General features: G+C 30.4%; 8 protein-coding genes and 1 long non-coding RNA gene across 17 annotated transcripts; 4 read left to right on the top strand and 5 right to left on the bottom strand.

Moving 5' to 3' along the window:
- Window positions 1–9: 9 nt before the first annotated feature.
- On the bottom strand, window positions 10–1,433 carry LOC111039585. Its single transcript, XM_022323161.1, has 4 exons — window positions 1,310–1,433; window positions 611–766; window positions 444–536; window positions 10–350 (listed from the first exon to the last, which is right to left on the bottom strand). The coding sequence occupies exons 1-4, from the start codon at window positions 1,360–1,362 to the stop codon at window positions 284–286; spliced, it is 369 nt and encodes a 122-aa protein (XP_022178853.1). The 5' UTR covers window positions 1,363–1,433; the 3' UTR covers window positions 10–283.
- Window positions 1,434–1,779: 346 nt separating this feature from the next.
- Window positions 1,780–8,082, top strand: LOC111039580 (palmitoyltransferase ZDHHC15-like). 3 transcript variants are annotated; one of them, XM_022323154.1, is made up of 9 exons: window positions 1,780–2,374; window positions 2,479–2,600; window positions 2,688–2,811; window positions 2,888–3,141; window positions 4,758–4,887; window positions 5,548–5,674; window positions 7,626–7,720; window positions 7,806–7,851; window positions 7,917–8,082. In XM_022323154.1, the coding sequence occupies exons 1-9, from the start codon at window positions 2,245–2,247 to the stop codon at window positions 7,978–7,980; spliced, it is 1,092 nt and encodes a 363-aa protein (XP_022178846.1). In that variant the 5' UTR covers window positions 1,780–2,244; the 3' UTR covers window positions 7,981–8,082. The 3 variants fall into 3 exon arrangements, with proteins under 3 accessions (XP_022178846.1, XP_022178847.1, XP_022178848.1); XM_022323155.1 differs by having other exon boundaries at window positions 1,782–2,374; window positions 2,903–3,141; XM_022323156.1 differs by lacking the exons at window positions 7,626–7,720; window positions 7,806–7,851; window positions 7,917–8,082 and adding an exon at window positions 6,985–7,164 and having other exon boundaries at window positions 1,786–2,374.
- A 1,267-nt stretch (window positions 8,083–9,349) lies between these two features.
- Window positions 9,350–14,581, bottom strand: LOC111039581 (retinol dehydrogenase 12-like). Of its 2 annotated transcripts, none has more exons than XM_022323157.1 (6): window positions 14,291–14,581; window positions 10,931–11,131; window positions 10,363–10,521; window positions 10,179–10,298; window positions 9,639–9,846; window positions 9,350–9,577 (listed from the first exon to the last, which is right to left on the bottom strand). In XM_022323157.1, exons 1-6 carry the CDS (start codon window positions 14,400–14,402, stop codon window positions 9,424–9,426), a joined length of 954 nt encoding a protein of 317 aa, XP_022178849.1. In that variant the 5' UTR covers window positions 14,403–14,581; the 3' UTR covers window positions 9,350–9,423. The 2 variants fall into 2 exon arrangements, with proteins under 2 accessions (XP_022178849.1, XP_022178850.1); XM_022323158.1 differs by lacking the exon at window positions 14,291–14,581 and adding an exon at window positions 14,003–14,167.
- Window positions 14,582–15,884: 1,303 nt separating this feature from the next.
- Window positions 15,885–17,744, top strand: LOC111039579. 2 transcript variants are annotated; one of them, XM_022323153.1, is made up of 4 exons: window positions 15,885–16,079; window positions 16,164–16,320; window positions 16,618–16,752; window positions 17,432–17,642. In XM_022323153.1, the coding sequence occupies exons 1-4, from the start codon at window positions 15,936–15,938 to the stop codon at window positions 17,533–17,535; spliced, it is 540 nt and encodes a 179-aa protein (XP_022178845.1). In that variant the 5' UTR covers window positions 15,885–15,935; the 3' UTR covers window positions 17,536–17,642. The 2 variants fall into 2 exon arrangements, with proteins under 2 accessions (XP_022178845.1, XP_022178844.1); XM_022323152.1 differs by having other exon boundaries at window positions 16,618–17,744.
- Window positions 17,745–18,388: 644 nt separating this feature from the next.
- Window positions 18,389–22,500, bottom strand: LOC111039582 (retinol dehydrogenase 11-like). The gene is made up of 7 exons (XM_022323159.1): window positions 22,113–22,500; window positions 21,660–21,792; window positions 19,960–20,160; window positions 19,710–19,868; window positions 19,108–19,227; window positions 18,770–18,977; window positions 18,389–18,666 (listed from the first exon to the last, which is right to left on the bottom strand). The coding sequence occupies exons 2-7, from the start codon at window positions 21,769–21,771 to the stop codon at window positions 18,513–18,515; spliced, it is 954 nt and encodes a 317-aa protein (XP_022178851.1). The 5' UTR covers window positions 21,772–21,792; window positions 22,113–22,500; the 3' UTR covers window positions 18,389–18,512.
- Window positions 22,501–25,210: 2,710 nt separating this feature from the next.
- Window positions 25,211–32,058, bottom strand: LOC111039584 (retinol dehydrogenase 12-like). Its single transcript, XM_022323160.1, has 6 exons — window positions 31,709–32,058; window positions 27,373–27,573; window positions 27,156–27,314; window positions 26,731–26,850; window positions 26,439–26,646; window positions 25,211–26,355 (listed from the first exon to the last, which is right to left on the bottom strand). Exons 1-6 carry the CDS (start codon window positions 31,818–31,820, stop codon window positions 26,205–26,207), a joined length of 951 nt encoding a protein of 316 aa, XP_022178852.1. The 5' UTR covers window positions 31,821–32,058; the 3' UTR covers window positions 25,211–26,204.
- A 3,036-nt stretch (window positions 32,059–35,094) lies between these two features.
- LOC111039586 lies at window positions 35,095–37,864 on the top strand. Its single transcript, XR_002605110.1, has 3 exons — window positions 35,095–35,396; window positions 35,471–35,622; window positions 37,263–37,864. It is a non-coding gene; the product is annotated as an uncharacterized LOC111039586 (long non-coding RNA).
- A 32,329-nt stretch (window positions 37,865–70,193) lies between these two features.
- LOC111039578 (dual specificity protein phosphatase 10-like) lies at window positions 70,194–108,010 on the bottom strand. 4 transcript variants are annotated; one of them, XM_022323148.1, is made up of 6 exons: window positions 107,640–108,010; window positions 100,194–100,289; window positions 92,658–92,860; window positions 91,749–92,103; window positions 73,415–73,765; window positions 70,194–71,330 (listed from the first exon to the last, which is right to left on the bottom strand). In XM_022323148.1, exons 1-6 carry the CDS (start codon window positions 107,764–107,766, stop codon window positions 70,990–70,992), a joined length of 1,473 nt encoding a protein of 490 aa, XP_022178840.1. In that variant the 5' UTR covers window positions 107,767–108,010; the 3' UTR covers window positions 70,194–70,989. The 4 variants fall into 4 exon arrangements, with proteins under 4 accessions (XP_022178840.1, XP_022178839.1, XP_022178841.1 ...); XM_022323147.1 differs by having other exon boundaries at window positions 92,592–92,860; window positions 107,640–107,766; XM_022323149.1 differs by lacking the exon at window positions 107,640–108,010 and adding an exon at window positions 102,889–103,010 and having other exon boundaries at window positions 92,592–92,860.
- Window positions 108,011–120,650: 12,640 nt separating this feature from the next.
- LOC111039587 (4-coumarate--CoA ligase-like 7) lies at window positions 120,651–124,185 on the top strand. 2 transcript variants are annotated; one of them, XM_022323164.1, is made up of 8 exons: window positions 120,651–120,795; window positions 120,918–121,125; window positions 121,210–121,528; window positions 121,640–121,808; window positions 122,613–122,849; window positions 122,973–123,200; window positions 123,301–123,463; window positions 123,561–124,185. In XM_022323164.1, exons 1-8 carry the CDS (start codon window positions 120,691–120,693, stop codon window positions 123,671–123,673), a joined length of 1,542 nt encoding a protein of 513 aa, XP_022178856.1. In that variant the 5' UTR covers window positions 120,651–120,690; the 3' UTR covers window positions 123,674–124,185. The 2 variants fall into 2 exon arrangements, with proteins under 2 accessions (XP_022178856.1, XP_022178855.1); XM_022323163.1 differs by having other exon boundaries at window positions 120,691–120,795; window positions 122,613–122,906.
- The last annotated feature ends 84 nt before the right edge of the window (window positions 124,186–124,269 follow it).

The raw sequence follows: 124,269 nt of genomic DNA, 5'->3' as shown, positions 1-124,269 counted from the left end.
TAAAGAAGTACTAGTAGATATTTTTGGACTGTTAAAAATAATATAATAATAAATAATAACATTATATAGGTACTACACTTTTTGAAAATTTATAAATATTCTATCAAGGTCCAAATAATACCTATTTTCAACATATTGTGGTGTACTTGATTCTGAACAACTTATTGTTTCGTTTTTGCTATATGAGGTAACATATTGTATTTTAATTTGGTCTCTACATTCCCAAAAGGTATAATAATCATATTACATTTACGTAAAATACATTAAACACATTTTTTTAAACTTACTTTTCACCGTGGTCATTCACACTGGATAAAGAACTTAAAGAAGTACTAGTAGATATTTTTGGACTGTTAAAAATAATATAATAATAAATAATAACATTATATAGGTACTACACTTTTTGAAAATTTATAAATATTCTATCAAGGTCCAAATAATACCTATTTTCAACATATTGTGGTGTACTTGATTCTGAACAACTTAATATTTTATTTTTGCTATGTGAGGGAACATATTGTATTTCAATTTGGTCTCTAAATTTCAAAAATGTTTAACAATTATATTTATATTACATTGACATAAAATATACACATTTTCTTAAACTTACTCGACAAGTTTTGGGAGTGCATCCTTCTTAAGTCTAGTACTAACATAATCCTCTTTTTTAAAATGTGATGAACATATGTATGAATAATTAGGTAGTGTTCCTTTAATGTTGCATTGATTTAACCATTTTTGCCTCATATATGGATTACTAGGGAATCTAATTTAATAAAATGCACAAAGAACAATTAATAATAACTGCCACCCAACAACTACCAAGTTATTGACAGACTTGGGTAAAATACTTTTTAAAAGTATTTCAAATAAATATTCTGAATACTTAAAAAAAAGTATTCAGAATAGGTATGTATTCGAATACTTTATAATAATATTCCTAACCCTAAGTATCTAGAATATTTCACATAAAGTATTTCAAATATTTTTTGAATACTTTTTTTCAGTAGATTTAGATTTCAATACCAAAAATATTATTTTTTCAATTCTGTGTTTATAAAAGAAGATTACTATAATCACAATAGTACCTACACACCTATATGGCAATCTTGAATCTATTAGTCATAAATTATATTCAAATTAATAAAATTAGTACCTAATGCATAAGAGTATACCTATATAAGAAAAAAAGTATTCCGAATACTGTACTTAGAATACTTGTAAAAAATACCGTATTGAATACTTTCAAAAAAGGTAGCCAAGTCTGGACTTATTAGTTATTGATATATAATTCATCAAATAAATATACTTATGAAATGTTGCCTTTTGATCATTACATTCGCACACAATGCATGTCTTCATAACTGAACTTATTATTCAAATTTATAAATAATATTTATAATAAATGAAAAAACATAAGTTTAAACAATTAATAAATATTTATAAATTTAAATAATGTATTATAATAGGACAATAAATAGTTTAATAAAAATAATCTTTTATTTTCGATCTATTAGATAATAGATAATATTAGCCATTAGGTAATAACATAACCTACTTCAATGAATAATATTATTACAATTGTTCATAGTTTCTATAAGTAATAGATATTATAGATTATTTTTATTATAGATATATTTAAATATTGAAAATTATTCCCGCGGTTTTTCAACGCCCGATCCTCGGAACAAGCTCCACCCACTTGCACGCGTTATCATACCTAATGTTCCGTCTATTTCTTTAAGTCTATGCGTACATCGCCTGCCTGCCTTCCCACGACTTCCCAAACTACCTCACTCATTCATGAAGAAGATAATAAACACTCTAAACAGTCAAAACTTGCTGCCCTACTCCCTAGTCCTAGTGCCCTCACTCGGCTCACTCACTCTTGTGAGTATTGGGAGCTCAATTGTCTATTCTCTCTTTTAGTTATTTGAAATTTTCATTTTATAGTAATTTTTGTACAAATATAGTCAGTGTCACATTACTCACACTCACATTCCTTACACCGTACATTACTTAGGACTAAAGTGTATGCTTTGTACCACTAGACTAATTGTTATTGCGGTGAATAAAGGCAATGTGATTGCCTTAGTGGAATGATATAATAACAATTTGTGGTTACATACCATTGTCGTCCAATATTACTGGTCAATAGATGGTATTGTATAGGATAACGGTCGCCCCGTGTTCGAACCGTGAAAATCGAGAATAAATGGTGCTTACGGCCAACCGAAATCAACAATGGAAGCACAGTCATCGAAAAAATTATGCTGCAAGGTTTGCGTTCACACGGTCAAGAGCATCCCGGTGATATTCATTTTGTGCATACTCGCGTGGTCGTATTATGCATACGTCTATCACCTGTGCCTCAGTAAGTTATTGTCCAGACAGGAATTGTATTAATAATAATATTGTCTACATGCCACATAGACCTACAAATATTCGATCATAATGCCTATTCTCTCTTGTTCATAGGTCGAGTCACGTCCGTCGAACTGGCGGTGCCGTATCTGCTAGTGTACCACATCATACTAGTGTTGTTCCTATGGTCTTACTTCAAAACGATTTTCACAGAGCCAAGCGGCGCTCCACCAAATGTATTGACAGTTGATTCATTGTTACTATTAGTGACATGTGTTATCGTTTCATCGGTTTATTAACACTCGGTATTTATTTTATTACAGTTCAGATTACCAGAAGAAGTATTTGAAGAGTTTAATAGAAATCCTATAGACTTGAGCAGGCAAAGCGCCATTTTACGTGATTTTGCTGAGAATTTACCTATTATGACTTTCACAAATACCAATGGTAATACAATTGATTTTTATCTTGAAAATGTACCTGTTCAGTGTAATGTAGACTATGTGTAACATAAGGATTGCAGAACATTTTTTTTCAGATATTCGGTTCTGTGATAAATGTAAAATAGTCAAGCCAGACAGATCACACCATTGCAGTGTGTGTCGTAAATGTGTATTAAAAATGGATCACCATTGTCCATGGGTGAACAATTGTGTCTCATATTCCAACTACAAATATTTTATATTATTTTTGGCATATGGTCTTCTAATGTGCATTTATGTCGCTGCTACAACAGTTGAATACGTTATCAAGTTCTGGGATATTACTACAGATATGGTAATATTTTAATATTGTACTATTAAGGTATATTTAAATTTTTGATTTTTAGAAAATAAATAGCTAAAATTATGGTTTGAATAAATAATGGTAATATTGACATTTATGAGTTACAAGGGAATAATACATTTTAATTATCTAACAGTAATAAATAATATGTTCAGTAAAATTTTATCAATCATAAAATAAATATTGAATTTTTTAATTTTATCTATCAAGATACCTATTTCAATATGTTGAAAACTACTAACAATTACATATATAATACCTATTGTTCAATATTTAATTTTAATTTTTGACACCTGAAATATTCAAAACTAAAATAATAAATATCAATGATTTGATGTATAAATTTAAAAATGTTAGTGCGTTTATACTACATAATATTAATAAAGGTACATGGTAACAGGGATTAACCAAGTATGCTCATCTTCATTTCTTTTTTTTACTTTGAAGGACTTCATAACCTTAACGTTTTTTTGTTTAATGTTTTGTTATTGTAGTCTAAAAAATGAAAAACATATAAGAAAAAATCCAAAGTTAAAAAATAAATATTCCATAAGATAGTGAGAGTTCACAAATAGTTGCATGACATCATACAGTCGATGATTGTACAGCCTATATTATACATGAAAAAATTGTTCGATTTATACAATGTTTTCAATATCTTACCATAGTATTTAAAAATTGTTTTTTAAAATATTTTGTTTATTTATCTATTAAATACAAAAATGTAATTTTAAATTTTATATTCAACCTTGTTATTGTATACCTAATATACATTTATTTAATTAAAACTATTACATACTAGTGAAAAAACTAGAAAGTAAGGCAAAATTATAATCGCGCCAGTATTTTTAATATTTAAAATACACTTCAGGTTAGATAAAACATATATGAAAAATATTATCTGGGATGATTGAAATTTTTGTATTAATCTAGAACCTTTTACAATTAGTTCACTGTTCAGTCTGCTCTAGACATTTCACTCGTATTTATAAACGCTTGTATCTTATTGAATATTTAGAGTTAAAGTGTTAAAGACCCACACCATATTAATTCGATTATAATATGCTTAATATATCGTTTTTAGTGTTGTGATGTCCTTTAATCACGCATTTATTTAAATTCTGATATTTGAGATTTTTATGTATAGGTATTAAAAGTAAAAATACCATATGTTTAGAATTTAAGAATTGTTTATGCCATTAAGCGTATTTTGGTGGTACAAACTGAGTTTGTAAAATATATGGACTAAGAACATTAGAAATTGTTTTAAATAACATTAAAAATAAATGTTACATGGAGTTAAGACATTAATCAATAAAAATATTTGGTTTTTATATAATATATCATATCAACATTAAGCAAACAATTTACAGTAAAAAGAATAGTTTTTATATAAAGAAAGAAAAAAATTTGTATCTCGTTACAGTAATCCATGAGTGAAAATATGATTTTATTTGTACTTAAAATTACTAAATATATAATTAAGTGATAAAAGTTAGGTAACCGTGCACCTCTTATAATATGAAGTATGAAATAACCAATTTTGAATATTAATTAATTGGTCAACAAAAATTGTTAATAATTAATATTATTATCTTTACTTTCAGCGAATTCAAGATGGATCATATAAAATACATATAATATTCTTATTTTTTATTGCTTCAATGTTTTCATTAAGCTTATTCTCACTGCTTGCATATCATATCTACCTGGTTTCAAAAAACCGAACAACATTAGGTAATTAAAATAATATTACAATCTTATAATACATATTATTAATCATTTATGAATATAGTGTTTATTATTATGATCAATTTGGTCATTGTTTTTTCAGTGATGTTTCATAGTGATTTTTAACTATTTCATTAAATAAATCATGTAAACTGTATTAAGTACTCTTAAAGTGAAGTCACATTGAAATTGTATCAATTTAATGTTTTGTAAAAATTTAATGAAAATTATCCTCACTATTGGTTCATTAAATGTTGTTTTGTCTAGAATTTTATTGTGTATAGTATAGATTAATATTATAAACTTTTAGAGAACAAAATAGCTATGTGTAAGTGCATGGTTGAATTTTTTAAATATAGCGTTGCCTACTTAAGTTTCGTGTTTTTTAGAAGGATCTGCATTTTTTTTAGTTTGTATACACTAAATTTCATTAACTGTTAACATAATAAATATTTGGTCATTTTATACTTACAAATTTGTTACAATGTTTGAATAGTTTACTTAATTCATATATTAACTTACACTATTTCACACTGTTCATAGTTTCGGCTTATTCTACTTAAAATTAAACATAAAATAATATCATATCTAATTAATTATTATTTATTTTATTATATGTGTTGGATATATATGTTCATTATTCAATTTTTTTCTTTATTTTTTTAGAGTCTTTCCGTCCTCCTAAATTTTTGGATGGTAGTGATAAAAATGGATTCAACTTGGGATGCTGCAGAAATATACGAGAAGTGTTTGGTAAAGAAGTTCTTCTGTGGCCTTTTCCAATAGACACACGGTAAGTAAAAAATGGGTACTCAAAATTTAAATGCACTTACCAATTATGGAAACGTGTTAGTTATTGATAAGACAGATTAATATGATTCTCATTTATTACATATAAAACATTCATCAGTCATCACATTCACACAAATTGTCACTAATCATACAAATTTAATCATAACTATAGTATATTTAAATTATCAAAGTTGGGCTAACAAACATTATACTATCATTTTTTGGTATTTATTATTTATCATGATTTTAGAGCCTTAGCGGTAATTATTTAGTGATTCCAAGCTGAAATTATTGTTAATAATTTAATTTAGTTTGGTAGAATTATTCAAAGTTTAAGAAAATAATTTGTGGTTATTAAGTTTGTTTAATATAGTATGGGGATCATTGAAATGCATAATAAAATGCATAAAAATAAAAAATAAACTTGGAACATTTATTTTGCAAGAAATTTGGAGGTTTTGGAAGTATATATTATTATGTGCAAAAGCCAGGAAGTTACATAATATTGTTAAATTATTTTAGACTTAATTCGTTTTTGGGGTATCAATTAAAACTTAATATTGTTTTCACATTAATAATTTGCCATGGAACCACAGTAGAAATTAAAATACCATAAAAGCTTATCTGGGTCCCTAGATAATATTCTAATCTTTAGATTTATTAAAAAAACAAATTTCAAAATTTGAATTGTTTGTTAGAGTGAAAAATATAACTTTTTTTAAGGTCATAGAATCGTTAATAATATGTGTATCCGAGTATGTTAAATAGTTCTGGTGCATTTATTATATTGAATATAATACGTTTATTGTAAGTTTTATACTTAAAACTTATAGTTGTTATAAATATTTGGCCAATAGCCGAATGCATAAGAAGCTGTCTATAAAATATTCCTAAGAATCTAGTAGCCAGTAGACCCCTTAAATGTCAAATTTCTCAATATTCCATTTTGATCTTTATGTTAGTCTCTAATGTTAAGAAATGTTTTAATTTTGTAATTACAATTTATTTAATTTTTAAAGTATTAAACTATGTTTTTATGAGTTGGTAAAGTGCATTTAATTATGATGAAATGGTTTTGAAACGTATAGAAAGGCTATATTTTAAACAGTCTTATTTTTAATTTTTTTAAATATATAGTTTGAATTATTTGCTATGGTATAAATCAATCATTTTGGTTGTTGTAAAAATATATTTTAACAGCCATTCTTAGCGTTATCTTACCAATTTCCCATGTGAGTAGTGTAAATATATTCCCGGGAATACATCTTGATATTCGTAATACGTTTCTTGATTTTAATTTTTCTGTTTTAGTTTGGGGGATGGTGTAATTTATCCATTGGCGAGCGACCTGAAGTCTAATGATAGTGTTAGGCAATCATCAAACAAATCCAGGACACCATTTACCGTTTAGACAATTTTTATACACCAAGACACGATTAGTACTTATTCTATGCACAATATAAAAATAAACAAGTATACATAAGGCTCAAATCAGTATTGTGTTGTGTTCTCTCTTATTGTTTATTTTAATCTTATTACTTAAAAAATGCAATATTTATATTGATATATTATTAATTTTAATTTTATTAATGTTATTAATCTATTAAGGTACATTATATTTTAATTTGTTTAATAAGGTGAGCAATTTTATATTTTTGACATTTTGTATATTTTTGGTAATGTTTGTTTACTCTACATGTTTTTAACCTGTACAAATAACACAGTATAAAATAATATCATGAGTTTTTTTTTATCTAACAAAATATACTAAAAAAAGTGTTGTTTTACTTTATTATAACTATTAGGTAAAATCTTTTGTTTGAACCATAAATATTGGTATTATATTTAATATTTGAGATAGTATTAAAATTGTTTACAGCTTATTAACATTGGTAATTTAATTTTAGTATTTCATCTAACTGCATGTATTAATACTAATGATTCTCCCACAGCCTTGGTGAAGGTGTATCATTTCCAATCAATAAAACTGTACCTGAAGCTCAAAGTCTATTATTCTCCGATATGAACGACCAGAAAACATCAATTGGTATATTAATATATTAAATTTAAATCTAATTTTACAAGATTGATAAGTCACTCTGACGATGAAACATAATGTTTTTATTTTTTAGATTTCGAACATTATGACACGTCGTTGTTTACATCAATCTTAATAAGGTGAATTAGATTCAAAATTAATTTAAAGTATTATATTTTTACTTGAAATTTTATCAATGTTTCAGTGATGATAACATGAGCTTGACCGATACAAACGCCCCTAAATATCAAGATCTTATTCAAATTTAGTATTAAATACTTAATATTATTTAAAACTTTATTCCTGTGATGTCATATTATCCTACTTTTACTCGTAAATATTGAATAATATAATAAGTTCTTGTCTTGTAATTGTGTATCTCTTAGCCCTTAGGTAAGTTCTATAGTGGGATTTGGTTCAAACAGTCCAGTGTATATCATTAGTACAGTTTGTTGGGTGAGATAGAGCAATCACACTACCAGTGTATTTTCAACAATGAAAATGATACATTTGTCCGTGATCCCGTCTCCTATTTTCTGAGTCTGTAACTTAATTTTTTTTATCAATGTTTATTGTGACATTTATTCCCGTATTGGTTAAGTAGATTTGTCTCATTTCAGGGATCATCAAGGTCACATATTTCACAACGTCTGATGTTAGTATTAAGTTTACTTTTTCTTCTATAACCTTGAAAAAAACTAAAATTAAAGTGTTCATTTGCTGTTCAAAAGTCTACCATCACAAAAATACTACTTGATACATTGCCTGTAGTATTACATTTTTAAAAAAATGTCTCAATAATAACATAATTTATAATTACATATTTTTAACAATTCTTTGTTAACATTGGTCAACACAGTTATGTATTTGTCTCTGGTACTAAATATTTCAAACCTGGCCCTGGTCATTCACGTGGTTATCATTCTATGGCCCAGACCAAAAAGACACTTTCTAATACTCATGCCGCATTGTCCTTTTTATAAGATTTGCCTTTTTGTCGTACAACTGATTAATTTTCATTTTTCATTTGAGTATTCATTATTTTGTATAAGATATTCATTTTCTGATTAAGCATCAATATTTTGTTCAATTTCATCTGTTTCGAACTCCATGAACGGTGTAAATCCTATTCAACTAAAATGATATAAAATAATTTATGCAGTATGCACTTGGCCTACAATCCTGGTAGAAAACATATCTACAAATTTCAGTTAAGGAAATTGTTATGCCTCTTGAGTTAAATCAAAACGTATTATAATAGTGGGTACTGGGTGTACATTAGTGTATTATTTTATTTACCACAAATATATTTAATATATTTACGAGTAAAAAATAAATAACATCATTAAACAATAAAATTATTTTTCTAAAACAATAATGCTGCATGAACACAGTAAATGTCACCAGATCTTAGAAAAATATTGTGAAAACATTGGAAGTGGAGCTCACTTGTTGGATTTTCTGTGATACATTCATGTTGTAATTTTTATAGGTGATAATAATATTTGATAAAAATTAATTTTCTTGATATGTATTAATATTAAAGTGTCTCCAACTAAAAAAACCGCGATAAATACTTTTGTTTGTCAGCACTATGTTGCTATAAACAACAACTGCGCTAATGTAAAACAACGGCAATTGGTATGAAAATAGCTTATTATTATTTATATTGGTAGAATACATTTTTTTTTAAATACACTAGCTTTCAAGATTCAGGCGTCTTTCAGAAGTTCGAGGAGCGTGTCTTCTCTGCAGTTGAACATGTCGTAGTCCTTTAAGCCAACCATTTCCACGCTTTTTTCCCAAAGTTTTTTCGCCAATTCCGTGTCTTTGGCCAACGCCGATGGTTCTATCGCCTTGCAATCACTAAAATGCGCATTTTATAAACATTTGTTAAATAAAACACATATCTCCGAAAACAACATGCCTGTAATAGAGTCCGGTTTCCTCCCCAGCCTTTTCGTCTATCGAACAGTGCAAAGTTGTCTGAGCTCCTTGTTCCGGCGTCTTTACCCACGGAAAGAGAATAATGCGGCCCAACAGCCATATGCCCGGAAAGTACACTTGGTCTACCGTTCTGGTCAATTCGGTGCTCACGATTCCCGGATGTAGGCTGTACACGTGAACTTCAGTACCTTGATTACATAATACAAGATGATTATTCCGTACACATAATTTTGTTATACAGCCATTGTCTTGGTAAATGTATGTGTTTTAAAGAATTAATTTCTTTTTTACATAATTTGAAGCATAAAAACACGTTTGAAAAACAATTTGTTATAAGTACATTAGTAAAGACTTCTTGTATGTAAAAAAAATATTTTTATGAACACATGGGTACATTTACCGATAATATAACTAAAAGAATCGCCTTTTACACGTATATTTGGTAATTTTAATTAATGTTGTCAGTTATCTGTGTTCGTTGGTGACAAACCTGCCTGAATCCGCTAGTCTATGTACGTACCTTCGAGTCTTCGCGCCAGTTCTCTCGAGAACAGCACATTAGCCAGTTTACTTTGGCTGTAGGCTGCCATAGCCGAATAATTTCTGTCATAGTTGATGTCTTCAAAATTGATCGAGCCTCCTTAATAAAAATATTAATTTTTTAATTAGTGGACAAAATTGTTGACGTGTTTTTTTGAACTGACTCGTATGCGCCCTTGACGACACGTTAACGATGCGAGCGGGGGTGGAGTTTCTGATTCTTGGCAATAGGAGCGACGTAAACAGAAAGTGTCCCAAGTGATTGACGCCAAATTGAGTTTCGAAACCGTCCTGGGTTTTTCCTTTGGGACAAGCCATTACGCCTGCAATAAATGATACCCGTGTAACTAAGTAGGTACCTATTAGAGGTACTCTTCGAGTAGATTAACATTTACATAACACGACTTGCACAATTGGCCCAGTAGGTACAGCAATAATCAATACCCTACTCCTTCATAAAAAAAAATTAGCAGAAAAAAGTAATTTGTGCATTTATTTTACAAAAAGCTCAAATTTATCAGTGTGAAAATAATTTTAAATATAAATTACAAATCACCACATTTAGTTTAATTTAGATTTATCTAGGCGTGCAAATAAAAAATGAATAAAAATAACTGACAGAACGTGCCTCCCTCAGTCCCTCCCCACGGCTAAACCCTTAATCCAAGCTTGCTCTCAGGCTCTGTAATTGTACAAGCCCACTTGTGGGATAGGCCCGCGTGTACCACTAACCGGCATTGTTCACCAACAGGTGAATTTGTTTTTCCTTTTGTAAAATATTTTTCGCGCAACGCTTGACCGATGCGAAAGATGCTAAATCCAATTCCTCCACGACCAGCTGTCCGAGGCCATCACCTTTTACTTCAGCCAAGATATCCGATACGGCCTGTTCCGCTTTTCCGACGTCCCTGCACGCCAGTATGACTTTTGCTCCTGAAATTGTTTATACTGCGGATTAAATGATTTGTTTCTTCATGTCTAATTATTGTTAATTGCGTGCAATTATAATTCAAATTTCGATATGAAAAGAAATGTATAGTCGAACATAAATAATAAATACCTAAACTTAAATGATTATCACCTACATCTAATTGTATTGTATTAGACTAGATATTCAGATTTGTTGGTCATACAGTGCAGCAGGTACCTAAGTATTTATAATATAGGTAGGTACTTGTACTTGTTAAACAATATTATATATTTGAATAATTTATTATATTATTATGTGTATTATGGCTGTTATTATTACTATACCTATTATTGACTATTGTTTAGTACGGCACTACGACGTAGTGGTAGTTCCAATTCGGTTCCGGATTGTTTCGCAGGGTATATCCGCTACAATTTATAATTACTTAAATATTTTGTAGCTTATTAAAAATAATTGCTAAGAACTTACAATTTGAAATTATTGTAATCAAAACATTAAAAAAATAAAAATGTTTAGGTACCCTATACCTATTCAAACGTGTTATATATATTACTTATATTTGTAATTTGTCTACTTAAAACTAATATCAATGTAAATATTGTTAATTATTTATTATATTATGTCACATTTATCTCGGATTTATTTGTTTTTTTGCACATGTAATTTTAAATTCACAAGTTGTATTAGTGTGTTTAATATGAATAAAAATAATCCCCAAAAAACAATACTATACAAAAATCACAGTAAAACCCAATGTTGCCGTATAGTATCGTACCTACCTCACTGGTAGGTAACCATTAAAGTATAACCTTTTTCTAACATTTTGGAATCATAGACCATAGTGATTGGAAAATAAGCTTGAATCATATAATGAAGTTAAAAAAACAAAGTTGTAAACGCTAGATCGCAATATTTTATCTATGTAAAGTCAGCTTATATTTATAAATATACATAAACTTATATTGCTAATGCCTAATTGTTATTGACGCACTAGTTGTGCGTAATATTTCCAGTTTTCCTCATTTTTTTGATTAGTGCTGAAATTTTTTTTTCCTATGCGCTCAAAATTCTTACAATAGATTTAATTTTCCTTCAAAAATCACCCAAAATATTATGTTGCGTACATTCAAATTAAGGGCTAGGAGTAATTTTTTATTTATCATCTCTATGGATCCATCTTTGTGCGGCGGATATTTTTACTGAATTCTGTCAAGTTATGGTGATGGAGTTGGTATAGTTGGTTGGCTACGAACCGGTTTGTCAGCTGATGTAAATATAGTTTTCTATTTTTTTTTTTATAAGTTTTATTTTACAGATCCGATCCTAGAAATGTATGATGTGTGTGATGTTTTGAATCAAAACTAACACGATATAGTGTACACACCATAGGCGTGCGCACGGGTGTTGCAGGGTATGCTATAGCAACACCTGCGGGCTGCAAACACTCACAATTTTTATTACACTGCCTGAATTTAGTCTTAGTAGACTCAATCGGAAGAAAAAATGTAGTATTATTTGATTTTTTTGGTACAGTACAACTAATTTATTCTTTCTTAGAAGGGTCTTGTACAAGGCATGCTGTATTAGAAAAATTTGCAACCAAAATTAATATAAAACTATGCTCACTTAAATCCTTGTCGACAACTAGATGGGCATGCAGACATGAAGCTGTATCAGCTGTCAAGTCCAATTATTCTGCTTTAATACTTGCTCTCGAAGAAATATATAAAGAGACAACTGTATCAGAAGCTAGAGCTAAAGCTCGTGGTATTTTAATGCAAATGAAATCATTTGATTTTATTTTTTCATTAAATATGATGCACTCAATTCTTATGATAATTGTTAAAGTAAGTAGTAGCCTACAGTCAAAAAGTATTAACCTTTTAACAGCGGTATCTTTAGTAACATTATTAAAAGCAAACATTCAAAAGTTCAGATCTGAAGATGAATTATTTAATAATATATATCAAGATACAGTTCAACTTTGCTCACAAAATAATATAATAATTCCTGAAGTGAGAAAACGTAAAATATCTTGTTTTTTGGATGATAATAAAACTCAAACATTTCATCAGACAAAAGAACATGAAATTAAGATAAATTGTTATTATGTAGCATTAGATGACATGATAAATGGATTAAATACTCGATTTTCTCAGGAAACATTAGGTATTATTTCAGCAGTAGGTAATACTCTTCAACTGATTCCTACAGAGAATGATATACAATTACTTCAAGAAAAACTTAAAGTAAATTCTGATTGTTTTAAAACAGAAATCAAATTACTTAAAGAACTTCCAGATACTCCTGAAAAGACTTCTTCTGAATCTATAGAAAATTGGATAGAATGGTTACTTAAGTTAGATAGACTAAATATATTTACTAATTTTTTTGATATTTTAAAAACATTTTTAGTTATTCCAGTCACTAGCTGTTCTAGTGAGAGATCATTCTCAAAACTTGCGTTAGTGAAGTCAAAGTTGCGGAATACAATGAAACAGGATAGACTTGATTCTTTACTGTTATTATTTGTAGAACAAGACCTATTGACTAAAATTGACTACAATGATGTCATTGAAGAGTTTAAAATATTAGTTCCCGGGGAAAGACGTCTACCATTATAATAAATAATATGTATTAAATAAATGACATTTTTGTATTAATCAAATAAATAATGTGTATTGACTTATTAAATACCTATAATTTTTAGCAACACCTACCACTAAGTCCTGCGCACGCCTATGGTACACACATATTTTGCCAGTGATAGTATCAGCATTGAATCAATGGTAATAGGTGCAGTGAGTACCTAGGTACTATATTATGATTTTGATTAAAGAAGTCAGGACAATAAGATTTTAAATTGTATTTACTTCGCAGATGAAACATAAACGACCAGTTAGTTACTTAGCCAACTGGTAAATCGTTGCATTGGTATTTTTGCAAGCATAGATGGCCATATCGATGGTCGTCCCGCTACAATTTACGGCGTTCTAGAAGAATTTCCGCCAGGAAGCTCACCCAGAAGCTCAAGTCCAGAACCCACTCATCCACGACATGTGTACGCCGGGCTACATTTAGTCATTATAATATTAGAAACGCCCGCATAATATTGTTACCTTATAAGTTATAGGTAATAAGTAATAATAATCATGAATCACCTAGCGCGTAAAATTGTTTGGCCGTGACTTTGCCGATGCCCGTGTTCGCACCTGTCACGATGCTGATCTTGCCGTCCAGTCTGGCCGAGCTCATGCACTTTCCGCTAAACATTTTTACGTTGGGAGCGAGATCGATGGTAAACTTGCATGAATCAATTGGATTTCAATAATACGTATTATGGAATATGGATTGTTAATGATACAAATATCATACATTCATATTACACGCACGTGTAGGTGCTCGAACAGTCGTACGACAAATGTGTGTAAAATAAGCAGGCACTGCAGTACTGCACTGAAACTGTTATCTAAAACTATAAACTTCATTTGCCCTTCGTCGGAATAGTCAACACTCTACAGCTGACAATACTGATAATACCGACGGCTATTGCGCATTCACGCCAGTTATCTCTTATATTTTAGATACGATACCTAATGGTCCCAATCAAATATATTATCTCGTAACAATTAACATACTCGTGAGTCATGTCCACAACAATTAACGGTGTTCGGAAAAAAAAGCCCCGTACGAACTGTGCACATAACACTATTTTACCATTGGGTACATTTTATAATTTTAAATTTTTAAACAATACATCTACATTTTATTATAATTATATGTAAAACATTTTTTGACATAGGTTACAACCATAGATATACATAATATTCGTTTAATAATTTGTATGCACTTTTATATCATAACAATATTTAATAAAATAATACTCCAAATTTTTGTTTTGTTTAGAAATTATCGCAATTAATTATTAATATATTAAAAGTCATTACTTACCTATAATATGAGATATTTCACATCTGCCTCCTCCCCAGCCCCACGGTGGATCTGACAACTGAGCCAATAAACATTAGGAGTTATTTAAGTATTTTCACGATGATTAGTTATTAGTTAATTATTAATTTAAGTATAGGTACCCACCAATCTACCATTGTTTTGTAAGAAATGTCTATATGTGGTTAAATAATATCACTTGGCCGATCCGCGTAATGTATTTACTTTCAAAATATGTTCAATGTTCATACAAACACCAATACCCAGATAATTATTTTGTTTACTGAAAGAATGTACGGATAACACTAAATCACTAATCGTTTATTTATTGTAAAATAATTGTTGTCTGCGTGCCGAAGGCCAGATATATACCTCGCTGCGTATATTATATTAGAAACTTTATTGTTGTTTTGTTTTCAGAATAAGCTATGGTGGCGGCAGGGGAATGAGTACGAAAGTAGTCCCCTCTGGCCTCTGCCTTTCTCGATATAAAAGGGGAAATAAAAAGATAAATATATAGGTAAAATCATAGACCTATTAACTAGGGTAAACGGACACTTTGTACTATCTATTGTTTGAGTTGCATACCGCGGACACTTTGTACGGTAAAAATAAATTGATAAAAATCGATCGCGGACACTTTGTACGGTGAAAATAAATTGATGAAAATCGATCGCGGACACTTTGTACGATATAAATAAACCGGGAAATATACTTTATAAGATAAGATAAAATATTTTAGATAACTTAAGCTCAAAACTTTTATCGTATCTACGATCAGTATGAGACATGAGTTTAGTCTTTAGTGACACAGTACACTTCATACGCAACCCATACTATTAACATTATATTAACAGTATGAACCAAACCACTAAACTTAATCCAAAAATTTTTAAATATGGATATGAGTATACCATTTTAAGAATAAATATAACAAATATTCGTTGGAAGTGTTCAAAAGTGACTTGTACGGGTAAAGTTACTACAAACCTTCATGAACCGGTGAGTTATAAGTTATAAATCATATTATTTTCATTATATAACATTAGAATATTTTTTATATACTTTTATATGTTTATGTCATAGTTTATATTATTTACAAAATTTACTGATCATAACCACGATCCGAGTGATTCAATATTGAAGCTGAAAAACCTTGCACTAACTCAAATGAAAAGCCGAGCTATTAATAGTAGAGAATCGACAAATCAAATTCTTCTGTCTGTAACTCATGAAAATAATGGTTAGTAAAATCAATTATATATTAAATATTTTATTACATTTATACAAAATAATACTTATTCTTATATAAAAATTATTAGATAAATACTTTTTATATAATATACTATATATATTACTATATATACTATATATTGTCATACGTATATACTTTTTGAGTATTTTTTACTTAAACATTTTAGATGAGGCGGCGCCTCACTTGCCTCACCCCCAAAACCGCCACTGATAATGATAATGATAACCAATGATAATTTAATATACTATTATATGATTTATAAAATTATTTTTGTTTGTATTACAGAAGACGTACGTAATAAAATAGGAAATATGGATTCTATACGTAGAACTATCCGTCGAGCACGTCGTAAAAATGTTCCTGAAGAACCGAGAAGCATGCAATTTGTATTGCCTGAAAAATGGAAAACAACTATGGGTGGTGAGTCAAACCCATTTTTAATTTACGACAACGTAAGTGAAAATAGAATGTTGATATTTGCAACTTCTCGAGCCTTAACTATATTATCATCAGCCTCACTATGGTTTATGGATGGAACTTTTAAATGTTCGAGTGTTTTTGCTCAGTTATACGTTATTCGAGCTGAACTTGAAGATAACGTATTTACATGTGTTTATGCTTTCCTCCCAAATAAATTACAAACAACGTACGAAGAAATGCTTACAAATGTTATTTTAGCATCTATTCGGAACAGGTCTCCGGTTAAACCTGAAACAATTATTATTGATTTTGAAATAGGAGTTATAAATGCCATTAACCTAGCTTTTAATCAAGTGAAAATTCAGGGCTGCTTTTTCCATCTCTGTCAGAGTGTATGGCGACAAATACAACATTTAGGATTATCTAAAATGTATAGGGATAACAAAGAAATTGCAAAACAATGTAAAATGGTAACATCTTTAGCGTTTTTGCCAGTCGAAGAAATACCTAATGAAATAGTCAATATGTATTTAACTTTTACTCAAGAACTATTTCCATTAATATCTTATTTTGATTCAACGTATATTAGCGGTAAGAATGGTACACCTAGATTCCCTCTTCAAATTTGGAATGTCAGACATCAAACGATTAATAATTCACATAGGACAAATAATTTTAGCGAAGGTTGGAACAGTTCATTCAATAAATTGGTTGGATCGGCTAATCCAAGTTTCTGGAGTGTTTTGCGATCTTTGCAATTGGACGAATGTGCTAGTCATTTAAACAAAAATATAAGAAAAAAAAATCGAAATACACAAAAAAAGTTTCACGAAGCCTGTAAACAGCACGAAAATAAAATAATTACTAACACACAGTTACTAGAAATAATTTGCCATACTTTTAATTTTTAAATTTATATACGAGTATTATGACTAATATTTGACGGTGGACTTTTTTTAAATTCACGAAGCCTGTATATAGCACGAATTATTATTATCCTATACCTATTATTATAACTATTATTATTATTTTATATTTACTATCATCATTATTGTTATTATTTTTAAATTTCAAATTAATATTTATGAATTTCTATATTATTTTATACTATTTATTGATATTTATGTACAACTCAATATAACTTTGGTCTGTGAACAGATAACATTTAAAAACATTTTATACTAACATTTTTTTATTTTTTTACAGAAATTATAATTTTGATTACAAATTTAAATACCTATTTAGAATAATTAATTTTAATTTTTAACTTTTAAGTGCATTTCTATATTGCGTGTTTAATCAAAAACAATATAGAAAAATAACATTTTTTTATTGTTTCTCTATTATAATTAATAATTATTGTGTGTTGTGCATATATTAAGAATTCACGAAGCGAGTGTGGGTACACAGCAAACTGTCCGCCTTATTGACTGTTGTTACTACCTGAAATAGTACAAACTGTCCGCCTTATTGACTGTTGTTACTACCTGAAATAGTACAAACTGTCCGCCTTATTGACTGTTGTTACTACCTAAAATAGTACAAACTGTCCGCGGTTTTAGTTTTTTCCAGGTGACCGTACAAAGTGTCCTACAACCATTAACTAGTTAATAGGTCTAAGGGTAAAATGTTCGATAAAAACAGTTTCTTTATTATAAAAATATAAATGGGTTAAAAATTATGTTTAAGAAACCAATAAAAAAAAAACAAAACGAAACTATTTATATTATTAATGATAAAAAATGACGAGACACTTTCGTTCAGACGTCTTTTAAAGGTTCGGGAAGCGCGTCTCCGCTACAGTTAAACATGTCGTAATCCTTTAAGCCGACCATTTCTATGCTTGTTTCCCAAAGTTTTTTCGCCAACTCTGGGTCTCTGGCTGCCGCTGACGGTTGTTTCACCTTACATTCGCTAAAAAAAAAATACAAAATTGTATATATTTATAAATGTACAAATTATATAAGTACAGAGATTTAAATGCCGCTAAAATCTTTCGATAAACTAAATTAAATACCTGTAATAAAGTCCGGTTTCTGCTCCGGATTTCTCGTCTATCGAACAGTACAAAGTGGTCTGAGCTCCTTGCTTCGGATTCTTGACCCACGGATAGAGGAAGATACGACCCAAGAACCACATACCCGGAAAGTATACCTTGTCGAGTGTTCTGGTCAACTCGGTGCGTACGATACCGGGATGTAAGCTGTACACGTGAACTCCGGTCCCTAAATTAATGAATTGATTATACATGACGTACATTACCTGAACACTGTTTTCATTAATTATGACTTGTAATAATATATTGCATGTTGTATAATGCATTAGAATAGTAAGAGATTTCGCAAGTTTCATTACCTTCGAGTTTTCGAGCCAGTTCTTTTGAAAACAACACGTTAGCCAGCTTACTTTGACTGTAAGCTGTGGAGGGTGAATAATTTGCGTCGTGATTGATGTCTTTGAAATTGATTGAGCCGACTAAAATAAAACAAATTACTTTAGTGGTTCGTTCACGCGAGTGTTTAGCAATTTAAAAAAAATCTCATTTTTGAAGAATAAGTTTTATCCCTGTCCCGACCCGTCTCATCTGGGAAATGTAATTATTTTATTTTTTAAATAATATAATATATACATATATGTTAAACTCAATTTTGATTTTTGCTGAAATATTATGTTTGATCATTAGTTTTTCCCGTCGTTTACATGTTTTACTTTAACAAATAGGTATACCTATTATTTTTCATTGCACAATAGGCAATATTATGTTAAATGGATAAAAATAATTAAAAATATTGATAGGGGGCGTGATGGTTATATAAATTTTTTTTGACTTTTAAAATGTAAGTACCCATAGCTTGATTAAAAAATATAAGTCACCCCTACCCCTAAAATCTTATCCCATAGATCTGTTAAAGTAGTTATACTGTATTGTATTGAGATTCGAGCGTCGTGTAACTTACATACATGTGCCAGAGACGCCACGTTTACGATGCGAGCTGGGGTTGAACTTTTGATTCTTGGCAACAGAAGCATGGTGAACAGAAAGTGTCCCAAGTGATTGACTCCAAACTGGATTTCAAAACCGTCTTCGGTCTTACCCTTAGGGCACGTCATGACGCCTACAATATTCATTCAAGTTACAATTCGTAAGTCATACAATTTTGCAAAAAAATATATATCACTGCAAAAAGCATCGTGCATTGAACTGACCGGCATTGTTCACCAGCAGGTGAATATGTTTTTCTTTTTGTAAAATACTTTTCGCACAACGTTTAATAGAAGCGAAAGATGCCAAATCTAATTCTTCTATGACCAGTTGCCCGATACCATCACCCTGTACTTCAGCCACGATTTCCACAACGGCTTGTTCCGCTTTTTTAACGTCCCTGCACGCCAATATGACCTTTGCACCTAAAATCATCGTGTTAAAGATAAATTTAAATGAAACTTTAACACTATTATAATAAACTATAATTTTACTTTATTTCAATCGGACTTGTTTATTATGTTCATGAATAATGTAAGGTTTAATAGACCGTTTTTATATTATTTTATATTGTTATATATATACATACAATAAACAACTTTTAACTTGTATACTGGCAGTGGTAAGTAGTACACTTTTACCTTATTAGTTGATCTCTAACTCTGGAATAGTATACTATGTACAATACATACAGTAATTCAGGTTTACTAAATTATATGATTTTTCGGTTAACATTATAAAATAGGGAAAAAACTTGACGCATTTAATACAAAGCACCTTGCTAGGTTGTAACTTATGAGTTGTATTTTAAAGTGTAAATTTTCGGTAGTTTAAGTTTTTAAGTTGGTACATCCTGCTGCACAGTAATATGTGTCGAGTAAGTCACTGTAATTTTTATGCTAAATAAGATTAACATGAACAAGGTTTATAACCCTGACCATCTAACAGAGACATTTTTTTTTGCGATTTATTGAAGTTAACACCAACAAATGAACCAATGGGGAGCCATTTAATAAAAATCATACCACGGTCATCCAGTATTAACGGGCTATTTTTTTTGTAAATAAGGAACAACTTCGAGAACAAGAAAACAACCAACATATATTATTAGGTATTTATTAATAGTTGTCGTCATCAAACCAGGAAAATAAGATTTCGTCAGTCAATTAAATAAGTAATTTGATTTTTCTATTGTTAATCAAAACAACATCGATTTTCTATTAAAAATTAAAACTTTTAACTTTCAACTTTAGAGCTAATTTATTTATTACCAAATTTAGAAGTAAGGATATTATCTAGTAAATGAAGTAGGATTTGTTTTACATTTTAATTTTAATGCGAGTTCTGATCTTTTAAAAGTGTACAAACAATTTTAAATGCTCATAACTCGATTGAAAATTAATATATTAAAAAAAAACCTATTTCAATGACTAGATAATATTCTTACTTCTAAATTTGGCAATAGGTTAATTCGCTCTAAAATTAAACATAATAGAGTTCGGTAAATCATTCAGAACGTATACAATATGCCATGTTATGCTTTTGGAAGACGAAGACAACGCATGACAAATGCCTGGCATCCTCTTAACATATTAAATTATTTAAGTTTGATTCTGGGACAATTAGCAGTCCTGATACTCTTTATCGGGAAAACGGGACGCGATAGTCAAAGCCGGTATAGTCCCGGGCAAACCGGAACGTATGGCAACCAACGGCGTACGTAGAAATATAAGCCTAGGAGGGGCATAGTCAAAAATCTCTTATAATACAGCACATTAGGAACATTTTTTTGCAAGTGATAAAACAATTAGTATCAAATAAAGTAGGGGCGAATTGCCCCCCAACACCCTTTTAACCCCTAAATTTATGGGTGCCAGCCACCTGCATCTAGTTTGTACCTATTATTATAGTTAGGAGTGCTCACCTAGTCTATAGAATTCTTTTGCAGTGACTTTTCCGATACCAGTGTTCGAACCGGTGATGATGGCAGTTTTTCCATCCAGCCTTGCCGTACTCGTGCACTTACTGCTGAACATTATTTCCACTTCGCGGTTTACCTACATATATTATAAATATATATATATTATATATACATCAAAAAATATTCTCACACATACGTAAGTATATTATCATTAGTTATTGTACAATAAATATGTATATTTGTACACGGTTTCTGGGTGTATTAATAACAAAAATCGTGTAAAATCATCATAATATTATCTCTCCGATACACTCGGTACATGTAATAAATGTTTAATACACGTCATGTAATACTATGTACGCTTTATTAGAGTGCGGTTTCCTGCGCAATCATTTTAATATTCCACGATTTAATTATATGTATATAAAATATAAATTATATTATGGGTATACCTACCTATAATGAGTGTAATAATGCTGTGTGTGTGTTGTGTAGGTATTTGACGTGTGCGCGCACGACTTGACGATGGCCGTCGATGCGGGACGCAACTGGTGGTTAAAGGTAATCCGTACGACGGTCGACCCGTGTGTAGCCGTCTACTTTAGATAGTCTGGTCAGTAGCCGTATAACCACCTACGACATTACTGCGATGCAGAAAGCAGGTATACTGAGGTACCGACAACTTGTCCGGTCGCCGAGCGGCTGATATTCGTCGGTTATCGTTCCGAATCGTCATTGACATAGAATATAAAAGTAATAATAAAAATATTAAACCAATGATGAATGATAATTTTTTATTCCTAGTTCCTACAGATCGACGTGGTCGTGCGTCGCGTGCGTGCGCGCCGCTCGGACAGAGCTGCAGCCGTGCGCCGACCGCCAAGCGCATAGTTTGTGTTTGTTCTCGGTTCGGTCTTCGCGCGGACCGGTATTTTATTTTTATGAATTCGTTCACATACCTCGTTCCGGATTTTCATTACAGTGTTGTATTATAACAGTTGTATTATTGCCAGAATATTTTTTATTAATATTTCGTCACACGTGTACATTATTTATTATAAAAGAGGTGGTCTACAACGGTCTACAGTTCTACGCTAACACTGCGAGTTAGTTGTCTGCAATCGCTGTAGCGTTTCCGCGTTGATCGGATTCCTACGTGAATGCACACAATATCATATTATCATATTTATCTGTAGTTTGCACAGTTCTGTTTTTTTAACTCAAGTACCACAGAAGGCTGAAAAGATTAACGCAATTAGAATATAATGCCAATGACAATGCCTATTAATTAACTAATTACGTACTAACTAGTGATATAACAATTAACAATGGTTTTCATCCGAATAATGTATAATAATGAAGGTTTTTAGTGTTAACTAAATGGGGTTTAGTCTCTGGCAAAAGGAAGGACCAATTAAAAAAATGTGTACCTATGTATAATGTATATCTATTTATAGATTTTAGCTGTAATAAGGTATTACTTGTTTGTAATTGATAATTACAGATAAATCAGTGCATTCATTTTTTTGTTTTTGGTTATTATTGTTATGTTTAAAAACAAGTCAACAAATAAGATTATACATTAAGTATACATACATTATTATACTTTATACATTATAGATGTCAGATGATATACCTTTTCGTTGTATAAGTTCATTGTTTATAATTAGTCATTATATTTTGTTTATCTATATTTCATAAAAGACATCGAAGCTCGTGTGAGATAATTATTGCTCTTTGGATAATATACGTATTATAATATCATCTTTGATAAAATATAAAATATATACGGATCGTACTCTGAGATCGGAATTCAATGTTCTACAAAGCTTGTGTGTCGTCCATTTTGGAGACAGTAGTCACCATTGATAATGAAAATCTATTGTCTGCGATAGTCACGTACTCAAGTCATACATTTTTTAATACAACGTTTAAGTGTTGCATACCAAATAAAGTGACCATTCACTTAGATTTATCAAATTATGTGACATGAGCGTTTATTATTCAAATATAATTTTGTACCTAAAGCATTTAATTGTTGGTACTTAAACGTATATACGTAAATATTTTGATAAAACGTTTCTAAATATAACTCAAAGAAGATGGATACGTATGTACCTATCTGCTATAAACTGTAATGTATGTGTTACATTTGAATTCAATGATAAATTATTGGTTACGAAAAATAATTCTGAGCGAAGACAGCCTGTCAGCCTTGTACTACGACACTAAGTACATTTTATGATATTAATGATATTATTACTATCAATGTGGTTTAATTTACCATTGGTAATATAATAGGTTGAAATAATTGTTGACGAAAGCATTACATTTGAACATGTTATTGTGTATTTGTGTGTATGAAATTTAATTATATAGATATTTTAAAAGTTTCAAGTAGGTACTCATGAATAATATTATTATTCAACAAAATAAATAAAATGGTTATTCTTCGTTTAAATATATAATTTCGTCAAAATATGAACTAAAAATATCTATAAAAAAATTATAATTATATATTTTTTAAATTTTTTGGTTCCAATACGAATTACTTAAAAGTAAGTAACCTTATATTCTATTTTCGAGCCATAGCTGTAAAAATTGAACATTTTTAACTAAGAAATTATTTTGAAATATTGTTAGTAACATTAGTCTTCAAATTCTTATAAAAAAATCGTGCCCTTTAAAATTTCTATAATAACCACTTATGACGAACTTAGTATTCAATTTTAAAGCATTTTTACTCGACAAAAAATTATTTATTGACGATTTTACTCGTAAATAAAAAAAAATCTTTAAATCTTTAATCTAAATAGCTCAAAAAAATCAAATATTTTGAAAATGATGTTGAGTATAAAAAATAATACGATAAATATTTGGTAAAAACATTGAAGGAACTACGATTTTTTGTTTTTGAATCACAATTAAGTACCTATCAAATATTGTTTGAAGAGAAATAGTTAATTTACGAGTACAGAAGAAGATTCAATGTGTAAAAAATACAAATGCTCATAAAATATTAACGTCTCCAGAATTTTTTTTATTTAATTAGAGATCTGCTGTTACATTTTGAAATCCTACATAAAAAATGATAATGTTTTTTATTTCTAACTACATAATATATTCAAATGTTCACAATTTTGATGAATATCGTCAAATTTCTAACGCTTATAAAAATTATTTTGATTATGTAATTTAGATATTTATTTCATTGTATCTTAATGACTTATGAGGGACCTTGTTGACCGAGCAAAAATGTTGCTATCGACATTTAAACTAAAAAATTAAACAATCATCAATTATCTATAAACGATATATTTTTATTGATCAAAAAAATGATGTCAGGTAAAAAATAAATTTAAAAAAAACACATAATTGAAAAACGAATGCGTTCATTGCACTTCTCAGAATCTAACAATATGTTTATTGATAACTTATCAATGATAAGTTTCATTTGTAACTTATTGTACATTTGTGCATAGTATGTATTTTCTAGATCAGGAATGTTTCTAATAACACATTGCTCTAAAAATAAATAGGTATATAAAATCATGTTGTATAAATAAATATATTTCGGTTAAAAACATAATATCCGATCTAACATAAGGGTTAGTTAATAAAAGTATGTTCCGAGGCTCCATTTTAATGTATGACTGCATGAGCTTACAGACTTCTTAGTTTTATGTAAATTTAAAAGGGGTTAAGTATAGGCAATATGTTATACTTAGGACAAATTAAATTCACAAAAAATGTCATGATGTTCCAATAAATAATTTTGAAGTACTTATAAGAATTAGATACCCAAGTAAATAAATTTCATAAATCATAATCATGGTTTTGAGGTAGAATTTCCATTATAGTATTATTTTATTATGCTGTTGAAACAAATTTAATTCAGTATTACGAAATATGAATAGTATTATTTGGTGAAATAAATAGCTTAAAATTAATATGAATATTTTGAAAATATTAATGTACATAGTAAATGCATAATGTATTCATGTCTGGGAATTCCTAATACAAATATTTAGTGAAACTTCTATATTCGAGTCTTTAGTTACCTATTTTTGAATTTGAACAAAAAAAAAACAAAATCGATTTTGACATAACCCATAGTTTTGTGTATAAATTCATGTTTTAACCTATTTTTCATTTTTTTTGAAAATTACTGGGAATTTTTTATTTCTTACCCACCAACAAGATATAATTTTCTACCAGGACCTAAGTTCTCTAAGCTAAAGATTGAAAGCATTATTATTTATTAATGTTCCCATAGATAATAACGGACAGAATAAAATAAAAATAAACATATAGGTACATGTCATCGTAAAATCTATAAGTATAAAAATTAAGGTGTTCGACAAAAACTGATTAAATAGTCAAAACGTTGGAGTTGAAAAATTAATTTATTAGGTATATAAATGCAAAATTCATTCCCATAATATAATATCATGTAAAAACGTATAAGTATATATAAAATAAAAATGATATAAAATTAAATATAATATAGATATTATATGTAGATTAATACAAATTATACATATTGGTTCAGACGTCTTTTAGGGGTTCAGGCAGCGTGTCTTCACAGTTAAACATGTCGTAATCCTTCAAACCTACCATCTCTATACTTTTTTCCCAAAGTTTTTTGGCCAATTCGGGGTCTTTGGCTAACGTTGACGGTTCTTTTACCTTACAATCGCTAAAAAAAAACAGCATATATTATATATTTTTAAAATGTATTGAGAATAGTATAAAAATCTGAATATCACACAAATATCGAACCTGTAATAGAGCCCGTTTTCTTCTCCAGCTTTTTCGTCTATCGAACAATGTATCGTAGTCTGAGCTCCTTGTTCCGGAGTCTTCATCCACGGATAGAGAAAGAAACGAGCCAGGAATCGCATTCCTGGAAAGTACACTTGGTCGATCGTTCTGCCTAATTCAGTAAGTACAAGGCCAGGATGTAGACTGTACACGTGTACTCCAGTACCTATGTGTATCCGTATTATTATTATTTTTATCAATTATTATGATTCTATTGTTTGGATGAATCTAATAATTGTATGCATTTTACCTTCAAGCCTTTGTGACAGTTCCTTAGAAAACAGTACATTGGCTAGTTTACTTTGACTGTAAGCTACCATGGCCGAGTAATTTGTATCGGAGTTTATGTCATCGAAATTGATCACACCTCCTACATAAAGAAGAAAATAATAATAATTTAGATAATGTATGTACGGAATTACTTATCTATTGTTATACGCTATATTATTATGTATATTATATATTATATACAGAGTAATTAATTTAACACCGAATACCTACTCATCATCTCAAAAAGTATTAATATTTTCAAAAATGTTGTTTTATAATGACTTTAAATTACCTATGTGAAATTTTTTTTCAAAATCATTAATACTTTTTGACATAATGTACGTTTAATACTAAAAGAATCATCCAGTATCTATGTCAATATTTTTATTATTCGTAGAAACTAACTTGTATGAGCCATCGATGAAACGTTAACGATGCGAGCCGGAGTTGAATTTCGGATTCTTGGCAATAGTAGCGATGTGAATAGAAAATGTCCCAAGTGATTCACGCCAAATTGGGTTTCAAAACCATCTTGGGTTTTCCCCTTAGGGCACGCCATTACCCCTACAATATCGTACGTTACAATGGGCCCTTATAAAGCTTTTCTCACACACACACTGACCGGCATTGTTTACTAAGAGGTGAATATGTTTTTCTTTTTGCAAAATGCTTTTTGCACAGCGTTTGATCGAAGCGAAAGATGCCAAATCCAATTCCTCTACGACTAGTTGTCCTAGATTATCGCCTTTTACGTCCGCCACTATTTCTGTCACAGCTTGTTCCGCTTTTTTAACATCCCTGCACGCCACGATAACTTTAGCACCTGCAATTTTGGTTTAAATTAATCAATTTGATAATTTATACAAAAAAGGTTTTATTGAAGTGTAGTAAATTTTTGTTTTGATAAACTTCAATTCGTTGATGTATATTTGTATTGTAATATATATTGTAATGTTTGTTTATTTGTATAGCTGAATATGTTTAATATTATTAATTATTTATAATTATTTATTTATTTAAACTTGAAATAACATGTAATATGTTGACACATTTAAAAAATATAATAAATGAAAAAAATAAAATAGAATAAAATAATTTTACTATTAAGTATAAAATATGTTATAATTTATAAATCATAAACTCTACCGAAATAAATAATTTTATTAATTTTGATTGGGCAAAACTCCCATACGAAATTTTGCAAGAATACAGGTATATATTTAATGTATCAAGTAAAATCTATAGTTTATTTATGAATATTAAAAATAAACGATTATTACTTATTACTTACATACAGTTGAATGCAAGTAAAATAGCATTTTGATTCGTAGTGAATTATAATTTATATTACAATAGTACATTTTAATCAACGAGTCGTTATCAAATAATTATTTAATATTATTATATAAATTATGAACATACATAATATATGAGTATTTATATATTTAACAGATAAATGTATTTAAATAATTGTAAATAATATACGACTGGTCTTTGCCAGATGCAACTTCTCTTGTCGCTTATTTTAATGCGATGAACTATTGAGTCTGAACTGCACACTACGTAGTACGTACACAGCGACAGCACACAGAACTGTTCTCGCAGGTCCAGGACATCCGTTGTAATGTAATTAATATATATATTATACAAATGCAGTATAAAATATATTGTGTTCAACAGAGCATTGATGAGGGGTTGGGGTCTAGGTAAAAAAATATGCTCGAATTTCTAATTAATTATTTATTTAATTGTAAACCTGTTATAAGCCAATAATCATTGTTCTTGTTGTTTTAATGAAAAAACAAAAAATATGTTTAAAATTATTGCATTGATTATTACATTGTCATATCATTTTTTTGCTGCAAATTGCCAAGTGACGAAAATTGAAGAAGTAATACACACATTTGACAACCCCTAATGAATTCTACTAATTTTAATGTTAACTTATATAATAACATATAACAATATATATATTATATTGTATATCTGTTTAAACGAATTGTATGTTTAATATTTATTTGAGAAACTAAACGTTTAATTCATAAAATCATAAAAATGAATACTTCCTAAATAGTTAAAAAGTTACACTTGTTCTATATATGCTGTATCTATTTTTATATTTTCTGTAGAATAGCAGAAGTAAAGAGGACTTTTAAATTAGTTTTAATAATACAAAATCACCTGTTGACCACCATTAGTGTGACTTTACAGGCAAGAAAAAAAGCATTTAAAAATATATGTAATGCTTGGTGATGATTGTAAAAGTTATAAGTAATCGTATGTTTTAGTAGTAACTTGTAAATAAAATAATTGTATATTACATAGACATTCCGATTAAATATTTTATGCGGACTTTCTACCCCGATGTAAAATATATTTTGTATTTATTTTAAATGTTTCTCATTGTTGTAGGCTCATGTAAACAACAATGTAATTTGTAGTTTTATTTGTTTTCAACACGAAGTAACTTATAGATGTGTATAATGTAAGGGTATTTTATTATTTTTTTTATGGTCTTCATTGGATTTGAACCTGATGGCAATACACCTATTATTTTGTCCTTCTGGGGTTGATGGCGTGACCGTTATAACTATAGGCAGGAAAATCGATATTGTATGCTATAAATATTTAAAATCGCTTACGTCTTATGCGACGTCTAAATAGGTAAGATATAATACCGTTTTGACGATAACGGCAGTGGGGGATATATACTACCTATACGAATACGACGATGAGCTAGAAAAGTCTTTATTATATTTTGTACGAGTTGAATTGTTAGAGTTTTGAACGTGCAACTATGTCAAGCGTAGATCCAGAGTATTTATGAGGGGGACATTTTTAATAAATTATGAACATGTTTTGTCAAATACTCAAATATAGGATTAGTGCCATATTTCCATACCTGCCATACGTATTTTTTTATAGTGAAAAAATAAAGTTTTAACCATGCAACAGTTTAAAAGTCGGTAGGTAAACTGAAAGGAACACTTTTCATTGAAGTGACTATAATAAATTATATAAGTAAATGAATAATTATACTAATACAAGCTTTACCAATACCTATCAATCAAAAATTAAATTGAAAACTTTAAAAGGCATACAATTTTATATTTCCGATACTAATAGTAAAAAAATAAAAATAAAAAATAAAAATCGAATTGTTATGTTTATAATCATAATTATTCTTATTCCAGTTAACTTGATAAGAAAGTTACTAAATTCCAAATGAAAAGATCCTAAAAACAATATCGTTTTTATTGTGGTTTGACATAAATAGATAAAATATGTAATAATTATCACATAGGTAATAATAAAGTATTGTAATTTGTAGGAACTGATGTGACTGTAATTGAATCAAATTAAGGCTAAAAAAAATTTATAAAAATTTACATTTAATAGTTGGTACATTATCCTTTGTTCGGGGGAATGAGTAGGAAGTAGGAACCACTCCCACTGCGACTTGTATTCACGATTAAATTTTGTTTACTATTGTTTGCGTGCATTCAGGGCCGGCGCAAGAAGTAGTGGAGCCCTGGGCGAAACCATGTTTTGGCGCCCTTAACAATCCCCTCCCCCCGCCTAGTTTGAGTAGTAGTAAAATTAAGTTTTTTAATAATAAGTTAAATAAAATTAGTATGTATCATAACTTTAAAAACAATAAATTCGAAAAGTTTTTTCTGACAAATCTAGATGTAATCGTCTAGTTTTATGAATTTATTTATAAATCGCTGAATATAATATGAAAATAATTATTACGACCATCTATATATTTTATTGACCCACACAAATGCGGTGGTATGCTTCCGTGATCCATAGTTCCACGCATAATTTTTACATAAAAACCAGAGGTATCGAATATCGATGTACACTGTTTTATTCTTACATTATACAAATATGAAACAATTGCAAATGCATCTTCAATTTAAACGACATTAGATAATTAATATTTTAAATTGTACAGATTATCAATACTCAATGCCTATTTAAAGATAATTTAAATAAAAATAATTTTCAGTTTGGCGCCCCTTAAGTGCTGGCGCCCTGGGCAGTCACCCAGGTCGCCCATAGCTTTCGCCGGCCCTGCGTGCTTTATTATTTATTATATTTATTTACAGGTGGAAAGTCCTGATAGCATCCATATACTATTATATATATTCAAATTAATTGTAAACGAATTAGGTATTATGTTTCGACGGTGTGATTTAAACGATGAGCAGTAAATCGTCTGAAGACTAATATATTGTTTATTCGTTTCGTTATAAATTATAATATTATTAAATTTGAAATTAAACACGCAAAAACGCATATGAATTCGCAGAATAGAATATTAGTTTGTATAATAATATTATAATGTTATCTCGTCCGAGACTCGTGCGCGGTGGCGACGTCATGCGCGCGTGTTTAGGGGAGAATATTGCAAGATACAAACGTCCGGTGGTCCCTAAGGGCTTGTACGATATTTTATTTCGGTAGCGAATGTTTTTTTTTTTGTGATGTTAGTGTTATGTCTGTATTATACACGTATATTATATATTCCCCGGAAATCGCCCCCGAAAAATCAATATCGTAATATCTTATAAATCTCGAGCACACCACACGGAATTCCCGCGTGCGGTCGATTCATTAGACCCAACGGGCCGCAAAACCAGCGATGGATACAAAAAATTGCATAACGAATTTACAGAAATTACCAGTAATCGAGTGGGGTGTGTCAATATATAATAAAAATGTAAAATAACACATCGGACTAGCGCACGCGCGAGTAATTCGATCGACAGTCAATATCGTCACCGGGTGTGAACGATCGGTAGGGGTGAAGGTGCATGGGTGGCCCGCACCGCGTGCAGTAGGGTATCACGATTTACTAAAAATAATAATGGTAGTAATATGAAGATTGACGACCATAATATTATAGTATAGTTATTATCAGCTCGACATAATATTATTATTATTCATACCGATTCTGTAGAATTCTTTGGCCGTGACTTTGCCGATGCCCGTGTTCGAACCGGTGACGATGGCGGTCTTGCCGTCCAATCTGGCCGCACTCGTGCATTTGCCGCTGAACATTTCGACTGCGCGCAAGTCCGGTGATAATAATAATCAAACGTACAATGTTAATATTATTATACTTTGACTATAATATACTACAGTGTTTTCGCTGCGTACAACGCGGTTTATTGCTGCGCAGCCGAGAACGACGACAACAACAATGATGATATGATGGACACCGGAGGAGGTTGAACCCACACGATTCGTGCCAGCAACCGCGGTCGAACTATTCCCATCGGGTACCCAACTACCAACTACCGAGTACCGACTGCTATTGCGGATAACCGTGGCGATAGTTTTAGAACGGTCTTCAGGTCGCCGGGCCCCCGTCCAGTGTTGCGTGCGTCAGTGCGGCCAGGTGCATCAAAGTGTAGAATCCACGACGCCGCCGCCGAAGCCTTCAAGGCTATCCAGTGCCCCCTCAGCAGACCGGCATAGGTTCGTCTATTTATCTCGTTACTTTACACGTCGTGTTATGCCGTGTGCATCTTATGTGTACGATCGTCTTGATTTCGTTACGATTTTATGATAATTACAATAATATATATAATATGCATGCATATATATAATACAGTAATAATAAACTAATATTGTAATTACAGGTTAAACATAAAAAAGTTGTTTACGTTCAACGTAATGGGTACCCTCTATATATATACTATAGAACCGACCATTTCCTTCGGTATAGTGCTGTCGATACGCATTGCGAACACTGATCAGCTCGCTCACAAGACGGTGGTGGAATGACCGTCTACAGGTGCGGTTGAGTCCTCTACGACGTACCTATACACTATAATATTGTACTATTATTATACACGCTCGGCAGACGATTTTCCGGTGCGAATCGTACGAAGAAAGGGCACCCCACCTTTAAATTATAATAATTACATTACAAAACATTACAACTACGAGCGACGGTTGTGCCACGTCGGTTGCGTCGACGGGAGTGGAGACGACGACGCCTGTTTTGGGAACCAATTTCCTATTCTTTATTAGTCATATTATTATATTAGTCATATTATTATAGTCATTATAATAATATTATACTCGTGCATTGTATTCCGGTCATTTCATCGCGTGTCGCTTATAATATTATTTTCATTCTTGTATTATATTATGAGTATATTATGCGTGTAAGCAGACACACTATGTATGAGTACAAGTGTAAAGTGTAAAGACAGTGTACGGTGTAAGAGGATAAATAAAGAATAATCCAACACGCCACAACATTTGTCCAAATCTGAAGGTTTGGAATATATATTTAAGTACCTATATAAACTTTACCGTCAGTGCCGAATCATGATATCGATTAAAATTTTTTTTCAACGTGTACTTAATAGACATAATATTAGGAACCTGCAGGTTGGCAAGTAATTTCTGTATTGGAGTCCTAGTCACTAAAATAATAAAATAAACAAGGTCCAGAGAGCAACAATCGTACGAAGCAAGCGGCCATAGGCGGAGATCTTGCCATATATTAAGGGGGGCATAAAATATATTGAATAGCATAAGTAGCTGGAGGAGGGGGAGATTTGAGAGCATCGTTTTAAACAGTAACACAACAAATATACCTTGTAGTAAATTATTATAAACAAAATAAAACATAATATTGATCATTAATAAATAATATTAATTATTAGAATAAATGTTTTATAACAGAATACAGTTAGTATAGGTAGTTAGTATACCTATCTTAAAACGATATTTATTTTATTTTATCGGAAGACTATAGCCTCTTCGATTTGGTTCGACAGTCTGCTAGTTATTTATGCCTGATTTTATTAGTAGATAATATAGTTCTTAAATTAAAGTTGGACTTAAAATATGGTTCAATACACTGCAGTAATAAAAACTTGACTTGGTATTTTTGTTTAATTATATATTATCTTAAAATAAAAATTATTACAATTATTATTCAGAAAACTGATTTTAAAAAAACCGAAGAAATCTCTTTGGCTGCATAGTAGGTAATTTTTTTTAAGGTAATGTCGATAAAAAATTTTCTGCTCAGTCAAAAAACTTTTAAAATGTAATACACGGTTAATCGTAAGTATTGTTATTAGTAGAAAGTTGAGAGTAAATCCGCAATAATTTTTCATATGCGTTTGAATTTTAACAAAATTCGTAAAAATCTCAACAATTTGGAAACGAAATGTTCAATTTTCAATTGTTTTAGTTTATTTTTCTATAAATGTCAATACAATTTTATTTGTTGGTTCAAAAAGCTTGACAATTTAATACAAGGCTCCTGATATATTGTTAAAAAATCAGTTGAAAAATATTTAAAATACACAGGCTAGTAAAATTTACAACAACATTTAAAGTTCAAATGTTGACAACGTTTATTAAATTAAAAATGCACAAATTATTTTGTAGTTAAATAATAATAAAATGTTCAACTTTTTTAGCTATGGATCAAAAATTTAAAACAAGGTTCCATGTAAGTAGTTTATTCCGTAACCAACAAATCTAAAAAATATATAAACACAGTTTTTTGTAGTTATTTTACGTTACCATCCATTACAGTGACCCACTTGTAACCTACTGTACAGTAGAGCGACATCCATTTTTTTTCTTAAATATAGAACGGGGAACCCATATTACAATTTCTTATATTTTGGACCAGGTGGAGTTTAGACGATTGGTGACCCGGGTATGCCCTTATTACCCCCATCAAATCTAGCTCTGATTGTTTAAACTGTTTAAAGTATTAGAAAATATCCATAAATATCATGGATCTAGGACTGAATGCTTATAGTTAAATATCTATAACATATTAATATTACGATACAAATATAAAATAATTACTTATTAGTAAGTATAGCTACTTTTGTGGAAATTTTTCTATTTCCCCGATATTTTTTCCATACTTGGTAAAGATACTGAACAATATTAATATCTATATACAGCTATACGTATTTGAAAAATAATATTATTTTAACTTTTAAGGCTTTGTGTTTTAATTTCTAAATATTCTACGATTAGAACATATTTTATCTTAGTTGTATACAAGTGTCTGTAACCTTTACATAATTAAGATTGTCGGTACTAATTTTTCTATTTTGATATTAGTATTCATAATTCAAAAACTAAATAATATACTTAACTAGATTCTTATAATTTTAAACATTTCAATACTCCAGTAACCAGTTGAATAAATAAACAATTTTTTACGGTTATTTATTCAAAGTAAATTTATACAAGCCAGTATAAAAAAATTGAAAAGGTAAAAACAATAACTTAAACCTTAATGTATCATTTTAGATTTTTGTATACAACTTTAATAGCAATGTATTTTAGAATTTATAAAAAAAATGTGTTTCTTCAGAAACGCTAATAACCCTAGTAGTTGAGGCGTATTTTCAAATGAAAAAAAGGTAAGATATAAAATTGTTTTTAAATTGTATTTGGAATTATAGTATATTGATTGTTTTAAAATACACGTGTAGGTAGAAACCGTGAATTAAGCAATCTAGCGGCTAGCAGAGTGAGCTTTCTCTTACTTACTTATCATTAAAACTAACATAAAAGCAGTTACAAATAGTCGAATTCGAGGAACAATATATTATGAACAACGGACAACGATTTTTTTCGGTGCTCATTAAAATTGCCTATATTGAACCCCTTAAAATCAATTATTTTAGTTGAGAATTGATTTTTTTTGTTAGTGATGATTGAGGATAAGAATATCACTTGATATTAATTTGCAGACAAGAAAATCTCAAAACGAATGCACGAGAACTACACAATGGTGATCGAAATTTAACTATATGTGTGACGTTGCGCCTTCCATATTTCAATATGTGTACGTTACATACAGGTAATTTTGTCATACCATAAAAAACCATAGGAAATTCAACATTATTCATAAATATAGTTTTATTATAGATAAATGAATATCGAATTTGTAAATCAGTAGTTTAATTGTGATTTAAAATTTAGTTGTTTAGTTGTATTGTTTTTATTTTTATTTTTAAGCTGTTAAATGTATATAAAAGTTAGACAAATTAGAAAAACGTTTTCAAATGCAATGTTTTCGCAAAAAAATGATTCAACCTACTGTATTACAAATAGTAAAATAAATTACATAAATATAGCGATAATACCATAAAATAAACTTGCCTGTATATATAATTTTGTATTTTAATGTAACGGATTTTCGATTTGGTGACGTAGTATTAAGTGTTTTTTTTTTTTTTTTTTTTTTTATTAGCTTTTTGTAAATACAATTATAGCTCAACAATTAATACAGTATTAAGTGTTATAAACTAAAAAATCACTATTTATACTTCACTAAATTATGAAACAATAATAGCTACCTACCTATATTAACCAAAAAATTTATATTGCCATTTGGAGCTTCTGTGACTTCGATGACACCTAAAATCATTTATCAAGATAATATTTCTAATTGTACATTTAATCATTAGAACTCTTTAGTTATTGGTCGATTTTAATTATTTTTCCATACTATAGTATACTATTGTATAGTTTACAATTAAATAGCAATCTAATAAAACATTTTTTCCCAAACCTATATATTTGCGTTACCTATACGTATACTATACATTTTACTGATATTTGAGTTTAACAATTTTGAGTTTTTTTTTTTCATTGGCATTCATTGTAATTGTAATTGTTTCTTATATTGAAATGTCTAATATCAAAGCTTCTGATGTATTATCCATATTGTTCAGGCCATATTGGAACAAATAATATTTGAAAACAACTCAATCGATAAGTCAAAGGTAACACATTTACACATATACACATATAAATGTAAGTAAATAGGTAATGATTAAACTTGTAAAACGTTATAATATTATGACGAAATCAATATCGAATCTAGGTTTATTATAGTTTAATAATTAATAAATTAAACTAGTGCCTTACTAGTGTATACTATATACTAAACTAATAAACTAAAACGTCAATATAAAATTATTAACATTTAGCATATGATTTTTTATATTTTTAATTGTATTTATTATTAGAATTCAGCATTTTAGTATGACAATTTTTTTTTGTTTTCGTGTAAACATTCTATTTGTTATTATTCAGTAATAAATTAGGTATAAATAACACGGTATTGACTGTAATACAAATGACAAAATTAAGTGTCAAATTTGAATGGCCTTGTAATAATGAAATAAATAAAAAAAGATAGTTTAAGGACACATAGGGCAATAGTTGGTTTGAACGACAGTTGATACTCTGGCCTATGGATTGTGACATAATTTCGAATTTAGGGACAAGGTTTTAAGGTCATTTCAAGAAAAGAACAAAAATATAGGTAGTATATATTTTTATTTTAAAATTATAACTAATGATTACAATATAATATATTTTATATTTTAATCATTAAAATACACATTTTTAAGAGTCATATTTTTGTTTAAATTTGTTTATGCCATATGTGAAAATATAAATATGTAGATTTATTTTTTATATTCTTTATAGGTTATACATTATATTTCATACCCTCACAGTGAAACAATTGATCACTGAATGCAGATCAAACGAAAAAGAAAGAAAAAAACATACATACCAACGTGTCTATACGAGATAATCGGACCCGACTGCCAACCAGAAAGCATCACGTCATTTCTCAAGACCATACAAATAAAGAGAAAAATTTAATAATTAGATAGTTATACTTAAGTCATTATTATTGTAACCAATTGTACCAAATGTATAAAAAATAAAAAAATGTAGGTATAATATATGATGCTTCAATTTACAAAGCTAAATGAATGGCATATGCTGCCGAAGCTATAATAAACAATAAAAAAATATATATATTTCTTAGTATTGAACAGTGAATACCTTACTATATATTTATAACATTTATAGTACCTATCCTATAAACGATTAAAAATAAAAAACTAATCACATATTTATATGTGGAAGTGAATTGGGACAGGCATGGATGTGACTGTTCAACTGTTTTGTTATTTTATAACTTATAAATAGATACAATTATACTAAAATACATCATATTAAATGGTATGCTATACCAAATGGTCTGCAACATTTGTATTTTTAACACATATAGTTTTAATAGGGGCATATTAATAATTGTCAAATTAATAAATAATCTAAAATAATAATCAAATATAATAGATTTGCTAAAAAATAAAAACTGATATTCGTAATCACCTCCATTATAATACACTACCTAAAAATTTTATGAGAATATCATCTATAGATTACAAAATAATGTATTTATTTCAACACAATTATTAAAAATGTTCAAAAGCTAAAAATTTATCAATTCCCGCGCTGTGAAATAAAAAAAACATATGGTGCCATTATTTTCAAAAAAGATGCACAAAAATGTTCACCATATTAGTCATAGTTTTATACATTTATACCATATATTTTTTTTCATTAAATGCACAATAACGAACAATGCCCATGCATAGACTTTATGTTGAATTGTTGTGTTTAATTTATATTTACAATGAAAAATGATATTATAATTAATAATCACATAAGTGTCATCGGTGGGTGGCTTCTTAGCTCATAATTTCATGTTTTTTTATTGTGTCTCAGCTCATACTCTTATTGTGCCGATTGTGTACAGATTGTGTATTACTAATAAATAAAAAAAAAAAAAAAAAAAAATAATTAATAATTAGGTTAAATTGTTAAAAAAACAAAATGGAATAAAGAAAGATATTTACAAATCATTTTCATAGAGTCTTATTTAATTGTATGTATTATATACTATAGCATTATTGTGATATTATAGGCATAAGTAGGTGCCAAACTATAAAATAATAGCATTACTTTAAATATTAGCCTTGAACACCTAGTTATTGATTGTTTATTATCTCATTTAATTATAGCTATGTGAATCGTGAATGTATTTATACAAATCACAAAGGATCAATTGTATAGCTTATATGTAATTTTAATGATTATTGATTAGTGTATATTTATAATTTGTATGTTTACTGTATAGCGCTGTTAATTCTGTGTATACTTGTAATAAATGTACCGGACAACAATAACCAAGGCAGACATTTATTTGCTTTAAATACATTTTTTTTACACTTTAATTTTTTTTTGAAGGTATGTGGGGGCCGGAAGGATGATAAATAAACGGGACCTTAAAAATACTTATTATCGAAGAATGATATGTATATGCTAGGAGACTAGGAGTAAACACGTTTTAGCTAAATAAGTTTAAACAATTTTGTTTATGTGTTTAATTGTCTTTAAAATTATATGTAAATACCTATGTACGTAATACAGGTAGATTGTTTTCTTTCGATATTTTTACATATTGCTATTGAGTGATACAGGCAACTAGGTAAGCACTCACGAGTTGTGTTTGGGGGTGGGGGGGGGGTACGACTTGACACTTTCCTTACACGCAAGTAAACAATTACCAATCATTTTTAATAATCAGTTTTTTCTATGAATCTTATAATATATTTTTTAACGATATAATCGATCGGCGATTGCCACAAACCTTATCATGTATAACTATTAATCTGTATCTAACATAATAATTCTAGTATAATCTATTATACAAAATTGTTTGGGGGGCTTCATAATCCCTACCACCCCTAAAAAAAGACCCCTTGGGTGCAGTGGTGCACCATTGGAGTGATATTATAAATCAAGTAGGTGCAAATAATTGTATTACAAAATGTACCAATAATTAAGCAAAATAATTGAAAAAATTCAATATAAATTTGATCAGCTATAATCATATTGTCTTATCATTTACTATAAGATATTATGGTAAATAATTTACAAATATATATCACAAATAGCACTACAATTTCGGTTTGGTTTAATAGTTACAGTCCAAGTTTTAGTATTCTGTTTTACATAAGGGCCGCGGAATTCGAAAGCTGCACTACACAGGGTCGTGTGTTTGCCTTCTACCATCTGATCGATTTAGGGGTATTTTAGTAATTTGGTGATATTTTTGTATGTGATAAATCACCTTGGAACGCTTTGGATTTCACAAAAATAAAATATTATAGTATTGCGTCCTTAATAAGTTCTGGGAGACTCGTTATAGTTTAATGGGAGCGGCAAGACACGAGGAACACTTAAGCATTATTTGATATCACCTTCACACTAGTAATCAGCTATTTTTAAAACATAAATCATCGTGCTATAAATGTATAGATGCATATAGATATATAAATCACTTTATACTATACCTAATACTAATGTATAAGTACTATCGATATTCGATGGTGTACTTTTTACATTGGATCAGGCGTAAAACGTAGAAATATTATAATTTATTATCTTTTGATGTTTCATCCAGCCATTCACTCTTGTTATAAAAAAAACGATTGAAAAAACTATGTATGGAGGCCACATGGGTAAAGAATTTACTTGTTTGCAAAAAAAAATACGCATTGACCGTCCGTATGGAGTTCAAAATAGACATTATATTATAAAGACGTGTGCAGGTGCAACATTTGTAGGCACTATGTATACAGTATGCGTACTCGAATGTTTACATCGGCCTTAAACAATGATTATATAACGAAGAGCCGAAGACACAAAGTTTCCCATCAAACAAAACACGTGTATTATACGAAAATCCAACGAATTATTTAACCATTTTATAAAAGCATAATACGAAAACATCACACACCTGTGCAAGGTGATTATTAATGTATATACTATAGCATCTACTAAATAATTGTTTGTCAGCATTGTCGTCGCATAAGAAGTAAAAACGCGGTTTATTAGAATTACAACTTTTTGACTATACTGATGTATGTATGCATATAGCCGGTATGATTTCAATTTTATGTCAGTTGGCAGTATAAAGGTTTAAGGTTGCTACACTTAATACTATTGTAATGTACTTCAATAAAGTTGACTCTGAAATTAAGACAACGACATAGGGCCACAAATAAGCAATTTATTAAAATATTGAATATTGAAATGTATACGAGTTTAAATAAATATTAAGTTGGGAAATAGAAACACAATTTCTCAAATGTATAGAAAAACAGATGCCTACTTCAGAAAAATAGTATCGCATTAATGTGGTTTCGTAACATTTATGTGGTTTCGTAATATTTAACAAAACTGAAATAGATAATAATTGTTAAATTAAGTTGAATGTTTACGAGATAAAACATTGAAATATTTGAAGAAAAAAAACAAGATATTACATACCTACATGCAAACAAATAAAAATATTTTTTTCTTGAAACCTTTAATAAGTTCATCACAAAGTTCATTACTTCAATTTAACTTACATAAGTACCTACCTAGTTTCAGGTATTTAATAACAATTATAAAAAAAAAAAACGTTGCCTAGTTACTTAGTTCAAAAGTATCAAAGAACATTTAATTTTTCAAAAGTTAACTGAAACCGGGATGGAAAAATAATGTAGTAACTAGTAAGCTTCAAAAATATCTAGTCATCCGATGACCGATGTGGTAAGTTTTATAGTTAGAATTTTAAAATAAACATATTATGTACATAGATATGCATTGGGCACACAGCTTATCAGTCTTCTTATCAAAGAACAAAATACTTAGTACTTATAGCCAATGATAATATATTATTATATTAATATGACATTTTTTAATATTATCTGTTAGGATTTAACATTTATTTATTAGTTATTAGCCTAATGCTTTTAAATCAGAAGCCTACAGATTACAATTAAAATAAAAATAACATTGTACACAATTTTTGGCTTAAGTTTATATTCTAGAAAAATAAATAGGTATACATTGCTTTTGTGCTTTCCTTGTTAAGTGTATGCAGCAGTGAAGCTGGGTTCATAAAACATTTTCATTCTTAAGAATTTGGTAAAAATTTAAAAAAAATCCAATGGTGCATTAGCTATAATTGTATTATACCTAACGCAATTTTCAAAAAATGTGAGTACGAATATAATGGGTATTAGCGATCGAGAACATTTTTTCACTTGAACAAATAGACATTTACTGTATTTTAACTCCATGAAATATAACATAATTATCAAATAATTATTATGTATTACAGAATACAATTAAAACATATTAATATATATTATAAAAAATATTTCAAATGTTTTACCAGAAGTATCTGTATGAATATATTATTCAAAACATTATAATTTTTTACATTGAAATGTTAGAATTTTCGCAAGCTTATCTCAATTGAATGTTACACGAATTAAGGAAATCGCAGTACGAATGTTATGTTTAAAATGTTTAAATATTATTATACTTGGTTATTTATCAGTAAAAAATCTGAAAATACGGCTGCAGCACTACCTACTTCGAATCGTTTCCCATTCTTGGTTGATTTATGACCTCAGTTTTTAAATTTAAACAATAACACTGTGCCGTGATGAAACAATACAGGTGAACCATATGAAGTACACCTATATATTATAATATGTGAGTCTTCCTGCACGTTGCCAGCCGTCCTCGTTGCATTATAAGTTGTTTGTGATTTCTTCGAGAGCCGAAAGATTACTATTAGATGTAATTATTAAATAATAACAATAAACAATATTATTATTGATATTACGGTAAGATAATTTTACGTTTATCGTAAATATTTGTTACAAATAATAAAAACGTGCAAGTTCGGTAAAAAATGTTTGATAAAAAAAAAAATAAGCCGCACAGTCGAATTCACTAGTGAAGTAGACATATATTTTTGTATACACCACATGTCTACATGTATATATAATATTTATATTTATGCGGGTGTATAATATTGATGGAGGTGTGTTGTTTTGAATTGGAAAACGATGAATCATCGTGTTTGAAAAACTGTTCTAAACGGATCTGGTTGGCGTGGAGTGTAGTATTTTTTTTGGTGTATATTTAAAAATATATAAAATATCGACAAAAAAATCCAAGTAAACTTTTATTTTAAATTCTACCGGAAACTTGCAGTCACCGCTCAATTTCAAAATATTTAAAAATTGAAAAAAAGTATCTACGAATTTCAGCCCTAAAGAGCTCGCACGGACAACTAGTACATATTTAAAATATTTATACATTTTGTGCTTAAATGAGTATATTTATTGCTAAAACTATAAGTAAATCAAAATACTTTTCAATACAAGTATTTTTGACTAGTATGTGTATTATAAACGTAATTATGTACTTATAATGCACTGATGTCTATATCAACTAGATAAGGTACTCTCGACGTTGCACATAGGAAATAGTGAAGCCAGATTTCAAGCGTTTATCACAATATGTCCGCCATATTGCTGGTTGGCGAAACATTTCATTCATTGTACAAAATATATTAGAAACAACCTCGTTTTAAATGGATACATAAAGTAATAATTGTAAAATGATTTATGTGAAATATTTTAAATTTTTTTTCATGATTTAGAAATAATAAAATACAATACGATATCATTAATATTTACCATTTAAAATACCATACAATGCCAACCAGACAACCAGACTTCAACTGATAGCGGAAGTTCGCTATCTAGTACTATGTAGAAAACTGTGGCATAATGTAAAATTATTACAATATAATTATTATAATAATAGTATAACAAACTAATGAATTGATAATAATATTGATATATGCGTTATCGCAAAATTTATATTTTGTTCGAAACCGTTATCGGAATATCCGTCTTATAATAAAATAATGGTTTTTTTATGTCCGTGGGACATTGTAACGTGTATAGTGTATAAATTATATTAGTTACATAGTTATATAGTTCATTATACACAATTTCCACTTTGTTAGCCGAGTTTTTTTTTAGTCAAATTTAAATTCAATATTTTATCATACTGACATACTGTAATTATTATAACCTAGTCGAATATTGATTGTACTATAGACTGACGTCCCGAGAGATCACTACGATTGTTGACATATTACAGTAATATCATATCGGTATTATAGTCATCAGGATTTTGGTAAAATACATTTTCACAAAACACGAACATACGAATTGCTCTTGAATCAGACGTTAGGTAATGCAATTTAGCACTTAACCACGCCTTTATTTTGTAACATATTATATATGGTCATGACTCATGAATTATTGTGCCGATGCGATTTTTTATAAATTCAAATAAGCTGAATACGAACACTTAAACATTATTCGATCGTCAGTCGTATCCATTAACACATTAATACGTTATTTTATTATTGTCAACCGTACAGTGTCAAATTATATAGGATTCACATGAAATAACTCATTTTAGATGATATTTCAGTTTACATGATGATTCACCAACCATGCTCACTCTCATTTTCTCCAATAGCTCAGTATTTCTAAATCTGATTTTTGGAATTAAATATACCTATAAAGACCATGTTTTAAAATGTTTGAGATTCATTCTAATAGGTAGTTGATAAACTACTTGTTTGAATTCTGAATTAAGTACATCAATATTTTCAAAAAACTATCCACTGGCTAATTTACAGTAAACAAAGGGGGTTCTCATTCAAAAAATATAAAATGTCTGATGGAGCTCGAATACGTATAGCCTAGAGAAGTAGTAATTCTATGAAGGCCAATTTTGCAATGATCTCTGAAATTCGATTGGAAAATTTCATGATGTTCCTACTGAAACAGTTTATAATAACATTCTTTTGAAAATTTGTTAACATCGAGTCAACAGTTGATTACAATATTATTTTTATTGTCGATGATTTTCAAAAGCACATTTTCTATTTATCTATAAACGAACTGCAATACTTATTCAATACAATAAAATATATAATGTAATATTGTCACGTCGGAACACGTCATATAATAATCCAATTGAATATAAAAACAAAATCGATTAATCTGCTAAATTTTAGCAGCCAAAATATAATTTAATATCGCGTAATAAAGTTACGAATAATTACAGTAATGCTGTATAAATATATACACCGGCCGTCGAGAAGTTTTATGAAGGGTCCCCGCGGTATAAATATTATTATAGAAGACATATTATTACTATTACACACGTATATGTATACTACATACAGGAGGGTGCCGAACCCTCCCCCTACAGTACATATAATAATCTTTAACGGACATTTTCGTTTATTATTATTATTCAGCGCAATACGACCCGGCTTGCAATACAATTCAAACATCTAATTATTATTGTCGCGAAATCACTTTAATACTTTATCGTTAAATTTTTCAAAGCCGAGCAACATGTGGTCTAACGCCGGCACACACGATAATAATAACAATAATAGTTGCTTGCTTATCATACAATATATCCGAATGCCGTGCGAAACTGTCGCGGGTTTACAATTAATATAATAATTAGAGACGACAGCTAGTATATGTCTGTTTACTGTTTGGGTAATCTGTCCGACGTGTAAGTTGTTGTGCAGTGTATGTCATACAGGGCGGGACGATTATCTTCCAAAAATGAGATACCGTTTTCCGTTGCACTATTAATTTCCCTATAAGTATTTCAATCATGTAGTTATCTATTTTTTAGTTTTTCAATATTAAAATTACAGTATATATCATCTAGGATAAGGATTAAGGACCATAAAGTGACTGTTTAAAATAAGGCATGTACAGTACATACGCTCATGGTCATTTCTCATTGTAAATGAAAAGCGATAAAATGCAAAAATGTTAAAAAAGTTTAATTGCATGACATATTTTTTTAATCATACATTTGTTTAATTTCATAGGTGTTAAAATTTTGGGGGAGGCTACTGCTTCCTAACAAAACGATTAACTTAAAAAAACCCATAGGGGTCTATATTTAAAATCAATAAGGGATATTTGAGGAGGAGGCTAAGGTCACCTAACAGGTGATATCTACTGTATTTATTTTTGTATGAAATATCAATTATCAAATGACGACAAATCAATTGATTTGTATTCTTATAATGTTACGTAAATAATTATTATACAAGTATATATAACACTCCTAATATAATTACTAATACACAGGTCATTAAAAAATTAACTATTATTTTAAGTTATTTTAGTTCTATTTTATTATTAAAAAACTATATTTTATCTCAACGATATGATTTACCTATAGGTAAAAATACATAGAACAATGTTTCGGTCTGAAAATAATAGATACTTCTTCAAATGAATAACAGTACAGTGACAATTTCTTATTTTGATAATGGAGGAAAATGGTCCAGGTTTAGATAGTGAACGTTACATATTATATTTAAATTCACAATATCAATTCATATAATAAATACTTTATATATATATATAAATCCTCATAAAGACCTATTTGGGTTTAATGTATGTAAACCGTTATCCCAAATCCATACCACTCAGCCTTTACAATAATCAATCATTATCCATCTTATATACTCAGCCCTCTTAGTATATATATAATACATATATACTTGTGACGAATCATATGGATTACAAATATAAACTGTTGATCAACTAGCTAAAAAGGTCTCTACCTAATTGCATTCTAAACTTAATATCTTACTAACCCTCTTAAGTTTATCATCTATTCTCAAACAGGTACTCTCACTGAACCTACAATAATAATGCAATTAACCGTTTTTACATTGAATACATTTTAAACCGCTCCTCTCAGGATCTAAAAAACTCTTTAGTCAACTTTCAAAATGTTCAAATTCGTTTTTATGTGTTAGTATGTTACATGATTTTACATTCAATAAACAATATCGGACAGTGAACACGTATAGGTTACATATAAATATAGATATTAAATGTATATAATATATGCATAGGTCTTTAACACACTGATCATAATACACATCTGCCGCAGTGGTTGGGTTAGCCGCCAAGCATAATAGTTTATGATCGCCGGGAAAGATATTAGATAGGTACACAATACCGTATAATGTAGATAAATGTTGAACAGGTATGTGCGAGAAACATATATTATTATAATTAGGTACTAAAAGTATTCGGTCACAGAGCACACATATCAAAGCGTACTTGCCGTTGTATCGATTACAATATAATTACCTATGTAGAATATATCGTTATTGCATTGTTTACAGTGCGTAACGCTAAACTATTATTTAATATGATTTATTATTCGTATTATACAGACACGTAGTCGTCATAACCGTAAATACGAGACCTTATTTGTATGTATTCGTAAGTATAATTTCGTGCGTTTAAGGTGGTTTATCATAAATTCATAACTTTGTCGAGAGTAAATGCGATGGATGAGTAGGTAAACACTGGTCAGTGATTAGTAAGAATTGTTTTTAACTCATAGATCCGTAATTTTTCCACGCGACAGCAATTATACGCACACAATCTATGATATTATAACAACATGATAATTATACACATCGTAATATATATATATATATATATATGTATATGACGAATAATTTACAATGCGGCTAGAATAGTCAAAGTTCGATCCTGGCATAGTTATTAAGACAAAGGTTTAATGGTACGTACACAATGTATATTTGTAGCTATTATAATATTTAGCCTTACACCCTGTTCCGTTACGTTCTGTCGCAACGCGTTTATGTGGATATTAATATAATAATAATAATATAATATAATATAATATGTGATACGTATAACACGCATACGAAAAGATGACGTACCTACGTCAAATGTGTTGTATACAGAGTGATTCACCAAGCTGCACCAGGCTTCATTAACCTGGATCAACGATGCAGTTATTCGAAATATGATTTTTGGATTTTTTTATAATACATTTTAAGGCGATATTTTCAAAATCGTGATATTTTTTATACTGCTTAAGGAGTGTTATGTGGAGATTCCATTTTTCAAATAAGAACCCCCCTTTTTATAACTGTAAATTATTTCGTGGATAATTTTTCTGGGCATTTGGAAGTATCAAAATCAAAATTAAGACGAGTAGTGTTTTATAAACCTTAAAGCTTACTAACTTTAACATTTAATATTATATTATTCGAAAAGGTTATTTTTTATAATTTTATTTTTAATAAAACTAAAAAAGGCTTGAGTTAAAATAATTATCTTGATGTTATTTCAAGTCTACTAGTGATTATTGATTAGTAAATTATAGCTAATAAGACTTCAGATTTTCCTTAATATTTTAAATTCCTTATTTTGAGGAGAAAAAGTAATGTAGTAGTCATCAGTATGAACCCAAATGAAAAAGTGTTGTAATCAAAAAAAAACTTAATTTTTATTTCATGTGAAAACCTGTATTTAAGATGTTAACCAAAACCTTAGTAACTGTTGACCTGTTTTAAAAACTGACACCAAAACCGAATGTTTTTATTTTGGTCATTAAAACCAGCGAGCAAAATCGTTAATATAAAAAACCGGGTTTTAAAAACCAAAACCAAAACCACAACATTTGTTTTGGTTTCCGTCTCTGAAGCCAAGTATAATACAAGCTAGATCCAATACTACATCTTTTGTAAAACCATTATTAATGATTATTATCCTTTGTAGTTTGTACAAACATTATTATAATTTATAGCTGAAAAACTACTCGTTCGAATGTTGAATTAACTATTAAATACATAAACATTTTAAAAAACAATTTTCCACTAAATAATTTACAGTAAAAAAGAGGGTTCTCATTTAAATGATAAAAGTTTGTATTGCCATAAGATACTCTTAAGTATATTACTCTTTAAGTATGCTTAAAAAACCAAAAAATCCAAATTAAAATAAATTTGTTATGTAATAGGGTGAGCATGCTTGGAATCACTCGGTATATATTATGCGTGCAACAGTTATTTACCGATTTAACTAGTTCTCGGCAGACTATAGACTATTATAGAATATTATTTATACAATAGATAATTATCATAATCACGTATGCGTATAGTGGTTGAATGGTATTAAAAAAAAAAAAATTGTATTTACTTCAAATTGTTTTAGTTACGACGTCACGGCACAGTGTAGTCATTTCGACGAGTATAATTCGACCGAATAACGTCAAAACTCAAAATGTCAATGTGCATATTTGTAATAGGTTCAATTTGGCAATAAGTCGTACCAGAACTCGTATGTTTATAATATTTGGTAAAACTTTATAGTCTTTGGTCGTATAGTATAGCACCTACGCTGCAACATTCAAAGTTACAACTTCGCCCGTCCCAAATTATTCATACCATTTATTTTTTGTTGTGTTTTGTTTTTTATTTAAAACTGTCTGTATTCATATTTTCACAGTCTCGCTGCGCGATTGAAACAACTTTTTTACATTGTCATTCGTCGTACTCCGTAGACGTCAACTCGTGTTATGCCATATGTTTTGCTCTCCTCAAACTCCTCTGCCCTTGCTGCACCGCGTGAAAAAAGCGGACATCTAAGTTGAAAATTTCTCTCACACATAGGTGCGGACTTGAAGAAGCTTATCCCCCTCCCCCGAATATATATTGAATATATTGAATATATTGAACGATAAGTCAAGAAAAATGTTTTCTTCAATGAGGCATATAATTGGCTAAGAACGACTATGATGTAAGACTGTTTCTTTTAATTTGGAAAATGCTTACATTTAATATTCTATTTAAGAAGTATCCTGTGCAGATACAAACTTCAAAAAAATAAATTATTGGAAACAATATATTTAAAAATTCCAATAATTATAATTTGAATAAAAAATGTATTGTTAAAGAATAAAGGAACAATTAATAAATGTGTGCCTGCTTGTGGTGAATGCATAAATATTGTTGTAAATTTATATTTACAACAAGCCATTTAAAAATATAAGCAACTTAGCAGAAAGTTGTTGGGGGAATATCCACACAGATTAATAAAAAGAAAATTTAAGGGCTCCCCCTAAAAATAGTCATAATTTCGCCTAGCTCATATACATGGTGTCATAATTTGTTCCTACGATGTCTACGTATCTATATACATGTAGTTATGCCTAAATTTACGAACTAATTATCTGAACAATAACAAAGAGTGCCTTTTTGATAGGTATTTAAAATGCATACCACATGATCAACTATTTTAAACTCTTACAGTTCTGGGTTGGCCTTCAAGTTTTTTAAATGTTGTAAAATAATATTACTCTGAGTCCTTTTTTTCCTCTAGAAGTTTTAATTAGAATGGTCCACTTTGGTTTTAGGATAGTTATAGGTAGCATTTAAGCAGCCACGATATAGAGAAAACATTCTCTATAATCTTCTTAATCTTACCTATAGCTAGACAATTAAGAAAAAGACAATGGGTGGAGTTGAAACACCCCCACCACCAATACCCCTACTAGGCTACACCACTGTATACAATATACCTATATTATGCAAATTTATAGAGTGTTTTAGTGGATACACTTTTCAGAGTTGTTTCCCCCGAGTCAACAATCATTAGAGCACACAGTTTAAGGAACTTTTAGGCATTTGAATTACTTGAGTGGTAGATAATGAACCCGATTTTTTTGTATAAGTGAACCCAAGTCCGTGCTTGAAGTGTCTCAAAATTAATGGGATGTCTAAAATTCGATAAATATTAACAAATTTCTTGTTGATTACACTAGGTATGCATGGTTGTACATTGTACCTAAATACTACCTACAGACTTTTAAAAAAACGTACTCTACAATACTCTGTTCCTACTTGAATACCTCTAGAGTTATTGCATCTCAACGAGTATAATATCATAATTTATTAAGATTGATGAATTAACGATACTCACACACACGCGCTCGGTAAACGTTTCGACATTTTTATGTAAATGGTCAATCAAATAACATATTAATATTCTATTATTATCGCTTGCCATCCATCGACCTTTTATATTATTTCATATAGCGGTAGGGTAAACGATCACTAAATGCATATTAATATATTTGTCTGGTATAAATGGATATTATTTGAATTTCAATTCTTAATAGATTGTGCTGTGATGATGTACCAACTCTGTATTGTCTTATATTTATATATTGAAGAGCCAAAATCACAGCAAAATAGCATAGTATTAATAAGTATCAAGTATTTGTATTTTGTGACTCAAACTATGCAGCATTCAGCTATTTCAGCGTATTAAACGACACAACTGTGGCGCTCGACAATGTTGAAACCTAATAGAATGCTTACGAGTACAATATGAATAATGTTTACAGTTGTTGTGTACCTAGATAGTATAAAATTTCTGAAAAAAAACGATTACTAAATACCATTTAAATGAGTAAGTACATATTTATATTCCATTAAAAATAGTAGATACTTAATTGATTAAAAAAAAAATCATAAATGGTCAAATTAATTAAAACATTATTGTTTGTGTTTTTGTTTGAAACCCGTCCAATGCATAATGCACTTATACGAATAGACTTATTAAAAACTCTGCAACTACCTATTAACTAAGTAACTAAATACAACTACTTCTACCATACTACTATAAGTTAAGTCATTGCATTTTCGTGATAAGTAGACGAGAGATGATAATGGACGCTTCCCACCTCCAAGTTAAAATTTTATGTTGAACAATAATTTTAAATATTTTTACTTTAAAATATATATAAACTATAATATTGTCTTTTTTGTGTATACGCAAACGAGAAGTAACCATGCGATCTATACTATACATCTACGTCATGCCGTGAAAATGTGAACAATTCGAATTCACGACGCACTAATTGCTGATAATAATAAATTATATGTTAGATAATGACTACCCCCCCTCCCTCTCTTTGAAAAATTTAAAAATCTACTACTGAAGATTAGCATATGCGATGAGCAGCGTCTTATCTGCTGTACTGGTCACAGATTCTTTACTGCCACCCAATGCACATATTAGTATATTACAATATTTATATTATCGCATTATTATAACGACAAGCGGAAAACAATTAAAGATACTGCGGAATATTGGCGGATGTTATCGGTATTGTATGGTACACTATTATATTTCACGTACAACGGTTATTCAGTGTTAACAGATAATCTCAAAATAGCGAAAAATATAATATCCGAACAATGCAGTCTCATTTACGAGAATTACACGCTTCAAAGGTTAGGTTAAGTAGCGCATATTAAATATTTGATAAATATTAATGTTTTTTATAATATTACCCGTGCATATTATATACATCCGTTAAAATATAATGAATCAGTCCCTACTATTAAAATACAACACACAATATTGTTATAAACTGTATTATACTATTATATGCATATTATAATATACACCACCCCGCACACGCTGTGTGGATTTCATTATCAAAAATTACGTCGAGTATAATACGTGTTTTTGTATTATAATAAGTAATAACGATAAGTCGATAACCCAACCATAAGACGGCGCAAGATTAAGATGGCGTAATTATTGGCGGGTACGACATGCGATGTATATAATAGGTACTACAAAACATGAAATAAAAAAAACGTATTTAATCCTATTAAAAAAATAATTAACATGGTGCTTACATCTTAATATCATAATAGACCATAAATCACCAATTAACATTTTTTTAATGTCCACTTTAGTAGGACTTTGGGAAGTTTTTTCTTAGGGGGGGGGGAGGTTCAAATTTGAATGCATATGCGAACAAAGTGAAGGCAAAATAAAAAAATTAAAACCGCATTATATATTCGCCATAAAAAATTAAATAAAAATAAATGAATAAAATATGTTATGTCTGCGGACCAGATAGATTTCATCCACGGGCCATGTCGCCTGATATAGACCACCACTATAAGACACCTCTTTTTAATGAGTACTTATAATATAATAAACGAATACTACGAAACCGCCAACGGCCATCGCAGTAATAATAATTATATTTTTGCTATTATACGAGTATATATTATTATGACTTTCCAAGACAATCGACTTGCCGACGCCGTGGCCAAGAGGGAAGTCACATGAGCAATATTCGCACACTTCGCACTATTCGTCATGGTGAAATCGCGGAACCACTAATAAAATATCACACGGACAAAACACGTCGTCACTATAAGACATAGCAGACATATAATTATATTAAAATAGTGGCAAAATATATAAGTAAGTATATAACTCGAATTAATAAGTGTAATTAGTATTTAATTGTTAGTAAACAATAAGTAATAATTAATAGTATAATAAAAATATGCCAAACCAAAATACAGCAGCATGCCAGCATTATAAAATATATTATAATATAGCTAGTATACATACTCGAAAATATATTCACGTATATTCAAGGCCGTAACTGGAAAAAAATTTCGGGGGGGTGGGGTCTAACATTTTTTCTAGGTATAGTTTTAGTATAGTTAAACAATATTCACCGCTAAAATGTTTCTACTTTTAAAAATTTCAGAGGGGGGTCCGGACCCCTGGACCCCCCCACCAGTTACGGCCTTGCGTATAATTATTAAATTTTAATAGTGTTACATACCTACCTACATTAATTATTTTTGATATTTAATTCTAGAATTAATACTTCTACTAATTGTATAATATATATTGTATACCTACTATTAATTATTAATTGTTATACACATAATAATATGTCTTATGTTAAAACTATTAAATATCAATTATACTTGAATTCGATTTATATTATAATTACATTTTTTATACTGCAGACGACATTTCGTCCATGCATCTATATTTCACTGGCGATATTATTACTCTGCGATAAAATATTGGTTTCGCGATACCTATCTAAGTATTTAAGTGGTGATATTTTGGTGTACCCAATCGCGGTGATAAGCGTTTAACAGTAGGTCTTTGATCAATATCACCTATACAGTTTAGTTTTATAGTTTTATAAAAATTATATTAACTTTATTTATACAAATTTGGATCGGGATTGCCCGAACAGTCAGTTACAAAAAAAAAACAACAAAAAAGTTGCCTTTGTTGGACGGAGAAGCGGATGACGATGATCGAATTTTTTATGTCATAACTATAACTAGAATTTATATGTTAATATACATTTTATTTTTTACTGTGACTTCATAAATTAACTTAGGCAAGTGATACATCCGTTTAACATAATTTTCAACTAAGTGAGCTATATTTGATTTTACATAGGTATCATAGGTATTTCGTCACATATACGTGTTTTAAATATTTCACAATAATACCTTTTTTATTGCGCATTTAGACAGATTTAACAATTTAGACTGATATATTATTATATACTTGTCAACTTACTTCTAGATTGGCTAAGATATCAATAACTGTTTTATCAATGTTAAATTAATCATTAATCCATTTCAATCAAGATGACTAAATTGTCTTTAAATACGAATACATTTGAATCTACTTTTAATATATTAAATATTTTATAATCTTTCATAAGTGAGGTCATAAATGTAATAAATTAATCATATACTTAGTACTTATATTAAATATTAATACCTAGATATGTGCTATGGTGTGGCGCAGTGGCTGACCGCAACCACATGAGATTACTGAAGCTACACTGCGCATGGCGTCGCTAGCTCCCGGATGGGTGACCACCCGGATTTTAGTGACCAAACACGGCACACATATATAATACCACGTGTGATCTGTTACAACTTACAACCCTACCAACTCAAAAACCCATTAAAAAGATACAAAAATAACCCCCTACCGTACCACCCTACACATAATGGCCTATGTTGAAGCGGGTTCTTCTGATTAAAAAAACAATACCTAGATATATTAGGTAGGTACATATTATTCCGAGTTTACTAGTTCAATTTATTTTGGTTGTATAAATCCATATTTTGGTGTTATAAGTGAATATTTCGGTACTAATTAGTAGTGAAAAATAAAAATTCATTGACATTTTAGCCTCATGGTTATAAGTTATAACTCATAGCGTTGATTATATAGATGTTTACTTGTTTTTTGATCTCTGGTTTCTTGGTTAGATTAAGTGCTGCATAATAATTTATATTAATATAAGACTCCAGAGTCTGAGCGTTGGAACCATAGACCTTATACTAAGAATAGTGATGAAGCTGTGTTGACGACTAAATACAATAATTTTAATATATTATTCTACTACCCCTAACAACCACGCGTACGAGTAATCGAGTAATCAAAAAGCACTCTCTGTGTTGTTAGACACGTGTAGTTAACGCTTTCCATACACTCATTGCTTGTCTTGTAGCAAAAGGTTTATGGTTGGAAACTTGAAACCCAAGATTTGAGCCCTATATGCAGTTTGATGCAGGATGATAACCATTATTGAACCACCGGTCGCGATGGCTGATGAATAATGATATTTATAAAATATAAGCTACAGTAGTGCGATATAGGTATTATTCAAATGGGTATTGTATAATACATAGGTATACCAGGGTTATTAATTGGAAGCACAAAAAATTAAAAAACTATGCGAAATTATGCAACACAGATTGATATTAAAATTAATGAACAACCATGTTTATGTATAGATAAATGAAAAGTTAAAAATAAATAATATGAAAAAAATATTAAAATAAAAAAATGAAATGAAATATGCATCTAACCAAACTACAAAAGGTATACCGTATATATTATGAAAACAATTTATAAAAAAAAATTTTTGTGAAAGAAATTATGTAGTGTATATATACTTTCTATATTAAAATATTATAGGATAACATATTGGTAAAATATGTCAAATCCATGTTTTTTCCCCACAAATATTCGTTAAAAACGTACACAGCATTTATACGCATACAACTATAACGCTCCATGTACCTGTGTAAAAATAAATGTCGTGTTTAGATTGATTAACGGTAATGACTTGAATTAGATTTGTGTATATAGAACTATCATTTTTAACACAGAATGATATCGATCTATACAAAATCGTTAAACTCACATCAGTGAATCGTCATCGAGAGTCGTAAATTCCTCAGATCGTATATGATAATATTTATAAATAAAAATTCACCGTGTGAATCACATCATCTGACCCATCGAGTCATATATATTATATACGCGAGCGTAATATAATATTATATTATAAGTACAATCTATACAATATATGAGCGTGTGCACAAGTATAATTACGTCACTTTCGATTCGTAAAAAATGGTGTAGGTATATACATCACGATATAAGTAATTTAATGACCACATCAACGGCTGACAGCGAATGTCATATTATAGTAATGAGAAATTTTTAACACGTAAAATAACAAATACTATGTACGCCGTCGGTGTATGTTATGATATTATGCCGTGTGCAGTGTCACTTACAAATAGAGTCATATAGATGATATTTGTAATACGACACGTGTCTCGTTGGTTTTCAAAACGTTTGCACGCCGGACGGCTTATAATATATACCGGGTGATCCATTTAACTAGAGACCCTCATTATTTAACGGTTTTCAACATTTTTTTTTTATTACGTAATTTTAAATCCTACATAAACAGCATTTTTCGAAGTAAAAATATATTTTTTACTATTTTTGTCGTCATCGTTTTTTTAATGACATCGTGCGTCTTTAATTCCTTATTCCTAAGCGAAATATTTTTTTTGGAGTGGGTACTTTGATATATTATATAAAAAAAAATAATTCTGGACGATTATTATGAGTTATAAGTATTTATGTTTTAGACGAGCCATGAGCGGAGTGGAGTGATATAGCCCACACCACTCCATATACCGTATAATAATGTATAGACGCCTATAGCCCCGAAAAATTGTTGGTCCACTATTCAGCTCATCTTAACTTTAAATACGTGTGACAAATACACCACTTGACATTCATTTGATATTTTCACGTATTAATTCTCCTAGTCATAAAAAATATAAAGCAAAATAAATATTGCTTCGGATTAAAAAAATTAAATACCTTTATATTTTATCGTTAAAAAATAATAGTAACTTGAAATTATGTTGTTTTGTAACGACATACAATTGCGTGGTACAAATATTTTCATAAACGTTACCTATAGTGTTTTCTGAAATAATGAATGTCTTAGGCATATACGTATATTATATGTCCATGGTCTTAGGTGTATTAAAAGTTAAATGGATTACCGCCGATCACGTACCAAACCCGTATATGTTATATCGTAGTAATAATCCGGTTGTGTTATACGACGTATAAATAGTTAGTCTCAAATTTCTAAGATGTTATAATGTGACCTACACAGACACACAGTACACGACGTATCTATGGCGGACGTCGTGAAAAATAGGTGGAAAATTGTTCATTGCGTCAATACTATTATTATATTATTAACGATTGAACATGATGAATAAATGATAATTTTCTTGTTGCGCTCAGTACTTAAGTATTGGGAATTTTTTCTTTATTCGACACATTCCTAGCATATGAATAATTTATGCCCGCAGTGCATTTATAGAGGACAAGAGGGGTGTTTAGTATGTATACACAATGTATCTATATAAATATTAAAAATATATTATAGGTAATATGGAGAGCATATTACCTATAACATTTGTTTTTGTTAACGTGTGGTCAAGTTAATTTGAGAATATTTTGTTGATTATCATCCATGAGATTTCCTGTGGTAGTTATTAGTAAACGTTCTAGGAATAATTATCAGTAAGTTTAAAATATATCAAATATAATATATCTATTTGTTTAAAGACTAAAATATTGATATTACGTATACTTAAAAAAAAATAAAGTCGTAAAAAAATGGACGACAAAAAGATTTGGGTATAGGGGTAGCAAAAAAAAAACCGTTTTCTGGGGGCGGAAATCATATCATAAATCAGTCTATATGTACGTTGCGCATAATATATCAATATATGTATCTTCTATTGCGTCCTGTTGTACGCGTAAGTGTGTAATATAATATGCACATTACGTGTACTAGACATAAAGATACTGTGCGAATACGATACGTAATACAATACAGCTGAGCCAAAGCTACTGTGTTTTTGCGATTTTTAAACGATCACGCGATTGTCGTAAATGTCGCCGCAGCCGCCGTCGGGTCGGGTTCGAAAAATCCAAAAACAGTTTTGAAAAAACACTAATAATATATCCGTTATCTGCAGAATAGACACGTAGACGTGTCAGAAAATATAGTCTCGACTTGAAATACAAACCACCAATCAAAAACCGATTAATTGTCGAAATATTAATATATTAACACCGTTGGTCAAGGCCGTGGGTACGTTTATTCATGTGAGGAGACGAACTCTGAACAGAGCGGGGGGCGTACGGTAATTGACGGAACGACGTCCAAAACAATTAAGTCCGTACCTTTGTCATGCATTTTTTTTATTTACTAATCACGTGTTATTTCAATTCGTATTTGTATGCCGACTAAAAAACGAAAACATTATACAGTCATTTTTTTGTTCAAACACGTGACGTGACATATTATTATTAACATTATTAGACCTCTACATGGACTAGCATTTTCATGTTTTTTGGGGTAGGTGATTAAAAAAAAATATCTAGGTCAAATGATACCCTTCTATATATCCTAGTAAGGAATTTTTTTAAGTAGTATAGTTTGATTATTAGAGTATATTATTTACGAATTGTGTTATCTTGCTTAGTTGCTTATCTAGCGTCTTTTCTCTGACTACACTTGATTATTCCGCAGGAAAAAATTTAAACATAGTAATTTAATTTAAAAATGTTAGTGTAGCTACTGCCCGCTACGTATAAAAATTTCGTAAATACTGTATGTGCTCCTCACTGCCGATTGATTTGAAATAGTGATATAGTTATACAAAAACAGAAAAATTAATAATTCAAATAAGTATGAAATACAAATTTCAATAATATTCAGTCAACCTGTTTTTGATCATTTTTTTGCTAAATATATCTGCTTGCACCTTTTTTATTTGTATTTTTTTAAAAATTGTTTGTAAGTAATACGCCAGTTTATTACAGTAAATTATGCTCATATTATTAATGGTAGCCTTATATACTCGAAGCAATCGCGTATAAAACTATACCTACAACCTATATACTGACTAGACACTGTCGACCGATATAATATCGAATTGAAACGTACACTAAACATAGGAGTTTTGTTTTTTAAATCGATTGAATGTGAAAATAGACACGTAATATATAAACTAGGCCTCTTCCCTTGCAAGTATAATTTAATTGAAACCAATTAAGTTGTGTGTACTTAATAATAATTCGGTGTACGCACAACCCACATTAAAAATTAGTCACGTTATTAAATAAAATCACGTTCCTATCTATTGGCGGAAGGGGGAGAAGGGTTTAGAATGTTTAGATCCTATAGGTTTTATTGAAGCGCGCGATCGCAAGGGGAAAACCGAAGAAGTAGCCCTGCTGTCAAGTGAATAGCTCGTTATTGAGTAGGCTATACTGTAATGTATGTGTCTGGTGTCAAATATAAATTCAATGATGGTGAATCATTACATACGAAAAACGATTGGAAGCGGATACGGTATGTCAGCCGTTTTCTTAATTTTTATTTTCTTTTAGCAACTAGTGTAATGTGTGTGTTTTCGTCATAAATCGGAGATGAAATCGTTTATATGAACGTTTTAGTTTAAATACCTATAACTATAAAACATTTCTTAACAATAGTTCCACTGATGACCTTCATTTAATGTCTATAATGATTATAGATACAGGTGACTACACTTAAAGACTATATAATAGTGTAGGTACTCGTAGTATCTATATTTTTCCCATAGTATTATTATCGTGCTTTAATTTTAAAAAAATGTACAATAACTTTCAATGATCTAATTATACAGAATATAATAGGTTTATACGCGAGTTTTCTCAGTGAGTCCCATACCTCAGTATTCATATATGTATATGAAATAAAATAAAAATACACATATACGACATAACTACATGTATACGTACATAATATTATAAATATGTACACAAATCGAATACGTGTTGATTACGTAAAGGTAAATTAGACGTAATATTTAATCTATTACTCAAATAATAGGAGAGTTTGGCCAATACGACAATATTTGACGACCAGCAGGACGCGATTTCAGAGAAAAATACTGGTTTTATAACGCCAAAGCTGTGTCTTACGAAATCTGCGTTTTAACGAAGGGCAAGGCTCAGTTATATCACCTCTTAATTTGTAATCATTGGACATTGTGTAAAATATTTAGTGGATCATTTTTCTGAAAATATTGTCATATCAAAATTACAATTTGAAGAAGTAGTATTTGGAGCATTAACCTTTGTGTACTAAGAATAATAAGTCCCAAATAATGGGCTTTGAAGATATCTGTGCTATGACGTTTTGAAAAATTAGTACATAAAAATACTAGATACAATATTACATATTTATTTTTATTTTTGTAAAACCATTTTTAAGGACTATTATTCTCAGTATAAACATTTTAATAACGGAAAAACTACTTGTTCAAATTTCAAATTAAGTAGTACAAATTGTCAAAAAAATAATCTCTTAAACTCAGTAAAAAAGGGGTATTTTTAAGACAGAAGTTTGTACCGCCACAGGAGTACAGGACATTCCGTATGTAGTAGATAGATAACATCTCAATAATTTGAAAATCTGGTTTTTAAATTAATTTAAAAATCAAAAAATCGGATTTCGAACAACCGCGTTATTGATTAAAAAGGGGAGAGCACGCTTGGTGAATCACTCTAACACAATTGACATCCGACATACGTCAACTTCTAGTATGTGTAATGCGTATCACACAATGCCTTTATCACCAACTTGATTTTTTCAAATGAGAACCATTATTTTTTTACCGTAAATTATTAAGCTGATCTTGTACTTGAAAATCTAAATAATTGGAACTGTAGTCCTTACGTAGGCGTGAGTATATGCTTGGTGAATCACCCTATATAATTTGAACTCCACGATATGTCGTATTACATTATGTAGCCGAAGACAAGTCTTTCGACGCACATACATACGTCACGTATTATTTCCCTCCGATAATAAACCTGATGCAGCCTCACGCATAGCGCCTAACATTATGTTTGTATACATTATAAAATATATGAACGGGGTGAAGCTCGAATGGACGAAAATGACGCAAGAAACAATTTCGTCTCAAAAAATTTAAAAGACCCCGCAATAATAGTAAATTATTGAAGATATATATACATCTGTCGACTGCATAAGTCGCAATCAAACATGTACGCAGGCTCGTTTATCGACATAACTGGCGTAACTGCACGTGCGGCGTGGAGCTGAAATTACTATTACGCGTATATTTCAGCGTGGTATGATGCAATAATACCAACGCGGATGGTGGCGCTTAAGAGTAAAATGATTATTATTTGTATTTTCGAAAAATACTTTAATACTAAACGCTATACGCGCAGTGACACGTTTCTTGCTGTGACGTGTTGACAACGATTTTTTGATATCGCTCATCACGCACCGAGTGTCTGCGTACACAGTAAACCTATACTTATATATGTGTGCAATATTGTCAGGTATGCGTGTGCTCGGTAGTGCACACTTAGTCTTTTTGAACGTTGTCAACAAGAACGTTTTCCAAAGACATACAACCACACCGCCCCATGCTCATAGAGATTAAAAAGAAGCCAATAATATAAGCGTAGTTTTCACTTTGGTTACTTCGCTATAGGTAATTCCTAGTTAGGTACTATATAGTCTATAATAAGCATTCCGGTCTAGATTATCTCACGATTTCAATAATTTTTACGTGTGACACACCGAAATAGGCAACGCCGTACATGTTCACATGTTGAACGCCTAATTTTTGCCGACATTATTCGTCAAGAATAAATTTGAACACTGTGTTATTATTATTTGTTTTCTATTTTACACGTCATTCGAACTGCATGACGGTTTGTGGCTATATTGAGTTGGACAGCTAGAACCGAGGACAATATAATATAAATTGTAATATATAGGTATTGTATATTTAGATGGAGGTGGTAAAACAATCACACCCATAAGCGGCATTGGGAGATGGGCCTGGGGGTGAAATAAAAAATAACGGTTCAAGAATGTATTATACAATATTAGAATATTACAATCCAATTTTGTTTTTCGACGCCGGTGTTTTCGATTTGAATTCCCAGTTATAAAATATTTGATTTCTGTACGCCCCTTATATATAGTGCTATACCTATGCACGTCATGTCAAATAATATTCGTAGGATACAATCATTTTTTATTTACAAGTCTGTTTTTGTTGGATTCATATATTATCATATAAATCTCTTGATCGGACATTATTATAGGTATATGTACTTGCACCGATCATTCTAGACTCCACTCAAAGATTTGGTGGCAGATGAGGAGAATAGTGAATACTATGAAAACTTTACACCAACTGATGACCAACGATTGTGGTCGGTCATTACATCCAAATTACTTTTACAATAATGTTCATGTATCGAACGATTTTATTGGGTTAAATTCACCAGCGCAGAATGTTTATATTTTAATCGAAATCGTTATCCGAAAGAAAAGAAAATAATTCAAACCCATATATGATTTGAAATTTCTGGCATCGCCACCGACTTTTGTTTACCTGATAGCGGCACGCATCCAAATATATAGGACGGTAGATTTACATAATTATGTAATACATTGAAACTTCCCCTAACGGATGCCTTCCAACAGCGGAAGTTTCCTTGAAAACCAACTGCAGGGTACAAACTTTCTACAGGCTGAACCCTATGAAAAACGGACTCCTCCGAACAACGCACACGATTTCAGTGAGTGAGATTGCCCGGTACTTATTAGAGGTTTCACTGTTTACTAATATACTCATCAGGTTTTTCGATAACATAACGATATACATCTAAAAATATCTGCTGTACATACAGTAATGCACGTACAAATACATACGCGTCAGCGGCTTTACGCCGGCCCGTGTGTCGGTCTCATGCGATTTATCGTCATTAGTCATATTATTTTTGTATGTATATTTTCGCCCTCCCGGCTTTGTACGCTGCAGCACACACTCACACGTATATATATATATACTGCATGCTGCAGTCGACGAGCGGCGGATGATGTCATTCAATCCGCTGCCCCGTATATACGACCGACTATGTATATGTGTATAATGCGCCGTTGAAGTGTACTCATAATAATAATAATAATAATAATAATAATAATAATAAAGAGGAGAGCTGCAAGATGACTAATAGCCCGTACAAAGGGTAAAAAATATAACGCCGGCTCGCACGGTTGTTTGAAAAGGGATTTTTGGTTTGACTCATCATCTCCCCTGCAACTTTATACGATTGCCGCCGCCGCAGACCCCCTCGCGGCGGCGGCTGTGCACCGGTCTGTAAACGCGGGATTAAAACCTGTCGAAAATCAATCGCCGGGGACTTTTTGTGTATGGGTAATGTGTAAATCCGCCGTGAAAATTCGGAGGGCCAAACGCGCAAACACTGCGCACACAAATGTATTGTATATTATATACTCGACATGTGATATATATATTGTGTTTATTGCGGTGTGCGAAGTAAGTGAATCGCGACCGTGTATGCACGTGGTAATAATAATACGTTGAAAGGTTACCGTGTAATCGTGTAAATCGGTTACCTATATATGTACGATAAACCGTTGTCATGGTGTAAGATTTGAGGCTCAACCGCGGTCGTTGCATACGTGTTCTATGTGTATTACGTTGCAAAGCTCATATTCAATATATTTTCGAAGTTAAGCGGTTTCCATTCATTCTTTATCAATAGACACTATAGTTGCCGGACGGTTGTATGACATAATATAAATTTCGCCGGAAAATCGTGCGAAATATTTGTCAATATTGTCACGCTTATTTTTGAGCTAAACTAAAAGGTCCACTTAGTGTATATTATATTATTACCTATGAGATAATATTGTAGTCATAGGCGCAAATAGTGTTTGAGATCGGAATCAGAATCGCTGAAATTGTTTCATATTATATTCCACTGTGGTGTAAAATCTTAAGTTTTTTTTTTGGGGGGGGGGAGCTATACAACTGTTATGGGGCATTGGGGCATATCCCCTCCTAATATTTGCGTTACATGATACAGTCGAACCTTTACGATTATTCAAACAAACTGCGTACAATAACAAGAAGTAAAACAATAAAAATGAGCACTGTGGTGAGCACAATTGGTATACAATTAATATATAATACATTGATAATACAATTATTAATAGACAATCAAAAATTTGTTTTTTTACATAATTCTTGAAATAAGTTTCACTATAGGTACCATAAATAACATTAGGAACATACACTGCGATAAATAAGTAGTAATTTTGAAGTTTTTTTTCAATTAAAATTCTTTATCATGGTTATTAAAAGAATATTACTAAAATATTATTTTTGGAAATTATTGTATAACTCAATCATTAAGCGATTTAGCATATTACCCACAGATATTAATTTTTATGGAAATTAACAAAACAATCGATGCATAATTCAACGCCACATTTCACACACATTGTTCTTCAGAATGATTTACAACCTTTGATGTGTGCACATCTCCTTTTTTTTTTCTAGAGTGTATATTCCAAGTGATCCCAAAGGTCATATTTTACAACATCAGAACTATCTGCAGACGATCATCTCCTGCATGACGATGGTCATCTGTACTGTCTGTGCTTATCCGAGCTGTGCCGTATCGAACATAGTCGCTAATATAATTGAGCTTTTGTGTATGACGTATCACAGGACAAATAAATTAATAGATTACCTAATAACATCGTTATAAATAGCTTCAGTAAAAATGTATACATTTACGAACGCGAATATTGTTGGTGTTGCGAATAACAATATACTTTTGCAACTACTTTGCTACTCTTGTTAAATGTTTAACAATATTACAGAATATTATCGTGAGAAAAATCAAATAGGTAACACTCCATATTATAGTGTAAACAATTTGGTACACGCGGTCTGCTCGAAAATTATCGCCTAAGATATACCGTATCGAGTGGGTGCGTTTTCGGGGGGAGATGAAAAACTGGGCGGGATTAGCCCGAGTTGTGGTGCGCGCGAATTTCATCCGGAAACGCTCGGGGGCGGCGAAATATCGACTGCGACTGCCCACCACAGTGAATCGCTTATAAAGGTGCTTAAGCGCCGAACAAAATGTTTCGTCTAAGCATTCATTTAATGCGTGAGTATAATTTATGAAAAAAATATTTGTTCGAAATTCAATAATAGTACATCATAGATATTCTTAGAAAAGCATCACTCCAGACTATGAAATCAAAACTAAAGGTACCAGTTGCAATTTAATGTTTGGTCAAAAGATTCAGCGCTAAACGTTTAAAGACAACAACAAAAAATATTAGTGCACAGTAAAATGTAAGAATTGCAAGTAGATATACTCTGCGCCAGATATCTATTAAATTTCCCGAAAATTGAATTTCAAAAAAAATATGCTGATGCTTTTCGAAATAATAGGTGACGTTCACTGTAGTAGCTGATGCTATAGTGTTAAATATGTATTATGTACTATTTTTTTTCAACAAATATACATATATTGTAATACATATTGTAGTATATAATCTAAATACTAATTACTTAAGACGGAATTTTGTTAGGTATACGTTAAATGCATATTATTATTATATGGGGTTATGACCTTTATATAGAATTCATAGGCTATAGAATTTTGGATAGCTCTAGAATTCAGCGTCCGAAAAAGTGATCAGCTAAGACGGAACGTTGCTTCTGGTGGTCTGGTGCTGCGGTTTATATCTCATCGTTTTTTTACCGAGTGGGTTATGGTAGTGTGGGGCAAACAGTGCGTATTGTGACGAGAAAAACAAGTCATAACCGTTATAAACCGTTCCTCTCGCGAGTTCTATGTGCAACTGCTAAGTCTCCGTCTATTCACACTGCAGCGGAACGGTGGAGGGATGGACCCGAGTCGGAATTTTATCCATCCGGGTCACCCATGCACTTGAGTTCACGCTCACGGGATGGATCACAACAGTTTATTTTACATTATTGGCACAATCGTGCAATTTTATAATACATACACACAGTGGGTATACTTTACCAGTTATAGTAACTTAAAAATAAAAAAATACAATATCTTTAAAAATGGCCAATTTTGATGCTGACTAAAGCATTAGTACTACTACTACTACAACTATTATCACAGTCTTTACAACCGGTTGGCAACAACAATTCTATTATATAGACCAAAGGACCGCTAAAAATTAAATCCCAAATCCGCCTATGTACCTACAAGTTCAAAAATGGTATTATTATCATAGGTATTAATGTATTATATTGTATTATATCGACTTTTGTTGTTGGAATTCTAAAATCGTCTTAATATCAGTCTTTAGCAAAATTCTCAAATCGTACTGCATACAAAAACATTAAAATTACATTGTAATACATTTAAATAAATATGGTATATTGTAAACAACGACAAATGGACATCGCGAAATGTTTGACGCAACAAAACCGGATCATGATTAAAAAATGTATAATATACAAAACGAATAATGCCGGCTAACCACTATGTATTAAATACATCTATAATATATATTGTACATACAGCACGTGCCAGAAAAAACTATAAAATAACTAACGAGTCGCTCGCATATTATCAATTGAAAGAAAAGCCAAAAAAAAATAAAATAAAAATACTATGCAAACACTAGGTTTAGACAACTTAGTCAGGAAAACTTTATAATTTAATAAAAATAAAAAAGTCACTGTTGGTTAGTGATTGCTCGACTCGTTTGAACGATACTTTTTCAAAGATAAAATGTAGGTGTTGTAAATTTACTGATCAAAACGATGTTTTAAAAATATATCATAAAAAATAGGATACATTTAGGAAAAACCGGTCAAAACTGTTTTTTATAAAGCGGTAACTCGACCGTGATTTAGTTTCCCTCCCGCACACACCGTATCCATGCGTATATAGTATGTATTTAGCCCATACATCATATAATAGTATTAGCTACATGGCTGCGCATAATTGGCATTTGTATACGGTCCAATCACGACACCGTAAATATATTTAGTATTTACCCGTAAATGAACATGCACCACGATACATGATGACCATTCCTCTCCAAGCTGATTGCGATCAGTGAGGACCACACCATAGGCACAGGTTATAGAATCCCGGAGTATAATTTATTCAGTTGAGTACGGTCGGGATTTTCCTTTGGGGCCTTGGGGGGGGGGGGGGGGTGCTGATAATGTGTTTACTACAGCACAGAGTTGGTTTAACTAGGGTCTGCACCCATAAGTACAGCATTCTGACACCGAGGTTTAATTTCAGGTTTCGGTTTCTGCAACATTCATAGACCATAGAAATAATTTTTTTATTTTCTTTGGTGGTACGTCCCCAAAAGGGACCCCCTGGCTATTATAATACTATACCAGCTATATTTCCTGACTTAGCCCAGTAGAAAATCAACAATTATAAAAAAGGCATTCGGTGTCAACGCACCTCGATTTGTGGTACATTGCCCACCCCGGCTGAAGCGGGCAATCTGATTGCGGTGGATTGGATACATCGCTTGGCTTGTATTTCGGTTTGAATATAAATCATAATAACTTCATGGTCTAGTCGGTTTAGGTGTACCTACCTCCGCTTGCGTAAATAGACAATTTTAAAATACGGTACTTGTTATTGTTGTTAGAAAATAATGTATAGTAGTAGTAGCTAGTTCGTATGACATGTAATCGACAAAAACATTTTTTTTTAAATAGATTTTTCAGCGCCAACCAATCGGACGTATACCTATAAGTTATAAATGGTAATAATTTCTGAAATTTTTTAAATCGATCGAGTAGTTTTTCAGTCTTTATTCTACAATCACACACACACTCGCCTTTTATAATATAAATATTTTATAAATCGATAGACCCCCCCCCTCCAGATCCCCTGTCCTTAAAAATTGGAGTGGCAACCTTCACATCAACACAATATTATGGTGACTATGTTCTGTTATGATCTATAAGTTATAACTGAATCAAAGTATGAAGTAGGAAGTAGGTTAAGTATCCTATATGTTATTGATTTCTTAATCGATAATTATTTATTGTTATTGTAATATTGGTGCGTTCAGAGCTTATTATGTATAGCCGATTATTAAAGCAAGACAATTTATTATCGTTTTTGTTAAGTTGTTGAGTTATAATATATTTTACATAATAATATAATATGTAATAAATATGTAATATTTGTATTTTGCTTTTAATTTAAAAATATTGTAGTAATATATTCTTAATGATAGTAGTTTAATATTTTAATGTAAGACAGTAGGGCATATCGAAATTATTTTCAGTATGGGCCAATTTACCACTAATCAAGCATAGCTCTATTATAGCCATATCTAGAAATATCTCGGGAGACGAGTAGTTATAATTATTATAAAGATTAAGCAATTTTGTTTTTATAAATATTTATTATTATGTTAAAGATTATGTAAAATGCATTTTTATATATATATTTTTTATTATTGACAATTGCATCCATCATTAATGTTCTATTATGATGCATTATCATCAAAGCCAGTCCTGACAATCTAAAATGTTCCTTATTAATTCCTCAAAAACGTTTTTAATCAATCTAGTATTGAAGAATTACTGTAAGCACTAAACAGTGTAAATACAAGAACAGTGAATGGAAATCAATTTCTAAAATATATAACACACCATCGTCGGATGTAAACATAACTCAATCATTGATGGACGGCGGTTATCAGTTATCTCTTATCGGAAAGTATACAACTTAAATTCTAATTTTCATAATTCATATTATAGATTACCAGAAAACCAAAAACTTTAGGTACAGGCCACGTGGCGTGGATATAATAAAATAAAATATAATATACATGAAACAATATGCAAACAATATAGCCGCCCCATATATTCGCCATTGGTGTAATAATAATATAATGTGCAAGATTGTTCGATAGTGCTGTACCTATCATATTCGCCTTGAATGTTTGGGCTTCATGATTGTTACGCAAGTGTGAGTCCGTCATGCAAGCACGTACCTCGACTAACCACAACGCACTGCGAGACAATTATTTAAAAGATGATTTATATCAATAATTAATGAAAAAAAAAAATTAGTAAATTATTTGTATATATACCGTGTATATAAAATACATACTTACCAAGTACCTATTATAAGTTAAAAAATTTTTTAAAAAAAATCACCGTTTGAATAATACTAAAAAAAATTGTATGTTATTGGTGGTTTTTCCAATTATTTTAAGTCTTTCGTATTATTTTCATGTAAATATGAATATCCTATATAATACTTACAAGTTGGTTTATTTAAGTTATATTTTAAAAACTATATACGCCTTTAATTATTAATGTATTACTGGCTATCTGTTACACAAGTTCTGCTTAAAAGAGATAGATAATCTTAACTAAATTAGTAGGTATTTTGTATTAATGTAAATTGTTTTGATGGTTGAAAAATAATTATATATTATATAATATTATTAATTTATAATGGAAAATATAAAGAAAAATTAAGTTCGATTTAGGATCATAATATTATAATATATGTATATTGTATATACACATACAGTATATTGTATTGTTGTTTTATGTATACCAATCTAGACTTATATAACTGAAACTTTGAACACGAATTACCAACAGCCATGTCTCCTCACCATTTGGTATTTGTGTATTATGTGCTTAACTCTAAAAAACTATTGAAGTTTTTTGAAAAAAAGCTGAAGTATCTTCGGCCACTAGACTGAGCAAAATAATAAATTGTTGAACAATAAAATATTTTAAGCTTTTAAATGTCCATAGGTAGTAGATACTGTATATTATTTGCCTACTTATTAATGACAATACAATTTAAAAACTAATTATTAAAATAGATATGCGTAAAAAAAGTAAAACCAAATAATGAATAACAACAACTTGTTTACCATTTAATATTTTCAATTCTCCCCCTCCCCTTACTTCATAAAAATCTTAGCTACGCAGCTGAACATACTCGTAATATATATTATTATGAATGATATATACACACACACACACACACACACACACACACACACACACACACACACACACATATATTTTTGTATGTATTTAAATCATTACTCGTACACACTCACACACTCACAGTTTAAGGCGCTCCATTACGCACGCCCATATAAGTTATAATATTATAAATTATAATGTGATGCACACATGATTCATTGTCTACGGAGCGATTGTGTGATTCATGTGCCACACACGCGCACTAGTGTGCGTGTTGTTCGCGGTGTCGCGCCACGCGTAAAATACGCACAGGTAGGTTACTATATAGACATCAGCGCGGGCGCAGAAAAACGATTTCCTACGTAGTTCAATAATTTAACAACAATATAGTATTATTTTTTCAACGATTTCGTTTTGTATTTAGACGGTAAAATATAAAATACAAATCATCATGCTACATATTGACTCAAGTTTAAAAAATATGTGGGGGAGGGGTACATGATCATCATCAATTATATTCTATGATAATATCTACAAACACAGCCTTTAATTTTTGTTAAAAAAAAACATAATATTTACATCAATTTTTTTACATTTCATACATGATAATAATATATATATATATATATTATGTATATAATAATAATAATAATAATAATGGTGTAATTAATAAAAAAAAAAAATAGTAGTAGTCTCAGCGAGTAATAATACGTATATTATATCATATTATATCTTATGTACAAAATTTGCAAGACTAGATAATGCTCGTTTTTCTCGAATCGTGTCAAGTCTACACCAGTGTATGATGCAGCGATGTCATCACGTCGTGTCTAAAAGTTTACATATATATATATATTATATTATAGCTGCACAGAATCGCCGTATGATAATAATATTTGATGTCCCATGAATTCATACAGGCACGGTTTTTCTTTTTTTATTCTTAACATTACAAACAACAATATAATAATAATAATGATGATGATGATGCTGAGAATGAAAATAATAATAATAATAATAATAATAGGCAAATAGGTACGTTATAATATACAAATATATATATATATACTTTCACATTCTTAAACGGATACGTACGCAAGTTTATATATACATTTAGATATAGAGATATAGGTACTTATATATTATTACTATAGTTTCGTTTTAATTATTCATTTAATATATATAAATTTTTTTTACATACATTTGCGCGAGAATGGAAAAACTAATTATTAGGAACACATTAAATAGGTTGGAATATCTCGAACGCAATTGACACAAACAAATATTATACACATACGTATACGTATATAATATATATTATACATTTATACATATACCTATATTTAATATTATCTTAACATGCCCGAAGCGGGGACACGGTACCTTGTCTCTGTCCTGCGCACGCGTGCAAGCACATACATACGCGAAACCCATAAACGCCAACACGTGCGAGCGTGCGTGCGTACAGTCGTCGGGTGCCTTTTTTTATGTACTGAACCCGGGCGACAGTTCGTCTGCGGCGGATTGGGCGGCGACCCAAGACTGTCCGCAACGCGGTTGCTGCTGCTGCTGCTGTTGTTGTTGTTGTTGTTGTTGCTGTTGTTGTTGCTGTTCGTACTGCTGTAAGCTCTGCTCCAACTCCAGAAGTTGACCCATAAAATTAAGGTTCGGCGATATGATTGGCCGAGCTGCCTTGACCATCTTGTATGCGTCCACCATGGACGTCTTCCGGTGGCGCATCACATACGCGATGGCTATGGTCGGCGACCGAGATATGCCGGCCTGGCAGTGTATCAGCACGCTTCCGCCGGACGTCCGAGCGCCTTCTGTAAAAAAACAACGAAATAGTTCTCGATGAGTATGAATAATCACACAGGCACGATTCTGTAACGGTCAGTGAGGGTCATCTATAATAGGAGGGGTGGGCGAAGGGTGGAATTAAACCGAGATATTACGGTGCGTGATTTATGCTATTATATCAGTTTATTATTGATTAATCATATTTATAACGTTGACGCGTGGTCGTGCAGTATGTTTAATCCCTACAAATCAAAATTGGCAGATATCATCAATATTTTTTACACACGGCAGTAGCCATCATTTGTACACAAACTACACAAGACGTGACTCACCGCCATCGATAAATGGTGTTATGGCGTATGTTTTGAGGTTAATTTTAGCAGACAACTGAGCCAGAAATAAACAAGTCGCGAGCGGCACCCGAATTTGGCTATAAAAGTACAACCGCGGTCGGAGATCTGGTAGACGTCCAGCGCTAAATCAAATCTCGGTGTGCGTCCAAACTGACGGTTTTAATTTTGGCTCTAAACGCACTTCTAAACGAGTGATTCTATTTTAAGTTTTACGTACGTTATAACCGACGTAGCACCCACACACCCACCCTATCCATCGCACAACACTTCGAGTATGGTGTCATAATCATATGGGTCGCACAAGCGGAGATCTAATTTTGAGTTTCCACGCTCAAGTCATCGCCACCACAGGATCCCACGGTTTTATTGAAATTAATAGTCCTGCAGGACTATATAGCTACTGTTATCTAGATGTATATTATATAATAGGCCATAGGGCAACAGGAGAGCTTCCGTGACGTCATCTATTGTGACATCAACGGGTCATGCGTAGTTCTGGTACCCTCACGAATATCATATAGGGGTTGTCGCCATGTGTACGCCACGGAAAGGGGTGACAATCACGGGGCAATTACATTACGTCCGGGAACATATATGAGTCATTAGCAGTAATAGTTTTTAGCAGCAGGGGCAAGTGGTGCACCGATGACGGGTAATTGGGAATAACCTAATATATTTATAAACATACATGTATGTGATTTATACTGCGAAAGACCAAATCGAAATGAATGACGTTAATCTATTTAGTCTGGACGTTCACAAGACGAACGAAAATATTTATTTTTACGAGCGCGTGCAACTCGAACAATATCATAGTTGCAGTGGTATCGGTGTGAACAGCTCCGCCGCGTATACAGCGGATATATACGTCGTATATATAATAACACAACGTGACTCACGCGAGAGGTCGTGCGCCGATGAGCTATAAATGGCTAAACACAACCGCACCGGTGCGCTCGTCTAGAAATCCGCTCGCACAAACATTTCCCCGGTCTCATGTAAAAACAATATAAACATTGCCGACGTGTGTCGGTTGTCGGAGGTTCCACTTATATGAAAAAGGGATTCTGGGCGCACCCCATAGGCTATACTGCTATAGTACACCTAATAATACACTATACACGTAATTGTGTTCGCCTCTAATAGTTTCCAAGTACGGGTTTTAAATACCGGTCGGACTGATGTTATTGTTTTGTCAAAAGAGGAAAAGGAAGGGCGGGGGTGGGTGGCGTGTTTCCGGACGGGTGTCCGCGGACACGTCGTCGTTGTCAACACGAACGATATGTAGAGGGACCCACCACCACTGCTGTCGCTGAAAACAATACAAACAATAAAACTCGGTCAAACGCGGGCGATGACGTCACCCATACGTGTGCATAGTCGTAGGAGAGTCTTGTACGATACAGCTGCCACTGTACTTCACCGTGACTCACGGGTCCACGGAAAATTAGGGGAAGCGGGCTTCTGTTTTCCCGCCCTTTTTCGCGGCAGAAAAAGCGACCCCCTATGAGCATGACTCCCTAACCTATACCACCACCGTTTAATAACAATGACGAGCACTACGTTTATAATCGTAGAGTGTTTGATGCGCTATTACGGGTCACAAACGGCGGTATCCTGCAGCAGTTAAATATACAACGAAAAAGATAATATAGTGTTCGATTTGGGAGGAGAACCGTCTATAATAATAACATAAGCTGGAAATGATGGTTTTTGGATATAGGGCCCGGTATATTATATGGTAATCGGTGACTTACCGATGAATTCGAACGCTTCCTCGAAGTACTGTTTAAGGTTGGCATGCCCGTTGTCCAAGACGGAAAGTCGCTTGTACACAACGCCGGAAGCGCGGTGGTCCATAGTCGGGGATGGTGACTGTTGGCTCGTAGTCACGTTCAGCACGCGGGTTACCCCGATGGCTGTCATACCATCCCGGTCGTCGGCGTCCTTGCTGTTACCGAGGTACAAGAACGGTAGCACCTTCGTCAGAGGGTGGGTGTCCATAGACTCGCGGTCCACATCTGGAGGGCAGCTGGCGCTCACCGGCGCTGGCAGCAGGGAATTCTCGCACATGTCCTTATGCCGGGAATGAAATTCTTTGTGGCCACCTGAATAGAAAAAATAAAAAATCGTATTAAAAAGACCGTCTGAGACTAAATACCGCGATTGGTGTATCCATCAAGGGCGATGATATAAAAAAATTAGAGGAGATAATGAGAGGATAATATTTCCGATTTACCATCGGTCGGTATCCAATGAGTCCTTATACTTAATATATACGCAAATTTTATAACAATCGACTGATACATCGATAATCTTTCGGATTGATCTAAACAATAATTATTGTGTTCTGTAAACAAAATCGACATGTTTGTACACGCGATAATAACATGGGAACGCTTTATTTACAAACACGGAATACAAGTCTTAAAACAAACTAGTTGTTAAAATATGTTTATGCAGTGCTAAATTAAACAGTCTTGGTTTAGAAGTTATATTTCGTTTGGGTAAACAAGGAAATTGTAATTTAATAAGTCAGGAGTAACATTAAACATTTAATGGTTTTCAGAAATAAAAGCGTTAATCAACGTTGTTTGTATATAAAAATTAAATATACAACATAGTATTATTATCTGTTCACTATTTATAGTAAATACGAGTATATTATTGTAACTGTGAGTAGACATGTAACTTTCTTTTCGAATATTCAAATTATCCTACGTTTTATAACGTGTGCGCGTGTGTGAACTGTAGTTCTAAAATGTATTTTCGATTATAGCCGTGTGCATGGTACGTAGGCAATGTAACTATTGTCAGCGCATACTTCTGTCCAATACCAGTAAAATATTAAAAATCAAACAGATATACTCGTACGTAGGTAGATACTAGACAGGCATAATAATATTGTTTATTATTATATTATAAGTTATAACTCAATATTGCGATAAGTCAGTGACGACTCTCGTATAAAATTAGGAGGGTTCAAAATGACCGTTGTCAATTCGTCGATAGTATTTGCGTACCTGAACGGATTCTACTCCAAGTGGGACAAGCGTCCAGGGACAGCTTGAGCTTGAGCGTGAGCTTTTTGTGTCCTATTGCGGCGGTCATCTTGCGCTTTTAGATGATATTGCGTACGTACACAAACACAACAGTCTTCAATTCGGACACGAGTATTTGTAATGTTATTATTATTATTATTATTATTATATTATATAATTATCGTATTGTATATCGTAGGTCGAAACACTCGAAACGTTATTAAAAAATTACTGCTGTCAATGCAAACATTTAAAACGTGTATGATAATATATAGGCAATATTATAGTTAAAAAAAATTATTACTGAAATACAATGACTACAGTAGTTTATAGTAGTACAATATTTTATTAAACTGTGCGAATCCAGCGGAGAGTATCTCGGCGGAGAACGAAGAGGAAAACGTTTGCCCACGGAAGGCTACGCACAATACATTTTTACCACACACATTTCGGCAAACGGTTACGATCGGCTGCGTGCGACACGTTACGCGACTACAAGTCGAATGATGGCAACTGGCGGCGTTCGAATCTGCGAGCGCGGTCGCACGCGGTCCTCTGGAGCACGGAAGGCCCGGGCTGGGAGGGGCGAAGAGTGACACGGCGAGGGGCCAGAGAGGGGTAACGCATAAACACGTCGTACTACTACGCGGCGGACAAACCGGCTGGTATGATATTATAATATCGTAACCTCTCTCGCTGTGCATTAGTCATCCGACCTTGTCTCCTCCCCTTCGGCTCACCTCGTTCCCACCAACGCCGCCGCGACTGACGATGACGCCGCCGCGCCGCCGCCGTGAATGAGAGTGTACACACGACATCCCCCGCGCGCATATTATATTATTTTTATTATTATTATTATGCTTTTGATAAACAAGCGCCGCCGCCGCCGTCGATATATTTTTCGCGTCTCGACGACCACAGCCGTAATTAAAATAATTAAATAATACCATATTATTGCTTGTTATGAATAATAATACTGCGTATTGAGTATTGCGCATGATGCATCGCTGTGAAGGTACACCGTACACTCATCACTTCGAAAAATGAGATAGTTTTTGCAATATTCAGTACCTATTATTGTTATTAATGTCATAATAATAATGCGATGACTATTAGTACTGCAACTTGTAATATAGACCTATTATACCACATATACACCTATAATAGCGCATATAAGTACTCAAAAGGGTAAACGGTAAAAAAGTCCGAAAAAAAATTATTTAAAATAAATATTTACGTCAATATTTTGTCTAAAAAAAGAAAAGTTCAACCTTATTATAGATTCGATTATCCGAATACCTTGATGGCTTGAATAGATTTAGTTTAACTTTTCATTTAATTCAATTTACTCGTTTATACTGTGGTAGGCGGTAGCGAGTGGTACATACTACATATAGAACTTACTATTATAATATTTAAATGTTTGCGTTATGTCTAATGTCTATGACTATAAAATACCTTTGTATTTTTTTATTTTAATTAAATATTCAGAACGCCCTACGGTGCAAATAATTACATACAAGCATTATCGTAAACTATATGGTAATATTAACTTGAAATTTATCTAAATATAAAATACGATATTTCAACTATTGGACATTTTGTAAGTGTGCTGTTACGAATACGCGCCAAAAACGGAAAACGATTTTTTGATATTCCCGCCCCAATTGACTATCCAACGGAGTGTGAAATCAAATTTTGCACGTAATGATTGTCATACGCCGCTGCCACTGCCGCGACACAACATAATTTAATATTATTATATACGTGAAACTTATCGCCACCCTTCGATTTATTACCAGTTGTGTTCGCGTAAAAGCAGATATAGCACGATAGTAGGCCATTTCACTTATCGAAATTCGATCGTTTATCGTGCGAAATGCGAATAATAATTAAACCAACTAGTAGATTGATATTTCCGATTTTTAATCGAACCCGCAACGCTAATAGTTGGCGTGGTTCGAGAAAATAGTACCTACGAGATAAAAGTTGGTAAAATGATATTATTTATTTGTCCGGAACAAAGTTTAATACTACAATCGAGTGATATAAGTATATATTCATAACAACGATTTATACTTTACATTACTCGTCGGATATTTAATGGGCCTATGTAATATATTGTATATACATATACACGAACAAGAGTACTTAACAACTGACGTTTTTTTTGATATATGAAACTACTTAACGATAAATAAAAATAAATTGGTATAGTATTTTCGTATAGTATAATATATTATATTATTGTTATAAAATATATCCTCTATACTATATACGTGTTGAACCCTACGAATGACGACATCGTACATAAAACACTGCGATTCATTTGGATTATATAACTCTATTGCATTGAGTATTGAAGTATTTTTTTCCAAATATAATCTTCACTCATATCGAATTGAATTATGTTTAAATGATAGTTTACAATATATTTATTTACAAATGATTCAAATAATTAAATTTGACATTTTCGAAAAAACTATAAACTATTAAAATATTATACCATAGTATAATAATAATTGTTTAAATTTAAATGAAATAATTATAAATATATATAATACTACAAAAATGCATAAAATTACAAATTTAATATAATTAAGTATTAATAATAATATGTTTAAGATATTAAGATAATATAATAGAATAAGTCATTATACAAATATTGTATTATTATCTATATTATTGACAATTTAGTCCGATTTGAGTTCAATTATAATATTTGTCATTTACTATGATCAATTTATATTAGGTTCATTAAGTATGAGTCATTCGATTAAATCATTTAGACGAGACGTAGGAACTGCAGCTATAATATACACATTACACATATAATATGTATAATATTATAAGAGTTTTCTAGTGAAGAAAAAAAGTACTTGCGAATTGCAGATATGATGTGTACATTTTTTTTTTTTTTCATTTCGGCTAAAGTTATGAAAATATATTTTCTCCCGTGCAAATAAATTATTAATTAAAGCCGGACGAGTAAACACTAACTAGCATCACTAAATCGCATCTCGCGTATGTTCTCGTTGGTTAACAACGACAGAAAAACCGGTTATGCGATGGAATGACAAAATTGTTTGGCCTTGATAGTTGATATTATGCTGTGAGACCTTTATGATACTCGTTTCCTCATTTCTTCCTTGCTCAATCAGAATTGATCAGTCACATCGGAAGAACAACGAAGACAAATTTACTCTAAATATCAGCTACGATAATGTATAGTAGGTACCATTGATTACAATATTAACAACGATAGTACCCATATAGTGTTACAACTTATTAAGTGCTGAATCCTGCACACACCAGCGAATTCTAGGGAAAACGGTTCGTAACTTGGTGGGCGTTTATGATTAAGGAGCTCGAGGATAATATGACGATGACAACCACATATGACATACCCAGTGTTTGCATACTTATGGTTTGAATATTATCTTAAAAACTCTTGATTACAGTTCAATTAGTAAACTGCAAAACGAGAGACTTTGCACAGGCATCTCGAGATAAAATCAAGCATATACTATCATAGCGGCATTTTATACTGATGAATGACAATTATAATGGTACCACATGATTTTAAGGGAACATCACATTTCTGGCAGGCCATCAGAAAAATATGCAGTTATCTTTAACAATAATATAATATTATGCTGCAGTAGGTCGATGTGTGAAAATCATTGAAGTTGGGTGGCAATTCGAATGATGTTATTATTATTATTCAACTGAATTCGCTACGGTTAAATACAATATTATGTTGTTATTATATAACACCGTATTTTGCATAAAATTATTATGATAAAAAATGTTGTAATACATTATTTTTTTTGTTATTTATTACCACGCCTAATTTAAATGCACATTAATTTCTTAGATGTTGACACGCGCTTTACATCGACGTTGAGCAATATTTTTCTTTATTTGTTCCTATTGAGAATAGACCATATAGATCCGATCTAGCGTACTTATATTGTATAATCGAATACATCTAACTATGGGAAATTATTTCCTTTTCTCGTCTAGTATATCTGATAATAATATGCAGATTGCCATATGGTAAGCTTAACCATATTTGTTACAGATTATGATTATCCATCGGACTACGAAGGCTGCGTGCAGTCATCGCCCTCAAACAAATACAAGACGAAACAATTTCTTAAGTCCACTATAGGACTGTAGAAACTATATTGAAATTCGTCGAAAATAATTATAATAATAAGATCTACGATTTATAATACTTTATTTGAGTTTGTGTACTTTTTTATTTTCAGCGTCCTCTAACCAATTTGGGTCAGAGTATACATAATAAAATAATTTGAATTTCACAAAATCAGTTGTTTTGACACAAAAAAAAAATCAAAAATGCTGTGGATTTTTTTTTAAAATGATACATTTTCTTAAAAGATTCTTTCGTTTAAAGATAGTTTGAAAATATTGGTAAACTCATTGTAAACCTACCCATGTTTTATTACACTTAAATATTTTAAAATCCTAGCCCTAATAATAATCAATAATGGTTGTCCTTAAATTTTGTCAATCTGACCAGTTGTACAGACCAAAACTACTTCAACACATAAACTCATTGACTTATCGTCCTCGCACTTCAACAGTTACTTTTCTCTCGGCCACAAGTCACAACATCACCGAGTGTTGTTATTTACTATAGTATATTGTCCATCGCATACGAATCTACCATTATAATTGATAATTTGATATCAATTACGATGTGAAAATAATTTTCTATAGTTATAATAATTGTATAATTATTATATTACTGTGAATGTTTATACTGTACAATCTACCACCTTGACCGTTATAGGCACAAAACGTGTAATTGCCAAGCTGTAACACTTTAATAATAAACGTTCGTTTGTGGTTATTTTTTCTTTTCAGTATATTAATATTATACAATATAAATTTTGTAGCGTTTTGCGTAAGTAATTTTTAAATAAAACTATGACGATAATATGAGAATTCGATAAGGATATTTACTTCATATTACTATTGGATTATGTTTGAAAATTAAACCTAATATTATAATCTACTTATACCCGTCATAAATCACTAGTTGAGTGCTGTATGTTTCCGAGTAAAACCAAAAAGTAGATATGTAATATATATTAATATATTATTAATAATAATTAACCATAATATTAATATTGTTAAGAATATCTTATTATGGCCGTTTCTAACACCAGTATGGCGGTATAATAAGTCACGCTAAGAATGTCGACCCAAATAAAAAGTCGGAAGAACAAACAATATCGCTTGACGTATTGCAGGAAGAAATCGGAAATCGACAAAAAAGGCATATAGGTAGGTATTATAATAGCAGGTATTAAGTCTGAACTAAACGTAGAATGCGAATCACGAGACCAAACATCACGTCATCACAGTTCACAGATTGATTAGATTTGATCTGTACGTTATATTGTAGTATCGGCGAAACGGTTTAGAAAAAATATCATCAAAGACTTATCTAAGTGCGATTCTCCGCAGTAATACACACGAGTGACGAGTGTTGGCAATAAAACGCAGTCATAATTGTTCCAATCAGATTTCTCTCACGCAAAATTACTGCAACGAACGTAAAATTGAAAAAAGGATCGTTATTTTTCATCTTGCCAACGTATTGTATATTGTGTGAACAAAATTTGTATGGAAGTTCCTGCGTGATTCATGACGTAATATTTCCAGCATGATATCATGTTCACTATTTTTACACTGTTACTGCATTTCATTATTTGCCGCGATCGTCATTGTGTGCATAAGCATGTATCTTTTATCAGTAGGTACCTATAATACTGAATGTATAAAATACAACACAGGTAAATGGGATGCTTACACTGACTGAGAGTATTCTGACACTTTCGTTATCAAATGACCAGAACTACACACCCGTATATAATATATATACAAAAATTCATAAATCTCTAGGAGATCATTATTATTTGCGCACGTGCAACCATTTGAGTAGGTACCTAAGAGTTCATTTTTCACGTAAACGTGTATCATTCGATATATTTAAGTAACTATTACAATCAAATAATATATAATAATGATAAAAATAAAACAATTATGTATATTCGCGTGAAAAATGATGTCACTCAATAAAAAACGAATGCGCATTATTGACACATTTTATGAAGTGTTTATATGAATGACTGTCTTGAAACGGTTAGGAATAGACTAAACATAATTATAATACACAGAACTTTATTTTAAAAATAAAGTACCCAATCTTATTCAGCCGTCAACCTAAAATTATATCAATTCCATTTCTTTAGTACAAACATTACTTCTACTTCTTTTGGTTTCGGCCTTCAAGACCATGCAGCTAAATACAAATCTTGCCGTTTGTTGCTAACTTCTGCAGCTTCTCTCCATCTGATTACTGGTCCTATCGTTTTTATATCCATTTTCACACAGTCTTCCCACCTCAACTTGGGTCTGCCTAAATGTTTTTTCTCGAAAGACTCTTCCTCTATTCCCTGCCTACCTAGAGATCCTTGCTTTAGCCAGGCATGTCCCCCACATGAGTCTTCTTTTTGTGATCTCCTTAACTATATCAGGTCTCTGAAACTGCATTTGGTGTTCCTAATTATGCAATTTTCTCCATTCATTCGTTTCACTTTCGAAGACCAGTCAGTCTCTGTTCTTCGGCTTTTATCAATGCAAAAATTACTAAAAATGTTTCTAATATTACTATATAAATTATATATCAATTACTTATACTGAAATTTAAATATTATACTCTCAAGTATTTTTATTACTGAACAGTGCGATAGAAAATGTTTTTCTTATCACGTCATTTTTGCTTAGAACCATAAGCTTTCTTAAGAAAAATATTTACTCATAGATCATAATAAGTTTCATGTGTTTCATATACCTACTCTAAATATCCCGATATGTCTATAGCAGTGACAAGGCGAAGTTGAAAAAAAATCAGGCATATAATGACAATAATCTTGATACTCATATTTAGACAATATCACACCAGAAATAAACAAACCGTTAATTAAAAATTAACCACGATAACAAGTTTGAGGTAGTCGATGACACAGCGTTAAATTCATAACGATTTCTTAAAAATAAAATACAACAAAATACAACATCGTCTCATATTTAATTGCACAATATACCTATTTGGAATTTTGGATGTTTACTAGATTGACCCACTACGCAAGGCACAGCGAAGTCTATTCTAAGAATACTATAATAAAAAAAAATATTTTGACAAATATGTATAAAATGTACAAATACTATTCAAATTTGTGAAAAAATATTTTTTAATTAAATATAATACAAGTATAAAAACAAATTATTTTTTAGTATTCTAAGTAGGTAGATGTTACTTCGTTTGTCATATGACACTTCGCCACTGGTCTGGAGACTTTGGTCTCCAAAGTGAAAATGGAACTTTTAGCCAACCATTGGCACATTTAAACTTTGTGAGTTTGTGACGAATAGATAAAATGCATAAAAAATATTTAAATATATTTTGCGTATTTTAATAAATATAATATTGTTCCGTATGCCATGAATATCCTTACGAACGTACCACTGCAGTCTGCAGTATACAGTGCATCTTTTTTATTTTGTATGTAGAAGTAAAACTTTTATTTGTTATAGGCCATTATTCGGAGATCATTTTCTGTGTTTGGCCACCTCTTTACTAGAGTAATATAGACAATATAGTATTTATAGGATAAGTTAATACTTCTGAAAAAATATGCGTAACGTTACAGAGTTTTTACACAACATTTTAGTATCGAATAATACATACATTTTTGTTCGTTTGCATAATAAATACGGCGCTGTCATAAATTACGTAAATGATAATTATACCTAATCAATTAAGTATAATACGTTATTATTTAATTTGACTTAAGAGCTTAAATTATTACCTACTTAAAGATTCATTTTTTACGACCATTGTATATGTGCACTTGTACCTAACCGTAAACCAAAATAAACGATTCCTAGTCTTTTATTTATTATTTCACACATTCCGAGAAATTCGCAGCATATATATCAGCTGAAACACGGACCTCCGACCCACAGATACTCACACAAACTGACCTATTATAGTTCACATTTTATAAATTTAATACGCCATCTCGAAATATAAGCGGCTTAATATAATGGCCATACACTCCCGTACACTCTTATTACGCTATTCTCGGAGTGCAGAGCTTGTTACAGCGGTCATTCGATCGTACGGATATCATACACTTAAAACAATACGCACGCAGGAGACTGTTTGCAGATAGGTACAATAATATGCACGCACTATCTATATAATAACAATATAATAGCTGTACTCGAGACTATTATTCTGTTCGTTTTTTTCGAACCGCTTTCACGACGTCTATCGTAGTAATAATAATAATAATAAGGATAATTTTGTAACAAACATAAGTATAGGTATAATAATCTCCCTCGTTTGTAAACACTGCAGCCTTTCACCTCGATCCTCGTGATTTACAAAATATTGTATTCATATTTCATACCGATACAGCGGAAAGCGGAAACTGCAGTAGATAATAGGCATACACGTCCTGCATCACTCTATATGTGCCAACGTCTATTTAGGTATAGGTACCTATATCTACTGATAAGCGCGAGTAATCATTTTTGCTTTAATAATCGGCGTTGTGCAATCATCGTATGGTCGTTTCCCAGAAAAATCTATTAATACAAAGACAGTCGTCTTATACGACTTACAGACAATGTCTTGCCGCTCCTCCGTAGTCCTGCGACCGCGACACTGAATCATCCAAACGGTAATAATTGTTTAATGTGAATAAATAACGTATGAATCACAGCGTTTGTCATAAATAATATTGGTACGGGTGTCTAATGCAACATAATACACATTAACGACATAGGTATTTGTTGCGACGTTAGACGCAAACGCATGACCTATGTGAAAATATCCTTGTAGGTACGCACATAAAGCATACACAATTTATTACTAATATAATATTAGATCTTATCGGACACGGACAAAAAAAATGTGAAATGAAATCATTTGAAATTGCTCGACAAAAGAACGGGGTTGGAAAAATTAAATTTCAATACGAGCACATTATGGCATGCGGGCTATCTTATTTCGTCTTTTTATTCAATAAAGTTATGGTAATTTCTCAACTCTTGGGTATATCTGAATACGTAAGACGTACATATCGTATAATACCTTTCGTGTTAAATCTGTTTTAGTCACTGCGCATAACAAAATGTCTACGTTTTGTTCAGCAAAAAAACCATTAGAATAAACACAAAACGTCTTTATTTTTCTCACAATCTATAATCTGGAAAACATTATATTATGTCGTTCACAATAAACATGAGTCAACCGCGTGCATGGTATATTATATTCTCAAAGCATTTGGAGCGTTCACAAAGCATATGAAGTCCGATAAAATTAAAAATCTGTATGACTCACGCATGTTAATGAATCGATTAAAATGATTAACTCGACAAACGCATTATTATGTGTTTAGGATAACCCTTTTAAGACTGAGCAATAGAAAAAATATAGAAATCTAAGATAGTTGAATTGCATTTTAATGACATTATAATTAATTAGGGTGACTGCGATTCTGATGTATCAAACATTCATTCAGATTTTCAATCATTCATTTTCATATTAAAAACTGATCTAAATATATCAGTTTTAAATTCGTACACATAAATATGAAAATAATTCAGCTCTAATACTTGATATTACGAAACATTAATATTGTATGATGAATAATACATTTCACCAGTACCTGAAAACATAGTTTTTTTAAGACTAGAGCTTTAAACTGTTTATTTTGATCATTTAGAATGTATGCTTATATTTTATTATAAATGTGACATATTTTAATTTTTGCTATGAATCAGGGTTAAGAATCTTCTAATACGAAATTAAATACCTGACGATGTAAACTAAATAACAAATATAATAGGCGCCATTGAGTTGTATATATTTTATGTACACTTTATACCCAATTATAATAGTTACATATACCTCCATATTATATTTTAACCCTACAGTTTAAAACTTATAAAACGATAAACTAACACCTATTTTAGTCTTAAAATCAAAATGTATTAGGACAAAAAACAAAAATATATACATTTATCTATTTAGATATATTTATTGTAGTGCCAAGTCATACATGATTTGATTTCACATCTTGTGTAGCTATATTAGTATATCATTTATGTGTAAAATACACAGCACTATTTTTATCCAGTTATTATTTCACTTCACATAAAAATAATGATTAAATAATAATAATTTTTTCCCGTTTAACGTTATTAATTGGCTCTATTGATATAGATTTGGACGGTAGTTACTGGTTTTACCGCATGATATATTTAAGGGTAGAAAATAAAAGGGATACTGTATCGTTAGTCATCATTGTATACGCGAGTGCATAATCCATTGGGATTTTTCAATTAGGGACACACACCACGAATGCGACAACCCTCGTACAACAAACCAGATGTTTTAAGTTTTATAAAAGCCGATGGTTTGAATAATTTATAAATCTGAAACAACATTGTTCGTACTATAGTTGAATAGTATAATACGCCTTTCCCCTTTCCTCTCGTTATTATGCACTAATATTACGGTGTTTATAACAATTTTAATTGAATTGATTTTTGTTTGGCCACAATATTATTGATGACAATATTTTGTAATATGTTCGATACCAAATTTATTTATTTCCTAGCTGTAATAATTAGCGTGTTAGATATATCTCGTGTAGAGTTGTGTAGAATGTTATAGTAATTTGATATAATAATAATAATGTCATCGCAGTCTATGTTGTTTTAAACTAATAATAACTATATGGGTGTTGAAAAGTAATTATACGTGTCATGCTACCGAGCAATTTATAATTCAAGGATATTTAAATGATTCAGCGTTTTAAGGCAATGGTGAACAATGCGTATTGTGAGTATAAAAATTGCAATTACCCAATCAACCATTCTTCGAAAACGACATTAAATATAGTTAAATGCACATGTGGCATAAGTATAACAACAATACGATGTGTACCCTCTGCGAACACTCGATGACACATACACAACACTTGTAAGAAATCAGAAGGGTTGCTGGTGCCTGGTTGGATAACTATTGTTTATTGTTTCCAGAACAAAATATGGAGCACTCATCTAGGAAACCCTCAAAGAAATCTATCCCGATAGGGTAGGTCTTTTTATAGTATTTCCCCTCAGTTTTTTTTTTCAAATAAATCTGGAACGTTTCGGAGATTAATATATTTAAGTAGTCCATATTTCTAATACAAATAGAATTGTGTATACTCTGAGTTATTCTATTACAGTAGCGTTTAGATCAATAACACAAACTACTTTGCAAATAAAGAAAATAACGACAATCCATAAAATGATTAAAATCATATGAGATATAAAAATATTGGTTATTAATCAGGGCATACTTATTTTAGACCAGAACTCAGTAGGTATAATAATATCATCCAAATAATGATGATTGTTTCAAATATATATTAGTGTTATAAAGTACGCACTGCTTAAAATAAACTAGTAACTACTCTTATTGATTGTTTATGTAATAATATATATGTGTTTATATAATATGTACCTATGTATATTGTGTTACACGAGAAAAATATACAACACATTTTTAAGTGAAGCAAGGAATATTAATATTGGTTTTACATTAATAAACTTTTTATTTTAAGTTTTCGAAAAATACGCTTCGCTCAAAAAAGTGTTTATGTAGTTGTAGTAGCACCTCTATGAATAGGAAATACAACGCTGATAGTACAATTTACAGAGGTAATAAAAATAAAGTAAAAAAATATACTTAATAGTATTCGTGAAAATATCAAAAACCCTAGTAGAAGTATAAGAAGTAAGCATGTGGCTATCTTTAAGCAATTATCTAAGATTTTTGAGTAAAACGAGTTACACTTAACTAGGGATATGATTTATTATGAGTTATGACACTCATTTATATAAAAATACCTATACTGGCTAGTGGCTATACTAAATGTCTAAATCCAGCGAAGACAGTTATTTAGTTTTTGTTTAAATAATTATTGATAAAAAATATATAATAATAAATATTTGGAGCATCGGAAACTAATTGCCTTTATATTTTAAAATTGAAAGAAAGAATCGTAAGTAATTGAAATTGAAAGACGATTTTGAGTGAAGTTTATGTGTATATAAATGGGTGGTAAATTATCAAGATTTTTTGAGCAATGAGCGGTAAAAAAATTTTCTTCAACGAATTTCGCAGCTCATATAATGATTTTTGAGAAAACTTGTCAAATTAGAAAAATATACCACCAGAGTTCTATTTTCAATCTAGAGAGGCGCTGCATACAACTTAGTGCTTAGCACCAACTATAGCTCCTTTGAATACAATCCACTGTGAATCTAAAACTTAAAAATATAATCGAACTTATAAAAGTTTAGTTTATAAATATTTACATACAACAATAATTTAATGAAATTCCATTTGATTATATTATGTTTTATTATTTTATTATTTTTTTCTTCTACAAATATATACATGATCACAGAGTTATATTTTAACAAATAAGCATTAACGTTTTTTGAAATTTTCAGCTTAAAAACTTAAGATACATACAACTTTAATATTTAACCTTATTTGTTCATTTTTATATGTCAGTCGGTAAAATGACAAACGAATTTTAAATTTAATTTCTTCATTTATAGCTTCATGATATGAAGAAAAACTTTCATACTCATTTAATAGGAATGTCCCTTCACAGTTGTTTACTGTCAAAAATTATAATATATATAATAGTTATCTTGCGTTATCTTATTTATTAGTATGTCAATTAATATTTTAATTTTATGAAGTATAATTTAGTACCATTACATGGTTTTGTATTTATGTCAATAATTATGATATGGATGGAAAAAAAAAGTAGCTAATAACTACAACAAACAACTACAATATAACTACAATAATATACATCCGGAAACGTGTTTTTGAACTCTCTGCTCAGATTTACATAATACATATTATATGATATTACAAGCTATGAAACAGCTGATACTAGTCAGTAGTCACGTGTTGATGCGGATTTACAGGGACTGCGTCGGATATTATCTGTGGAATTTCTTTGAACGATGGTCATATTATAGTACTATATTATGCGTATCGCGTCGCAATGTCTGATGTTGTTCACGTCAATACATCATGTGCATTCCACCTGGAAGGGATGATGTCTGCTCTCGTACCGGATGGCAGATGCTTCACTTTGTGGGGCCCAATAGGCAATGGCTTCTCAAAATAAACCCATATTTTTCAATATAAATATAGGTGTCAAAGCGCGTAGACGACTAGGAAGTGCGGGTGGCACCAAAATGTACTAAAATAAATGTTTTTGATTTGGCCATGTGGTGCATATATATATATATACTCGTATATACTTACTGGTGTATATTCGCTATTCATTAATCAATCGCCGCTACTCACTAGTCTCTGACAACCGTGGTATCATGGTTCATTCAAATTTAGAAAGAACTTAATATGTGATCGTCAGTTGTTTAACTCATAAACATCTTAATTTAATTACAACGACTAAACGACCGTGTATGATAAGTAGTAAATATAATACAGTTTATTTCAAATGTTTATAGTTATATGTAAATCTAAACCCTCGGTAGTCCAGTAAAGAGGCAAATATAATAAACTTTAAGCTTTAGAACTTTTGTTGAAGTTTTACCTATGGGAAACAATAAAATCAAGTCCCTATATAATATTATTAAGTATAGGCACCTAAGTAATACCAATTACTTATACGTAACTATAATGAACGATTATATTTTCAGTATTATGGGTTCGTCGAGAATATAAAGTTCAACATATTAATTCATATATGACCGCATAATGATTAATTACGTCATACTATATGATTTTCACCTAAATATTTTTATTTTATAATATTGGTATTTTTTTTATTGTAGCTATTACATATCATACATTATACTGATAATTGTAAGATGTTTCATTGAATTCTTAATACACTCATTAATAGGAAAAAAAAATAAAATACGCAAATGCGATAATATTGTTAATACACGTAGTTATATATAATGATTATTTCATATTTTGTTTTTTTTCCAGACTGTTTTCAGAAATTGACTGAACATGTTAGTAGGTACCTTCCTAATACTAGTATAGTAGTAAAATACGACAAATTTTTAGTAGTTACACAATCATCAAGATGAGGACGTATAATTCAAAATTATTTATTCGTAATTTAAAATATCATATCACAATAAAATGAAACAGGCAGCCAATTAGTTACCATAATATATAGTATCTATATGAATCGCCGAATTCCATGAGTGTTGACAGGATTTAGATTGACAGAAACAATATTATAATGTGTTATTTATTATTATGCATGGGCATGATATGCATTTACTATTACATTCATCCCTTAAGATGGCGCCACACCTACATCCGTTGTCTCCGTTTTACAAACGTAGAAAACATTACATAACACATTAAATTTGTGCTTAACAGTTTCAATTTTCAATTTTATGTAATGCGCTTTAATAATAGAGGGAATTGGCCTAAAATCAAACTTGAAGCTAGACGATTGTCTGTGTTATTCATAGTTATTAAAATATTTTAATTTTTAAATTGTAATATTTAACAAACTCATCACTCATTTAAAAATAATAATTGAGGTGTTGGTGCTATAATTTAGCTAATTCGTTTTGATTTAAATTTTCACAATAAATAGAATATAAAGCTAGGTACAACAACACAATGTACTTTGAATAATACATAATTAGTTCTCATAACAATTTGGCAATTTTAAATAATTATATTTATTTAAAATCACGCAACACGATTGAGATGTATTATTGTATTATTACGTGACAGAAATTAGGTCAAAGATAAAATTCTGTAATAATCCACGAACAAATAAATTAACTAGTATACAATAATTTAATATAGTCTCCTCATTCCATACTTTATAGTTTTAAATTATATATTTTTTAGAAATTATTTCATTAAAATAAATCAAATTTGTTATATCTGTGGGAGGGTGGAAGTGGATTGTTAATCTAGTATCTGGACTCAGCAAAAGAATTTTGAGATTTACAAGTAGTATGAAATATATAAAAAAATAATTATTGTTCTATAAACATAAATATATTTATGTCATGTATAATATAAGCAAATACATAAAGTTTTCACTTTTTTGAACAACGGCAATATAGATATAATAGTAGTTGATTATTAGTTATAAGAAAGGCTAAGACTATTTTTAGTTCAATCATCGTTTTTTGCTGAATTTTTTAAATGTTTAAGAAGATCAAATTTTCCATCATAAATAACTCTCGAAGTTGAAGGTTGAAGCATTTACTGCTCATCAAAGTGAAGTCAGACACACACATGCACAAAACATTATAATCTTTGTAAAACCAATACATTCAAGTATTCAACTCTCCGCTCAAAATCTAAATTTAACCATAGAATTTAAGCATTACGAAACGTCGACATATTTAATAAGCATTTATTATTCTTAGACAGGGAGAGAAAAATTACATAACATTTCAGCCTTAAATGTTTAGAGAAAATATTTAAAGTTAGGTTAGGTAAAGGAGAGTGGAATGACGAATGGCACAAGGAATTCATTTTCTAGTCGTCTAAATTTTAAATTCCTAACTACCTCATCAATTACTCTATCTAAATACGTATTTAAGTATTTTAAGCTACAATTTTAAGAAAAATATTTTGGCTCACAGTATGAAACGAACAATATATGCATTGACTCAAAAAGTTAAAAAAATTAAATAAAAACGATAAATAATAGAAAATATATTGTTTCCTAATGAATTTAAATAATATAAAAACAGTATTTTCGAAGTCGTTAAAACTTTTTGAGATAATGAGTGTTAAAACTGTTAAAAGAATCACCTTGTACAATGTGAGCGCATAATTATTGTATAATTGTATACTAGTATGTCTAAGGTTTTAATCATAAATTCATAAACCTAAAGTACCGATATACTTAAATATTAATTGTTATATAAACCTTAGTCCTTACTTACTTTACTATATGTATTCGCATAATTCAATATTTATTTAAATGGTATATTATACATATTATAATTAGACTTATCAAACAAATTTAATATATATTATATCCATATAGGTACTACGTATACACATATTGATAATTGATTATATCAATATACTTTGAAAACCATTTTATTAATAACAGAAACATTGTAAAAATGTAAACGTTTGAATATGTACTAGATAATTTTTTTTTTAATTTAGTGGATCATAAATCATTTCTTTAAAAAATTAGAACATAATATTTCGTTTTCTGATGAATGATAGAATCAAACCAAAAATAAAGTTTTGAGACTCAATATTGTTGAACATGATATGTCATAAATTAGTAATAGTAATAAGTTATTAACACTATTACTACTAATAATAAGTAATAACGGTGTTTATACAGTATACTCTGTATGTACTAAAATAAACTTCATAGTGTAACCGTGTAGGTACCTACATAGTACGTATAGTAACTGTATTAAACGATATCTATCATGGTATACGTATACTTATATAATTTTTTTGATAGATATAATTAATAATAACACAATATTGTACCTACTTTTAATTGCCGTTCTGTCAAGATAGTTTTATTTGATGTGACAATTCTTACCACTTGTCGAGAGTTAATTTTAAATGTATTTATTTGCTTTTCGTATTTTATGTTAAGAACCTACCTACGCATTTTGTATTTATCTTACATGTCGATTTAGTTTTGAATTGACTATTTGAAACAAACAATTTCATGAATAGTTATGAATAATTCAAAAATAATAAGCATATATACACTATAAACTATAAAGTCTTGACTCTCGCAGGTGGAGTTCGAATTGCAATGTATACGCCGCGCGGGAGCATTGCATATATAATATACTATATAGATGGTCTTAGTTCACAATGCTCAACGTCTAGTAGCTCTACAATATAATGACTTACCGATAAGAAACGATGGTTCTCTTTCATCGTCTACTAACGATGCAAGGATTAGCATCAGAGGATGGTTATGGGGCACTCTGTCTAAGTCTGTAGTCGAGTCATCGTACACCACAATTTCCCTGTAACCACGCCTCCTTAGAGCGTCTTTGGCGTCCCTGCAAGACGCCAACTCCACTAAAGTGGCTTTTCCCGTTTGCAATCTCCGTCTGTTAATGCGGTCGGAAACGTTCACGTTTACAGCACCCCTGACATGACTGACGTTGTAGCATACGAAAGACCGACAGTCAATGGCCAAGACCGCCGGTCCGAAAAGTTCCAGTTTTTGTCTAAAATAATCACTGCTCATTCGTTTTACCTATGATAATAATAATAATACAGTTAACTTTGTTATTGGTAATAATAATAATGATACTATATAATAATAATACAAAATGTAATAATAAATAAAAAAACGGATGACGTGCCATTTTGCTGATGTATAACACTGAAGCGGAAAGCAGATCTAACCCGACTAGATATTATATTCAACCTTTTGACGTTATTATAGAGATAATATAATACGCGCATTACATGATATAGGTGCCTATAGGTATCAAGTTTTATAATATTTATAAATATGGTATATTAAGTCATTCTCGGTGAGTCAGTAGTTTATAGCTTGTGGATGGATCGGCGATTGGTCGAAACGAATAAATAATACTTGATAAAATATAGTATAATAGGTTTATATTACGCCGACATGGTTACTATATATAGTTCAGTGTGGCACATTATCTTCTTGAAGAATAAATAAAAATAAATAAAATATATATAGAATACAATATTGTACTTCAATACGCGTACCTTGTTGAGTATTAGAGCACCGCTTAAATTTGTACCGTCGGAATTGGGGCTGGCGGGTAAACTAACCGGTAGACTAGGTATGGATTCCAATCGAAATCGTTTAGTGGTTGTCGGTGTAGTAACAGTAATCGGTGGTGTTGCTGGGCCCGGCTCACTGATACTCCTGTTCAGACTGAGCCTAAGCCCAGCTCGGGATCTACCACCAACTCCACCCTCGTAACAGACAGCCGACATGGAGCAACGTTGTTGGTGAGCTTTCAAACTGCAAACTGTAAACCATTCACGCAAATATTATAGGTTTGTTAAGTATTATAAGCAGTCTTAAGCATAATATTTAAAATACTACAATACACCTGTACAATATTTGTATTCAATACACCCGTACACGTGATTCTAATAATATCAAAAAAATGCTAATTATTTCGATAATTTGTTGATCCATTTAGGATAAACCATTCACATTGAAAACACTAAATAATAAAAGTAAGTACTCAAGTATATTTACGATGTTTATATATTTAGATCATAGAAAATTATAAATTGTAATTACGTGAGCCATAAGGCATAAATTAGAATAAAATAACCATATAACATTTACTGTCAGTATATAATATGTTATAAACGATGGTATTAAAAATCAATATTACTTAAACTTCAAAGAACATCTATAAAAATTAATTTTAAATAAATAATTGTTTAAGGTAATTATATACAATAAAAATTAAATAATTAATACATTTAATGGGATAATTCACACTATCCTACTATATGTTATATTTTATAACGAAATGTGAGTATTAACTGTTAGCACTCAAAAATATAATATACAAAGACAAATTTTAAAAAAAGAATAGTTTTCCAAAATAATAAATTAATAATATTGATGCACATCGTTGATAATATTGTGAAAGCAGTGGTTTGATAACTCAGTTTTATAAATATATTTTATAGTACCTATTTACAAATGAATGAACATCTGAATACACCTAAAAAAATATATCTATGTTTTTTTGATAGTTCATTGTATTATGACTATCGTTATTTGATAAAAACGTTTATCCCCGATTTAAAATAGTATAAATTATACATTAAATTAGACACCCTGCACCGGTAATGAGGTTATTAATAACTTTAATATTAGCTGTTAAGAATCGTGGTTTTATCATATAAAACAAATAATTATATTTATATAAATATCGATTTGTAATATTAAAAATTGTTATATTTTCAGAATATACTAAAATTAATTAATAACTATTTGAATTATTAATTTTAAATTTATGATATATTTTGTATTTATGATTAAAGGATAAGATTGTAGGTACGTGTTAAAAGTACTTGTATGACTATCTAATATTTTTTAATGTAACGTGGTTGTCATTTTATTTTTTTTGTACAATATACATACTTACAGACGAAATAATGTTTATTACGTTTTAAATGATAACCACCGGTGAACTATCTTTGAAAAGTAAATATTTAATTTCTATACACAAATGAGAGTAGATGCAATATAAGTACTTATACTTGAATAATTGGAGGGAGCAACTAATAGAATTTAAATTTGGTGATATAGGTAATTATATAAATGACACCATCATAAATCGTACATAATATTATGTACTTTTTCAAGATAATACACAATTCTTAACTCTTTATCTGTTTATTAATATATTCTTTTTACAACGGCAAGTATTAATAAATAGATTCATTGTCAAGTACATTTTATACTTTGAAACTTTGAACCGAATATTTTTACACTTAGGTAATTAAAATTAAATTATAATAATTACTATCATAAATATTACACTGTCTTCGTATACAACTATTAAAAAAATTAACAAGAAAATCTAGATTGTAAACGATTTCTAACAGTGTTGGTTTAAATAAATCAGAGAGAAAAATGAAAATGATGATTTGACCATTTAATTTATTGTTAAATCCCTCGTTGATGTATTATATTATAAAATTATATTTGGGTTTGCTCGCTACCAAAGCCGCTGGTTTACAGTCGCATCCCACAAATAATATTCACCTTTAAATATGAATTGTTATAAGAATTACGATTTAAATTAATATATTTTTGTTTTTAGGCAAGTACAAATTGTATTTTATTGCTAAAAACATGATAATCCTTTTCCCATCTGCCATCGGTCATCTGTACTTTGTACTTTTTAGGGCGTAAAAAAAATTATTATTCTATATAAACAAATAAATAATTAATGGTGATAAATGCAATAACTGATTAGCAATTAGCTTATTAATACTGATGATTAAATGTATACATGTTAAACTGTATACTTTATTCAAAATTATATTAGATTTATATTTATCGGGTTCTAATTTGCAAAATTATCGGTGAAACAATATCATAATGATTATTAATTTCGTAGTTACGTAGTTCAACAATAATTTTTGAGCTGGGAAAAAATGTTTATTTGAAAGTTTAGTATATCGACCCCGAGTTGAAAAGCTGCATATATATACGACCATTTCAAAACTCCTTCAAACAAAACACCTACACTCGAAACGTATGAGTCACCTTATTAATATAAACTATAACGAGTTGAGTAAGGTAAAAAATCATCCAATAACTGATAATAAAAAAAAGATACTTAAGAAACTTGATGCACAAAAGACCGAACGATATCAGTTTTGCTCGAGTCTTAATCAAACACAAATCATGAAAAATATACAAATTTGTTTAAAATTGCACTGGTCACGTGAAAATGTTGAAATGTTGCCAACAGTTACAGCATACACTTACTATACGAACGTTTGTGTAAGAGTGTAAAAATAAAAACCGTTTGAAAATTCTCGAAGGCAAGGAGAATTTGTATAGTTATCACCGGTCTCGCGTTATTATTCGATCAGCCATCGCTGCTGAAGAGATCAAGCGTGTTGCAGTAGTTGTCGCAACAGTGCAAAAATGTGAGATTTGCGTCGGGGATCGATGGCCGTATATAATAATAACGAACATACATAAGTAATGACTATGTAGGTGAGACAGGTGTAGGTACAATACGAAGAATCCAAGGAGGAGGAGGACGAGGCACAGGATTTTTTTCACTCGTCCTAATGAATATATATACGTATAACGTATTACGTGCGGTTGCGTAAAAATAAAATGAAATATTATTAAAACGAACGGACGACACCTGCAGTTGTAGGTACCTGTGGTATGACGGTGTATAACATAAAATTATTATATTATTATTGTAACGACGTCGGGAGATTTCGCGGTGAAAGTCGACTGACCGAAAACCGTTTCGAAAAAATATATATATCCACACGCTAATGCTGGTACCTACGGGCTACGATTACACACACACACACACACACACACACACACACACACTCGCGCACGCACAATTACGTACACACAAACACATACATATGCGTACCCGTAGGTCGTAATCTGCCCGACACACACGCGCAACGCACTTACCCTAGTCATCCGGTCAGTGGGAATTAGATCTGTTTCCGTAGGAATATTCCCAGCAGCAGTTGATGGAACCCATGTCTCGTGCGTGCCGCTCGATATGATTATTATCGAATCACGATACAACCCGACGACGACAGCGACGAAGACTTACACGGTATAATATTCGAAAACGATAACTGTTTACGCGGTGTTTACGCGATATTAACCTACGCTACGATATCTTGTGAATCACGGCCGAGGGCCGGATTTAAATTTCAAAAATCTTTCAACATCTGTAACATCGCACCTAATAACTAATATTAATTATTATTACATATTATATTATGTTATTATACGTTGCGGTGCGCTGCGGACCTTACGCGACGAACCCGTGTGTGGATGGCGCGCACGAGTTTCGTACAGTGTCCGTGTATCGGTATTACGGTCGTGGTCTCGGTGGTGGTAGTAGTAGCATTAGTAGTTGTGCAGTACTAGTAGTACAACTGGTAGTAGAAGTGGTAGTAGTGTGGCGGCGGTATGAAAAAACTCGTGGAGAACGGCGCGGGCGCGCTCGCGATCAATCGATTGTTGTCGCGCGGTGCGTCGTCGTAGGTACGCGATATTATTGTTACTATACAACGCGGAAACCATAAACATCGTCGATATCGCCGAGTTTTAACATCGAGCGCGCGTACGATCAGGTACCACCAACCCCACCGTACCGTGACCCGGAGACGGGGCTGTCTTCGGCGGGGGTTGGCGTCTTGGTAGAGGATCGCGGAAGAAGCAGAAGGGTGGTCGAGGCGTGTAAGACGCAGATATTATTCCTCTACCCGGGACCCAGTCTGTCCAACCCGCGACCCGGAGGGTTTGTCCGCCGCCGTCGACGGACGGACAGGTGCGACAAACATCGATTCCAATACTACACGGTCACCGACGGCGATTGTTGAGCGCCATGATGATGCGGTGGAGCGAGGCGGGGGCAGTCGGCGGCGGCAGTCTCGACGATGAGTCATGCGATCACATGCCGATACACACACACTCGCACGCATATACTCAGGCCCGAATCGACCTTACGAAACCGCTGCGGTGGCACTATTATAATATAGCTTTACGCGCACACAGAGTAGTTTTGGTGGTAACGCGGGAGGGAGGGGGGGGGGTGTTGTGAGCGTGAGGAGGACGGACAGACTGCAACCTTGCTCACGGGCCACCGTGCAATAGTGCGCGCATTGTATAATAATGATAATAATATTATGTACATGTATACAAATAAATATTATTATTATTATATTATTACTATTATGCAGTAGGTGGTACGTAGCAGTGGATAGGAGGATTTTACCAAATAAAAATTGTTAGATAAAAATCGGAAAAAAAAACAGTACTCGTACTATTTGTCCATATTTTATTTTAATATGGACCGTGTTATCACCCAACATACCTATATAATATTAAATATGAAATTATTGAAGAACATCAGTTTCGTCGTTATTATAGGACTTAAATATAATTTCTCGATTATATTTGCAACAATTTGAAGTATAGTCAATAACAATAATACTACATTGTATATTTCTGAATTCATTAAATGGACTGGAAGTCTGGAAAAATGAATTTTAGAAAAAAAACGGACTTGTAACATTTCTAAGATGCGCAGTGCGATTGCACTAAGCTGTAGCCGGCTAGTCTATAGAGCAAGTACGACGATGAATTATTTACATAATTTTTAAAGTGTTCACTCACGACTCTATGCCTCATGCATTATTTTTATGCAGCCGAAATATCGGGTTAAGTCGACTGTTCCACGATTATTGTCTCATTCGAGCTATATAATACGCGACGCCGTGCCCAATTTTCCTCTAGAGTACTGAATTAAAATGTTTTTTTGTGACGACAATGTCATCGACATTTGATCTGACAATAAAGCAGGAACTTTATTATTATTACTATCACTCCAATTGAAATAATATATCGTCGTTCAAGTACTCGAGTTCGACGTCTCTACTCGTTTGTTTCGAGTTTAAGTAGGTAGTGTTTATCTTATTATTTTTATTATTATTATTAATATAGGTAAAGTACCAGTGAATGATGTCATCGGCCGTTATGAAATAGAAGTAAATCGTATAGGTACATTTAGATACGGTGGTTACATTAATTCACGATTTACGACTGTGTACAGTTTTTTTTTTTTGTTCTTATCGAATGTATAAACAAAAGGTCAACAGTTCGTATAAATGACGATACGAGACCACAACATTATACGCGAGTAATGAGTTTATTCTGTTCGCTAAATAATTTATTTTGATTATCACTTCCAATAGGTTACTATTTATATCCTGATACGATTCGAACAAAAACGAAGTATTTTTTTATTTAGCACGCAAACGATTTCAAATAATTTACATTATTAAGAAAATGTATTTTTAGTAGATATTTCAATAATATTTCAGATTAGAATAATACATGATAATTATAGTAATTTTATTTTAAAAAAAAGGAAAAAAAATTCATAAAATAGACATCGATAAAGTTATGGTTATCATTATTATTCAATATCGCTGAATGCCATATATTTTTACATAATATTTCCGGTAAGTAGGTTAATAAAATTGTGGTTATTGTTGTATTATTATTTATTTCCCACTATTTTACTGAAGAAGTAAATTGAAATTGATATTTTATCAGCAGAAAGTGTTAGAAATTATAAAGCAGTTCAAAATAAATGTGAAAAAATAATATGAAAAAAAAAACAAATGTTTTAACAACTATACACACATCAATTTATTGTTATATTATTAAATATAATTAGTATAATAGGTTTTTATATTGAAACTAAATCGAAAACGTTTCAGACGTTATTGAAAGTTCGACTAATACAAATATTAAATATACTGCATTTTAGCGCTTATATGGTAAAAGTAGCTATAGTAATATGACGGTCATAAAGGGGGTAAGAGAATATGGCGCATGACTCACCTGTGACTGTGTATATTGATCTTTTGTTTTGGGGAGGTGTCTTTTTGGGTTTCTCTCTATCGTATCGTCGGAAAATTGGTAAACTTTTAAATATTATTCTGAACAATATGAAGGATTAACTTGCGTGTATTGGACGTATATTATGGACGCGTACGACAATATTTTAAATACTACGCAAAAAATGTACTTTACTGCAGCAGACACGAGCGACCAAATACTAGCGAATTTTCAAGGTCCAACTTTACATTATATACTCATGCCCATTACGCTGCAGCAGTATATATTGTACAAACCTCGTTTGTATATATGAATTTGAACGTATAAATTATGACTCATGCCAAGAACTGACGTATAACGAGAAACGTCTGATTGGTCGATAAAATACGTGCACAACTTTGAAAAAAAACAACATTAAAGACGCACACCGTAAGTTATTGAAATTTGAAAGTTTGAACCTAATTTTATCATCGTACTGCCGGTCTTGTACTCGTAAAGGGGTATTGTATATGCAATTTAATAGCACGGCGGTGGTGTTTTTTTTTTAATTTAAAGCATTAACTGTTATTTATTCAAACTATAGTGTTTTCCGTACTAAAGTGTATTTGCTCATTGAAATATATTGAGTTGTCAACTTTTGTGACTTCAAAAATTACACTTTAAAACATATACTTCAATAAAATATGTACTTAAATTATTAATTTTAAACTTATGAGTTTTTGTGTTCAGGCGTTGATATTATATCGTGATATAACCCCAGTTAGGTATAGTATATTGTAGAAAAATTACAAATTTACTAAAGTTAAAATTTAAAATCTGTTATCTTTTAAAATACATTTTTATGACAAAGTAGGTTCAGCAAGAAACATTAGAAACACTCTGTCATAATATGAAGAATCGGCTTTAAAACAATATTGTAAGATATATTAACTAATAATTATATATATTTTTTTTATTGATCATTAAATACATCGATATCTAGACCATTAGTATAAGAATTTTGTGTTGGGTTAGGAATATTATATATTATATTATAAATTATAATTTTTACCATTACAATGGTCACACCCATCACACAATATTATATTATAGCAGCATCTATATTAGACTCTAAAGTCTTACTAGATTTTACGTAATGGTTGTCTTAAAATTACAATTTCTAAAGAATTTAATACATAATTATTATACTAAGTTTTACTTACAGCGGTCATGCGTGCTGGTTGTAGATGGTAGGGAACGTTTCCTGGACGGCGAACGAACACTTAATCTGGGTACGGCTATTCCCATCATGCTTAAGTCTGAAAATGAATACAATAATTATTTAGAAATGGCTGCTTTATTAAAATACAAAATATGGTGGAAAAAACCTATTGAAAAAATATTGTTCATGTATACAACAGTATGATTCGTCAAAATAATAGATGTTTATAATTCTAACCTCAATGTCATTCAAATATAAAGTAAAATACATGGTTAACAATAATAATGAATATATGGCCACATTGGATTGAATTGCCATATTTCAATAGGTAATACAAATCTTCATAAATACTTAAAAATACCAACCCTCGACCTATTAGTTAAACAACAACAAACTCTTCATTCCATAGTAAATAAAACTCTCATAACAATTCGATAATAAAACTCCTTTATATTATAAAATTATTTTCCTCACTCCCCATAATCCAGAATGTTGTATGCAAATACTCAATGAAATTGGCCCATCAAAAGTTTACTCTTATAATAAATAATAAGTCAGACGTAGTCGGGTGTTGGTGCCGAGTGGCTTCTCGTAAACAAGAGAAAACTTGTTATTTATTATTAATAGTATTATGTCATCACACTTATTGATTGTATATTTATATGGATTACAAATAAAAATAATAAACAATGTAACAACAACAAAATTACAGTACTCAGGTTTGTTTATTTGTTAAAATGTTCGTTTTAAAATTGTCATGTACAGATTACAGATAGTACAGATAATATAAAGATTACAGAAGATGCCTATGTTCGTTATCATAGTCTCAGAATTGAACTATGTTAACTATGTTTGACGTGTTAACTGAAACATTCCTTTTGAATTATTTTTATTAATGTGTTCAATAATTATAGCTCTCATTGAATATGATGTGTTTTTGAAAAATGTATTACATATTAAAGTAGATAGGTAGGTAAGAAGATACGTACATAGTTGAAGATAATTTTAATGTTGATTAATAACTTAAAAAGTTAAAGAGTTAAAATCAAAACTATATTAATATTAAATGTATTCAAGAAAACTTGATAATTTAAATAAATTTGCGAAATTTCAACTGTCATATTATTTTATGGTTCTAGAATTTGTTTCGTGATTGTGTGCTATAATGTAGTATGCACTATAGCTCACATTAGAAGCCTTATAAATGGAAGAAGGTCATAATGCACTTCGAGTCCAGTTTTATTGATTTTTATTACTGGTCGATATTTATTATAAGTTATAACCCTATTGTATTATTATTATTATTATGAATATTTTAACAAAGAGATGAGTTATGACACGTATGATTAACTATACTAAAAAGATCAAAAGCGTAATAAAATTTGTACCATCAAAATAAAGTCAAATTTCCCAGCAGACATTATTATATTGTTGAGCCAAATCGTATAGTTCAGCTCAAAAAAGCCATAAATACGTAGATGCAATCATTGGGTTGACGTTTTACCCTACGCATTCACTCGCGTTCGAAGTCAAGGGCGTTTGTTTTTTAAATAGAACAGACAGAAAATGTGTTTTAATTCGTAACACAAGATAAATTTACACCTAAATTTCTTGTACAGAATTAAACAGTGACTTAATATTAAAATTACTTTCATTTTAGTATGGAATGTTCGTTGTATTTATATGTGTGGTTTTATTTTTCAGTATAATATAATGCCTATAAAATATTACACGTATAAAAGTATAAATACTTGTGATTTAATCGGAATGGAATTTTAAGCTGGAACTGGAATACACTTTTAGAGCACATGAATGATATGTCCGTTGAATTCCTTATATATTAGTAGAAGCCCTTACATTGTTTATGCTAGTTATTATAAACCGACTGATTGATCGAAAAACCAACAACCCATAATGGATAATCCATAACTGATAAGAGTATTGTGGATAATAGGATAAAAAAAAAATATACAGATACCACGATCTTAATTCATAATCTATGAAAAAATCGATTTTGAGTTAAATTAAAATTAAAACCATAATAAATAGATAGTTCTAGTATTTTAATGAGTAAGGAACCATAGGCCAAATTTAAAACACTGGTTAAAACGATGCATTTAACAGTTATTATTAAATTTTTAATTTAACAATACTAAAATACATTTTATTACATCTTTTAAATTCTATACTTGATAGTTAATAGGTTTAGTGATTTTGTTACATTTGTAATCCAAAAAAAATATTTTATACCGATATAATATATGCTTGTCTCGTTTTGCTTCAGTTCCCCTGGTTATGTTTAACAATATTGTATAATGATTTATTATAAATACATTTCTTATTTTAGTTAAAAATGAATTAAAATAAATTAGTTTGAAAAAAAATGTGCATTGAATAATTTATATTATTTATAATGATTTTTATTCTGATTATCAAACAAGCGTGTACTAAGTGTAAACCTGCAAGTAGGTAGGTAGGTAGGTCTTTTCTTAGATTAAAAAAGCAGACGACATCAATTATTTTTAATCATGAATACGAACAATGTCATACTCTAGAACTACTTTTAAAAGTTGATAATAATTCTTTAAAATAATTTCAATAGACGTAATTTCGACTTGAATTAGTTACAATACCACACAAAACTAAAAACATGTATAGACATTTTGGGTAAAAAATAATTCATAAGTAGATCTTACTTAAGGTTTGAGGAGAACTGGAATAAAACCAATGGGGGATTGCGGTGGATTGGATGACTTGAAGAAAATCGCATGAACAATAATAATTATACTACTAAAATGTGAACCCGTCCGATAGCCACTGCAGTGTTTAACAGCATGAAAAGAAATGACGCCGAGTTTTCGTCACCACGCGTTACCGCGCGAATACTCAGGCTGGTCTATCATAACCTTGAGACGACCACCATAATAATTGACCTTATTATTATAAAAATAAGATTGTTAATATTATAGCCATATTAAAGGCGGAAGGACGAGCTTTATTTAAACACAATATCCATACGTATTGGTATTTCGTTATTTTTCCTCTTTTTGCGGCCATATGTCATAAGTCTGAGAACGATCTAATTTTGGTCAAGTAGTATAATATGCGAAGGGTTTTTAAAGCGTCATAGCATGTATATGTTTAGAGAAAAAGTTAAAAAAAAGCATAGAAACAAATGAACCTAATAATATATATTATTTATGTCATGTGACATAAACGGTGTGAATTATGTTTAATGTAGCGCGATTACCGCCAATTTTGTCACATATTTTGGAAGACTCTGTATACCTACATTATTAATTTTAATATTTAACGGGCAGGCGCCCAGATACACGAAGTATACACATTACATAATAGACGTTTTAACAATTATATAACTATTTTATATACATTTATTGGTTATAACTTAAATCTAAAACGTTAATGGTACTTAAAACAGTATCTTTCAATATTCGACACCTAGCTGATGTAAAAAAAATATGATATGATGGCATTATATTCAACTACGCTTGACAAAGTTTTAAATGGTATCTATTACAAGTATTACAAATTGAAATGGATCCACCTTCCACAACGATATTATATAATATTTTTTGTTGAATTTGATAATAAATTATTAATACATTTTTTAATCGTAAAACTTTGCACAATACTAATATTTACCAATAATAAATGGTTGTGTTTAACATTTTTCAGGTTTTGATATATCAATATTTGATGAAAAACCATTGTACGCAATAATGTGTAATTGTATTCGTGATAGCACACTCGTTACTGTGAGCTACTTGCAATAACAATATTACAGTATATGGGCGATGGGTCTGGTTCTATAAACAATATACTAATATATATTATATTATAGTGTGGCGGCGTGTGTCGTTTGACTCATGCTCATCCATTTATATTTCCATTTCTGTTTAGTATAAGGTACTGATTCTCACGCAATTTGACAGGAAGGTAAATAATATTAATAGCTATTCGAATACGCTTGGAATATCGAGTCATTATCCTTATATGTAATTGTACCTAATGAAATATAAAAAATTAGGTAATTTACGACTGTTTTTCTTTGTTCTAAATAATAAGCCATATTGTTGAATATTGTAATATGTAATTTTTATGGTTATTATCATAATACTAAATGTTTATGCGATGTACTAATTTTAAAATTTTCTTAATAATATTAGATCTTGTATATTATACAACTATACAAGAAACAACTTTCGTTAGAACAAAGAAGGAAATCACAATCGACACTCCATCTGCATACAATAATATTGATTTCCTGGTTTATTCGTATTTATGAGTTTTAATGGCATGCCTATACCATATATGTAAATAAACCTTACACAATAACCATCATAACTAATTCCGTCCTATATAATTTAATCGAGTTCGGATTTATCAAAATTACATTATTATAACAGTAAAGCGGTAACTATTTTAATGTTCACGCTGAAACAACTCCAGGTAAATACTGACTATGAATTACACCAGATGTATACGTTACATTTCATGAAGTGGTATGATATGATATACTGGTATGACGTATACGTCATGTACGAAATGGCGGTTAAAATTAACTATTTATTACATCAATTCAAATTCTAACGAAAATAAAATGGTTTATCACAAATAATGATACAAATCGAAGAGTTGCACAAAAATATATTGTAAAATAATAACTTTATGAAAATCAATGCTAATCGCATATTTTATTGGCTGCACGTACATATCCGTAGTGGTAACCACAATATAGAAAAATAAATGTAAATAAATGTATTATACGTAGCTACCAGGCTACCTAATTGTACAGAAAACAGCTATTTTACTACTCTGTTACCACCATTATAAGCAGTAACAAATTAAGTTTTATAAATACAATTGGAAATTTCGTTCAATTTAGAGTATACTCAGTACAATAATTATTGCAAATATGAATTTAGATATTGTTTGAATTTATAAGTGCTAAAAATTACGTTTATCGTATTATCTATACTTAATAATATATAGTCTCCACTATAATATAGTATTATAGCTTTAGTATGATACATGTAGTATATTATAATGTGATCATGAAGGCCTATACCCAAATTAGCATAATAAATACGGCATTGTAAACTTGCAACTTAAGGTGTTTGTAATATTTATTTCTAAGCCAAATAACGTTATAGGGCTAGTAATTCAGAAATAGTTTTTTTTTATGTCGATATATTTTATTATAAAATATAAACCTAATTAAAATTTTTATTGCATTATAACATTCAATATTAAAACAACATAAAATTAAAATATCATTGATTAACAAAAATATATTAAGGGATGATTCCTAATATAATTTATATAACATTTTTAGTTGATTTCTAATTAGGCTTGTTCATAAAATATGATTATGTAAAGCAAATATAAATAGGTATATAATATATTTGCATCGATAAAAATATTGTTGTGAATGTTGTAACATAATCGTATAATCTACATAATATATCATACTCTTAAGATTTTCGTTACTCGTTATTTGAAGTTTGACAGATTTTGTTGTCAATATTTCATTGCTCAACTTTTGTAACAATAATGTTTTGTGTTATTTTAATAACCACAATACGACTTCACATCAGTTGATGATGCAATGATTTGAAAACAATACATCACATGCTATACATAGAAACAATATTTAATATACCTACATCATCATAGTCCATATCCAACAAGACAAACAAATTAATATACAATTATTCAATTTTTCTGTAGACAAGTAATGCTCACATAATATGATTCGGCCAGAATCCAAAAACATGGGCTATAGTATAAAAAAAAATAACAACTGACCCAGTATTTAATATTTTGTTTACTAAGAGATTAATTTTGGCAAGATTTTTTTTAGAATTCGTTTATTCGCAGTGATGTATCTGGGTTATTATCTGAAAAACAACAACCCTAAACCCTGATATCTCACTAGAAAAGTATTTCAGTAAAAAATGTATCAACGACCCTTGAATGGAAATCTTAACATTATTAAAAGTATTAAACTTATAGTCAACAAAAAAATATTTTAAAAAAATCAGACCCAATAGTAATATTACTAGTTACTGTATTATCATTTCAATAAATTTAAACACAACGATTATTGAATCACCCTATAAAATAGAACACATTTTTAATCTATTGTTTAAATTTTGTTTTATAACTATAAATTGTCTATTGCCACTTTAGTACTTTATACAACCTGCTTAAGTAATTCGTGACACCCGCATATTGTGTTATTTCCGTCTTACAAACGTACAACATAGCAAATTTGCGTTCGGGAGAACCAATTTTGTGTTGGCTTTTATATTAGAGTGGATAATTATTGACCTATTATAAAAGTATAACACTTAAAGACAGTTAAAGTAAATACTTATAGAACATTATATCTGTTTGTACGATATTAAAATTTTTAAGTAAGTTATGATCATTTTAAATTTGTTATATTTTACATACCTAATCATAAATTTGAAATTAAAATGTAAAAAAACCAATGTGCATACATATAATATTCATACCTTTAATTTGTATTATACAATTATAATAATATGTTAAATATTTATTTACTCTAATTAAATCTGACAACACAAAATGTGTTTTTCTTAATCTGGATATGCTATGTTGTATGTACGTTTATAGACTGTAACAACACATGCGAGTAAGGCGCCTGCTACAAAGTAGAATTAAAAAAACAAATAATTATATTTGAAGTTTTGAAAGTAATATTGTGTAATTACATCTTGTGTAATGGCATCTTCCATGAATAAATAAGTAAAAATTGTTTTTCTTCTTCAAGTGTTATAATAATTATTAATAAATAATCCTCATTGTATGTTTATATAGTTGAAGCATATCATCAACATTTTAAAAAAACCTGATAAATCAACAATACAATGGCTGTTTAATAATTTTAAACTGATATTATAATATAAGTACTATAATAAATTAACTTTAGATCATAAAATATGATTTCGAATCCTTTGAGATCTAAATTTTACATCCATTTTAAAGCTATAAGTATATATTATTAAAAAAAACTGTAAGTTGTTGTTTTAAATTCGTTTTAATAATTAAAATATTTTTATCAAATATCAATGAACAATTCGTTATACCAACAATATGTAAATATTGTCTATAACTGTATTTTATAATTGAGCATCTAGTATTAAATGTTATAAAATGGTAGAAATAATAATTTATTGAATTAAAACTTAAACAATATTCATATTTCAATGTTTAAAATATCATATACCTATATATTATGGATAATTGATTGTTTGAAATCAGTATTTAAAACTAATTAATTTATATTAGATTATACTTTATAGACGAGAGATGAGGGACGGGAATATAGTAAAATATACTTTCACAATCATTATAAATTATTCAATTTGTCAATACAAACATGATATATTATGTTTACCTTGTTCAATAGTTTCACGTGGTTTCCAACGACCCTTGCCGAAACACATTTTTAACGTCTTCATTCCCCAAGACGTGTTTCTGTGCTTATTACGAACTGAACACGGTATATCTCGTCGCATTTTCATGAAAAATAAAGTTATTATAATCTGTGTTTATTTACAACGGTGCACAGAAATCATCATACGCAAATAATAACTTAGGGAAAAAAAAACTTTGTAAAAAATTACAAAAGAAAAAAAGAACATTCGTGTGTTTTAAATTCGGTTAGCATAAGTATTTATGTCGGTTTTAGCTAAACGTTGTAAATACAAACCGGTACGATTCACTTCTCATCGTGTTGACTGTTCAATTCACATTAAGCATTTATCATTTCACGTACCCACCTACCTACCTAACAAATTTAACCATTCTGTAAATTACAGATAAGATAACAACAAGAAGATTAATAAAATTACCCAGATTATTTAGGTCCTTGTTCAGGTGTTAAAAATAAGTTTGAGTAAACTACAACTTGTTGGATACTTTTAAAAGCGTATAATAAAGTATTATAGAGTGTATAAAATATTGTGGTTACGATATAGCCGAATACAGCCAACTTAGTAATATTATGTTAGTTGTTAATACTTAATGAGAGTAAAAATATTTTTTGAAGTATAGATAATTATTATTTTTCTATAAATGAATTCGGGCAAATTGTATAACATTAAATTTCAAAATAATTATGAAATGCGGTAATAGGTATACCGTTGGGTGGCTAACTAGTATCGCTGTTTATTAGATTTAAAAGCAACAATAAATCATTGTGTTTGAAAAAACGATTTGAAAAATATTTTGATTTACCTATAACCAGAAACGTCCAAGGTTTTGATAAAACAGGTTTAGAAGAGCACAATGCCACTATAATACTATATTATGTAATTTTAAAACCAAAAATAATTAAGAGTTTAAATTAAAAAATTAAAATTGAAACTTAATGTATATATTCAGGTACATGTTGTGTCAACTTAGCTCGACGTTAAACGGATTAGAGATTAGAGAATAAATTATAATCATATAATATCTTGCCTTCACAAATGTTATGAACTATAAGTCACAGGTGGTAAGTTTCAACCAATTTTGTATGTATGCATTGGTGGAGACCAAAATTATGGTACCCGTAATATCGAAAACAAAGCAAATAGTCAAATAATATGGTACCTGTACAATATTTATTTTAAAAGGTATTGTAAAATATGATTTATAATCTAATATTTTAATATTTAAATAATAGGTGATTGAGCGATTGATGAAAATAAAATTGTTACAATATATTCGATGAAAATTATTCGAACAATACATTATCAACTATTAACTAATAGGGGATAACAACTGATCAGGAACTCGCTTTGCTCTGTAAGTTTTTAGTATACCAAGTCATTGAGAGCAACTGTAGTGCATGTTGTGTTAAATTTAAATTTAATGATAAATCATTGCATACAAAAAACGATTTTGATCGAAGACTGTCAATCAGCCTATATTTTTAAAGACATAAGTTATTTATTTATCTTTTTTAGTAGTACATCTATATACCTAATATATATAGTCTATACCTATACTACCTATCACCGACACCTTTTATAGCAGATCATGCTTATATTTCCGGGTTGCATGAACAATCACTAAATATCAATAGTAAGCTAATGGTCCCTTAAACCCATGATTGGTCAATTACATTTTATTGAATCATTAAATCAATATATTTTTCATGCAACCCGACATAATATATGATATTGCCATGAGTACATAATTCCGTACTTGTATTTAGAACGGAACTCTTATAAGAAGTTAAGTTATATACAAACAACATTTTTTTATTAACTATAAATTTATGTTCGTTTTCTTTTTCGATGCTTTTGCTAATTAATCGATGACGTTGTTGCTTAGTAATTTAGTATACTTGATGATGTTATTATGATTAAAGTAATTTATTTTACTAGTGAGCATTAATACTTCGCAGTAGATTAAATTCATTTTCGCCAAAGAAAAATACATTTGAAAAGTCATTGTGTGTATAAAATATAATAATATACTTTAAAAGTTTCAAGTACCCACGAATAATATTTTTAATTTACAACAACATATCATTAATCATTATTCTTGATTATTTAATATGTATAAATTCGACCACATTTAAACATCAAACAAAAACTGTGCTACATATTATTAGGTTACAGAATAACCTACTTTGTTTTACATTTTCAACCCTTACCCATAAAAGTTGAACATTTTTAAAATGTTTGATTGTAAAATTATTTGTAAATTTTGAATAAATGAATTTTGTCAACATTTTAACTTTAAATGACTAACCTTGTAGTACATTTTTAAGTTTTTTGACACGACGAAAATTGTTTTTACCGACATTAGTTTAAAAAAACAAATAATAGTTGAAATTTTCATATGCCTATAAATAGTTAAACATGAGTCAAAATATTTTGAAAATTGTATGGTGTATAGAAAACTCAGATATAAGTTTTCAGTGGACACTTCATGTATCTACGATATTTTTTTATATATAGTTTGAAAACTGTTGGGAGTTTTTTACTTTTGACCCCCCAAAGTACCATCTAGATTCACTTTCCTACCAGAAAAGATGCTGTTGAAGAAAAATCGAAACACTTTTACTGTTCTAAAACGTGATTACTGACACAAAAAAAAAAATAAAAAAACATGCATCATTGTAAAATCAATACATTCATTGCTCCGCTCAAAATCTAAAATTAACAAATATTTCGAATGTCTATAAATAGTTCAAAAACAATCAATATATTTTGAAAACTATAGTGAAAAATGAAAATATCAAGTATCTACGGTAATTTGTTTTTGAATGACAACCAAATACGAAAAATTTGATTTAGTCAGAAATCGAGTTTACTGAAAAATGTTAATTTAGTACTGCTTTAACTTTTTATTTTTGACCCCCTTAAGTAGTGCCAACTGAATTCACTTCTTGACTTTTCTATCGGAAATTATAATATTGGAGTTGAATATCTAAGCATTGTCACCGCTCTTACAGGGGAAGTGATGACGTAAAAATAACACACACATCATTGTATAATCAAAACTTCCATCGCTCCACTCAGAATCAAAAATTAATATTTTCTATTAATAGTTTTCGCCAAAGTGGGACCGTCACCCCTAATTCGGTACGTCTGGACTTTGGACCTTATGGGTGCAGCCTAGTAGGTAGCTGGTAGTATCCAGGACACCGCTCTATATTGCATCATAATTATTATAATGTAGCGTTCGTAGAGCTTGAGGCTGCGTTTAAAAATTAGAATGACAAACGAAAATCGCACTGGAAGGGTAGGCTAGCCCCGTACATATTACAGTGCATGGGGGAAACATATTTAAGCCTAATGCGCCGTGTTTATCTTTAACCGGAGGCAGTCGGCGGTGTTGTTGTTTTTCCAGCCCCTTGTTTTCCGCGGGATCAACGCGCGAGCGGATTTGGGAGGGATGGTTGTTGCAGCGTGATACACTTTATAGTGCTGCGCGCGCGTGTGTTTGTGATAAATACAACAAAAAAAAAAACCAACCAGGACCGGCAGGGAGGGGTGTACGTCCAGAATAAGACGGAAATATCGTGAGTCATCGAACGCCGCGCCGACGGCCTGCCGGTCTGCGTATTAATAGAGAGCGAGCGCGCAGGGACCTCCCACACACATACGAACGTGCACACGCGGGACACGGCGTGGCGTACACATAAATGGACCTCTTCCGGCCGGTCCCTCGGTGACAAAAACAAAAGGTTTTCACAGCCGGACAGCAATGTTTTCTGCTTTTCTGTTTAGATCCCTATTCACACGCCCCATTTATATGATTATAACAATATACGATCAACGTGTATATACATGTTACAGTGTATTTGAGCGTGATTAATCTATGAACTATTTATACCTAAGGCTGGGAAGTTGCTGCGCCCTAAAAAAAATGCATTCGTTAAAATTATTCAATGATGTAAACGTGACAAAAATAGATACATACCCAGCTATACATGCTACTTCAATTATTTATTGATTATTTTAATTATTATAATTGCAACTTATGAACACACATTAGTGTATCTAAGGAGAAAAAAGTGCGCAAGTATAGATGACAGCTCTGCTATACAGTGGGACTCAAGTGTAGATCGTCATTGAGTAGATCCGTGATAAGGTCACTGTAATCGATGTGTTAAATTATAATTCAATGATAAGTTATTGTACAGGTTTTTTTTTTATTAATATTCTATACAAATTTCTTATTAGCCCCCACTATAATAACAGACATTTTTTGGTTATTTTAAAGAACATTTTACTATTTTAGAGCTCCAGAAACTTAATGTGGGTAGGTTCTAGGAGGAAAATAACGCTAAACACCATAGTTACTCATGATAAAATTAAGTACATTGTATTTATGTGTACATTATTTTTAATCGTCTATAATGTATACTTAAAAATATTTCCTCACTACACTAAAAGAAATATTCTGCAACACCGTGTGGTTGTCTCAACGTCACAGTCGTACGCTTGGAAAAGGTAAGGCAAAGAAGAACTGTAGTAGATTGAATAATGTATATAAGTGCGTTTATTAAATACGTTATATATTTGTGGACAGAGTGTAAACACTCTGCCCGACGAATTAGTAAAGTTACGACTGGAATTAAAGTACAAGCGGGTAAGCGGCAATGTGGGGCGTGGCTCAACAACCTGCATATACGCCCTAAAAAGGACTAGAAATGATTCAAGACACGGCGTTGTAAGTACGTGGCACAACGACTAAACTAAGCTCTACAATGTGGTATACTGCAGGGACTATTTCTAATATGCTATGGCCTATCGAGACTAGTAATTACATAGAGTCTCACCTAGTAACATGGTATAGATAGACTTGGAGGTTAATTACAGCTATTAGGTTATTAATAAACTAAGTGTACACTTTTGAAACCAAAGTCAGATCTGTGGTTATATGTAGCTATAATGTTAAAACAGTTATTTTTAAGAACTGCGTCTTAAAACATTTGTATGTTTATTATTTCCTTGAGAAATCTGCTTTCAAATGAATGAATGGAATAGAAATTAGATGTTTTGACGTTACACAAATAATAACTAAACAGTCTAAATAGATACTATTTTACAACTGTGGTATCACATAGACACGTGATATACGTATGTATAATATTCGCAGATAAAAAATGTATTATTAAACAATTTTAGCCAACTATATAATATTATCCTTAGAATAGATGTACTATTTTTGAACCTACCTTCAAATCTTTTAAAAAAAATTTTTATCCCTCCGAATTTATATTTAAGTTACCTTGCTCTTCGATAAGAGGTTTCACCTAAGTGAGGAGCAATAATGCTACTTTTTCTTTTTGTATATAATTTTCACTTATGGAATATTTAAGTTAGCAAAAAAGAATAAGAAATGTATTATTATTATTATCATTATACTACACCTAATTTTAGTTATATGACGATTGCTCGGATCATTACTTGCTTCTGGTTATTAAGGAAAATAAAAATCAACATCACATTAACTAACATTCATAAATGATGTCCAACGGAATATCCATACTAGTTCTATTAGAACTGTTGTTTATTTGTATAAGATGTTAACAATTTGACAAATTATCAAAAATTTCGGAAAAACAGTAGCTATATAGGAAATTGTATGTAGATGTGAAAATGAGATTAATATCATGATATTCAGTTTTAAGCAACATAATGATTTTTTTACTACGTGTCCGTGAATCAAAATGTTGTACACATATAGAAAAGTTGTATAATACCTAGTATATGTTTGATACAAATAGACAAATAGTTATTACCTGTGCAGTATCTATATAGTAGTATAAATATTGTAGTGTACTGGTGTCTACATATGTTTTAGTACATAGCTTATTGGTATGTAATTATTTAGTTCGTTTGTTTCGTTGATGTGTCACTCTCATTGTTTAATTTTAATAAATTCCGAAAATAGAACATTCGTTATTGGTTATAATTAAGTAGGTATTAAGGAATTAGGCGTGTGTATACGTTAATAGAATCTTTACGTTATACTTGTAAATTAGCTAAAGCGCTAGGCTAATACTTATAAGTTATAACTTAAATAAAATATTAAATACAGTCGAGTCGTGATAACTTAAAATTGAAGGGAAATAAGAAATAATTTTGAGATATTTATTATTTATTCGAAATACCTAACTCGAATTTAACCTAACCTGCCTAGAGGGGAATAAAAAAATAGAGTCGTCAAGTTTTTCGTGTTATTGCGATTCAGCTGTATTATACTAACAAATAATATAATCTAAACCGATTTTTAAAACTGGGTTTAGTAGCTAATTAATACTTGATAATTTTTTTTTTTTTGATTGGACTCAGTTATTTAATGATTCTCGAACCTATTCGTATAAAAAAATCTAGTTTAGAAAACAAGCATGCGTGATCATTATGAAACTAATTCAATCGGAGCACCTAGAAGCTAAAAAAAATATTTTTTCTGTTTGATGGTTTTAAATATTTTTGAACTATACTTATTATAGCCTATAGGTAATCAATTTTGAACATAAAGTACAGATTAATGCATTATATAATGAATTATATTACCTATTCATAAAAAAATTTTAAAACGAATCGAGGGAGACATGAATCTGCACTTAACAACTCTCCCCTTATAGCTTATGCGTATCTCATTGAATCGTTATATAAGCTATATTTCATCTCAGTGGTTCTAAACTTTTTAAGGGAACTTTAATGATACTTATGAAATTTGATTTTATAAAATCACATATTAATGCACTTATATTCTTGTGTTTCCAAATACATTCACTTTAGGTATAGGTACATACAATATTGACTATGGAATATGGGTATCATTAAAATATATTATAGTTATTTACATTATTACCATCTACCCATCTACCCATCTTTCTATTCTTTCACACATAATCCATATTAAAAATTTTAATAGTGCTATATTTTTGATCTCAAAAACCCATGGAAATCTCATTTTTTAGTATAACTGTAGACTTATGCTGAAGAATTTTTTATTCAACCCATTTAAGTTAATGGTGACTCAGCATTTACAATGATATTATTATATAAAACAAATTTAAGTGGGTGCGTACATCGATAACCAATTAATACTATATTATAACCATTTTTATCTTCCTTAAAATATTCACAAACGTTTTACTTTTGAAAAAAATGTATTTACTTTACACTTAAAGTATTCCATAAAAATAAAACATAAGTAAATATCAAATATTTACTAACAGGCTACAGTTCATAACTTGACATAAATGTGTATCTTATACTCACATCAACTTCCATACATTACACTAAGACTACAATAATATTTGAGGTGTATATTATGTTATAAATATAAACTAATATTCCGAATATTTCATAAAATGTTCATAAATGTTTATTGACCTTGTTATAGGTCATAAGTGAAGTGAAAATAATTAATTTAATTACAATATGTAATCGAGCTAAAGTATCTTAAACAATTTTTATATTATTAGGCTTAAATACCAATAATGTATACATTAATAATTTATTGTATTTTAACAAAATGAACTAAAAAAAAGGTTATATCGCTTAAAGGTGTGTGGATAATATTATATCTTGCAACGCCAGAAAAAAATGTCTTTGGTAGCCAGTGTGTATGCGAATATTACAAATAGTAGAATAAAAAAAACAATTACCGGTGAATATATGTATATAATATATATAAGTTAACAAAATAATATATCAGCGCTCAATCATTCGCGACATGCGTGGTTTGCGACATTTATAATCGAATTTTCCCCTCTATATACCATGCTCATGCACAGTATTATCTATTATATTTTTATAATATTGCCATCCGTAAAGTGTGCGCAGACTCGTATTATAATTTATAATACGAATCGCGAAATACATACAATAATACGTACCTAGTATGCAATATCGACATATCGTTTCTTGTGTGTTTATCTGCGGTCGGATAAAACATAAAAGTGACACGACAGCTTTTTATCGCAAATCGTTCTTTGTGTACACCGGCGGCGGTGGTGTTGAATACACTCGCACGTGCCAGTTTGTCTGCACGTGTAAGCTCTTCGCCGCCGGGCGACAAATAATGTGAGCCAACCGATGATAATGAGTCATCCTGCAGACTGCTGGGTGTGTGTAAATAGGGACTGGGGAGGTTCGACTTTTAAAAATATCCTCTGCGCATGTGGTGTGTATAATATAATCGTATGTGTATAATATAATATAATATATTATTTATAACATCCTAGCTGGATTGAAACGAAACGTGTGTATACCTACTGCATGCAGTTATAATGATATATTAATATTATTAATCGCTTTTATTAAACAAATACAATTGAAAAATGTCCTCGGCGCTCAGCATGTCAGAGTGTATTCATCGACTGCAGTTGTATCTTCAACATATGAAAATAAGTTGAATATTGTAAAAATTAATCAAATCTACGTAAGTAACGATGTTCGACAAAAATATTTATGAAATTACTTATCTGTCATAGGCCCTAGCTAATATTTTACAAAGATGTTTCCAAGCCCGGATTTAAGGGGGGCAGAACTGCAGAAGAGCCATGGACCTGGGCTCACAACTGATATAGAACAATAGTCGGCAGTACGTTTCATATAATATATTGTTAATGGATATATTATTATTATTATTTGGCTCCGGGCTCAAAATTATCTAAATACGGGCTTGGGTGTAAGTTGTATGGTTAGTTGTAAGTTGAGTCGACATTCAGTATAATGTTAAGTTAAGTTAATTATTAGTAATAATTTATTACCTACTAAATTGTAAATAGTGTATTTAACTAAGAGTTTAAATCCTCTAAACTAAGAGTTTTATCCGTTACTTTAAAGTAACGGATAAAAATACTAACTTAAAAATTCATTTTTTTAGTGATTATATGAAACTTAAGTTTTTTTTAAATTAATTAACAATTTTGTTAAAAATTGATTATACTATTCCTTCTTATTCTACAAGAGTATAATATTTATAATTTATTAATATTCATAGTTGTTATGCCGTAAAACTGTGAAATCATAGTTTTATAAGTTACTTTATTTTAACCATACGAATAGAAGTAACTACCATATACTAAAACTATGATATAGGGATTACCAAGCCAATTTATAAACTAGGAAACAAATGTTGTCAATATTGATAATATTTAGAAGTAAGTAATAATAACTATACTCATAGCCTATTCCCCATAGGTATTACCCAGGTAACAGTGATTAAAATAATAATTATAATTTCTAGTACTTTCTTATATATCTTAGTAGAGGTTAGCTACAATACACACATAAAAGTGATCAATAACTATAGGTAAAATTTGATTGTTTTAAATTTAATAATAACCAACTTAGTAACGTAATTATAGATTAATTAGTTTTTACCAAAGCCATTTAAGTCCTTTTTGAAATAATATAATATATCATTATTTTTTACTACAAGTAAAGTAAAGTGTTTGCAAATGATTTTGAAAAATTCATAACATTAAATTATACATTTTGCCTACTAAAAACTTTTATAAAAAAACATTACAACTACGAGTCAAATAGTCTATGAATATTGTATTTCACGCCTTTTATATCCTTATGGTTTTCTCTGCAGGAAAGGTTGATTTTGGGCGAACGAGTTCTTCCCAGATTAATATTATCCATTGAAATAAACTAATAACTTATATGGCTAGGATTTATAAGTAGCATAAAAGCAAAAGTATGGAAATATATATGTAATTAAAATGGCCAAAATATATAACAAAACATTTTAATTGTGTATTAAAACCATAATAATATGCACTAATAATCATACATTTTTTAGTGATTCGTTTTAAGTTAATTTTAGTTTTTCTTAAATTATTTACTATACATGTATTTACATTATAAATTATAATATTAAAGTCATTGTAAAATAAATTGGTGTTTTCAAAAACTAATATTTTGGTTAATTATTCTATTTTGATTGTCGTTTGATTTTCCCAAAAAAGTAGTGGAAATTTCCTGTTTCTTACCTTAATCTCAATCGAGCTTTTTTTAAGAAACGACTTTCAATGTAGGACATAAAAGCAAACGTTCGTCTCCAAAACACGATGATGGAAAAACTTAAACATCAATACATCATTGAAAAATCAATACATTCCTAACAACATAGCGCTCAGAATCTATTACATTTAAAGTTGATGGTGTTATTATTAAATCAAACATTACTATTGCTATATGATATTATGAGGTAACTATTAAAGGACAAGCGTTGTTTAAAATTTTACGAAAAAGTTATTAAAAATTAAAATAAGTTAAAAAAGTAACTTTAAAAATCAAAAATATTTTTAACTTGAAATATATTTTTTTTAATATTGTAAATATGATTATTTTTTATATTTTTTGATTTTGAAAATCTATAGTGGAAATGTACCTATATAATCACTTGAGTTTTCCAAAATTACATTAATCACAAAGTATACCGTTGGCACTTCGAGGTTTGTCCAGGCATTTCTGAGGTTTGTCCATTACCTGTAGAAGGTACAAATATGACATATTTGTTATGAAAATCTTGATTTCGAGCTTTTTTTTTTAAGTATTCAATCTATTTTTTGTTAAACATTGTTCAAGCTTTCAAATGCCCTTTTAATATTAAGTATTTGTATCATATGCTATCATCGGTATGTAATCATTGGTCCTTTGGTGGTTTATAGCGCACTTATTTTTTTATTAATTCTATTTTTTTTTGCGCCATCGCCCCATTACTTTACTGCTTGCCCATTAATCATGTATTCGTTTCTGTGGTTGATTTTTGCAATTTAAAAGCTGTACATTTTTTACTAGCACCATATCTTTCTTTATATATAGCCCAGGGGTCGTAATTCTATTATGAAGTCATCCACCCCTTCTATACGGTGGTGCCATAGTTTGATAAGGGTGAATGAGCCCGTGAAGCAAGGCATATGACTAATGGGCTATGTTAACACCCACGAAACCCCAACAACTGAGCCCTAATTTTTAAACACTCCATTAATACGACCGAACTGTATATCGTGCATATTTCTTACCACCGGGAATCATCCCTGGAGAATTGAACCATTTATTCTAGATACGAACGCCGGATTTGTTTGCATGGACTATAATCTAGACATTTAAATGTAGATTTATGCATATACAAAATACACAGTTACAATTGCATATATTAATTATTTGCTTTATTTGAAACTTATATTGTTATTTAATATTTCTGTAAATATATTTATTTTATAATTGAACATCGAATTTAAATCAAAAACTTTAATTGAATCCCAATTGTTATTTATTAGGTACTAAATAATAGTTGACTAAACATTTACATGTAATTATTTATTTTATACTATTGCACAACAATTTATTCGTTGTATTTTTATATTTACCTACAAGCTATTTAACCCGGTTTCATCCGTGTGCAGCTTTTTGTGTTTTAATTTTTTTTTATCAGTTTGTATATTACAGGTAGAGATTGCCTTTAGGTCATTATACCATTAATATTATTACTATAGGAATAGGAATCATAATCATTGATATTATTATTTATTAAATCATTGCTTGTTTTATCAAAAATAATTGTTTCTAGGCACTCTTCTACTAAATTATAAGGTATTACGACGTTGTTGTCATAACAACGTTATAGTAAAACGGCAGGTACCAACATTATTCCGTTATGTGGTGATATAGAAACTCACCAACATCTATATATTATATTCTGGCAAATAGGTACGTCTTTATACACAACATTTATGGTATTTAAGTTTAGGAAATAATGTTTACAATTTTTATACCCTTTTTACAATTTGAGAAAATCTTTTCTTAGTGGGTCTCTATGTCATAAAACGAAACTACCTGCTAACCAAATTGAAAACCGAAATTAAGTGCCCCTCATGATTTTTATCCCTCCATGAGTTATCAATATAATACATTTTTTTCTTATAAAATGCTTAAGACATAAAAGAGTAATTTTTCAATTTGTAAGCTTATAATTTGTTTCATGATTTAGAAAACTGAAACTAAAAATTTAATTTTGCATATTGTGTACTTTTTTAGAACTTGTTTTTGATTATTGTCTAATTTAAAAATAAAATATTGATTAATTAAATAAACCGAAAACACGGAAGCGCTAAAGGGTTGCATGCAGAAGCGTTCATCATTTCGTATTATTTGGTTTTAACTTTTAATTTTAAGCTTTTGCTATCTGCCGATTTTTAAGGACCTATTTTTTGTCATTTGAGGCTACAATTATCGTCTAACGAGTGTCGAAAGCGTTGTGTACTTGTGTACTATGTACTAATATACGGTGTACTAGTACTACAACCAGTTGTGGTCATTGCTTGTCGTGTCTTAACTTGTACCTACTTAGCTCAAAAGTTAAGTAACTTTGTTTTAAAATGTCAATGTTTATAGCGCATATTTAGCGATATTTAAGGTAAAATTATAGCGCATATTCATGCAATTTCAAGTGCTATGAAACTTCAACACTGGCCCCCATTAGGTTAAAACCTTCACACGTGACTGACACTGATCAATCAGCAAATGTTAGCAGCATGTTACATTATTAACGATTATTAAAAACTTGTTTAAAAATCACAACGGAACAAAATTAAATTCATTTTAAATTTCAGCGTTCTAATAATAGACTATAGGTACTACAGTTTCATTGTATCTATAATTACTGGTTCATAGTTTTGAATAACTAGATTTGAGAATCGGCAAATTTAAACACTGACCTTCGAATAGTTTTTACATGGGAATATTACACTTAATTATCTTAAAATATTATTTTAAGTGTATAATAACTTAACAAATTGACAATAATTTGCAACAATATTAGTTACAATAATTACAGCCTTACAGGTCCAATAATATGTATAATATTATAATATAATGTAAACACGCGATCAGTTTGTCTACAAATATGCCGACTGTTCCAAAATTTCGGACAGTCACTTGAAAGCTTTCTGTACGTTAGCGAAAATGGCATTCAATATACACATATCTGGACCGAAAATGATTTTACATAATAAAACAATAGCTGACATGTTTGTAAATCAATTGAATAACAATCAAGGTCTTTTTGGTGTAAGATATTTTATAATGTACACTGATTACGCGTTTACAGTTCTTTTTACATACCTATCTATATGTCATGTATATAATTATGTATTATAGTATTTATGTGTTTGTCATATTAATGTATATAGATCGACTGCTCTACCGGTAAAGAGTACAGTTATCCAAAATTGAAAAAAGATGTTTTAGCAATGGCTACTACATTTCAAAAACATGATCTTGGACACGGAGACGTTGTAATGATTACAGACTATGGCTCGTACGAAGGACAGGTAGTTATGTTAGCTGGGATCTTAGTTGGAACTACTATAGCTGCATTGGATCACAGTTTAAGAAAAAGTAATAGTAACGAATAATTATTATTTTGACCAATATTATAGATTGATTTGTTTCGTTTCATTTATCATCAACAATATTTCACAGGTGTCTTGACAGAGCTTATTAATGAATCAAAGCCAAGCGTATTGTTTTGTAATACTTTTAGTATAAATATAATAACAGACATTTTAAATACCATCACTCATCAACCGACATTGAAGATTTCTACTATGATTCGTGATGGCTTCACTGCTTATTCGAATATCGTTGTTGCGGCGGACGAAATTTCGTCAGTCCGTCCGATAAAATCGAAAAGCCCAATTGGACCTTGTGCTATTATATATTCGAGTGGTACTACAGGAACTCCAAAAGGAATATATCTGTCGGATGATGCTATGAAATCAGCATTAATATCGTTCAAGCAGTGAGTATCTGTCTATAGTTTTTAAGTCAGTGAATGAGTTAAAAAAAATATTGTTTAAATTTAACGTGGTTCGGTAATTTGGTATAATTCTATGACATGAAATGTTTTAAGGTCATTGATGGAAGAACCGATTGAAAAAAGATTTATGATTACATCGCCTGTATTTTGGTACACGGGAATATTATTAATGATGCTTGGTATTCATTTTGGAAAACCAAGACTTTTCTTCTCGGCAAAATCAACCGCTGAACAAATACTTTGTTCAATAGACAAATTTAAAGTAAACACAATTATTATGTGACATTCCTTACATAAATCATCACTCACCGCTTATAATCATAAATTGTTATATTTTATAAGTAAAAGTAGGTAGATCCTATATACCTATAAGTATCCAATAGAAGGGATGAAAACATTTTACGCCATAACGCTAAATCAAACACATATTAAACACTTATGATGTATAATTGTTTTAAAATCCCTTACATGAAATGTAGATCTATTTTTGGTCCCACATTTCAAAACTAATTATAATACAAATTATTTTCCTCCATGAGCATTAATCTTAGCAAATATAAATTATATATTAACTTGGATGTCTTTGTTCTTTACCGAAATTGTTTTAAATAAAATATAAATCAATATTATTGTTGAAAGATATTAAATAATAAGCAAGAAAGAGGTAAAAATAAGAAAAAAGGAAGGATGAAAGAATAATAAAATAAATAAATAGTTTAATCAATATAAGGATTAAGAAAGAATAAAAAACAAAGAAGAAAATAATTTAAAAGAATGACAAGAAAAAAAAGATGCATCATAATTTGTTTGTAGTTTTGTATAATATTTTCATTACATAATATGTCCTTGAATTTTTTGTTTGATTTTTTATTTTTCATTATGTAACTTGATCAATTATATTATTTATTATAATACATTCATTTTTAGATTATAGGTACTGTTGCAACATTTGTCATTGGTCATTATGCCCGTTAATACCTTTAAATAAATAAATACAAATGTATTTAAAATACCGTTATAACGTATGCCATATTATTTACGTAAGTTTATGAATTATAATTCATAGCCAACATTCCTGATGACTGGTGTGGCCGCAGTCAATGAAATGATGGCCTGTCAAATGGCGAACGGTCACAAGTATAATATACAGAGTTTAACGACATGCGTGGTTGGCGGGTCTCCGATGCGAGCAGATTTGCAAAAGACAGTTGTAAACAACTTACTGCAGGGGAGGATACCGATCAAACAGGGGTACGGTGCATCAGAACAGGGTATCATAGCCGTTTGGTCTATGGATTCAGATGTAAGTACCGTCAGGGCAGGGTCGGTGGGCAGACCTGCAGCTGGTATTGAAATCAGAGTGAGTCGAGAAAAACAAAACGTTTGTCGTGAGTATATTTATGTATCGTAAACATTGTTTGTTTAGATCGTCAGCTTGGAAACGGGCGAATGTGTCGGCCCCAATGTCGAAGGCGAAATTCGTATTAAATCGGTTTCCGACATGGTGGGCTACGTCAACGACATGAAAAAAACGATTTGTTCGTACGACGAGGACGGTTGGTTCAAGAGCGGCGACGTGGGATACTACACCGACGACTGTTGTTTGTTCATCGTCGGTCGAATTAAAGAGTTGATGATTTACAAGGACCAGAGGGTACGACGATACGACATTCGAATCGAATTTCGTTCGAAACGCCCCATCAATTACGTGCAATAACTGATTTTTTCTTCTTTGATGTGAAATATGCTTATAGATTGCGCCGATCGACATAGAAACCGTTTTATTGAGTCATCCTGCCGTACTCGATGCCGGAGTGACGGGAAAGTACAGTGTTGACGGAGATTTGTTAGTAGGAGTTGTCAAAGTCAAACCCGGTCAAAACGTCGAACCCGACCGACTCTTATCGTATGTCAATGGTGAGACGCTATACAGTCATAGACAATAGAATATTAATATGTCTTGTCGAAATGTGTTCGGTTTGTATTTATCATTTTTCGGTAAAATATTTTTCAGACAGAGTGAAAGACCACGAGAGACTGCGGGGTGGTATCATATTCGTAGACGACGTGCCTAGATCTCCAGCCGGTAAATTGAAACGAGAAGAACTTTTAAATATTGTACAATAATTGCATACGATTCATTTCGATTTAATCAAATGAAAATAATAGTCTAATGTGGGATATTTTACACGGTACACAGTTGATTGACATACATATAATAATTATTTATTAATAGACAATAGTATAATATGTACTTAGTGGGTGTACCATAAATATCATATATATTTATATAGGTACTTGAAGTATTAAATGTATTATTAATTAGGATATAATTAGAAATGATCCACTTAAAATTTAAGATGGATTTCGCTGTGCCTCCTAATACATAGGCGAATCTAGGAATTCATAGCAGGGTGTGCCTTTACCTCAAAAAGGCCCTCTGTAGTTCAAAATACCTCTCAGTTATCACACGTTTAAAATATGTTTCCCATTTGAAATCACAATATTAATAATATTAAATAATATTAAGATGAATTTTTATTACCTAGTTTAGATGCTATTTTTCGTGCTGTAAAATATACATGTTATGTTTCAAAATTATTCAATTTAATAAACTACAACTATTGCAAAGTTCAATATATGTTACTCAGTTATTTTTTTTGGACATATGTCTACCAACAATTAAATTGTTAATCAATTATGTTTAAAATTCTTGGAAGTTT

The sequence above is a fragment of the Myzus persicae genome, unplaced genomic scaffold, assembly GCF_001856785.1.
Source record: "Myzus persicae strain clone G006 unplaced genomic scaffold, MPER_G0061.0, whole genome shotgun sequence".
NCBI classification, from domain to species: Eukaryota; Metazoa; Arthropoda; class Insecta; order Hemiptera; family Aphididae; genus Myzus; species Myzus persicae.
The sequence above is the reverse complement of the archived record's forward strand: the minus strand, read 5'-3'. Positions and strand labels throughout refer to the sequence as shown.

Coding starts and splice junctions, on each gene's coding strand:
- LOC111039585 (XM_022323161.1), bottom strand. CDS start 1,362: ATGAAGACATGCATTGTGTGCGAATGTAATGATCAAAAGGCAACATTT. Junction 767..1,309: donor CAAAAGGCAACATTTCATAA/GTATATTTATTT, acceptor TTATTAAATTAG/ATTCCCTAGTAATCCATATA. Junction 537..610: donor GCACTCCCAAAACTTGTCGA/GTAAGTTTAAGA, acceptor TTTGAAATTTAG/AGACCAAATTGAAATACAAT.
- LOC111039580 (XM_022323154.1), top strand. CDS start 2,245: ATGGAAGCACAGTCATCGAAAAAATTATGCTGCAAGGTTTGCGTTCAC. Junction 4,888..5,547: donor AAAAAACCGAACAACATTAG/GTAATTAAAATA, acceptor TTATTTTTTTAG/AGTCTTTCCGTCCTCCTAAA. Junction 5,675..7,625: donor CCTTTTCCAATAGACACACG/GTAAGTAAAAAA, acceptor ATTCTCCCACAG/CCTTGGTGAAGGTGTATCAT.
- LOC111039581 (XM_022323157.1), bottom strand. CDS start 14,402: ATGTTTAGCGGAAAGTGCATGAGCTCGGCCAGACTGGACGGCAAGATC. Junction 11,132..14,290: donor CAAACAATTTTACGCGCTAG/GTGATTCATGAT, acceptor AAACAATTTCAG/GAGCAAAAGTCATACTGGCG. Junction 9,578..9,638: donor GAAACCGGACTCTATTACAG/GCATGTTGTTTT, acceptor TGCGCATTTTAG/TGATTGCAAGGCGATAGAAC.
- LOC111039579 (XM_022323152.1), top strand. CDS start 15,936: ATGAACCAAACCACTAAACTTAATCCAAAAATTTTTAAATATGGATAT. Junction 16,080..16,163: donor CTACAAACCTTCATGAACCG/GTGAGTTATAAG, acceptor TTTATGTCATAG/TTTATATTATTTACAAAATT. Junction 16,321..16,617: donor TGTAACTCATGAAAATAATG/GTTAGTAAAATC, acceptor TTTGTATTACAG/AAGACGTACGTAATAAAATA.
- LOC111039582 (XM_022323159.1), bottom strand. CDS start 21,771: ATGTTCAGCAGTAAGTGCACGAGTACGGCAAGGCTGGATGGAAAAACT. Junction 19,869..19,959: donor CCTGCTGGTGAACAATGCCG/GTCAGTTCAATG, acceptor TGAATATTGTAG/GCGTCATGACGTGCCCTAAG. Junction 18,978..19,107: donor ACTGGCTCGAAAACTCGAAG/GTAATGAAACTT, acceptor TCATTAATTTAG/GGACCGGAGTTCACGTGTAC.
- LOC111039584 (XM_022323160.1), bottom strand. CDS start 31,820: ATGTTCAGCGGCAAATGCACGAGTGCGGCCAGATTGGACGGCAAGACC. Junction 27,574..31,708: donor CAAAGAATTCTACAGAATCG/GTATGAATAATA, acceptor CCAAAATTGCAG/GTGCTAAAGTTATCGTGGCG. Junction 26,851..27,155: donor TTCATCGATGGCTCATACAA/GTTAGTTTCTAC, acceptor TTCTTTATGTAG/GAGGTGTGATCAATTTCGAT.
- LOC111039578 (XM_022323147.1), bottom strand. CDS start 107,766: ATGAAAATGCGACGAGATATACCGTGTTCAGTTCGTAATAAGCACAGA. Junction 92,861..100,193: donor AACCAGCACGCATGACCGCT/GTAAGTAAAACT, acceptor AATGGTTTACAG/TTTGCAGTTTGAAAGCTCAC. Junction 71,331..73,414: donor GGAAGCGTTCGAATTCATCG/GTAAGTCACCGA, acceptor GTTTTTTTACAG/AAGGCGCTCGGACGTCCGGC.
- LOC111039587 (XM_022323163.1), top strand. CDS start 120,691: ATGGCATTCAATATACACATATCTGGACCGAAAATGATTTTACATAAT. Junction 120,796..120,917: donor ACAATCAAGGTCTTTTTGGT/GTAAGATATTTT, acceptor TAATGTATATAG/ATCGACTGCTCTACCGGTAA. Junction 123,464..123,560: donor ACTCTTATCGTATGTCAATG/GTGAGACGCTAT, acceptor AATATTTTTCAG/ACAGAGTGAAAGACCACGAG.